This window comes from Solea solea, chromosome 9 (assembly GCF_958295425.1).
Source record: "Solea solea chromosome 9, fSolSol10.1, whole genome shotgun sequence".
Lineage (NCBI taxonomy): Eukaryota > Metazoa > Chordata > Actinopteri > Pleuronectiformes > Soleidae > Solea > Solea solea.
In genome coordinates, this window is record NC_081142.1 from 4,703,570 (window position 1) to 4,825,465 (window position 121,896).

Genomic DNA, 121,896 nt, shown 5'->3' on the forward strand with positions numbered 1-121,896 from the left:
CAATATCAGTCAAAAACGTCATAGTATAGTATGTCGTCCAAAATCGGTCAAAAAAGTCATAGTATAGTATGTCGTCCAAATTTTGTCTAAAAAATCATAGTATAGTATGAAGTCCAAAATCGGTCAAAAAAGTCATAGTATAGTATGTCGTCAAAATGAGAAAAAAAAGTCATAGTTTAGTATGTCGTCCAAAATGAGATGAAAAAGTCATAGTATAGTATGTCGTCCAAAATGAGACAAAAAAGTCATAGTATAGTATGTCGTCCAAAATCGGTCAAAATAGTCATAGTATAGTATGTCATCCAAAATGAGATATAAAAGTCATAGTATAGTATGTCGTCCAATATCAGTCAAAAAAGTCATAGTATAGTATGTCGTCCAATATCAGTCAAAAAAGTCATAGTATAGTATGTCGTCCAATATCGGTCAAAAAAGTCATCGTATAGTATGTCGTCCAAAATCGGTCAAAAAAGTCATAGTTTAGTATGTCGTCCAAAATGAGATGAAAAAGTCATAGTATAGTATGTCGTCCAAAATGAGACAAAAAAGTCATAGTATAGTATGTCGTCCAATATCAGTCAAAAAAGTCATAGTATAGTATGTCGTCCAATATCAGTCAAAAAAGTCATAGTATAGTATAGTATGTCGTCCAATATCAGTCAAAAAAGTCATGGTATAGTATGTCGTCCAATATCAGTCAAAAAAGTCATAGTATAGTATGTCGTCCAAAATGAGATGAAAAAGTCATAGTAAAGTATGTCATCCAAAATGAGACAAAAAAGTCATAGTATAGTATGTCGTCCAATATCAGTCAAAAAAGTCATAGTATAGTATGTCGTCCAAATTTTGTCTAAAAAATCATAGTATAGTATGTCGTCCTAAATCGGTCAAAAAAGTCATAGTATAGTATGTCGTCCAATATCAGTCAAAAACGTCATAGTATAGTATGTCTTCCAAAATCGGTCAAAAAAGTCATAGTATAGTATGTCGTCCAAATTTTGTCTAAAAAATCATAGTATAGTATGTAGTCCAAAATCGGTCAAAAAAGTCATAGTATAGTATGTCGTCCAAAATGAGAAAAAAAAGTCATAGTTTAGTATGTCGTCCAAAATGAGACGAAAAAGTCATAGTATAGTATGTCGTCCAAAATCGGTCAAAATAGTCATAGTATAGTATGTCATCCAAAATGAGATAAAAAAGTCATAGTATAGTATGTCGTCCAATATCAGTCAAAAAAGTCATAGTATAGTATGTCGTCCTAAATCGGTCAAAAAAGTCATAGTATAGTATGTCGTCCAATATCAGTCATAAAAGTCATAGTATAGTATGTCGTCCAATATCAGTCAAAAAAGTCATAGTATAGTATGTCGTCCAAAATTGGTCAAAAAAGTCATAGTATAGTATGTCGTCCTAAATCGGTCAAAAAAGTCATAGTATAGTATGTCGTCCAATATCGGTCAAAAAAGTCATAGTATAGTATGTCGTCCAATATCAGTCAAAAAAGTCATAGTATAGTATGTCGTCCAATATCAGTCAAAAACGTCATAGTATAGTATGTCGTCCAAAATCGGTCAAAAAAGTCATAGTATAGTATGTCGTCCAAATTTTGTCTAAAAAATCATAGTATAGTATGTAGTCCAAAATCGGTCAAAAAAGTCATAGTATAGTATGTCGTCCAAAATGAGAAAAAAAAGTCATAGTTTAGTATGTCGTCCAAAATGAGATGAAAAAGTCATAGTATAGTATGTCGTCCAAAATCGGTCAAAATAGTCATAGTATAGTATGTCATCCAAAATGAGATAAAAAAGTCATAGTATAGTATGTCGTCCAATATCAGTCAAAAAAGTCATAGTATAGTATGTCGTCCAATATCAGTCAAAAAAGTCATGGTATAGTATGTCGTCCAATATCAGTCAAAAAAGTCATAGTATAGTATGTCGTCCAAAATGAGATGAAAAAGTCATAGTATAGTATGTCGTCCAAAATCGGTCAAAAAAGTCATAGTATAGTATGTCGTCCAATATCAGTCAAAAAAGTCATAGTATAGTATGTCGTCCAATATCAGTCAAAAACGTCATAGTATAGTATGTCGTCCAAAATCGGTCAAAAAAGTCATAGTATAGTATGTCGTCCAAATTTTGTCTAAAAAATCATAGTATAGTATGTAGTCCAAAATCGGTCAAAAAAGTCATAGTATAGTATGTCGTCCAAAATGAGAAAAAAAAGTCATAGTTTAGTATGTCGTCCAAAATGAGATGAAAAAGTCATAGTATAGTATGTCGTCCAAAATGAGACAAAAAAGTCATAGTATAGTATGTCGTCCAAAATGAGATGAAAAAGTCATAGTATAGTATGTCATCCAAAATGAGACAAAAAAGTCATAGTATAGTATGTTGTCCAATATCAGTCAAAAAAGTCATAGTATAGTATGTCGTCCAATATCAGTCAAAAACGTCATAGTATAGTATGTCGTCCAAAATCGGTCAAAAAAGTCATAGTATAGTATGTCGTCCAAATTTTGTCTAAAAAATCATAGTATAGTATGAAGTCCAAAATCGGTCAAAAAAGTCATAGTATAGTATGTCGTCCAAAATGAGAAAAAAAGTCATAGTTTAGTATGTCGTCCAAAATGAGATGAAAAAGTCATAGTATAGTATGTCGTCCAAAATGAGACAAAAAAGTCATAGTATAGTATGTCGTCCAAAATCGGTCAAAATAGTCATAGTATAGAATGTCATCCAAAATGAGATATAAAAGTCATAGTATAGTATGTCGTCCAATATCAGTCAAAAAAGTCATAGTATAGTATGTCGTCCAATATCAGTCAAAAAAGTCATAGTATAGTATGTCGTCCAATATCGGTCAAAAAAGTCATCGTATAGTATGTCGTCCAAAATCGGTCAAAAAAGTCATAGTTTAGTATGTCGTCCAAAATGAGATGAAAAAGTCATAGTATAGTATGTCGTCCAAAATGAGACAAAAAAGTCATAGTATAGTATGTCGTCCAATATCAGTCAAAAAAGTCATAGTATAGTATGTCGTCCAATATCAGTCAAAAACGTCATAGTATATAGTATGTCGTCCAAAATGAGACAAAAAAGTTATAGTATAGTATGTCGTCCAAAATCGGTCAAAAAGTCATAGTTTAGTATGTTGTCCAAAATGAGACAAAAAAGTCATAGTATAGTATGTCGTCCAATATCAGTCAAAATAGTCATAGTATAGTATGTCGTCCAATATCAGTCAAAAAAGTCATAGTTTAGTATGTCGTCCAAAATGAGATGATAAAGTCATAGTATAGTATGTCGTCCAAAATGAGACAAAAAAGTCATAGTATAGTAAGTCGTCCAAAATCGGTCAAAGAAATTATAGTATAGTATGTCATCCAAAATGAGATAAAAAAGTCATAGTATAGTATGTCGTCCAATATCAGTCAAAAAAGTCATAGTATAGTATGTCGTCCAATATCAGTCAAAAAAGTCATAGTATAGTATAGTATGTCGTCCAATATCAGTCAAAAAAGTCATAGTATAGTATGTCGTCCAATATCAGTCAAAAAAGTCATAGTATAGTATGTCGTCCAATATCAGTCAAAAAAGTCATAGTATAGTATGTCGTCCAAATTTTGACAAAGAAGTAGGGCCACACAATAATATCAAGAAGAAGAAACGCGGAAGAATAACAAGAGATGCTTGCGCTGCAATGCATTCTAGTGAGTACTCTTGATTCTAACTAATATGCCTTGCAGCAGCAGGCACTAAATTGGCATCATGTTGTTTTTGCAACCAGCTGAATCAGCCCCCTGGTGGTTATCCAGTGTATTCTTACATCCTGACTGCCTTCACCCAACAAACTGGAAGACTACGTCCACTTTTTGCATGATCTATGTACAATAGGCGGCAAAGAATGTTCCTTAAGAGGAAAAGATTGCACACTCTCCACCTCTCCACACTGTGCTGCCCCTTGCTTCCTCTCCCTCACTGTCACGGATCTCTGGCTCCATTTGCTCTCCACCAGAACTGTGTGCACACTCTGCTCCCTCGCTGGTGCTGCTGAGTGCCGGGCCACTCATGACGCCACGGCAGGAGATAGGCTGGGATATCCCGAGAGCCTGGCAGAGAAATCAAAGTGCTCTCAGTGAGAGTGAGTGGTCGAGCTATCGAAGAGCAGCGTCCAGCTCTGGCATGTCTGGCAGATAGTGAGCAACACTTCTACAGTGTCCACTGTCTGATGATCCTGTGGCTGGAATAAAGCGTCACTAAAAGCCCCACACAACTGTCTGCGCTAAATGTGATACACTTAGCGTCCGTGAGTGACACATTCAGTCTCACCAGATCAGCAAACATGCCATTTGAGGTCTTCTATTGTGTCTTATGTGGATATAAAAACAGATATTAAATGATCAAGGTTTGAATTTTAAAAGGAGCTGTTAATTGTAGTCCTTAATTTTTACCTGCAGATTTCTAGCTGGAAGCCTACAAGTGTAGAATTAACTCCTTTTCAGACCAGAAATATTATTTAAGATTCAACTGATTGAGAATATTGTGTTTTTTTCTGCTTTTTGTTTGAAATAAAACAAACCAAATAAAACAATCAAATCACAATAATCCCTGCATGATTTGATTTTGAAGCAGAGTGACAATCTTAACTTTTTTTTCAAATACAGCCATAGTTAATGGACTGATACTGAACCAATTAAATGAATGGCAGGTGCTCCACTGAGTGCCATTCTCATTCATAGTTAGGGGCATTTTCTCCACTTGATGAAGTCCAGCTGCACACTTTCGTGAGTTGGATGAACCCAAGTCCACGTGGAAGAACAAAAAAATAAAAATTAAATCTAGGAAACGCTGAAAACAGAAGGTGTGATGTTACCCAGACTCTTCCAGTGCTGAGGAACAATTGTATTATAGCTCAGGTGAGCGTGCTGAGCTCTATTTCAACATGAGTGAGGTATCTCACCTTCTCATGTTCAGGAATTGTTTCCAGTTTATTATGAAAAAAGATGAAACTATGAAATGATTAAAAATGATTGTGCATCAAGGCAGCTGTAAAAAAAAAAAAAAAAAAAGGCTTTTCATTACATATCTTTTGCCAGAAGACTCTTTCATACAAAATAATAACAAAAAAATAAAGCAATATCTCAACAAGATCACAGTGCATTTCCATTACAGCAGGTTGCACTGGTGCAGACATCCTTGGTATCACCCCAGAGAAAGGGGAGACAGACCCATCAAGACACACAGCAGCTGCAATTTGCTGTAAGGACATCTTCAATATCCTGTTTACTCCAGCAGCCAAAGTCAACGGTAGTTTACACGCGACACAGTGCACGTCATCCCCAACAAAAATGGATGTCAAGATGATCTGATCCATGAGCCACTTCTCTGCACAACCCCCCCCCCGAGACATGCAGTGAGACGTGAGTGTTGTAGCATCAGTATTTTAGAGTCACTTGTTAGCCATCACCCTCTCCCTCTAGCATGAGTCACAGCTATTGATTGAGCCACTTATACCCTCAGCATCCACCTTATATACTTCACCATACATCCGTTCATCCACCCATGATGACAGCTCCTGGGTTTTAAGCTCAGGTCATGTAGTGAAGAGCATTTGTTTTTTTTTTTTACATGCGATCCTCGGAGCACTTTACAGGAAAGAGCTTTGTCCTTGATGAATGACCTCAAAGAGATGAAGGGGAGACGGAGACACACACTGGGCTAATGCCTGCTGCGAGGACACCTGGGCTTAGTTTGCTTTACTTTTTAGATTTAAGGAGGCGTGGTTGAGCTGACTGATGAGTTTAACTGTCAGTTTAAATTAAATAAAGTAAAAAGTTAAAGTAAATTACTCTTTTTAAGATGTTATTCTTGTTGTGTAAGTAGAGTTTCAATACAGGATGTCCTCTGGGCATCAGGGACGAGCTGATGCAATACTAATTCCTAGTATTGGTCCAACACGGGAAAAATGAATACATTGGGCAATGGAAAAAGACACACATAAAATCCAATATTCAAAACCCCCAAATTTCACAATATAAGTGCAAAGTTACAGCAATGATGAAGCAATATTGCAGCATTAAAGTTGCAGTCAGTGATGTATTTTTGGCCGAGATCCTTCTGCCGTCTCACTGCGTCACCTTCTGAACATGTTTGTGGGGGGGGGGGGGGGGGGGGGGGTTGGATTATTCACACAACAACAAACAGCTTAACCTCACAAGCAGAGAGGACCGCCTCTTCGTGGAGTTGGGACTGTGGATTGGCTAAACCTTGCCAGATGCTTGTACAAGACTTTCCTGCAGACCTGAGGCTGAGACCCATGTCACTGACCACACACTCAATAAGACCTTTAAAATAAGGAATACTGGATACTGAGTGCAGCCATTGCTACGGTCATGAATCTGAATCCTGGACTCATGTACGACACTGGCTCTAGTCCTGTTTCAATAACTTTAAATAAAGACATTTTCCTTTGTTCCCGGTCCTTATGCAAACATTAACATCTTCTGCCTGTAGATTCACATTTTGTGTGTGATATGAATGACATCTTCTCCAACATGTGACAAAAAAACACACAACTTGAGGCATATTTTCCCATTCTCATTAGAAAACCTCTGCATTAATGTTGTTTTCTGGTGCCATTAAAGGTTTGCTGCTTTTATTTGAAATGTCTATAAACATGAAAAGGGAAATGAGGTTGTGTTATCGACGCTAATCAGGTGAGAACTCAGAAACCCTTAAAATTCAAACTTGTCATTCAGTGTGCGAATGTACCTTTAAATTGGCTGCTTCTCACAGAGAGCAGTAAAAAAAAAAAAAAAAAAAAAGATGTCTCATTTGTATAAAAAACAAAACAGAATTTACATCGCCACATATGAAGAGCATCTGCATGGACACGTTGCCATGCAAATCACATGGAAACATATTGTGTCATCAGTACAATATGGCCCCTCCAAGATTATCTCCTTTTCACTAGATTGTCGCTCAGCCAGCTTTGTTTGGCTGAGCCTACATTTCCCTTTGAACATCCACAGCACCTTTTGTCTGGAACTGCTGTAATGTTTCCAGCAATGATCAGATAGCACTTCTGCTATTTTTACTTCTGGAGTCGGCACCGGCCCAGAAAAATAAGATCTGACTTGATTAGTGAAGCCTGCAAACGCTTTTGTGGTGCATCTAAAAGGAGGCCTTCGTTTTTCATGATGCACGGGAGAATAGAAATATGCAGACTTAACTATATTTCATTCATCCTAATTCGGTGTACAAGGAATATGGATTATTTCTTTGAACCAGCGAATGAATGACGGAACATTTTAAGAACCACATTTATTTTAGCGCGACTGCCAAGTGCTTAGTCACACCACAAACATACGGGTCAACAGGACACCGGGACACAATGCCGTCTGTAAGCACCTGGATTCATCCGTCTTTGCTGCTCTCGTTGTTCCAGGTTACCCGTTTTTGGCCTCTCAAAAAGTCTGATATAGTTATTGAGAAAAAAGTTTGAAATGTTGAGTCAGAGAGCAGTGAGTGATGGATCGATGATGAGGTGGGGTAGTAGCAGAGGCAGGTCAGTGCTCTGTGGTCTCCACAGCATGAAAACATACACACACACACACACACCACCCATCACTAGTAATTAACACACTTCACATGTGATTCTGTTCGGCTCACACACACACACACACACACTCATTCTCTCACACCTGAATATGTCCTAAGCATCATCATAAGAGGTACTTTACACTGATTGAAGCCATAACATCTCATTCCCTCATCTTTTCGCCTGGATGAGTGAACCACCTTTCCCTTCCATCAACACACCAGTCACCTAATCAGGCAGGTTCACTGTGTGTGAACGCCTCCAGCAGCTCCAACCGGCCTGCAGACCAGTAGGCAGGCGGGATGCAGCTGGATCGATGTGCTGATGTCTGGGGGAGACAAGACCAGTTGCGACCCTGGGTTCTGCAGCTCCCCCGCTGCATTCTGTCAATTCCATTCATCTTCCTCCGCCGGCTCGTCCCTCACGAACCTTTCAGCTGAAGAAATAAGTGGATTCTTTCACCCGCTCGAGGTCAAATTCACCTGGAGAGATGAGAGACAAAGCGTCACAGCAGGTTTAAATCAGTGGATAGTTGATAAACCGAGTAAATCCCAAGTAAAGCAGGTTTTAAGAAAGACAGTATGTCGAGATACCCCCCCCCCCCCCGCAGAGATACAGATGTGACTATCTTGCTTTAACACTAATACTCAAACTGTCGCCTGGCAGTACATCTTCAAGGAAAAGAGTGATGTTACATTATAAGCTCTCACAAACTTATCTTAGGAATGGTTTCTGCCAAAAGCTGCTACCAGCATGCTACAATGCTCTGGATGATGCTGCTAAATGAGGAGACGGGTACACATGAATGAAAATATATAAACACAATTATAGTGGTCATTATGTCCACGTACTTTGCAGGGAATATACTGTATTCATTTTTGGATTATTCAATAAATTGAAAGAATAATAACCAACTATCCATGTGACAAAAAAATCTGTAGATGATATTCTATTTGGTACGATCTGTTCAGGAAGAAAGCAAGTTTTGTAAGCAGTTACGGTTTGAAATCCACTGAGCGTAAGATGGGACATTAATGCGATTGTTTATCCTAAGACATAAAGAAAACATCTGAACTACATTAAGCCACAAATTCTCCTGATGAATGCGTTTGGCCTGAGGACTGAACTTCAATTGCCATGAACAGAGAAGTAGGGTATTTTTTTTTTGTTAGAGACAAATAGGAGATTAGATATAACTTTATAGTTTTATTGGGCACCAGTAAATGTAGAATACCAATTTTAGCACTGGGTGAGGCCCCGCCCTTCTCCCTGTGTCTCTCTAAAAAGCTACGTACGTACACCAGCAGACGCTGCAGCGTGAATTACTGAGGAAAAGCCCCAATAAGAACCCCAATAACAGTGCAGCTACCTACTTGTGTCTTGGTTCTTGTCAAAATAAAACACTTTGGTGGTGTTAATACAGAACAGTCTGCAACTGTATGCCTTCTTGATAACACATGTGTACTTTGTAGTTTCTGTTTTGTACTTTTCTGGTGTCATTATACTTTCAAACAGGTGATTATGTCATCATGGTAAAAGACAGACGTCCTGCACTGTGTACCAAAGTGTCGAAGCATATACTGTACTCCGTGATGACAGCCTTCATTTATCTTTGTTGTATTCAATGAAAGTTGAGGTATAAGCCTGAACAGAGGAAGGACATGGGCACGCTGAGTAACTTGGTGCATTTGCTATGCCTCAGTAACAGCCACTTTATCATCATATAATTCAGACAAAAAACATCTGTGAAGTTATTCAAGTCCTCTCCAGCCAGGTTTCTTCACTGACTCATGTGATCTCCTCATGCATCACATACGAAAGCACGATTCATATGACTAATGAAATCCTTCAGAGTGAACAATTCAATGAATTCAGTATATTATTGGAGATTTAATACGGGGGAGCACACGGGGACGCCGGCAAACACACTCACCCCTCAGGAGCACACCTGCCTGATCTCAGCCACATAAGCTGATTATGCAGAGGAGGAGCAAAATTAACAGTAATCAATTTATACAGCCCAGCTGTCAGAGCCAAGCTGAGAGTTAAGCGCACAGATGACGTTGGAGTGAAGGGTTACGCAAGAGCAAATCTCCCACCCACCTGAGAGACAGAGAGACTCTGCCTCTGCTGCTGTACAGTGCATTCACTGTAATAGACGGACACTTACAGTGGCATCAGAGGAAACCAAGGGGATCTGGCCCTAGCACTTGACATGCAAGTAGACATGAACACACAGTGTATCATGTCAGCAAAAGAAGAAGAAGAACAACAACAACAACAAAAACCCGGGGAACACAGCTGCAAAAAACCACCACAGACAATGCGCTGCTGCAAAAATCACCAATGTCTGTCATTAATTATAAAACAGAGCAGGAAGCACAGCAGAGTTATGACGCTAATCTTAACTGGAGAAAAGCCAACCCACTGAAACCTACTATGGAGTTTGTGTGTGGTATGATTCTATTAAGTGTAAAATAGAAGATAAATCAAAGCATCTATACAGGGTGTGGACACCGAGTTTGATAGTGCAGTCCAACCGGTGGACAAAGACTTCTGAGTAAATATGGTTACTTGGTATTTCCAAGTGGCTCTGGCTACAATACAACTTAAGGCTTTAAAGCTTTCAGTGATTTTTGTTGTTGTTGTTTATGTTATTATTCTGTCTCTGCTTGGCTGTCAAGCAATACCATCAGAGCTGATTGAGGGAGCGTTTGTGTGTGTGTATAGCAGCAGTGCCGGACGGGCGGGGGCAAGAAGCGTTAATCCCATTAAATTGATGACAGACGAGGGTTTTTTTGAGCAGTAGAATTCACTTTTGAAACTTTGTTTGTGAGCGCTACTTTGTGTTTCAGTCACACTCCAACCGGTTTGCGGTTGCAAACTACTAGAGCACTGTTGTTGCCTCTGACTGTAGTGCGGCCATGTCACTAGGCAACACAAAACATTAGAACTAAACACCTATACACTGAGAGATACCGTGAGGAGCTCACAGGCTTCACCAGCATTGTGTGAAGTCGGTTTATACTTTATAAGTTACATACTACAGTTTTAAAACGGTAAACTAGCAGCTGAAGTCACAATAGGTGGCCAAACACTGTTCACTAGGCCTAACTACACAAACCTGTGTGGTTATCAAAGTAACTTCAGGTCTGACGCAAGGTTTACATCTCAATAACTTATATCACCATGGTAACACATAAGCTGACCCCTTATCCTGCTCTACAGCACATTAACTTGAGAGGATCACATTACAACTTGTCGACGGCCAAACTACTGACCAGTCAGGTCACTGGTAAACCAGAGTCATCACTTCTACTGGATGCAGACGGAGAAATTAAGATATTTTTATAGCTCAGTGGTCACATTATTACTGTTACAGACATTCCATGTGTCCATTATGGTTTTTAAACAGAGGGAGAGTTTATCACACCTAATGAAAACATCACAACTATTAAAGCTATATTTGAATTGTGTAGTCTTACTACTAATACTTTACACTTATTTTTTGCTCATATTATACTTCTCTATTCTGTAATGCCTCATTGTCATACGTCATATTTATTCGTGGTTGTGATGATGATGATGATGACGATGCAATTCATTCAGTTGATGACCAGTGAGTTCAGGGTTATCCAGGACAGTGGATATTAGGCTCAGTGAGGTCTGACAACAAAATACATTATGAGTGTGTTGAGCATGCTTTGCAGTACAGGCCCCAGGTGTTAAAGAGGCAGAAAGCTGACCTGTCTCAGGCACTTTGGCCAGCAGCTGCATCAGTGTCTTGTACTCCTGGTACTTCTTTTTCTTGGCTTCAGTTCTGCCACAGTGAGAGAGAGAGAGGGAGAAAATGCAAATGTAAGACTGTAGAAACTTGGTGTTCACAGAAGCAGTTTCTTTTTTTATTTCACTAAGCGGTACACTGCAGTTCATCTTGCCATGATACATTATGGAACGGTAAGCAAGGATGTGGTTTGTGCTTTAAAGCAATAGTTGTGTCAGCTATATAAACAGCATGACACCTTGCCAGCACAGCACAATTTAGCCTGCCAATAAATTCAGATATTGTAAAGAATACAACCCATTTACCACTACTGTATGTTGACATTGTTAAAAAAAAGAGTTTTTCCCATTCGATTTTGGATTCTGTCAGATTCTAACAACCAACAGAATGCTGTGTGTTGAGCACCCAGCACAGCGATGTGTGGGACGGTACGGATCACTCACTTCGGTACCTTTCATAAGCTTTGATAATCAAAAATCAAATAATTAAGTGACATACCAAAATGAAACAAAATGTTCCGCTACGTGGAAAAAGGACTTGAGGGAGCTAGATTTTTAAATTCTCATTTAAAAGCCTTCATCACCTTCGTTGACTGCGAAGTGCCACATTCGGAGAGGTTAAGGTTACAAATTGGTTGTTTTTTAAGATTAGTCACTCCCACAGGTGCATTTTACAGAGGCTCTGGGAGCTTAACACACCACAGCTTAAGAAGGAAGAGACAAAACACAATACAACACAACTAAATAGATAAAACACAGCGCAGACAGAAATTATTGAATACAAATGGAACAGATGGTAACAAACTTCAATTGTTTCACATTGTGACAAGTGAATCAACCCGAGCATCTGCATTGAAGTCCCACATAACCACATCTGAGAATGAGATTAGGTTTAGTTAACAGCTTTGTGTGTGTGTGTGTGTGTGTGCGCTCAAGAGACAGAGGGAGAGACACAAAGGGAACGCAGTAAAGGCTGTAGAGAAGGTTTCCAATTATCCCAAAGAGAGAAAAACACAGTTAGATGACGAGCATAACCCACCCTGAAGCCAGGAAGACAGATACACGGAGAGGAGAGAGGAAAATCTCACGTCTTATGTCACAGACAAACTGGAGGAAAAACTCTGTCACACCACTATAACTTTTACAGTCTTACAATCAAACTTCTGGGTACATAGTGTTTGGACAGTTTTATAATGTGTGTACACGTGGGAGTCGCGTATCAACTGTATGACAGCATTTGTCTATACCATAAAAGTCCATAAAGATTACAGTGTAGCATAAATACACACACGGTCGGATGGTAATGATGGCTTGTTGTGCAAGAACAATTCAAGCAGAAAGAGAGGGACAGAATGCAGGTGGGGGGAACAGAGTGTAGCTATTATATAATATTTTGTACGGCATAATGTGTGAATAAAATATAGACACTGTGTTTGTCTCTAGTAAACTTTGTTCATAAAAATACGGGCAGATGAGCAAACTACACTGTAGCTCCTGGGACGTCAATGTGTGCTATACTGTTCCTAAATGCAGGCGTATAAACTCACATGGGCCCAGTGCAGTATTTCTTTAGCAGGAAGTTGGACAGCTCTTCAAGGATTGGCTGGCTGTGCAGGGCGACAAACTGTTCCCGACATATCTGTCAGGGGTAAGAACATTTCAAATAATTAGGCATTCATTTTCTGTACCGATTGCAAATACTGAATACTGTAGGATCACTCCTACAGTATTCAGTATTTCTTGTTTATAGTTATAAAAATAATGTTTATCAGTAAAAATGAGTGTGAGCACAAAATTATATACATACACTCTCTGACCACTTTATTAGCTACACCTGCAATTAGCTAGTAAGCTGTCTCAGCTTTAATCCCCAAACCACCTTTCACCTTATTAAAAAGATCTAAGACACGTATTAAATTACATTACATGTCATTTAGCAGACACTTTTATCCAAAGCGACTGACAATAAGTCATAAATCATGGAGTTTTCCACAGAAATGGTCAGTCCAGACGATAAATGGGTGAAGGATAAAAGAAAAAGAAAAAAAAAGAAGGTATTTATTAGCCCCATCTCCCGCTGTTGTGTGAAAGTACCTGTGTAATGAGGAGGGTTTACACTCTCACATCAGGAGAATGACATATAAATGTGTGGCTACTTTGGGTTGGTAGATTGGGTGAAGACATAACATTGTTACAGTGCTATGAAGCTACAAAAAAACAGAAAATTGGGGCTTTATGGTAATTTAGTCCATTTTATTCTACGCTGTGTTTCAGTCTGTGCCTGATGACAGGGTACTTTCAGACGGCAGAGACACATAGTCATTAATTCAGCGCGACAGACTCTGTGTGACTGTGCTACCTGCAGTCAACAGCCTGTTTAATTTATGAGGCAGCGAAGGCAAAAAGTTGACTTTACCTTAATAGAAACACTATGTAATAGCACGTACAAATATGTCTCGTGTTTATTCTAACTGTCAGCATATTTATCTACAAAAATAAACTGAAGAGGAGCCTGGATCAGATTAACAGACTTGTATGTGCAAAGCCACATTTAGCTTCAATTAATCAGCAAAAAAAAGGAGAGAACATAAACCCTAACGATCCATGATCGGACAGAATAGAAATAGCTGTGGTGGGGAATAACAGTGAGGACGGGGAACAGCGAAAGAGTCTGGACATGTGGGAGTTAAAACAAAGGTCGTACTGTAATGTGATACCTTGTTCATGGTGTCCACTGTGAGGGCGTGTGTCCAGAAACAGTCGTGAACTGAGACGAATGTCAGACCAGCACTAGGATTGAAAGAGGGGGAGGGAGGGAGAGAGAGAGAGAGAGGGAGAGAAAAAAAAACACTTCATAACATGTTACATTCACAAAGGTATTTGAGGTCATACTTACATGAAAAGACAATCTCAGCTCTCATTAGCATTTAAAAAATAAAATCACTTTATTTTAGAGCTGAAACAATTACTCGATTATCAATCGATTACTAAATGAATCGTTTTTTTCATTCAACTTCAGCTTTTTTCATGATTAAAACAGGATTTCTGATTGTTTCAGTTTCTTGTATGTATGACAATTTTCTGGTTTCTTGGCTCCACATAACAAAGACATCATTACAACTGAATCATTATGGTATGAGGACAAAACAAAGCATTTGAGAATATCATAATTTCCAGGTTTGACAAATAACGATTGACATTTTTCAACATTCATGCCATTTTATGGACCAAACAATTACTCAAACAATCGAAAAAATAATCGACAGATTAATCGATCATGAAAAATAATTGTTAGTTGCAGCTCTACTTTATTTAATATGTTCAGATAATATTGCAGTATGGTAAAAGATACCTGTAGCAGTGGAGAGCAGTCAACATCATGTGCGTGGAGTCCAGAGAATGGATGAAGTTTGGCGGGAAGGCGTTCTTTTGTTTAACCGTGTCTGGCCTCCTGTTAAGGGACAGAAAACCAAGCAAAGACATACTTTATAAACACTTTTTTGTTTTGTGTAGTGTTTCTACTCTTTCATGTTTTGGAATATGACTGGACATTTTAGCCAAGCTGCTTGATTACTCTTAATTCACTGGTTTTCACATAAAATGCTTCACGATGCTTTAAAGTTGTAGTACACATAGTTTTAGATTGGTGAGTCAGATTTCTCTCTGGAAATGTTACCATGACAACGAGAGGAAAGTGCACTTTTTTTTTTAATCATTTAAGAAAAAGAAGATTTTCATATTTTTACAGATTAATACAGAGCTGCTGGTAGTGGCTCCACACAGGGTCAAAAAGTCAACTGGCTCTCATTTTTTTGTGCAGACTTGTTTTTTTTTTATTGTTGACCTTTTAATATAAACACAAAATAAGTGTAACTGCACTGGCAGGAACAGCACTCGTACAGTATTACTGAAGACTGCATCATGAAGCATTGTTACTTTCCCTTGCAATGAGTCAGAATCTGTGAGCACAGATTTCAGCATCAATATTTATTCCCTACTGCGTGACCCTCAGGTGACTTGCATCTTCTAAACAACAGTCAATATTAGAAATGTATGATGTGGTGTAAAAGAAGTATTACAAGGTAATATAAAGGCAGTGTCGCTGCTACTGATGATGGAGGAGGAGGCAGTAAAAAAAAAAAAAGAAAAAGAAAAACTCCCTGCCAATTTGCATCACCATATTCCCATTACACTAAGCCTATGCCATTCAAATCCTCTGGGCTGCCACAGACCAGAACGCTCTTCTAATGGAAATGCAGACAGAGCGGAGAGATGTTGGTGTGAAAATGTTTTTAAATATCTTTATTATAGTGCTTTGAGTTTTGCTGTTTAAGGCAAAAAAAAAACCAAAAAAACAATGATGCGTAGAACAGGAGTGTCTTTCTCTTTCTCCTTCTTTGTCTTACATCTCCTCTTGCAGACAAAACAAATATGTCACCTTGAAATCCACATGGGCCTGACTGACTAGAAAGGTGCACAGTCAGTACTCTAAGGGTTAGCAACCACAGCTCTCTGAAGTGGCACTGTTCTCCCTGTGGAGCTACCGAAAGGATGAGCTCACTTAATATAAACAACACAAACTTTAACTGTGTGTGTCATTTTTTACATGTGTATATATATATATATATATATATATGTATATAGATATATATATATATATATATATATATATATACACATATATACACATGTATATATGTGTGTGTATTTTCCACTCTGCATTTAGACACCTGGATAATACAGCTGAAGGTTGTCACAGGTCTGTCCCAGTATTTACATATTTCACTGCTAGGAAGAGTTTTTTTTAAGGATCTTTAATTACAGCGAGGGAAAACGTGGGTGCTCCCATTTGTGCGTCTCTCTTTGGAAGGAAAAGCCAAAGGAAATCTGCCGTGAAGATTGCATCAAGTTTAGCTTCAAATGTCGCCGTAGACTTCACATTTCAGACACGGCAGCCTTTCCGAGTGTCACCCTGCAATTCCACTCCTGCCTAATTACTCCCAATTTCCTCCATTCCTTCATCCCTTCACCCTCTTCTGACTCAGCATTCACACCGCTGGGTCTGTGGAATACTGTGTAGACCCCAAACTGAGAAGTCAGTCTGTCAGTCTTCACCATCTGTGTCTCCAGTGATTGTGCACTTTCTTCCCTCATCTCTCTCCCCTACTGTCATTCAGGTGAAGAACATTAATAATTCAACATGTAGTGTGTTGACCCCATTTACATTTTAAATATCAATCGCCCCATATGAACCTATTGACACTTATGTCCTTTGTCATTTGTGATGCGCAGCTGCACTGCAGTGAAACAAATGCACATTTAGTTCTTTAAGCTGATCACGGACTGAAATACTAATCAAAGAGATATAAAGACACATAATTACACTATAAATACAGTGCTTAACACATTTATTAGACCACCACCCAAAGCCACAGCTGCCCTAAATTAACAGCATTATTAATTATCATTAATAAAGTAATTTTTTTATGTTGTATGTCGGAGCTATTTAACCGAAAGGCTATTTTTAATGCTTATTTCTTGATTAAAAAGTACAATTATAGTTATCTACTTACATTCCTAATCAGAGAAATCTGTGTATAATAGTTAGTTTAGAATATTATGCTTGATTAACGTTTGACTTCTCAGAGAAAAAGCCCAGTGAGCCGGCTCAAATGTAGGTATAAAAAGAAGTAATAAAAATAAATAATAATATACAAGTTTTTGAAGATTTCTAAAATAGTTATGTTTTCTGGTTTTTATGACAGGTGGTCTAATAAATATAACAGATTCATGTGTGCATTTATTATTATCAATATTAGGTACTATATTGTACAACTGTATTATTACGGTAGGGATTATGTATTGCATTTCATCCACAGGTAAAACAGCCACGAGTCAGCCATTCTGTGAGGTTGTTGTCTGTAATGGAGCTGTGAATTTTGGCTGCGCTTTCTGTCATTTCTCTGCGTCTTTCCATGGCTATCATTTCTATGTGTATGCCAGCTTGTTGTAATAACTAGGCAGGTTGGTTAGTGATGGACAGATACACTAGCAAATAATTCCATGTGGTAAGAATGAAATGATTTTGATGTGTGCATTACACAACAGTTTCTTTTTCCTTATGCCATGTCTTATATTTGCTCCCATTTCATACTCCCTGTTTTGTTTTGTCATACTCTTTTCTATGTTATCACTTTGAAATCAAAATCAAAAGGTGACTGATACATAAGCTTTGCTTGCTTAATAACAACATTAAAGACCCACTGCTGTAAACACAATTTCCTATTAGCAGCCGCTCTGTGACCTTGTTCCAAGTCAGTCAAATCTGACTAAATGGTGACATTTCTGGCCTAAAATGTCAGTGATTACCATTAGAGAATTAATTAGTAAGAGTGCAATTCTTGGGGGTCTGTGGTGGAATGAGAGCAAAGGAACAGATGGGAACAGAAGTTGGCTACAGGACAACTTACTCTTTGGCGTCGTAGTTGATCTGGAGGTTGATACATTGCATGGTGCTCTTTATCTGTGCAGGAAAAACAGAGACACGGTAAAGACAGGGTTAATAATATCACTTCCATCAGGATAATAGTGGCAGTTAATTCAGGTCATAATATCATCGTAAATCTACAGATTGTAAGGTTTTTGTAGATTTATGGCCATGAATGAAATTAATTAAGTTCACACCAATTTTATTTCACGATCACTCGCAAGAATGAAAAACAAAAATAACTATATAAAAAAAAACATGTTTGATAAAACCAAGATTTTTTTCTATTAATCCATATTACACTTGGCAGACGCTTATTTAGGTCAGTGGCCACAGGGAGCCAGGTGCCACTGGAGCTCAACACAAGCTCCTCAGACTCTGAGAGCTGTGACAGCGGTCCAAGAACTTCTACTTTCAAGTGCATTTTTAAATGTATATTACTTGAAAACATTTAATTACTGGCTTTTCTACCAAATGTGATGGCATTCTTTAGGAATGTCCAGGGTCTGACAGCAACCCATAAAGGCACTGATAGATGTAGGAGGTACAGTGTAGCAGTAAGAGGCTAAACTAGGCTAAACCTGGTCACTTTTCAGGTTTATGTAAATGTACCATGTGATGGGAATTCCCCGGAAAAGTGGCAGATGTTATTGTCCCCTGGAAAAAAGTGAATCTTTACGGGTGACCTCACCCTGAAAGCAAGTAAATGTAATCCAAACCCCAAACAGTGATGCGCCACAGCCGATACGTTGTAACATCTCATTAAGTGAGTATATCTAACACACATTTGCATTCACGTGTGGAGAATTAACTCATTGTGACAGAATAGATATGGAAAGCAAAAGCCATGCAGGGAAAGGTTATTGATTAAATAGCTGGAGTATGCCACAAACCTACAGCTAACAAGAGGTAGGCGGTAATCATAGTGATTTATGATTTGATTTAGTTAAATGAAAATATTACCTCATCTTCTCCACAATCTCAGCTGATTCTAAATATAGAATAACTAACAAAGACCCACTTGTCTAAAGCCGCTTTCAGACAATAACTCTGGAAGATTGAGTGAAGACATTTTGCGGAATTCGCCATTCACATATTAAAAAAAGCAGTGGGAGATTATCTGGGTCAGATGCATTCACAACAGCAGAGCGGGAGGCAAGATGAATTATCCAGAGCTTTGCTGTTTCCTGCTGTGATCTCACATGGACTCACTTGGACATTATCTAGAAACATAACTAGGGAACAGGCAAGAGAAGTTAACGTTTTCTTCAACACCTAAGCTATTACTGACAGTTGTTCTTAATGTGGAGAAGAGTTAACACTATAATCACCAAAACTATTAAGACGGTTCATGCAGTGAGCTGTGCCAAGGCATCTGCAAGGGTCACACTTTCACTGACCCTTGGAACCATGCCTGGGTGGGAGCGACAGGCCACTATCAGGAAAGAGATATGACGGCAGAAGGCACATGCAAAGTGAGCACAGTTTGCTTTTGTGTTCCGCGTACACCAACTTATCTATGACTTTAAGTCTGTTACTATGTTCCACTGATGAAGAGCTGCTTTGTCACAGAAACATTTCAATCAATGTAAGAGCGAGATCTGTCTGTACTCTGAATAATGAATAGGCTTTTATTGTAAAAAAAAGCTATCAGAAAGAATGACCGTTTAGAAACATATGGTTGAAAAGAATTTGTTTCTTGACAAATTATTAATGGAATCACAGGACAAATTTGGATTTTTTTTTAATCAATTACATAGATTTTAAAGGGATTTTATTACAAAACACAAACCAAAAAAAAGCAACAGGATGACCACTGCCATTCTGACAATTCAATAGCCTTCAATAATCAAACGTTCAGTGCTTATGTGCACACTTTATTTGATCTTTCTTACTTCTCTGTGAAATCAACAGAACACAGAACACAAAAACTCATTCAAATGCAAATCCATGGTAACTCTTGACTATTTCCCCATTTGTTCATTATTATTATCATTATCCTTGTCATGTATCAGTAAAACCATCATAGTTGTTAAATTATTCATAGTCTATGGAGCAGTTTAAAACAATTCTGAGTGGGGAGTTTAAAAGCAAAAAAAGCATCCATTTGTCTCATTTCTATCCCAAGAGCCACACTGCAAAAACTATAATTAAAAAAATAATATAGTGCAATTTCATAATCACCTTTTTCTACACCTTTGTATCTACTTTACAGTGACTAATTATAGTAATAAAGCTGTGCTATATTAATATTAGGGTTGGATGTACTTTCTGTTCTGTAACAGATTCCTGTTGTGAAATTCAAACTCTGATATTATACATAAGAAGGTCTCGATGGAAAGGGATTAAAGTGACAAGAGTTTACATTGATGGAAGCTACTGGGTCTGGTCATGTCTAGTGGATTGCCTGAAGGTCGCTGTGTGATGAATGACAGAATCACACAATTACCAAGAGATGGTTTTAAATAGAGGCATAGTGGTGGTGAAACCCTATTAGTTTCTGCTACGGCTGCTATCTCGTCCATCATTCCTCTAAGGGGACGTGTGTGAAGATCTGTCCATCACTCCACTCTATACATCCCAGATTTGGGTCCTGATGGATCGTTTTGATGGAGATGAAAAGTGGTGAGGGGAAAAAAAGGAGGTTACCTTTGATGTGAGTAATGGACTGCCACACTGTAAATGGGGTCACTGCCAAATGCTGCACTCCTGTTCATTATAATAAATATGTGCATGATCTGTGTACAAAACTTGACTGAAACCTTGAGGCTATGATGAATGAGACCTGTGGGGAATAGACTCCTGCGGTGCGAGTCACCTGAGAGTTTGCAGATGGCCATGGATACAAGAGTCATCAGTAACCACATTCAAGCCCTGCTGCCAAGAGGGAAATCCCCATTTTTCAAATTGTGGTTAATAAAGCATGTCTCATTTTGTCAAGGGGAAGCAGCACTGAGCTGCAAGTCACACAAGGTATCGCTCTCTGCCGTTTCAGGTCACCTGGTTCTTTACCTCACTCTTTCCCCCTGAGGGCAGTTGAAGACAGCTGCAGACTCAGACTCCCTCACACCACAGAGTCTCGCCACCGTTCCACCGACCTTTTCCAGCTCTCCTTTTCTGGCTAACTTTTCTTTTCTGCCTCTCAGGCATGTCCTTATAATTCAGTCAGCATTTATTATTTCAACTCAAAAATGCCGCAGGATTTTGCAAGATGAACTTAACATCATTTTGCCACTGTGAAGGGCTTGCCTATGTTCAAAAGAAAAAAGAGGTCATGGCGTGCATCAAGTAGACATTTAAAACTACTACTTTCCAAGAATTAAAATTAAAAGCAGGTGCATAGTACAGACTTTATGTACTATGACCTTTTGATTGTTCTATCATATATCATATAATTAAAAAAATCTCATACGCAACAGTTCCCATCCTTGCAATAGAATGCGGATAAGTTACCATTTTGATGGTGTATGTAGTAATGCCCCATTCAATTAATTAAGATGGAGAGACACACAAAATTGCAATTAGATGCTAAGGGGATTGAAAAACTAAGAAGACATGCAAAATGTATATATATAGTAACACAAAACAATGATAAAGAATATGCAAAACCAGAAAGGGATGCAAAATGACAACAGAAAAAAAGCAAAGTGAACATGATTTGTCTCAATAAGTCCATGATAACATGATTCTTATTTAAGAGGTATTACATAGATTTGACTATTCATTTTCACAGTGTCATTCTATATTGTTGCATTGCCATAAACCACAAGCAGCTACTGCACTTGCAGTACTGTCATAACCCAAAGTAATTTAGTAAACTGATTCTTTCCACATAGAGGACATTAGATCACAAGCTTTTGCAAATCCACTCAAATCCAAATCCAGCTGATGACTCCCATGGGTCACCATCCGCTGAGAGTGAGCGTTTCACTGTAACCTTGCTTGGGGGGGATGAAAAATAAACAAGGCATGAGAGCTAGGGTGACCTCTGATCTGATTAGTATCACCTAATCCTGTTAGGCATCCTCCCATATGTATGTTCATACTCCATTCAGCTACTCCATCCTAGTCGAATTTCCTCACCTCACATCAACTATGACAAATGCCCCATTTCACAAGTCCCCAGAGATGAGCTGATCCAATAATCAGCATTGCTATCGATCTGATTGTGGTCGAAATCAATGTATCAGATATCAGTAAAAGAAAAATGTCCAATCAAATATGATCTATAAATGAGTCACTAAGCACAGGCTATAGCGAGGACACGCACCACCAACACAGACACAGTGTAATTCTGTAAAAAGACTGTATTGGATTGATATCAGTACTGGAAGATTCTCAAGGTTGTGATATCAGTATCAGTATCTAACACAATATAGTGGTACTGAGCCATCCCGAGTATACCCATCTGGGTGCACACTGAAACCACCAAACAACCAAAATCCAGAGGAGCACTCAAACACATTCCTGTTTGATTATGTCACGCTACTGTAACTACTTTCTCTCCACTCTAACAACCCTCAGAAACACTGTGGCCTTGGATTTAAGAGAGGAGACCAGGAGATTGAATTTAATCCAGCTATAGAGGGAAAAGGTGACCTTTCTGCAAGCTAGTTTTCATTTATGTTGCTCAGTGACGTAACTGGATCAGAGAACTATTGCAGCGGTAAGAAGAGAAAGTTATCTATGAGAAGTAACTTAAAACATCTTTCTCCCTCGAAGTCATCATTAATCTATTAAAAGAAAGTGATCAAATTAAGGGAATGTGCCTTCCTACATCCACAGAGAGCACTGCACCCACAGGGGACTCACCATCTGTCAACATTACTCCCGTCAGTCCCTTGCATCTGTTTTTCAGGTGTAACTCCCCTCCAAGATAACCTTCTGCTTGATGTCATAGTAACAGAGCGGATTGGGTCAGTCTATGAACTCAATGTCTACCTGCACTTGGCATCAAAGGCGATACATACTCCGTCTTTCAGTTGGTTAATGAGCTTCAGCTGTCAGGATCTCCAATATGATGAGCTCCAGTGGATGTTGTTCAGCTATATTTAAGTTAGGCCCCTCACAGCAAACACGATGCAGTGACACACACATTCAGTACATGGAACCTATCAAGACCTGGAAAACCCAGCTGGGATATTCGACCTGCAAAGCATCTGGTTTGTTCCAGATCCAAAACCCATTTGTTAAATGATTTAACATTTATAAAATGTTGTCCTTTTGGACTGCCAGCTCACAGTGAGTACAGTAACATTCGTGAGCTGCTTGTTTGAACGTAATACCGTGTCCTTTAGTGGATAAACACACTGAAATTTAAGAGTTACAGCTTGTTATGAGACAGTTAAAAGACGTGTGCCTGCTCTTGTATACATCAAAATCCAAAAAGTACAATGGATGAAAATTACGATGAGATTGAAAGAGATGATCCAAGGCTCCTCACTGCCTGGTGGAGATTATGGATCAAATGTCTTATAGAAGCAATAGGCAGCAGTTTCTACACACACAGCAGTTTCTATCACTGGACAGTAAGTCAAGACAGAGATTAATGAGGACTGTTTGTTTTGGAGAAATTAGGCAAGTCAGAAAGTGGATAGACTATATTTAATGAAAAGGTTGCAAGAGTTTTGAGAATATGAAAACTGAGACAGGAGGAGGAAGAGGAGGAGGAGGAGGAGGATAAACAGCTCGAGATATAAGTGAGTATATCAGAAAGGTCAGATAGTTAATTTCTGAAGCTATAGAGAAATTTAGATGGGCCTTTAATTAGCCACACTCCCTGGACAATACCAGCTGCAAATCACACTGATGTCCACTCTTATGTGCCATATTTAATTGTCTATTTTTCAGTTAGTTTTGTTAGGATAAGGAAAAAAATAAAAATAAAACAAGAACAAAACTAACATCATGGGCTATTGAAAAATGACCCTAAATCCCACATGTACCTCCTCCCACATACACTCTGTTTACTGATAATATAAATCAAGTGAGAAGTAGGCTCATTTCACACTTTCCTTCATTCAAACAGAGTTCTTTTTTGAAAACACTGGAGTTCCCCCCTGAGTGGCTATTAAGTATTTTTTATTCCCTAATTGGCTTCAGGAGGAACCAAGAAGACTATGTCCATTCTATATATACAGTCTTCGTATAACACCAGTACTTTAGCTTGAAACCCTTTCATCCACATTTTATTATATTTTCACTTTCGAGAGTCTTAGAGTAAGACTTACCACTTGGGTGCGTGAGCGATGGTAGGGCTGAATGATGGGTAAACCAAGCGGTGTCACCCACTCCACAGTGTGGCCCGACTTGGAGATGAGTCTGGCACTCTCCGTCAGCCAATCCTGCAAACAGAAGATTGGTAGCAGAAGTAAACTGACAGCACACACTGCAACGAGGGATTACGCTTCAATATGAAGTGTGAAGAAGGCTCTCCGTGAGTCTATGTGCCTTTTTTTTCTGTGCAATCCATCTTCCTCCATGGGTGAAATTAATTAGAGATTCTAACTTAGTGATGAGACAATAAACAATATTATCACTTATCAGGATTAAAAGCATTTACAATAAGATAATCGTGGTGAATTTATATTAACGTGCTAGTTGTGAATGAAGAAAATCATCTTGTGCCTTGAAAATCCTGTCTAACTCACCAGCGTACAGTGCTTATGATCCATTCCTTAACATGTCTATGGGAGCTGCATCTTTCCTCATGACTTATTATTCATTCATTCATTCATCATCTATCATCTTCAATGGTGACATAAATCATCCCTTGCCTACTCTTAATTGCCTGTGTATGTGAATTGCCTCTGTATGTTGGCCCTGTGACCGCTCAATCAGTCTCATGTCCATGACACTCAAATGATAAGCAATGTGGATCATGGAAGGATGAACCTTTTCTTAGTGTTACTCTCTTAGGATTTAATAAATCTGGCTATAAATATAGACGCTTAAGTACTTTTTGAACAAACTTCTCCACAGCATAAATCATTGATTCATGCATTTAGATTTGCTGCTGCAGCTCTTCTTTAAAAAGCTCCAAACTACTATTGAAATCCTGCTGAGGAACAGGTGAGAAGTTGTTGCTTATTTTAAAAACTGCCAGAGCAACAGTGCTGTTTACATATCTGGAACAGTTTGTCTCCAGGAATGGAAGCCCTATTAATGTCCCACATGTGCCTCCTCCCACATACACACATTTATATTGAGCTGTAGGAAAGATAAATACATGCTATCAACTCGTGGTAGCAGTCTGGCCCAAAGCTGCTCCATTCATCATCAACTCCCTCCATATATACGCAGACACAATAAAATGGAGATAGCATGAAAGCAAAGAAGCAGGAGTGAGAGATCTGCCAGAGAGATTGACGGATTTATCAACAGACTGATAAAAGGCAGACAGAGGTGGGGGGTTAAGGTGTGAACAGAGACTCCCGTGTAGGGAATAAAGAGCAGTAGTGACGGGAAAATGTATAGAAAATATAGGAGTGGACATCAGGGATGACTGCATCCGCAACTCATCAGCTACGTCTCCTGTCTCCTGCAACTCAACCCTGTGAAATAGAAGAGGATGTGACCTATTTAAAAAAGATCAGGTGCTTTTACACACAAAAACACACTCGCACTGAGGCATGACTGGATGGGAATTTTTCATCCGAGACTGGGTCGTCCCCACACGTTCCCCAAAGGACATATATACACAGACACTCCAGCAGTGGTTGGTGGTTCTATTATCTCACCAGACTCCTCTCTGCCTGTGGAGATAATGTACAATCTCAGGTGTTAGACCTACATTTTATTAATAGAGGCTCTGTAATGAATGGGTGCCGTTGCTGGGGTAATAGTGAAGTAAACTAGTCATTAATAAAAAATAAAATAACATCCTATATTACAGTACTAGGTCAGTAGTGAAGAATTGTAGTCACAGAAGAGCTGTGTGTTGTTCCTGAACGGAGCAATACAATCTAAATCTAAAAAAAAAAGAAAGTTCTGTTCCGTTTATCGAGTAGAGTAAATTCATTTGCACAGCTTCCATTTTCCACTTAGTTTGAAACCAATTATGATCATACTTCATAAAAAAAGGTATTAAGAAATTACTGAGGAGGTATTCCTGAAATTGGTGCAAATATACTATATTGTCATGGACATGATGAGAAAGTTAGTTATGTAAGCTTGCAGAGTGTAATTGCTTTTCCATGGCTGTGATTAACCCACCTGGATCTCTCTGGTCCCTGTAAACATCTCTTTTAAGGCACCGAACACCATTCGTACCAGGTACTGTGACGCATCCCAAACATGATCCTGGGAAAAAAAACACATAATGAAACTTATGTCTCCACATCATCTTTTAAAATTTTTGAAGCAACATAATTTGTTACTTTGTTATATTATTAGTAAATTATGAAAGCTACACAACAAAAAAGGACATTCCTCGTATTATTACAGAGATATAATCTCCACTTTAGTGGAGCTGCTTCATCCCGCTCATCCATCCCCTGTAATCAGTCCCAATTACACTTCCACCTAATTCCCTGTTTAAACAATTAGGGACATTATGCAGAAGTCATTTAGCACAATCCTCTGGCTTTGAGACACTCACAGTAGAATCATGCTGATTCCATCTACACAGACAACGAGGTTATTGCAAGGAACTATACAGCTATTTGACAGATAATAAGCACTACACTGCTGTAAGAAGATTAAATGCTTCCATTTTCCTGCCACAGAGTCATTTGACAGAACGGGTGTGCCCATCAGTTGACCAAATCACAAAGATTGATGGTTTTGAACTAAAAATAGATCCAGCCGCGTAGTCAGTGATATCAAATGTTATACCTATTGGTCTCTGATTCAACCATGAAATATTTCATTTCACTGCATTAATATAATATGTGCATAAACTTGACATTCTGCTCTTGCTCACAGCTCACTTTGAGACAGTGAGATGGGACTCAAGGACAAAGTCAGACTAGTCAGACTCACCGGACAGAGGCTGGGGTTTAAGCCTGCTTGTAGGTGGCACGTTTTGATGGAGATTTTAATTGTGCAATCAAATCCAAGCTACTGTTTGTCTTTTACTGTATTGGTGAACAATCAACTAATTTGGGTGCAAAGACAAAAAGCCTTCATACTAATTCAGAGGACAATGTGGCAATACTGCGAAAGGAGGATACACCTCAGTGGAGTCAACCTGGGCTCAATGTGTGTGTGTGTGCAAAAAAATATATAGCTTGAGTGTAAAATGAAATGAGAGCCCTACATGGAGGAGTCATATCACACTGCTCTGAATCTAAAAATAAAACGATCCATAGTGTGAGGGAAGCCCCTTATCCACCATACCTTAGGGAACTCATCAATCTCCTTCAGTCTTTTTTCTATCTGAAGGCGTCCTCCATACCGCGTGACCCCATACACCACAGTCATCACTGTCTGTTTGACCACCTTCCTGTTGATGAAGCCCTCCAGGACCTGCGCGACCTTCAGACCACGCTCTGCATCGTGTGCTCGTAGCTCCTCTACCTGAAACGCATGACGATTTGAATTTAACTTGTTTTTTCTGTTTTATAATTATTATTATTATTGTTGTTATCATTATGCCCTAGCACTCTCTCAAACTGTAATATCTATCCATATTTCAATAAATAATACAGCACAGCTCTAAAAATATTATAATTTATTTAAAATAAATCTCTAGTAAAATATATAGTAGCATGTCATGAAAGCAAAACATTAGTAACGTCTGGAAAATAAGTGGTAAGTGGTGTTTGAATATATGCTGATTTCACTGCTGCACACTAATTCTACATTTTTTAAAATATCATTGGTCAGCACACCGCTGTGTGCACACATTTTTCTTTTTTTTTGGTTGCCTCCTTTCGTCCTCAACATGCAACACGTCACCTTCTTCCTATAGTTTTTAATATAAGGAAAGCCAGCAGAGAAAAACAGAAGAGTGTGTAAACCCTTATCTTCTGTTCACCTGTTAAACAGCTCCCGGTGTCACACCTCAACCGTCACCTGCTTTTTCTTGCATTTTTTATGCTCTTTAGATATACACTGATCTCACACAGACCCATGCCCCTCTCTAGAACCCAACTGAAGGAAATTAGTTACAGCAACAAATAACTTTAATACCCGAGCCACCGCTGTGAATATTGTTCAGCTTATCTTTGCAAGTACACAAGATTGATTTTCCCAGGTAGCTCACTCGCACTTTCAACAGTGATAATCTACAGTATCATCTAATAAATGACTGCAATCCCAAAGCGACTACTTCACAAATGACTTAAAATTGTTTCTCTATAACAAGGGGGATGTTCATAGCAAGCTAGGTGCTTCTGATAGCATTGTACACAATGTACACTTTGCATGCAGGAGTCTCTTCACTCTCTGCACTCAGATATTTTAAATATAATCTCATTACATTAGTACATTGTAAATGAGGGGTCTAGTGAGTCACCAGATTAACTAAACTATACTAGGCAAGATCACTAGAAAAATAGATGACTTGAGTCCCATCACCAGGTTGTTAAATCCTAACATTATGGGATTTAAGGCTCCCTGTTCTGAGCCCCTCCTACCAGATGAGCATGGACAGATCCACATGCTTCAATTTTTGATTTATGTTTTGTTACCAAAAGCTAGAATAGTGACTTTCCAATGGAGGTGTGCAACAGCCAACAGCAGCAAACTCTCTCTCAACTGCCCCTGCGAAGTTTCCAATCAGATTCCTTATTAAGATCCTCAATGAGGTGCAGCAATCTAGTTCTCTCTGTTAATGGAATTACTGATCAATAACATAAACATATGGTGCCTATCCCAGCGTTAATACCTGAGCAGGTGCAGCAACTAAAAATCAACATTTTTATTAAATGTATTTTAAAGAAAAGGGACAAAACACTGCACCAAAAAATGCCCAGTTGCTCCTGACCTGCTGTGCTACTCCGCTGTACACATCCTGAGGCACATCACAGGGCATGAGGTTGACCGATGTGGCACCAATAACATCTCTGCCTAAAGCAGCATAGTGCTGGAGACCATTACAGGAGCCGTCCTGGAAGAGAGGCGCACAGAAGGAAGAAAAGTTCAAAAGCGGTGATGTGAGAGAACAGAGACGGGAGAAGAATTACAGAGGTCAGAACAGGAGGAAAGAGGGGCAGCACAGGGAGACGGGTTAAAGGCGATTATAACAAAGAACAGGTGATTTAAAGAAAGCAGCAGTGACAGAACAACATGAAAGTGAAGAGAGGACAAAAACACAGAGATGAGGGTGAGAGATGAAACACATGAGCATCAGTTCAATAAAAACATGATTTGGTTGAGGCTGTTAGTCACTGGTCATAACAACATATTACTATGTCCTGCAGCCAAAAGCAGCTGAGAGAGACCATCAGACATCTGTGAGCATCAGGGACAGCAACATATGTAATTGATTAGGCATCTGAGAAAGGGACTGAAAACAGAATTTTAAAGTTTGTGAAGTGATCAATCCATTCATCAGTTTGTGCCATTCATATTCAGAAAAAAATCATTTAGATTATTTTATTTAATAGTCAGTCAGAGGCAGCACATAATTATTATTAAATCCGTTTCATATAAATGTGTTAAATTTAGTCAAGGAGGTGTTTAAAACAGTTTTATACACTCATTTTTAACAAACGCTCTGAGCTACTACTGCATTGTGCATCGCAGTATATTTAAATGAAATGCTTTATCTCTTATCTTGTTCTTTTGAATATGGACGCACAATATGTTTACTGTGACTACGTGTTTACAAACTGCACTGTTTCCACTTCTTGTTTATATATTTTGTTTTGAATAAATTTGTTTATTGCTGCTGGTCTGTCTGTGAGCTACCAAATAAACTTCTGTTGCATTCTGTAACAACGATAAAGTATTGTTGGGATCAAGTCAAGAAAATACTGGCTATTATTTGGCTTTATTTGCTTTTTTAATTGCACTACAATAAAATGAATCACATAAATTTAGAGTTATAATATAGTAAAATGTGTACATACACTATAAATGTGCATTTCTAAAAGAAAAATGTGTCGACTGAATGCTAGAATAAAACTAGACCCTGAAGAAGACGTTCCTTTATTATTCCATTTAAGGGTATAAATCACTGTATAGAACAAAAGCAAAGACTCAACACTGACATTTTTGCCACAGATTTGTTTGTTGATTTTGGTTGTGTATAAAAAATGTTGGGGACTTAAATGACAGATCTCAGCTCAGGAGGACTCAAGCTGTGATCTGCTCTGAAGATTAGAGCTCCAGGTTTATGACCGATGACATAATATGGCCCCACGAGACTCAGGAGGTCTTGGCTTGTGGACCTTGATGTGTCCTCTAAAATAGCACCATTAAACTTGACTAAATGGCACAACGTTTTGAGAGGCTATAAATAAGAATTAGAATTGGCTTAAGGTACTGTAATATGAGCTAATTACTAGAAATAATATGATGTGTTCGTCTCGTAGTTAGTATTTTTAGCCTGGCTCCTTGTGATTTCTCATTGTAGTGAAGGACTTGAATTTCAGCCAACTGTAAATTTAGATTGATTAAATTATTGAATTGTATATTTTAGTCTTCAATTGTGTCTTAAAAAGCCCATATTAGTAAGAGATGAGACATTTTATCTGCTATGCATCTATGTTAACAGGTGAAATATCACTTTATTGATGTGTGTGTTTAATGGTACCTGATGAACAGGAAAATTGGAGATGAACTTGGATGGATCAGGAGATCTCACAGCACTAGCAATCTCCTTGCAGCAGGCCAGAGCCTGCCAAGGCTCATCTGCATTCATCCACCATTTCTTACCCTGTAAGAGACAAATACAAGCACATGCCACATTATCCTGCATACATAAACATAGCCGGGAGATTGTTTTTATATTTAAATTTTAAAGTCAGAAGATGGATATTCTTTTTAGATGTTGTAACTTATTATATTGACTCGATTTCCCAAATGATAAAGGGCTAATATATATTCTGCATAAGTAGAATAGGAAAAAAAAAAAAAAATGATTTTGTCTATATCTTTAAGGTGTTTCTCACCACAAAAAAAGAGTTTCTAACCATAGACCGTGTATAAGAAATGGAACATTTGAAAAGTGAAACCAAGCAAGGAAAACAAAAGCAGCATATAGCCACAAGGGGGTGCCTGCACTGGTTTCAAAATGATCTGTTTGAATGCAAATCTATGGGGAAATGAGCACACTTGTCACTTAATCTATCACGTCAATAAACATTTTCCTGAGGAGTAAATGGTCTTAGTCACTAGATTTAAGTCTGCTTCTATTGAATACAATGTCAATTTTGTTTCCATTTGGAGGTAAATAGATGATAATTCAAAACATATGCTTGGAATTATTATATTAATGGACACCATGTGATTGACAGACAGAACCATCCAGACACTGTTGTAGTATGACGTTCCTGAACTTGGTGGTGGTTTTAAAAATGGACTTACAGGTGGAGTTATCAGAAGACTACTTTCGCTTCTTACGCACGGACTATAGTTTTAACAAGACTTGCTATGTGGCATTGTGAAAATAAGATTTGACTTGACAACAAAAAATAACTGACATTGAGAGGGTTGTCTGCAGAGTCCAGTATGTCCTCCATGATAGAGTTGGCATACTCCAGGCGTCCCTCCTGTGAGCTCCTCTTCTTTAACCCTGTCAGATTGACTAAGTGGATCTTTAGCCAGTCCAGGCCCTTGGGACCGAGGGGTTTGCCCTCTGCAAACACAAGGATGGCCCGTGTCACATCACTTCCCAGGTGATTGAAGTATGGAGGACAGGGGTAGGTACGTCCCCTGAAGTCCATGTTGTGGGGGAACCAGAAAACGTCATCCCGTATGTGGTTTGCGATGGACAGTTGATAGAGAGCGTTCATACGCAGGCTGTGCATCTCGCTGCATTTCCTTTTAGCATTAACCACATCTTTTCTCAACTGGGCCTTCTCAGAAGCTGTGTAAGTGTGATCGTGGGGGTTGAAGTGTGGTATTTTGGGGGCCTCTGATAGCGGAGGAGGGATGTCTAGCTTATCACTACCCCGATCATTGAAAATGGAGATAATAATATCCAACAGGGGCTTGTTGATCCTCCAGGCACAGCTGCCCAGCTGATTGAGAGAGTCCATAACTGCATGAAGATTCTGGCATTTTTCCAGCAACTCCTCATGTTGTACAGCCCCGTCGACTGAGCGCATCAGCTTGGTTGGTGTCAGCAGGTAAGCTCCAAACTTCACAGAAGTCCAGGGCACAGGAGGGCACAGCATGGGCATCACATAGGAGTCAAAAGTCAGTTTGGTCTCTGTTGCTTCCTGCTGCATCTGAATGAGGATGGGGTGGGGCTTGATGAATCCAATCTGTCGGAGGAAAACATCAAGAGTAAGAAACTTAAAATGAGCTGCGACAGGGAAAAAACCCTCTTATAAACGGAGACCAATGTGTTAATCCTCAGAGATTCATTTTCAATTCAGGTGCACGTTAATCATGATAGCCTGTGGCTACTTAGAGTTTAAATCTAATGAGTTCATTGAAGCTCCATAAATCTAAAATCTAGCATTAACATTTTTTGTTTTCTTTGTTGAGTTATTAAAAATCATATTTAGATGCAGGGTTGCAGGTGAATAACTACATGTTGAGGTATTTTGCTTCAGTGTGAGAGAATAACTGTGTCCTATTTCTGATGCAACACACTTGCAGCATGTACAACTAGACATTAAGACCATGATATGGAAATAAATGAATAAAAATTTCAGCATCGCCTGCCATGATGTACCATAAAATCATGAGAATGCTTCCACGAAGAGCTTTTGAAGAGCTTCAAAAGAAGAAGTATGAAAAATACACAAGAGCAATTTTTGCAATAGTAAATTATGTCATTCAGGGTCTATACTGATTATTAGAAAAACAATATGGCCAATGGCTGCTGTTATTTTTATATTTAAAAACACTTCCTTTTAATGCCATAAATACTTTTGATGTGTGTAGTGATTATGATTTCCTAAAAACTCAATAGAACCACAACTGAAACGATGTGACTGTGTGAAATATCCAACATGAAACTAGTTTCACAGACTCTTTCAGATTCAGCAGTGTTTGCTTTCTTCAACCTCAGTTCACCGCAGTCTTAATGAGATGCTAATCCTACGCAACAGACTTAAAATCCTGTTTCTACATCAAAAATAACTTTGATGAACTTGTGATGGAGCCACTCCCACAGTCCTGTTACTGACTGAAGGCAGTGCAGAAGGCACATCTTGTTTTTTGCACTTTATCAATCAAAACGTCGAGCTAATAAATCAATTAATCCATTTGTGCATCTCTTGGTCAAAGTATATAAAGTTAAAAATAATAAATCATCAATTTCCTCTTTCCCTCTCTGTTTCTCTTCCCTCACATGGCTGCCTCACCCTCCCGCAGGGTCCCATGGCGATAAATCAGCAAGCCAATTAAGGGGACACTAAAAAAGGGATTAGCCTGGAACATATTCATCTTACTCAACTGTTCCTCCTGCCAATTCATGCAGGGATGAAATGGTTTTATAATTCACACTCATTGGAGCTTCACACAGGAGAGGAGGATGTTCAAATGTTCAAGGTAACCGGCTTTAGAATGGCTGACACCCTTCCCATCGGAGTGAAGGTCAAGTGTTTCGAGTTATTTTCATTATTTCTACTCCACTGTGCTTCTTTCCTTATTAATGAAAATGTCAACTCGACAGGTGCTTGAACCTCACTTGGTCAATCTTTTAATCACACTCACCGTGTCCCTTTTTATTTTTAATCCTTTCAATTACATGCGGCATACTGTACACTCCATATTAGTTTGCAGCAGATCCTGATGACTAATCCTTCAGAATTTTTTTTCTCCATTAATTCTCAGATGGAAAGATCTTTCTCAGTGTGGATTATTGCTTATGAATCCTCTTATCTCAGATCTGGATGTGATTGGTTTTATCATAGGCACTGACTGACCCTATTACCACAGCATTTTCGATAACACTGCTTAAACAGAAGTACGTCCAACTCTGAGGCTGCGGACCAAGTGGCAGATCGGTGCAGCAACTGTACCTGTCTGGTGCTACGGAAGGCGTACATGTGGTAGAGAATAGGGATGAGCTTCCTCTCATGGGATGGGTTCAGGATGTCACTGTTGATTTTCAGGTTCTTGACCATCATATCCACCAAGTGTGTGCCCAGCTCCAGAGTTATAATATGTGGCCAGCTCAGCTCTCCCCCCTGCAACATGGGTCCTGAACTCTGCTCCATCTCCAAGTTACACCACTTCTCTCTGGGAAGGACGTCAAACTCCTAGAGAGAGAGAGGTGATCAGAAGGGGGGGCTGCTTTCTTTCATTCATTCATTTTTATCATGTGGATTATGAAAGTCTCACCAAAAGATGTTGTGTTTTAAAAACAGCAGTTTGTCAAACGAAAAATATTTCCTCTCTAGAAGATATGATAGCTCATGTAAAACCATAGATCCATAACATACTATAAGTACTACAAGTAATCTGCATTTTCATTTTCAATAAATCTACCAAAAAAGATTTAAAATAATCATGTTTTTTTTGTCAATTACATGACAAAAGATTCCAGTTTCAAAGTCAAATGTCTTGTTTTGTTAACAGGTTAAAACCTATAGATGTGTCTCATAAAAGCACAACACATACCATCAAAATGGCAACAGAAAACAACAAAAACACACACAGCAATGTGAGAATTATCAAAAGAATAGCAGAGGTTTTTGACTAGATCAACAACACAGGTATTAAAGTGGGTGAAACGGTGCAGAACAATCCCATTCTCATGGACGTGATTAAAGTAAAGCTTTATGCATAACCAGAGAAATGACATTAAGGCAGCCCGTGGCCAAGTGGAGGGCAGCCAGTGGCAAAGTGGGGGGCAGCCCGTGGCAAAGTGGAAAGGGAACTTGGCTTGTAACCGGAGGGTCGCCGATTCAAATCCCCACCCGGCCAAAAAGGGCTGGGGTACCCCGGAGCAAGGTACCAAACCCCCAATGCTCCCCGGGCGCTACTCAGTGTGGCAGCACACTGCTCCTAATTCTAGGATGGGTCAAATGCAGAAGAATACTTTCCCTAAGGGGATTAATAAAATTAAATTCTTAAGCTACAGAGACTCCAGCCATGTGGTCATGATGGAAATAAATAAGACTGACCACCAAGTGAGAAGCTCAGTCAAACATTTATAGTGTTTTTAACTTCCACAGAGGATGCATGAAAATGTAAATTGGTAAAAGGGAAAAGTCAGACTAATATTTGGTGCAGTAACAGTGAAAAAGCGGGCATACACTCGGCTACATAGGTGGACTGTAAAATAACATACACATGAAGCAAACACCTTAACTAATGACTGGTCTAACTAGGCACTGGAGTATAATGAGCATAATGTATACAGCTTTTATATAAGTATACATTGATGGGGTTTTTTTTTTTAGGTTAAAACATTGGCTTTTTATTATGTGACCTTAAAGAACAATTAAAACCATCTTTAAATGTTTTTTGGTCCATTGGATTTTGTCAACTGTGAGCAATTTGTTAATTCTGGTATAGAATACACATTTTCACCAAAAACATGGATTTTGTTTGAATTTTGTAGTCATTCCTTCCAATACATTTATATTGTTCTGGACCATAAGGCACGCAAAGGAAAATTACATTTTCCATTAAAAACACACATGAGAAGAACCCATAAAAACAAACATCTGGCAGATCTTTCAAAGACAAGTACGATGTAGTTTCTCTACCTTGGTATCTTTGGCCAGCAGCTCTGTGTAAGTGTTGTAAATGTTGGCCAACTTTTCCACGATGTGATTCTGGTGTTTCTGTCGCACAGCGTACTTGGTGAAGACCCTGTTGCCCAGATCTGCGGCCAACAATCTCAGCGACTCTCCGCTGGGAGGCAGGTTGGCAACACTCTGGACAAGAATAGGAAATTTTTCAAAAAGTGAAAACATCACCAAAATAAGGTTTTAGTCAGGCATTTGTCAGATATAGTAGGAGTAATGAAAAATAAATCCTTCAGTCAGAGGGGAAATTAAAGTGAATCCAAAATCCAAAAACAGGCCCTGTACATTTTACGTGGGAAGCAAAGGTGTCAGATGAAATGCATGCTCCTCTTTGCTGCCAAAGAGAAAAGTGAATGCCTTTGCATTTGCTGTCCTTACTGTTACCTATATGCTTTGTGTTTTACGATTTCTCAGACTGGTCATGTTGCGTTGCACTGTGCCAATGTCCATAAGAGAAAGGTGCAATAACACAACAGCATTGCAACAAGGCTTCTTTTTATGTCAAATAAAATGGACATTAATCAAATGTCTTTGACTCAAACACAGACAGTTCAAACCTTGGTTTTCAGGCAAGGTTTTTTCAGGTTTTCAGGCATTTGACTAAGTATCAAGGGGGTTGTTTTACCTGTATCATGATCTCAACATACTCCTTATCCTCCAGCAGGCAGAGGTAGGGATAAAGGTTAAGCCTGTAGTCCTTGGTGTTGGTATTCACTAGTATCATCTTGCTCTCCCTCAGGGCCTGGAGGAGGATCGTACGCCACTGAGCTCGGTGTTTGGTCAACTGCTCCCTCTGAAAACACAACACCTGTTTATGTCATCCATCTCATGACTGCAGGTGACAGAAATGTGTCAAGTAAAATGGTCAAATGATCAAAATGGAAAGTCATTTTAAACTGACAATTTGTTATCCCTGCCTGTAGAGGTTTTGTGATATCCAGTACAGTATGTTAATTCTGTGCATGACTGTGTTTTTGTCAATGTTTACTGTTAAGCTGAGGAGTTTCACTTGAAGGGCTTTAGTCTGAAGCAGAGGCACAGTCTGGATATTGGATGGAGGGTGACTCTGCATCGTCTTTAGTGGCCTCTATTACAATACATTATTATTCTGCACTGTCCATCTGTAAATGCTTCCTGACCACCAGGGATTGTCAGCCAGCTCGCTTCCCACGAAGCCCATCTGCAGAGGCAGACGAGCCAGGCTGGACTGTAAATGCCAAATTTGAAAAAAAAGAAAGAAAGAAAAAAAAAAAAAGAGCACACCACAGGAATATGGTGTTCCTTCTTCTGACCTGCCAAGCTTAAATACATATATTATTTCAAAGTTTGGACCAGGGGAGAGAGGAACTTTACTCACAGAAGACAATGTGAACCCATGGACGTGAAAAGTATACAAATTGCAAATCTAAATGGTTTTATATTGGTATAATTACTTCGAAACAAAGCAGATAACTGTCAAGATGATATTAACATTATGTGCCAGCACAGTGGGCATTTTGTAGTTTAAAAGGCACAAACACTGTAATGTGTTCTTTCTTTGTAAAGCAACTGTGTTATTGTCAAATGCAGTTTTTAAAAAAAGAATCTGCAACAACAAGATTGTGGTACAGTTACAGTTCACCCACTGTGATGCCACCTACTGGTTTTTGAAGTACTATTTTAAAGCATCGACATTAGTATTTTAACCATACTTTTTAAAATAAACCTTTGTGAGAGAGAGGGTCATTTTCTTTCAGACTTACAGAGAAAGCTATTATACCTCACTTTCCACACAAAAAGACTACTGCATGTCCATTTTATTAATGCAAAGTCTATGATTATTACAATTATGCGAGCTACCATTGATCTACAGGTGTCAAAACAAAAATACTTAAAAGTACTTATGTGTATACAGTGAAGAAAAAAGGGCAGGGTATCGCTTTGAAACTAAACTCATACAATACAGTCTATGATCTGGATCTTCTCCATGTCGTCGGTGTCAGAGTCACAGTCACAGTGCAATGCACCTGAGGTCTGCATAGAAGATGATATATAGTCAAAGTGAGGCAACATGTGAGCTTAATTACCATTTTGGTCATGTTTTCAGTGACAGGCTTGGCAGTCTCCACTGAGTCGATGGTGACAGTGCAGGCCTGTTCCACACTGAGCTGACGCTGGAAACGCTCCTGCAGCTCCGCCTGAGTGAAGTCCAGTTTTGGGTATTGGTGGTCTGCCCTCTAAGACACAAAGAAAAACAAGAACAGACAGAGAGAAAATACAAACCGCTTACTATCTGGTTATAAGCTTTGATTGACAGTGTGAATTCACTGTAAAAAGCATAAAGGGAGCCTTTTCATGCTAGTCAACAAAGGCCATGGTCATTTTGATTAATCACTTGATTAAGCACTGTTGCCTCACAGCAAGAAGGTTGCTGGTTCACGTCCCGGTCTGGGAATTTCTGTGTGGTTTGAATGTTCTCCCTGTGTGTGTGTGTGTGTTTTCTGTGGCTAAAAACATCCAGAGGTTAATTGAGCACTCTTAATTTTCCATAGGTGCGAGTGAATGATTGTTTGTCTCTATATGTTGGCAACCTGTCCACCCGCCCCTTTTCACCCTATGTCACTGGACAGGTCACGTGGAGAATGAAGCGGTAGACGATGAATGAATGAATGAATGAATGAGATACTGCATACAGATAAAGATAACATGTTAACAGATCCCTGTTTTGCTGCTCATAAAAAGAACAAAGTGGTTTGTACAGGCCAAGCTAATGTCTGAAATAGCCAGGTTTCTTTTTAAGAGCTAAGCAATTAACTTTAAATTTCAAATTCCTAATGAAATAGTTGCCTTACCAAGGCACTGAGCACTCGATATACGTTGTGTTCACATCCTTTAGATGCAGGTCAGCTTTTGCAGTAATAAAGCAGCATTCATGAGGCAATATTTAAAAACTATATGCAAAATTTGGTAACCAGGTTCAGGATTAAAGGTCAAAAGTGGTGGACACTTTTCAAACATTACATTGTTCACATCACACACACATACACACAAAACCAAAAATAAGTAAATCCATTGACGTTCAAAGTAAACATGGTGTATGTAAAAAGAAAAATGTGGCTAAAAATACCACACATATAAATAAAAGCTGTTAATGAATCAAGCGAGAATCAGCAGTGGTGAGAGGAGCGGAGAGCAGAGCAAATATTCGAAAGAAGAGTTGGCCAACTATAAATAGGCCAGTGCTTGTCTGGCTGTAAAAGGGTGACAGGCAAATCTTTCATCGTCACACTGGAGCCTCCTGACAGCTTTCCCAGCTTTCTCATTCTTTAACTAGCTAAACATACATGACTCAGGTATAAAATAACCCATTTATACAATCATACATTAATACTTTTGAAAAATAAATCCACACTTTTGAGTGCAAATCAACTCCCTTAAGAGATTTCCATTCATATGTTTAACACTTCAGCAGTTAGTATGAAAACCCTATGTCTTTACAGGAAGAGACTGATGATGTCAATGTAATTCTGCAGTACCTGTGTGTAGAAGTCCCGAACCAACGATGTGTAGGACTCGCTTGTGTTTGGGTTGAAGCCGGGCAGATAGTCAGGCTGGATCGTGTGTATGGCCTTCAGCACCATGTCTCTCTCATCTTGACGAAACACACTCTGGTTGAACAGATCGTCCACGGACATTCCGTCCTCTTTCATCCGACTCAGGCACCTGCACATACGGGGGCATTTATCATAGTATCAGGCGTTAATAGTATCTTTATTTTTATCATTTCTGGGGTTTTAGCACTTATAGCACACATTCATGTCTCTATTCAAAGTGTGGGCTTTAATTTTGAGAGTATAATGTACTGAATGCAACATGATTTTAACAAAAATCCTAGTTTAAGAGTGAGACACTAAACCTGGTTAAACACTAAGTGTGGATGCAGTAAGCAGTAAAACAAATGTCCCTCACCCCATGTAACACAACAATTCATTCATCCCCTTTTTATACTATTGGTTGCAAGGTTGTTCACTAAAATCCAACAAGTATGTGTGAAACTGATGCATGTGATGTTTGTGCAGCAATGGTTTATCTGACTGCAGACAGGAAAATTTGCATATTCTTGGAAGAGGGCAGTTTTAGGGACAAACATAACAAATTCTGAACTTAAATGAAATTAAATGAATTAAGAATCTCCATAAGAGTATAGTGTCCGTGACAGGCCTGCCGAGAATGCCAATGTGCCACCAGTCCCTGGAATACAAATGCAAGTGAAATAACAATAATAATACATAATTCAACTTGGCAGAAGTGATACATAGTTGTGTAAAATACTTCATGAACGTTGCTATTCAATTTAGAAAGATTATTTAAAAAATAATATTCCAACGTTTGACTCTAGAAAGTAAAACTTGGCTCTGTATTTCACACACTGCCTGCTGCACTGCACGTTGGCTTAATCGGGAGACTGAAAGTCAACCAAGTGACAAGCAATTTGTCTGATGACTTCTATGATCATGAAATGTACTGTACAGCGTACTGTGCAGTACACTATCCATCATTTTATACACACACAAATGCACGTTTATGGAGGGAAGCTTGTTAGAAAGCCCCTGCCACTCACGGGCTGAGGAAATGCTCCCTGGAGGGAAACAACAGAAACACACTGAAAGAAGTGAGGAAACCCAATTTATCATCGACCAGAGAGAAGTGCCTGAGAGCTTCTCCCTTCACACCGTTTCCTCTGGACAATTATTAATAACCGCACACTAATTAGCCTGAGGAGGAACCCCGTCTCAGCAATTTCCACTGACTTAATCAGCACTGTTCTTAGCAGTGGTCTACAAATGAATGCATAAAAAAACCGAAAGAAGACATAAGTCATAAACCTACTGTTTAACTATATGTGATGCATTTAAACAAGGAAGCCACTGAGGTGAAGCTTTTTTTTGAATACTTGAGTCTCTTGTGATGCCAACATGCAATTTTACTCTGAGTAAATGAGAGAGCCACGAACAAAGAGAGGATTAGTCTGGGTGTTAGTGTGGTCCAGAGGAACAAAGATGGAAGAAAGGCTGAAAGATAGAGAATAATCGGCCTAGTGACTGCTCTGCTACACCGTAGGGAGCAAAGAGCTCTGAAGGACACAGCGCTCACAAAGGGAAAACTTAAAGGGATAAGTGCGCATAGGTCAGTGTGTTCATGTGTGTGTGTGTGTGTGTGTGTGTGAGTGACAGAGACTGAGAAGAGAGGAAGGAGCTAGTATGTTGAGGGAAAAGGATACTGCAGAGGCAGTAGTAATAACAGGAGAAAGTTTTTTTTTAATAAACAACATAGTAAAGAGAAGAACAAGCACTGCAAAAAAAACGTGAAAAAATTAAGAAGATAAGGGAAAAGAAAAAGTGAACATCTTCCATTTTCCATGTGTGTTTTACAGCAGTTAATATGCCATGTCGTATTATTGCCTCCTCCTCTTTCCTTCCTTTCTGGTCTCAATTCAGGTTTAAAACTAAATTCTCAAATAGACAAAGTCTATTTAAACAGTCTTTTTGAACAGACAGCTGCTAACACAGGCAAGTTTCCCCATTCCCTACAAGTTGGATGACTGAATAAACAATTCATAACTCAAAATGGCACTTCAAAACAATGCAACTAGAACATTACAAAGGCTACAATTTTGGACAAAAATAGGACAACTGACAGAGGGTGTTTGTAATTAACTGTCAATTTACTGTTTTTACAATTTCATGCCATCCTCCACACATACTCACCATCCGCTTGAGCCACGAGTTCATTGTTCACATTTGTATTTGTACATTATTTATTTAGCACAGTCCATTTTGTGATAATTGTTCTATTTTTGACACACAGTATTTTGATGGTATCTCTGTGACATGTTTCACAACTGGACATGAATAGCAGCATCTAACCCATCTCCTGAATTGAGATATAGATTATGTGGCTCATTTCATTTGTTCATGCAGTAACTTTAAATCATTCTCTACCAAAAATGGAAATTCAGTATGAGCTCTGCCTCTGTCTGGGAAGCGGGCCAACTGATTGTATTGGCTGCCATCAAACTAGCACAAACTGTGCACAAACTGAGGCAGTCAGCGATGCCCTACAAGCCTGAGATGCTGTAGTTTGTTATTTTGTATTTTTGTAGGGATACTTCCCTGACAATAACATTAGGATAAAAAAAAATATGTCATCAACAGGCATAGTTATAGATAAGTTATTAATTATACCAGACTCAAAGGCTGTCGAGGAAAAAAAGACACTCATTGTGATAGCATGACACCTGCTGGTGAGTCTGTGTACTGCTGCCCTCCCCCTCTCCATCCATCTACTTTCTATCGCCTTCTAGTTCTATAAATTAACTGGTAGTGAATACACGTGTTTACACGTATGACATCACAAACACAGCTCTTTGTGATCCTCGTTTGTGAGTAGTGTGCATGTGTGCCCATACCTAGTGATGACTTTCGGGGAGCAGTTGGGGTTGCGGCCCATACACTCCAGTGCAGCACAGTAAGATCTTGGATTTGGCTTCAGACCAGCCTCTTCTAACAGAATAAACATGCGTCCGATCTGATTTAACATGCCCTAAAACAGAAAGACCACATTAGAACTCTGCACAATGTGGACTAATGTTTAATCCAGCAAACTTTCCATGAACCCAGAAACATTAATGATAAAAAAAAACTCTGGTGTAACATTAAACTTAGATTATGAATACCAGTATTTCCCCATTTTTGTTGTGTTTGTAACAGTAATTATATAAGAAATGTTATTTAATACATTTATGATACAGTGAGAGCCTTAATGGGCTCATAACCGGGAATGCTGCCCACTGCTCCTGCGCCCAGCTCTCCCAAATTCACTATCACTAATTGTACACAATTGTACACAAATAAATGTACACAATGTACACTTTTGATAAAAATGTCAGATACACATAAATTAAATTCTGTCTCAAAGCATAAAAAGCTGACTGCTTACTCAGTTTTTAAACACTTTAACTCACCTTCTTGGCCCACAACCTCATCATGATGTTGTAAACATCTGTGTTCAGAAGTTTACGACGGCCCCTCATTCGGTGCTGGCTAAGCAGGAAACGGTGTGCTCTGTCAATGTTCCCTGTGAACACACAGGCCTCCAGGTAGGAGCGGACGCTCTGCTGAAAGTCCCCACATGCATTTGCTTCACCATCCCCATCACGCAGGAGCTCTGACATACCGGAAGAGCTCCACTGATCAACCTTTTGAACAAGCGTCCTCTCCAGCTCCTTTGCCTTGCCATCAGCGTCACCATCAGTCTGGATTCGAGCCACTTCTCTGAGATGCTGATTTTTTAAGTCCTTCTTCTTTTCTTCAGAGACTGTACGTGGTTTGACTGCTTTAACAGTAGCAGCAGCAGAAGTAGCTACTGGATAAACTGCAGCACGGATTTGCTCTGATAATCTCTTTTTTTTTTTGCTCGTCTGTGTGAGAGGTGTTGTCTTCTTAGCTGTTGTAGATATTGTTTTATGTGTTGTGCCTGGGAGCATCTTGGAGATGCTTTTACTACTTTGAGATGTTGGTGCTGGTTTCTCCTTAACAGTACCTGAACATTTCTTCTGGAGATGCTGCTGTTGTTTAAGTTTGTTTTTTTTCTCCCAAGTTAATTTTTCCATCTGAGGTTTTGCTCCTTTAGATCCTGATTTGGATAGGTCCGTTTTGTCCTGATTTGAGTTTTGGGAACCCCTGCCAGATAAAGCCACTCTTTCAGAAGACGGGACTTTAAGAAAGTGAACTTCAGCATGTTGGACGTCCAAAATGTCAGTTTGGAGTTGCTGGATTCTGGCTTCAAGCACTGAGTTTCAGAAAAAAAGACATCTCATGTGAGTACACAAAATGATTTGGCTATCTTTGATACAGTGAAATTGAGAAAGCACAACACATATAGGACATATAGGACCAAAATAAGAAACGCCAAAACCTGCATAAATCAATGTAGCTATTAAAACTTACCATGATAGTCTCTAATGTACATCTGCACAGGCAATGTACAGATCAAGACAAGACATGAGTGAGTATAAATTACTCAGCACTTTGGTTTACAGTATATAAAAACTCAAACAACTTTTTAAATATATGTATTTGGTATGACATTGCAATAATTTATGACACATGTTTAGCATAGTGTCTGCTGACAACAATAACATACCGTCTAGTAGCTGAGACTGTTCCTGGACACGTTTCTTTGCATCTTCTTTCTTTGGGAAAACGAATGAAACATTTCTTCTCTGAAGCTGGAGAGGTGTCTCTATAAAAAAACAAAACAACAGTAAAATAAATGATGTTATTTCTCCCTGTTAAGTGTGAACGTGTTTTGCTTTCTTTGCTTCTCTATGACAGTAAAATGAATATATTATACATTTGAGGACATTGTCATTTTTTACATTTGAGAAACATCAATCAACATTTTCACAATTCTCTGGCATTTACGGACCAAAGTAGTGCAACTGTATTCAAAACACACTGTTTTGATAATATTTTTTTTTTTTAGATACTTTATTAATCCCCTTAGGGAAATTACTCTCAGTCTCAGACTGACTGATATTCTCTGCATTTGACCCATCCTAGAATTAGGAGCAGTGGGCTGCTGCAATGAGTAGCGCCCGGGGAGCATTGGGAGTTGGGTACCTTGCTCAGGGGTACCCCCTCCGGTTACAAGTCAAGTTACCTTTCCACTTGGCCACGGGCTGCCCCTTATAAACAATAAATCAACGTTCACTGGAGGGGCACAACCATGTTCAGTGTCCTGCTAAAGTAACAAGGAAAAGGGAAAATTATGCTGCTCCAAGCAGTTTTTGCACCTTAAATGAGGCTTTTCATTGTACCTGAAACATTTACTGTTCCTGTACAATAACACAGACATTTGGAAGGACAGGGGCACCGGCACTAATATGCTTAAGGCAGGCATGTCTGATTTTGTAGTAATGGGAATGGCATAAAGGGGGATTAAATGAGTTTTTAATCAAAAAGGCCCCTGTACAGAACCATGGGTTTATCCCATAAGAGCACCTACAGCACAACATCACTTTCTATACATCACTCAACAGCAAGGACACCGTTCAGGACACTGTAGGGACAGTGGGTAACTTCATAACAACACCCTCTTTGATTGTAAAGGCATAGGAAGTAAAGTTGCAAGGGTATCTTATAGGGCACTGTATCACTTTTGCAATAATACTTTATTTTTACTTTAGAGGCCACATATGAATTGCAGCCAGTAGGACACTACTGCCACTCTAGAGAGCACTAGTGTGGTGTTTTTGTCAATTTAGGCACCAGAGCGACATGAACGATTAAGGGAAATCAGGAGTAAATCGTGAACACATTGGCTTTTAAAACAAGTGTCCTCGACACAAACTTGACTCGTACTGCAGCCGCACAGCCTAAGAACCTAAGAGAGTATCCTTCAGCTCACCTGATATTGGTCTGACTGCGGCGCCGTACCTCACCAACGCACACAGCTGACAGTGTTCCGTAAAGGAGAGGCGAACGGTACACTTTTCAAACACATTTCGACGACTGAGACATTTAGTGACGCCACAAATTCTGAGAAGTGACATGTTGACATGTTATAACCGCGTTACTTCTCAGCAGTAGGCAGCCATCTTAACTCAGACCTGGCTAATCGCTGTTCAAGGCGTGTGTAGACGATCGCAGATAAACAGAGTGAGGTAGGTTTTCTCTCTCTCTCTCTCTCTCTCCCTTTTTCGCTCTGTTCATCTTTTATGAAAACTACACTTTTAAGAGAACAGTCGGTGAGAAATACAAAAAAGAAAAAGAAAATAAAGAGGTATATGTCAATTCAAAACAAGGGGGAAAAGGAAAGGTTCTGTAAATATGTACCATGCACGGGGGAGAGGGGGCAATCGCTCCCCCTTGTGGCCAAATGGATAACCGCACACTAAAGTGGTAAAAATATGAAAAGTGCCCTACTAGGTGACATTCATATGTGGCCTTTAAAGCAAAGTATACATTAAAAAATATTAATGTACTAGTGTTTTCCTTTCTAGAGGAGGAAAAGTGATGCAGTGCCCTATAAGATGTCCTTGTAACTTTGTTTTCTATGCATGTCTTTCCAATCTAAATATGAAGTTCCCTACTACCCCTACAGGGTGTCAGTCAGTCATCATCTACCGCTTTATCCTCAGCCAGAGGGTCGCGGGGGTGCTGTGCCAATCTCAGCTACATCGGGCAATAGGCGGGGTACACCCTGGACAGTTCGCCAGTCCATCACAGGGCCACACACAGATAGAGACAAACAATTCACTCTCACACTCACTCCTATGGTCAATTTGGAGTGTCCAATTTACCTATCCCCACATTGCATGTTTTTGGACTGTGGGAGGAAGCCGGAGTACCCGGAGAGAACCCACGCACACACGGGGAGAACATGCAAACTCCATGCAGAAAGGCCCTTGTTCCAACCGGGGCTCGAACCCGGGTCTTCTCGCTGCAAGGCGAGAGTGCTAACCACTACACCACCGTGTGGCCCCCTACAGGGTGTCCTTAAATGAAATTATATTCAGTGCTATGCTATATAGAAAATGCCCATGCTATACAGAAGGTGCACTTTTAATTTTCACCTGTGTCCTTCTACAGATGATGAAAAAATACAAAGAAACAGGGAAATCAGGTAAATAAAAGTTTAAAAAAGAAAGAAAGAAATGTGAGACTCTGTAAACGTGTGTGTGAAGCTTCTCAGTTATCCAGGTTTTATTTGTGTCATATTATTATCATGTACTTTCTGCTTTTATCAGCAACTTGAAATAACTTAAACTATACTTCTTTGGCTTTCTACCATTCCATTAGCCATTCCATTCCGTTCCATTAGAAGTATTATTGTATATTACACATATACAAACACAGCAGTTTGAAACAGAGTGTACATTATGTTTGTCCTACAGGTGGCAGTCTCAGCACAGTTCTACAGCAAGTAGAACTTGAGGTCAAACAGGGAGCCAGAGTGTAAACAACTAAGCAGTTACATTTGTTTTATTATTTCCCCCACAGTGGGACTAATAAAGGACTAACTTATCATATCCAAACTACTTAATTGTTGATGTAAATGTTATTTATTTGAATTTCACAGTGTCAGCCACCTTGAGAGAGGAGTGTCTATGTTATTTTGCTTATTAAAAATTCTCACTAACTGAACGGAAGAACTGCATATGAGGTTACACTTGTAATGTAATATGATGCTGGTTGTATACACCTGCAACCTGGTCTCCTGATGTCTTGACCAAAGCACTTGTTCCAGCCTGTGGAAAATGACTGTTTTCTTTTTCCAGGTGACTTTTGAAGTTCAACTAGCATGCAGTTTAAATCAAGTGTGACTCAACTCCAAATTGTTAGTAAAACCAAACTGAACTCATTCACATCCAGGTTACTTTCTGACCCCCAGCAGTGTCAGCCTCGCCTTGTCATGCATCCATAGAGTATTCTAAAACACTTTAGCGGTTCTTTGTGTCTCGGCATGCTGGAGGTTAACACAAGCGCTACTTGACAGAGAGAGAAGGGGGGCAGAGGGAAATGAGGTCCAGGCTAGTACATCTTTTCTCAGTGGAGGCAGAGGCTGAGAGCACAGCGGTGGGTGTCTGCTGCAGAGCTGTAGGTGAGGATCAGGAGGTGTTTGTTGCCACGGTTCACAAGCAGGGCCCCTTGACAGCCTCGTTTGATGTGGTTGGCCCCTGTCGGCGGCTGGCTCTTTGCACTGGTGTGACAGTCATTGCCGGGTGAGTGACTGTCAATGCCCCAACCGACAAAAGAGGAGAAGACAGGCATTCATGGGGCCTGATAATGGCTAGGCAAGGACAAGGCTGCCATTCTCATACACTTTGATCATGTGGATTCTTTTGCACACCTTTGTAGGGGCTGCCTATTTGTTTAACAGTTGGAGAGAGAGGGCTGTTTTTGAAACTTGCTTCACCTGGTCAAGGGAACTTGATGGAGATTCTTGTCTGTAAGATGCTGGTGTTGGCAAATGCCTTTGGTGTGTGTGTGTGATTTGATACCTTTTTAGGACTTTTCTGGTATTAACACTGACTTGTCAGGACCAGTAGTCCACATGGAGACCAAAACCTTTTTCTAGTAAGGCAGAACCTCATTTCTATTTAAATTTAGGACTAAGATATGCATTGTGTTAATGTTAGGCTGTTTAAATAAATGGAAGTCAGTGCAGTGTCCTTTGAAGAATAGCTGTGCAAACCTGTGTGTGTGTGTGTGTGTGTGTGTGTGTGTGTGTGTTAGTGACCTGACCTCTGTGGGAAAAATGTTTCAGCTAGATCTGGAAACTCTATTAAACATATTAGTAAATTATTTAGAGCTGAAGCGATTAATCGATTATTAATCGATTACTAAATTAATCGACAATTATTTTGATAATCGAATAATCGTTTTGAAGCTTTTTTCATGATTAAAACAAGATTTCCAATTGTTTAAGCTTCTTAAATGTGAATAATTTCTTGATTTCTTTGCTCTGGACAAACAAAGAAATCATTAAAAGTTAATCCTTTTGGTTTGTGGACAAAACAAGACATTTGAGAACATCATCATTTCCAGGTTTGACCAACACCGATCCACATTTTTTTAGGTTTTCTGATATTCTGAACACCAAACGATTAATTGATTAATTGAGAAAATAATCGACAGATTAATCGATTATGAAAATAATCGTTAGTTGCAGCTCTAAAATGATTAAAGATCAGACTTTTGGGCACAAGATAAGTCATGTACCACATTATAATTTTGTAGGGGTGCAACTAAACAATATTTTCATAATTGATCAATCTGTTGATTATTTTCTTGATTAATCTTTTAGTTATTCAGTCCATAAATAAAATATATATATATATAAAATATTTACATTTAAGAAGTAAGAAAACATTATAAAACTTGTTTTGATTATAAAAAAAAACACTCAAACAGATTAATCGATTAATTGTTGCAGCCCTTGTTATCTACTATACTTATCTACTGTAAACTTCCAGAGCACTACAACAAATGCTAGATATCACTCATCAGATCCCGCATTTATGTCCATCACCGTCCATTACAGACTTAACTGGACTGCAGTGACTCACACCGCTCAGACTGGGTTTCCCAGCAAATGCATTTTAAGATGGTTTCAATTACAGAGTCTGTAAAAATGTCAAGAGATGTGTCATGCTCCCCGTTCTATCAAGCACATCTTAATTGATCAATTTGAGATGATTGTGTACACTTCAGACTTAAATGATTCGGCATCATCCTCAAAGTTCAGACAGAGTTGCTGCAGCAGCAACAGCACGCCTCACTTTCATTAGATGAGTGGAGACATGCAGACTCAGCAAAGAGTTTTAAAAAGGGTTTGTTTGTTTTCCCATCCTTGCCTTCTCTCCATCTGATAGATCAGATTATCAGGGCAGGGATGATAAATCTCTTACATTTTTCCATTAACCATTCCACTAACTCGGCATCTCTCCGCGCTCTTCACAGCATCAGATACAGTACATGACCCAGTTATCGTATAGCCACTCACAATAGACAGTACTTAACAAAGCAGGATATGCAAAGGGCCGTGTCATTCAGCGGAGAGCTGCAGTGGCAGTCTGGTCACTTCCTTTAACCACGTCCGGATGTTTGTCAGCCAACCACAGCAGACGACTCTAAGGTGTCAGACACACCCGTGTTGGGTCTGATCCAACAACACAAAGCAACGTTGCACACACTGAAAGCATAAATTGCATAATTGCTAAAATGATTAAAGAATTTACCTGTGAATAAAATATGTGATCATTCCCATATGTGGCTCATACTTTGCACCTACGCATCTACAATCGAGGCAAAGTAGTTGTCATGTATCTGGAAACGGTTTTATCCAAGGGAAACAAGTACCCCTCCAGCAAAAACAAACACGAGTTGCACACGTAAAAGCAGTAGGTCAAGGGTGAGCTGCTAAAAACACAACTACAGGAGTAAGAGGGAGAAAGAAAGAGACATGGACTTAGCAGGCAGGCAAAACAATTAATAATAGGGAGCTATTACTGAGGGATTGTCAGTGCGAGGAGGGAGGTCAGGTTTCAGACCCTTTTGAGGACTTTGATGGTACAAAACAGGCCTCATTATAGAGATATTATCTCTATTCATACACTTACAGAGCCGCTTGGATCCCTGCTGGGAAAGATTAGGTTCCTCCACTTGAGAACATCCTCCTTGGGTGCCTGGATCACAGAGTGGTGTTCTCAGCTCAGGACACACCCACACAACACAACTCAACTCAGCTCAGACTCATGAGCGTTGAAGTTACACAGTGGGCCGCACACTTACAAATAGTGGCTGAGATAGACAATAACATGCACCACTTTGTTAACTGGACGTGTATCAAATGGCCAGTGTTTTGTAATGAACTTGAAATAATCTGAATGACTGTATTTTGCAACATCAAAGACGCATACTGTAAAACAGCAAGGCACTGCATATTAAGAACTTTAACAAAGAAATACATTATGCTTGTGGTGTCTGAGCTCAGAGCCTAAACATTTACTTCCGACACACCACAAAGTAATCTGCTGCCACATCAGATGTTCACATGAGGCCCGAGCTTTGCTGTTGACCTCAGGGGGCAACTCCGAGTTGACAGCACATAGAGTGATTGTATGATTTTAATTACATGGAATTTCACAATAGGAAGGACAACTGGAGCATCTTGTACGTTCTCTCTTCCCGTCTTTATTCTGTTTTGTTTGCATTCATGTTTCCTTTTCGTTTTGTAGAAGAGAAATAGAAACTTAGAGAGAAATAGAAATGTATACTAACAAGTAAAGTTTAACCAATATAGACTGCATTGTTTATTTGGCATGATGTGTGCAAATGAATACAATCAATTACACTTGGGGGCAAGTGTGCAATTGCATCATTAAAGGAACACATTTTTTACTGTACCCTCTGGGAAGAAATATATTGATAATATATTGTCTTTTCTTTTTCTGCTCTGTTGGATTTTGAAGGACAGAGACGGGAGAGAAAATATGAGTAAAGACCCAGAAAGCATATTAAGCCAGAGGAAGACACAGCAGTGTGGTTTAATTCAGGATGAAAGTCTGTGGTTTTTCTAAAGGGTCGCAGAAGTTTGCTTTGATGAGGAGCCTGGTGAGGACCAAGAACCAGAATATACTGACAGGTAGACAGGAATGGTCAGGGGAAATTAAGGGTTAACACTAACTGGTTTCTCTCACATAGATCTTGTGTGGCTAAAATTTAAATAGAGGCTGGGGACAGTAATTGTCTCGAGGCAGTAACAAAAAGAGTGTGAAGTGAATGTTATTAGAATGTATTAAAATGTATATTCTTACACATTTTAAAATTAAAAGCTGGATGCTAAACTATGATTTTCAATAATGGATGTCTGTTGCATTTGTAAATTGGGTCCATTTCTTGATCAGTGACTTATAACATGCAGCATTTATGTCTTTATTTTCTTCAACCAAAAACAATGAAGTAAGCAAATGAGCTATTGAAGTGCAGCATTCTGTGCATCAGTTCCTGCACATTTGCAGTCTGCAAGCAAATCCACAGCTGTCCATGGTATCATCTGATCTCATTGACATGTGACCAACCCTTAGATTTCCTTATCAATTAGCCCTCTCATCATGTGGGTACAATTCACAGGTGGTTAGCTTTATAAGGGATAAGCAGGTACACCATTGGCTTAGTCTCCTAAAGTAACTGTAATAAAATCTGCCTTTTTTTTAGTATTTATACATACTATATCCATCCATCCATCTATCCATTATCTACCACTTTATCCTCAAGGGTCGTGGGGGGTGCTGTGCCAATCTCAGCTGACAGGGGGATAGGCGGGGTACACCCTGGACAGTTCGCCAGTCCATCGCAGCGGCTACATACTATATATAATGTTAAATTTTTGCCTAATTTGTACAGCAATTGTTAGTTTTACACACTCGTTTCAAGGGGGTTCAGTTTCTCAGTCAAAAGGGACCTGGAGGCTCATTCAGTGAACCAAAGTGACCCACCACCTGACCTCCAAATTGAAGGAACTAGCCAATACAATCTGCCAATCATACATGAACAGTTTAGACATAGTAGTGGGACATTTAGCAAGAGTACTGACAAATTTTATGTACTACATAGCAACAGCAAGACGGTAGCAAAGCAAATATGCATAATTCCTGAATGTCAAAAAAATGTCCTTGTACATTCAGAAATGATAGAGAAAAACCTCACCACCACGATTGCTTGTGCTGAGTTTAAAACATGCCTTGTTCTAATCGGGTTAATTACACAGCTTGTAAAAAGCAGACAAGTGTGTGGGAAGTCACAAAAAAAGGTGCTTTTCATTTGTGTCCTGTTCTGCCAAAATGAAATGACAAAGATCAGAGAGGGCCCTTCAATGAAATATTGACACACGTGATCAGAGAGCCTCTCAGACTTCATCTGCACTAACTCCACCAACACTCCTGCAACCTGCTCTGTGTTTCTGACTGCTTGGTAATTCAAACCAGCGGCCATAAAAAAAAAAAAGGGAACGGCGCCCTTAATTTGCCCCATGTAGACAGAGAGAGGAAAAGAGAAGTGAAGGTGTCAAAAGCGGTTTCCTAGCTGGGGTCAGTGGACAGTAATGGAGGTGATTTGAGTTACAAAAAGCTTCAGTCTTCACATGAAGGTGGGACACAACAGAGGGCATGGGATTGAAAAGGGGATGAAAGTCTTTCCAGGTGTCTGCGGCTGTGAAATGAGGGCAATAAAACCCTCAGGTGAGAAAGTTGCTCACAGAATGAACTTTTCTGAGTGAGCACAGAAGGGGAAGAGTGTTTGTTGCAGGCTCTCTCATTTGTTTGAAATGGTTATGAATGAGTGAAGGTAGCCCCACCCCACCTCCCTTTCCTCCCCCCACCCCCCCCCCCCCTCCAACCCGCTTCTTTCAACCCCCTTGATGCCGGCCCTGCCCAGGATAAAATGCAGGACAGCTCAGCCGGTGCCTCCACAGAAGAGAGGGCTGGCTGACTGACTGACTGCACACAGAAGAGCGAGAGGCCATTAGCTTACTGCTTCACTGCCCCGTGCAAGCTGACACACACACTCGCTGACTGCCACTCACTCTGACACATACATACACACACACACTGCCTCTCTCTCTCCCTCTCTGTCGCAAACACACACTCACTCTATCCCTCCCATACTCTCTCTCTTACTTTTAGTGTCATCCTCTCACACACACACACACACACACACTGATAGAGTCAGTCACCAAACCTCATTCAACTCCCTCCCAGGCGTGGGCCAGCAGCTCAGACAGGCACCTTATTACTATCCAGCTGGTAAGAACATAGCTTGCAAGGTGCACACACACACACACACACACGCACACTCCATCCATACACACACACATACACACAAACCCTCACACATCCTAGGACTTTTCTCTGTGGACCGGAAAAAGAAGAAGGAAGACAAACTGAGAGTGAACAAGTGGGATTAAAGAAGAACTTCTAAAGGAGGATTCACTTTATGAAAGACGTGGACAAACAGACAAACAGAACTGAAGATGACACTCGGAGTAACAAGCGTGTTGCTGTAGACCGGCCTGCTCTCAGCACAAAGTGGAGACCGGTCATTGCTGACATCCAGAGGATCTCCTGTGAGTGCGAGATTTCCCTCCCTTCTCTCTTCTGGACTCCCACCCTCCTGTCATCTCTCCGCGGGGACATCTCCTGATCATCAGCATGCCTACAGCTTGCACAAGGTGCACCTTGGGAGTCTGACCCACCATGTGCAGATGGACGCCATCCGTGGATCATCTCTGTCCTGAACCTGCCCTTGGCACCACCACTGCTACAGCCTCCGCCAGGCAACTTCTCCCTCTGCCTAGTGCAGCTTCCCTGTGCCTGGCATGCTTCACTGTGCTCCTGGTCACCGCTGGCACTACCACAGGGGCCTGTCCTCCTGGCGTAGGGCATGAACCCCTTCAGGTGCTCGCCAGTGTCACCAACTGTTCGTGGACATTGGAAAGGCACACTCGCAGTTATAATCACCTTGAGGGTGATGTCCGACTACGGCGGCTTTACTCTGCCAACAAGTTTTTCCTGTGCATTGACAAAACGGGCAAGGTGGATGGCACTCGGCGGAAAAACTACGTCGACAGTAAGTAGCTGGCACAGCCAGAGTGCAATTGATGTGTGTCACATGTCAGAGATACTCTGTGACGTTCTCACTTTTATTGTTATGGCCGGGCTTTCTTATCTGTTCACTTTTATAACACTTTTAAAGTCCATAGGGATATCCTAAGGTTGTATCACTGCTGAGCTATTTGTGTTGTGTTTAGAGCACGGGCGACGCGTTGCTAGGTAAGAAGGGAATACACCAGTGTGGATTTAGGTCTCCTCATGGGACAGTCGGCACTGCGTTTACAAGAAAAGCTGACTTGAGGAAAGACATTGAGCATCAGTTGGCATTGCAAACTGGTGCTGGAAAAAAAAAGCTTGAGTTTTCCTGGGGATTAACTTGTCAAAACTGTGATGGAGTTGCATCAATTGTAAGTAGCAGGTGTGAACGGAAACCCGGTCTTCCAACAAATGCAAACACAAATGTGTGTGTGTGTGTGTGCATAGATAGTAACTTCAGGCCAATGTAGTGAGTTGGCCTCTGCTCGTAAGGGTAACCTGATTTAGCATTTGGGCTCACTTCACTGGCAATCGTACACACAGCTGTAAGTCCCTCTTCAGATTTCTCTGCGGGACCCTTTTTGCACCTGCTCAGACAGGACAACATTTTCTGAAGTGCACCATTAAAAGCACAACAGATTCAGATTGACATAGTTTATAAGCCTCTTGGGTGTGTCAATGGGTCCCTTTTAGATTCTTGACCTGGTCAGAGGAACCGACTCTGCTCCATGATCCCTCTCCATTAGTCACTCCATGTCTGACTGACTGGGAAGCCCTTAGAGACATTTATGCCTTTGACGGTAATATTTATGTGTTGGGTCATTTTTTTTTTTTTTTTTTACGAGTGGGTGAGTCAGATTTTTCCGTACAGCTACTGTGGGCAGAGGCAGCTGTTGAGTTCAGTTGACGGCCCAATCAGTCTGATGCCGCAGTCTCAGTAAGCTCCAGGCTGCAGACTGGATGACATTTGTTTACCTGTCAGGATTAGTATCTGATAAAACCACACACACACACACACACACACACACACAGATAAGAATTTTCAGAAGTTGAGATGAGTTGTTTAAACTTTGTTTAAATTTGGTCCGGTGAATATGTCAAAGTTCAGACATTATTTGCAGCAATACACAGTATGTCAGCTACTATAATAGAATATTATTCGAAAAAGTTGCTTAGTTTGACACCTTAAAAGTCGAGCAGGAAGACTGGTAGCAAATTGGAAACATGAGAAGGCTTTAAGTGCGTTCATGGTCTATGGGTGGGGGCAAAAGTGATGCCTGGTGATGGTGAAGCTTGTGCTTTTCCTTGTCACATTCGTGTCATTTACACTTAGGTGGTTGCAGTAGCTCTCAGAAAAAGTGCGGTCCCCTTAATTAGTATGCCCTCATACACTTTAGCCATCATCCTCTCATTTCCTTAGGTGGAAAGAACAATTCTTTCACACAGAGTAAGGGTGTGTACCAGCACCCTGAGGTAAGCGTCCTGCCAAACCAATGGTCATGTAAGCTTTTCCTCATATTTAACAAAACGGATCTTGTGATCGGTCTGTGGTCACACCTTAAATCAAGACTGATCCAATTCAAATATCAAGTCTTGCTCTATTCCTTTGTGAGGCTTCTGTTATGTCTATCATATTCCCAGACGATAACATGATACTGATATGGTGGCAATGCTTAAGTGACAGGACATACAGGAAGTTGTACATATTTAATGAAACAAGCGGTGGCAGTGATACTTGACTGCAACATCTGACCCAAGAAAGAACCCAAGAGATTTCTTTTTTAAGTTCTATAAATATTTGAGACAACCTTTGCATGTGCTGTCAAACATACAGTATAATGTACATTTAAACACGAATACATGCATATGTGCGTGTTTGCAAAAACACATTACGTCCACAGTTGTCAGCTCAGGACTGTACTCAGCCTGAACACAGCTTCCATGAACGCTGCCCCCTCCTCTGTCCTCTGTGTTGCCCTTACACTCTTGTCGACACAGCTATATTACCCCAACAGCTCTGCCTGCTACACCCCGGCCTTGGCCTTCACCTCCACCCCTCTCAGTTTTTCCAGCCCCAACTCCCAACTCCCAACTCCCTCTCAGGTGCAAAAACAGTTGGAATTAGTCAACAGGCTCTCTGCTAATTGAGGGTGGAAAATTTTGTATCAATCCCAGTGGAGCAGGGGCATGGAACAGCTGAGGGAGAAACACGGGAGGGATGAGAAAGCTGGACAGAGTTGAAAAGAGGCAGACAAAATGCAAAGCATACACAAATGAGTGTATTTTTGCTTTTGTCACACTTTCGCATTCCAGTACATGAGGATTTATGTGATAAATCAATACGACGCAGGAGTCATCGAAATGTGTCCTACGTGTCCTCGTAAAAGGACAAATAAAAGATTAAGTTTAAAGTGATGAAATTTAAAACTATCAGTTGCAACAGAGGTCAGACTAAACGTGTATCAGTTACTGTACATCGCCAAAGTGCTCTGAGAAAAATGTCCTGCCTTGTCACAGCATGCAGAAATATACACAGACCGGAGCTTCAGGTTTCTGTTCCTGAAGTGTGTGTAATCAGAATCAAGCATGCACGTGTTACAGCTGAACATTTGCTTATCAAACCGGAGCGACAGGGATCAGATAAGATTAATGACACGGTTATAGACTACAGCCTGTGAAATCACACACTCCCTTTTGAGAGCCACATGTAATTGTAATTATAAACTACTTAATCAGCACAGTTGCTAAAAATAACTTGATCTGTCCACAAGAGGAGACAAAGTACAGTCGTTTGAGTGATAGAAGGAGAGGGCTTTGACGTGTTTTCCTTTTGACCTGTGGCAAAGCAGAAAATGATCGAGAGGAAAAACACAACCAAGTGTTTACAAAAGCTCGGGAGGCAGGTATGCATCATATCCTGTCCTGGGTCATCAGTCATAGCCTGCTAATTAGACTTTTCTACAGCACAACAGCTGTGCCGGCACACCCAGCGACTTTTTCACAATCAAGTGCACCAGCAAACCACACAACTGAGTAGAGCAGCGTGGATCAGAGAGTAGAATATAGCAGAAAATAAACACAGTGTCATTTAAGTCAGTGTCTTATGGCTTTAATTAAAAGCCATATTTCTATGTTTTTTTCCACTTTGTCGTTCAAAGTCTTCCATTTTTGGGCTACTGCACTGCATTAATTTTAAGCATTATTTATGCATTATTTTTCTAGTGGGTATTTTTCATCTCATGTTAAAGGATAGCTTGTAAAAGTTTGGGTGTGTGAGGCTTAGGGCATCAAACGCTTGTGCAGACTCCAAGTAGTGACAGCCAATTGGCCATTCGGAAATAAGGTCACCTCATCAGTCCACTATATAATCGCAGAAATCACTGCAACTACACAAGCTTAATTCTGCCTCTACAGCCGCGATCACAGCCAAGGCATGCTGTGTTTACCAAACTTCCTTTGGGGTGCTACATTTTGCTGTTTGAAGTGAGAGTTTTCCAAGTTCACAAGTATATTTGACTTGGATGGGTCCAATGGGAAGAAAACCTTCCACCCACTGAAATGTGTTGTGGAAATGATTCAAACTCTGTTGTGGACAGGGGAAACTCGTGACATTAGAAAAAAAAACAATTAGTCAGGCTCACTGAGATGTGATTGGGAGTCCAGTGTCTGGTGCACTTGATCTTGAAAATTGAAAAAAGTGGACGTAGTGCAGTACCCGTACCCGTTCCCTTGCATTTCTTATCCAAACAATGCCAAAGTCGGCACTGCACACACTAGTTTGAATCCTGCCAAGTGACCGTTGGACAGTCAGGCGATTAAAAGACAGACAAACAGCCGTTCCTTGCATTTATAGATCCACAGCCACCACGGCCTGGTTACAAAAACAACTCAGTTTGTATGGAGGTCTATGGGAAAATCCTACTCACGTTTTCCGGAGGAGTTAAAGTCTCAGTCACTAGTTTCAGGTGTTCAATAGCACATGATGTCGTGTTTGTAAATGATGTTCCCAATTAGAGGAAATAAAGCACAGCACATATCACTGAAATCAAGTGTGATTAACAGCTGGTATTGTCTAATAGGTGTCCCAATCATGGTGCTGGTTAAATCACAAATCTCGAGGCTTTAAAAGTGCATCAAGGATGTGAAAAGCAGCATTTAGAAGTATTTTGAGTTCTACATCATAGGTGTGAGGCAGTGGAGGAGGCACGGACCGGCAGCAGAGTTATTAACCACGTGCAACTAATTGTAATAGTAATAAATAATGTTGTCACATTTGTTTATGCTAGCGGGGTAAATATCTTAATATATTTAAAGGAGTAGTGTGTCACGTAATATTTGTTTGAACTTGATATTTGGAAAAAGTGACAGCCCTAACAGTTTTACACTTTTTAATCTTTTGTAAATATTACACGTATTCACACATAATATTTACATGTTCAGGTATGTAATCTTCGTGTAATGAAATAGCTGTTAATATAGCTTTAATGAAGTGTGAGGTCAGATGTGTTGTTGATAATGGCATTCACATGCCAAAACAACAGACATTACAAAATGTCTGTTCTGTTCTGTCTGCAATTTTAAATGTCTAAGGCCATTTATTCTGTCCAGGACTTTCTACATCATCACCATGACTCATTTTTGGTTGGGCTCAGATGGGAATGTGTGACAGGATCAACAGTGCCGCGGCTGGAGGGGCTAAAGAGGGAAGCACCTGGCTGAAGGAAGTGCTTTGGTGTTTTGAATCAGGAGAATACACATGTTAATGAGGCTAGGAGAAGGGCTTGGGTGTGCTCTGCTTAGTATTGAGGTGGAAATTAAAGGCTAGAGGAGTGCTGGAGCGTTTCCCGTTGCTCATTAGGCATTATGTAAGGTTTCCTCTGGGTCGTCTCAACCGAGAGAGGATTCGTGGACATTTTAGATGCCAATGGGAGGGTAAAATCCCACGAATCATGCATTTATTATTTCCCCCAAATAACGACAGTGTAAGGCCTCAGCCTGTGGGAGACACATGAAAATGGACCATTTGCCAGCTGTTGCTGGTTGTAAGCGTCTGAAAGCGACATAAAACACCAGTGACACATGCATCCATGGTAAACAGGCATGGCAAGTCAATCACACTATCACCATTACTGTCCTGGGAACATCAGAGGACAAGAGTGTCAGTGTCACCCTAATTAGCCTGCTGGTCTTCGCCGCCAGAGTTTGATATCCTATCATGAATAGGCAGTAGAAATGTAGCAATTAGTAGCTAACAACGTTAAGCAGTGTGTCTGTCGCGGCTCTCTGGGACTAACTGGGTTCATCAGCAGGTTTACATATACTCTGACATCATATTTTGGGTCTCAGTGGATGTGAGGGAAATACAAAGGTGAAGTGTACGGAGCCCCAGGCCTGACATGGAGGGGAAGAATTCTGTTTTGTGGCCCCAAAATATCAATTTGTGCACACAAATTAGTATTTCAAGGCCATGAAATAGATATAAGGTGCACATGAAATACTAATTAAATATCCTTGAGAGCTGCGTAAGCAAAAAATGGCGCAAGAGGGCTGAAGCTGCACGATGAACAAATTTGGTGTGATGGTCCTGTAGGTTGGGAATGAGTTACAAAGGTATTTTCGAAATCCTGGCATTGCAAGGAAGCATTTTTACCTTGCAAGTTCAGTAAAGTTAGAAAGATATTCCTAGATAAGAAATTCTGGGATCAAAAACATTGAAACGAAACAACATATTTTGAATCATAGTGATGTAGACAACAAACTACAACCTCATTTTCAAGCAATATTTTGTGGCCACGACATAGAGTTTATTCCCCCCATGTCATGTCTGAGCCCCATAGAAGCCTCAGGATTTTATAGCCATTGATGAAGGCTGACTGGCTCACTATGAACATTAATGCGAAATATACTGATTTTAAGGTTAAAATTAGAATGATGTTTTTTTATATTTGTACACACAAATTGATTAACCCACTCGTATTACACACCAGTAGTGAACTGGTGTGTTCACTACCAGGTTGTTCACAACCTGGGTCCAGGAGCAGTTGCAGGAACGAATAGCAGGAGAAAGATGCATTGATTCAGATTAATCATAATGCAGCAAACCTGATGCAGAGTTGCCATTTTCTCAAAATGTGTATACTGTGCATCCAAATGTGGTTTGAAATTAATCAGATTTGAGAAAATGCTGTTGTGTACACACAACAGGGATTTAAAAACCACACCTCTCAAGCCAGTCATGGAACTCTGCCACATTTGTGCACCAGTCTCCTTCTTTGCTGAGTTCTTCTTGTTCGGCACCACAACTTGACAGGGCAATCGTTTGGAGAGCATTGCTAACAAAACGACCCATGCAGACGGGTTAGTTGGACACACGACACACAAATCCAATACGATCACTTACAATTAACAGTGCAGACAGCCTCCGCGCATCGGGATCGAGATCAGAACATAGTCTATGAGTTCCTCCCACAATGATTTAGGTTATTTATACAACGTCATAATAAGTCCGATTAATTATAGTAGAACACGGTCACAGCCAAACTGCAAGTTTTATAAAATGGGAGTGAAGAGTTTGAGAACACATTAGTGCTCCTAATACCGTGAGTTTGTGAAAGGTGTAAAATGAGTATTAATTAGATCAGTTGGGAACAGTCGGGACAGCGTGTCTTACTCATGCAGCGCCACATGTTTGAAATCATTTGCCAAAGGAAATACTCACCAAGGAGCGGTGGCAGCTCGTGCACACACACACACACACACACACACACACGCACTGACATAATCAGCCCATTAAGTCAGGGGAGACAGGTCTTGCCTCAACCTCAGATAGACCAAGACAGATTAATGGTTTTGTTTCGACGCTTCCAATAAAGCCTTTCACCTCCCTGCTCGTACTGGGCCAGACATCATGTCTTGGAAGGCGTTTAACCACTGGCCCAGGAATAAAGGAATTGAAAGAGATCCCCTGCTGTAGACTGGGGGGAAAAAAAGAAACAACTTGGCATCCCTAAATACCGGCTCTCTAACAACAGCTGCATGAGTCTAAAGGTGTTCAAATTTAACCTGAACACACATGGAGCCTGGGACTATGAAGCAATAATAACAGGAATGTACCGGTTGCCTTTGAGGCAGATTTCCCTGCTGATCCAAATCATAAAGGAAACAATGAGAGGCAGTAAAATCAGGTGTCTCAGTTTGTCTCTCAGGTGACATTCAAGTAAATCTGGGGGTCTCCACCCTTTTATCTGCCAGTTTATAAACCACAATAACACAAATGATCTCCCTGGACTTTCAATAGACTTCAATCTCTCTTTTTATTTTAAACTTCGCCTCAAAGCCCTCACACCACAACCTGCCTGTCATTCTGAAGGACTAAATATTGACTTGCTGTCAGGCAATCAAATCATAAACAGTTTAGTTTACAGCTTCTGTCTATGTGTAACAGACTCAACATATCAACATGTGTTATCTCACAGGAAAACAGAGCGACATCACACTGAGCGTCATCTCTGGATATGACGTACATGCATGTTCCTAATCTGTCCAACAAATAAAACGATATCTTCTATTCTGAAAACAGCTTTGTAGTATAAATGTAGTATAAATGTAGTATAAACAAAAACAAAAATGTAGTACTATAGACATAGTCCAAGTCTATGAATATTAATTTACCCTTTCATGGAGGTTTATCCTAAGGTTGTTGAACCATAGTCTGGACCAAAGTGGTGAGCTGACCAAACATTGATTAAAAACATTAACAGCATCAGATGGTTAAAGAGAAATGAATCCAGGAGCAATATGATGAACAGGTGTGGTGACAATCATCATCAGCATGTGTCAGGCTAGTCTACAAACGAGAGATCAGGTCATGATGTAACGTGGTGGAATACTTTGTCACGGATTTGTAACAAAGAGAATATAGCGTCTTTCATTTTCTGGACCTGGTCGTCTTTTCTTACTCTACACAAGTTTGGTGAACGAAAAACAAGTCTAGGTGAATCTGCCACATAGCCACACGGAAATAGAGTTTTTGGAGACCTGGAACAGGGTTTTTGGAGTGGAATGTATATATTATATGAAGCTCAAGAGTGATGCTGACTTGAATCGGTCTAAAAGAACTCAGTTAGAAAGGTCATCAAAAGTGCTTTCATTGTGGTGTTTTGCTGAAGTGACAGAACATCCAGCGACAGTCACATTGAGTTGTTTTAATCTGAATTTTTTTGCTAAAATATTAAATACAAATGTTACATTTAGGATTACATTTTGGATTTAGTGGTGATGTTTGACAGAAAGAAAAAAAAACAAAACTTCTGTTAGGTTAACAGCCTCAGTGCTGAAGTTCTTTGCCTGCATGTGCTTCAAATTCTGAAGCAGGGAAGTCGCTATCTGGACTAAATAACTTGTGCAGATTTCCTGAAAGTAGAATAATTAATGCAAATGTGGAAGGCTAAAAACAGTGACTCCGGTACAGATCCACGCATACCACCAGTTTGAGTCTATATACAGCTCTTTTCTCTGCGCTGCATTACACACATACACCCATACCTGCGTTTTATCTCCGAGGTAATTTCGCTAAACGAACATGAGCAGGATGTGAGTATCGTGTCAGGACTCTTTGAAAGTGTGTGTACACGTAGAATGAATGTGACTGTGTTTAGACCTGTGCCACTGTGGGAGCATGAAGTGGACCCTAAACTGAAAAAGATGTGCTTTTCCATTCCCTAATGGCTAATATGAAGCAGACCTTACCTTGCTCTCATATCATATGCATTCTCTCTCTCTGTGTGTGTACTTGTATTTGTTACCTCTTCATGACTTTTTCTAGCACAAATGCTGACCTTGTTAGGACCAGTAAGTCCTTGTGGAGACCAAAACCTGGTCCTTATAAGGCTGAGTCTCATTTCTGAGGAACTGGTTATGTTTAAGGCTTGAGTTGGGTTTAGGTTAATGTTAGACATTAACTGGCTATGGTTAAGATAAGGAATTAATGGAAGTCATTGCAGTGTACCAAGAAGAATAGCTACACAAACCTGTGTGTGTGTGTGTGTGCATGTGTGCTTTTACATGGGTGTTTTTCCCATGTGAAAAACCATGTTCCTCAATGGCAGAGAGCATTGTAGTGATATTTGTGTGTGGAGGCAGTACAGCCCATATGTCATGCCATCATCTAAGCATTGACACAGATACTGTTCTTAAATGCAGAGGCAGATGTATTTGAATTGCCAGTAGAGAAGTTTTCTGTTTTTTGTGTTTTTCTGGTGAGTCATGGGTGAGTTAAGTTAGTTCTGGATTAGTTGAACTTTATTGCTCACAATGTGTAAAATTGTTTTTGGCTCTCCGTAAAAACACACAACATATATAACAAAAACAAGGCCGAATTGATGTGTCAAGAGCTTTCATTTAGCAGTTTTTTGATACTAGACACATAAAAAATGAGAAAATGTAAAAGGAGATTAGAGCATGGAGCACAGGGTCAGCAGAGCCGTCTTGAAGACTATGATAATTGTATGATAGTTACACTTTTATAAGTTTGACTTGAACAATTTTAGATCACTGCTTGGACTGCGTGTATCACTGCCTGGACTGGAGCCGCAGTTGCTAAACTACTGCAGTCATTTGACCCCAGGACTGAATGTTGATTTAATCCATTACCACTGCAGATAAAATATTAGCAGGCTTTTTTGACCAGTGGCCTAAAATAAAAGGTTGTTCTATAGTCATCCTTGACCAGGAAGTGGATAAAATAATACAATTTCACTAAAAACCAGAACACACTTTCACACTGGATGGAGCTACTTCACTCTTTCTGTACCTACTTCTCTATCCCATTCATTATCTCGCTCTTTTTTCCACACCTCGTTACACATATATCACCATCTCTTTCCCTCCTCCTGTCTCCATTTCGCCCCGGTCCTCCCCTGCAGTGGATAGGATTGAGGTCAAGGCCCTTTGACCAGTGGAGCAAGCGACAGCTCTGACATGGCCCTGATTTTGCTCTTGTGCCTTCTGTCACCTTCACGTAAGCCCATCTCATTTTAATAATGTAAATATGGGGCAAGTTAAGGCCACAGAGAATATTCTGTGTCCTCGTGTTCACTCACTGGAAACTTGCTGCACACCTGAGCCACACATGCACGCTCTTAAACTTGGCAGTACACTCTAAAATAAACACTTTCTGGTTTTCAGAGTGAAACTACAAACAAAGACCACAGATTTAAAAAACAAATGTCTACAAATGGCTGCAGAAAGAACAGGGTTGACTAACTCATACAATTACAGACAATGAATGCACATTAGCCAATCAGGGCAAAGCAAATGTTGCATTCAACTGACGCTGTAAATGTAAAATCACCTGTTTTGTTTCCCACAATACAACTAGATATACAGTCCTTCGTTAGATGACATGACGTGAATTGGAAATGCCCTCCTCTTTCAATCTTTACATGTCCATTTTTAAAGGTCTGGTGTGGAACATTTAGGAAGGCTTATGTGTTTAAAGTATTAGCCATAAGTATTGTGTTTGCATTTGTTGCATATTTGTTTTAAAATAAAAACAATGTTTAGATTTTGTAGCTTAGAATAAGCATATATATACTTTAGGCCACAAGATCCACCATCTTCTGCCACTGTGTTTCTGCAGGAGCCTAAACAGACAAACCAGCCAGAGTGTGTTTAGCAGAAACTTACAATGGCAATGAAGAACAATTACATCCTTTCTGTTTATGTGAAGGCCACCATAGTTCACTGCTTCACTTAGGAACATGTGTTGCGAGAGGAGGACTCCTTGTTTGTTGCAATCTGCCATTAGATGTCACTAATTCTTAAACACAAGACCTTTAATAGATGTCCTCTGTTAATTACCCTAATGACATCATCGGTTGTCACAATGGTAAGATCAGTATGGACGTGGATATAATGGTGTGCCTTACAACATTTGTTTTAAGTCTTTTTAGTTCACCATTCACCACCATTGTTCACTCAACAAATGTATGCAGTCAAAGTGAAACATGCATGTTGCATGCATGCACCACCATATTTGATTTTCATTGTTATCAACGAGATCTGACGTCTAATTTCAGGCGGATCTTCACTCTAGGCTAGGAACAGGTCTACTGTACTATAAACTGACTGATGGCTTGGTTCAAATGCAACCGCTCTGCAATAACTGGGTCATTTTTGAGCCCCATGAAGAAGAGGTTAAAGAAATGTAAACAAAGCCTTTGTTTTCTCCTGATAACATTTCGACGGGCTGATTGGTTGGTGACTTAATTTGTTCTGGACAGCCTTCCAAAGCAGTCACAGATGCATCACACCATCCTATTGCAATTTAGTGGCACAGAGGGGGAATGACCTCAGACTAAAATGGATTCCACCGTGCCGTCCGCCTCGCCCGCGGTAACAAAGTGCAGGAAACTGCAGGAGCCATGAGTCACAAAGCTCTCAGTGGGAAGATCTGCTCGTAACTGTCTGTGAAGCCTTTGATAGCTCACTATTTGCTTGTTACGGATGTGATGGATGATTTGAAGGCAGTTTGCCTTCCCCATTCTGCCTCCTTGATTAAAGAAAAAGGCCTCTTGGTCTGTTAGATTGCGGCCCCTCAGTGCCGCACAGACTCAGAGGAGCAGGCCGGCTGCACACTACCTTCATTAACCTTTTTCACCTCTGTTATCCCTCAGCCTCCCGCTCCTTCAGATCGTGCTGTAGCGTTACCTTTGCCCCCAGCATGCTTGTAAATTCAGGGTTTGATCAGCATAGGGTCGTTGCACTTTGACTCAGTTTCCTGGAGGTCCTTAATGAAATGATTGATGTTCCATTACATACAATCACAACTTAGCATGTCCGAGGAAGTTTGTGTTCAGCGGTGTAACTACCATGACGTGCATGTTGATAGAACATGCCGATTACTGTTTGGTGGAGAGTGTGTTTTTGATTCCGTTCTGCTCCAGTCTTTGACCTGTTGACAATGTGAGTCAAACTGAATTTTCACAGAGCCATTGACTCCTTTGCCGTTGATTTTCACAGGACATTTTTCTTTCTATACACATTCAGTGGTATGGTTAAAACTTTTTAATTGACTGTAATGTGAATTACTCAAATACACACACGCACAGATATATCCAGATGTGGGTGGTGATTCTGAAATATTGGATCGGTCCGTCTGGGGATAAATCAGACAGACTAATCTGTCCTGTGAGGGGATGGAGGGTAATTGGTCACATTTGACCCCCGGCCTTGTGGACTATGGGAACGCGGTTTATCTTCCAGCGGTAATTGGCTAATGAAACACTTCCGCATGTCCTCTACTAGATTGTCATCCACCGGTTGGTATAGGGTGAGGCATGTGTGTGTGTGTGTGTGAGTGACTGTGTGGTCCATACAACAGGCCATGAGGCATTTTTGTGTGGGACAAGAGTGCATGTGTAGTCAAGAGAAAATGGCAGGATGCGGAACTCCCTGTGGCCATCTCCATGACTTTATCAACAGCATCAGACTCATGAATCCTGCAGCATAGTGATTCATTGACAGAACACACATTAATGGTTGTGTGGTTGCCATTACAATTTAAATTTAAGTCTGTGGCAGAAATGTTTAATGTAAGTTAAATTAGATCTCTGACCGAGGATAGAGCAATTTGTGTGGCCCATGCAGCAATTTGGACACAGTTTACAGTCAAGAGGTGATGCATGGCAGCCACATACAAAAAAAGTATAACTATCTTTAGCATTTTGAACAGTTATGGCAATCCTAATTCAAAACATTGTACAGCGTACAGTGTGGTTGCCAAGGTTTCCAACAGAGGGATAGACCTGCACCTATGCATCATGCTACACTGTGTTAATGCAAATATGCATAACTGTCTGAGCCATTTCTGTTAGTTTTCTCGTGTCAACCACACACCTCCACTGGTCAAGACATTTTTGAGAAGTCAGTGAGGCTTTTTACATTTGGTAACATTTGGCATTTCCAACCATGTTGTTGGCAACCTAAATATTGACGCTGCATTTTTGAGGAACTGAACCCAAGATACTGGCCGCACATTGTTATCAGTAAAGCCATAATTTCAATTTAAAAGCTTCATTAATTTGTGATGACATATCATGATTATTTAAGCACTGTTAAGATTGTGTGATCATTTATCTGGTCAATGTCATGCCTACATCAATCGAATTACAAGAAAAACCAGGGAAGGGAGGGTGAGGTCTGTGTGTGGGGGTGTACTAAGAAAAAAAGGCTAAAGTTACGGTGGTGAGACAATGTCTCTGAGGTCCCATCAAGTGAACCATTCATAGAGGCTGGTCTACCAGTTTGTGGAGCCAGGGAGACACTCCGATAGAGTGGGGCCCAGGGTGGCCTTGTCTTTTTGTCCCAAGCTGACCCCTGCTCTCCTGCCTGGCCTCTGCGCCCCTCACCTGGCCTGTCCCAGCGCACTGGTAACAGGATACCTGTAATTTGCTCTAATGGCCTTTGAAAGACCTGACTGGGCTAATCCCTGGAGTGCTTCTCCCAGCAGTACCGCATGAAAGGGTGGGGGTAACAGGGCCGAGTGCAAGTCCTGAAAGAGGACCAGCCTCTGGATTGTGTGCAAGAGAATGTCACCCCTTGCGGCCGGGGCTGAGGCTGAGTGTGGGAGTCAGCTTTCAGCGGATCACCACCATGTGGCTTGTTCACAGGATCCAAAAAAAAAAAAAAAACAGGTCTCAGGCTTGTAGAAAAATACATTCTCGCTGCTTTACACCTCCCTTAGTGACTCAGTCTGGCAGACAGGCAGAATGGCCTGAAAACCAAACACAACCTCATAGTGCACTTAAAATTGTTTCCAGATTCCTTTGTAATTTGTGCTAAGGTACGTACTGTATAGCTCTTGATGGATGACATTTTCTCCATTCAATAATTAGAAAGATTATTATTATTATTTCTAGGCCCAGCCAAATGGTGGATGGTGTCAGGTTTGATGGGCCATATGATTCTGTATGTGCTTTTTGTGGATGACGTGGTCGTCTTGGCATCGTTGAATAGTAACCTCCGGTTGGCACTAAAATGGTTTGCCAAGTGTGGAGCGGCTGGGATGCGGATCAGCACGTCTAAGTCTGAGACCATGATTCTCAACTGGAAAGGGATGAAATGCCCACAAGCGGTCGGGAAGGAGTTACTGCCCCAAGTTCAAGTATCAGTACAGTTCGGTTCAAACAATTATTTGTGTTTCCGTTGCCAGACATTGAGAAAGGTACTAAAATATTCGAGCCATACTGTTCCAGTTTTTAATATCTTTCAGTTAGAGTACCAAGCCCAGTGGTATGGCTCCTACAGGGTGGAGCTAGACATGCTGTAGTCCACTGAAGAGTCGACAGAGAATTGACACTTATGTGTAACAATAGGGGGAAAAAAATGCCGTGTTTTTCTATTTCCACTTAAAGCTTGTCTTCTTCTTGTGATGAACATCCACATGCCAAGAAGACAGAGCACAGAATGCCAGATGTCCTCCATTGTTGCCCGTGTTTGCTGTGTTGTGTTCTTCTTCGTTGTGGATTATTTTTAGTGAGCTACATTGTATGACGTCATGCTATTTACGTAGCTGATGAATCTGTGTAAAGATATGTATCTGGCCCACACACCGCCCAGATCCGAGTGTACCATTCCTAACTGTACCGAGCTGAACTGCACTGCACTGTACTGTTTGGTGGGAACGAGACACAAGTTTTTTGTTCATGAGTGAGGTTAAAATGGAGGAGGAGGTGAACAGGTGGATTAGGAGGGGTGTGCAGTTATGTGGACACTATACCCATCTAGGATGAGGAACAGATAACTAAGCCAGAGGGCAAAGCTTTCAATTCAACGGTTGAGTTTCAATCTTCATGATAGTCACGATCTGTAGGTTATGACTAAGAGAACAAGATCGCTTATACATGCAGCTGAAACGAGTCTCCTACATGGCTGGACTCAAGTCAAAAAGCCAGGACATGAGCTGAAAGTAGAGCCACTGTTCTTCTGCACCGAGAAGAGTCGGCTGAGGTGGTTCAGGCATCTGGTCAAACATGCCTGGCAATTGTCTCCGTTTCAATGGTGTATGTCTCTTTAGCTTGTTGTGAAGTGAAATGAATGATTCCATGTTGTCTGAATTAAATTGTTGCTTGTGTTTATTACAGTATAGGAAAGGCTTCAGACACCTTTCTTGCTCAGGCAAGTTTATTTATGAAATGATTGATCAGGCCAAGAAGACGATTTCAACAACTCAGATAAGAAGTGGCTCAGAAAAACAATTTACAATATCTCTAAATCATAATAACACAAAGAAGAATAAAAAGAAGAAGACTTCCTTCAGTTTCAATAATTAAACTCCCTGTTTGCTGTTTGTCTTGCCTGACTATGGTTGTAGCTGATAATAATAATTAATACTACAGCTACTAATACTAATAATAGACATAATATCAATATAATGATAATAAAATCACTGCGGAACAAAAAGTCCTGGCTATTGACTATAGAGAGAGATTAAAAAGACAGGACAAAAACAATCTTATCAGTCTCATCTTCATTCTCTTGTCTCCAGAGATTTTAATGGAATGTGGGAACAGCAAGTGATATGTGGGCAGGGAAGACCAGCCCTCTGCCAGTCTTTTCTCTCCTTTCTTCTTGTCCTTTCTATCCAAAGTCCTTGTTTTTTGACAGGGTGGACCACCAAAACAGACAGGAACACACACACACACACACACACACACACACACATAGTCTCTCTGTGTTCCACTTCCTCATGGAGGACATTGTATACAATCATATTTAAATGACAGCACACAGAGCGATTTAGAAAGTGACAGCATGTTTAGATCTGTAAAAGTTCCAAGTGTGCATGAAAGAAAAAATGCAGAGGGGTCACAAAAAATAATCCTGTTTCTTATTTCCTTTGCTGTGACTGTAATGTGCTTTTTAAATGTTGCTTGATCAAAGCTAACACGAGTGGAGTTGAAAGATTCCTAACTGTCCAGGAATTCAGAGCTAAACTTGGGAAGAGAAACAGTGTTCAGACTTCCAAACGGACGGAGCTCATTGCATGTTGGCTTGGATGAGATGCACTCAGTAACATGTGGTGGAGGATCGGTCTCAGGTTGGAGATTTGCTTAAGTTGTGTTCTGTTCTAGAAGGCAACTGATATGTTCTTTTATTTGCTCTTTTTTTTTATTTATTTATGGCCGATGCTGATCTTGAGAAATCATGGCATTCAATTGCCATGATTTGAATATGAAATATATATTGCCAATATATGATGATGATTTTGGCTGATATATTTGGCTTTGGCACCTTGAATATTTTTCTACCGCGTGGTTAAATAGAACAATTTAATAATAATAACAAATGAGACACAATATTGCTTAACTGAAATAAACATTTATTGAACGGTCTATAAATAATGTTCAAACTAAATATAAAATAGATAAAAACAAACCTTGAAATTAAATAAAATGGAAAAAAAAAAGATGCATTTATCAAGTTTTGAAAGCAAAAATCAGCCTGAATCAAACGTTACTGTGTAAAGTGTTACTGCCCAACAGAAGTGATGAGTCCAGTTTTATTGGTTATGTCTGTCACACCTCCCCAGTCAAGGAAGGAGCCAGACAGACAGAGACACAAAAGAGGTAAAGCAAAGAAGGGAGATTGAGGGGCAGATGGACAGGTAGTTGAAAGCAGGATAGCAGATGGAAGACAGAAGGAGGGCGAGAAAGACAGGCACGATTGTAAGAATGGAGGGAGGTGCTGCCTTTTCAATCAAAAATGCATGTCTTTTTTTCATCAGTCTGCTTATGGACTTTAACCAAACAAGTGTATTCTTACATTAATTACAGGGACATCCCAGGCAAACCCTACTCTCTAGCCAAATAATTAAGTGCACCTAATGTTTAAAAGTGACACTAAAATGGAGGCTACGCAACTGCCACAGATAATAGCCATGACAGAGTGACGATACAGTAAACCTGAGACATGAGAAAGTACATAGAAAAACATGCAACTGCTTTCAAATTGATTATAAATTGAATTTGCCCTACGAGTGGGTCTAAAAACCAGGGTTGCAGTTTCAAGCCTCGGACCAAGGCTCGGAAAAGTGATTGATTCTTGACCATTCACAATGACAACCTCTTTATTCTCAGGCTTAGTTTTAAACCTATCAACTTTAAGAGCCAGTGGGAGGATTCCTGTTCATAGCTGTGCCACTTAAGTGTTATTTGTCCGCTTTTGAGAGATTCAATTAAGTATATTTTCATATATATAGTATAGTCAGACTCACTGTTTTTTTTTTTTAATGTCACGTCAACGTACTGATTGTTAGTGAAAGTGGAAGAATGTACAGTTTAAGACCACGACCAGCCCAGATGTTGCAGTGCATCCTGGTATCCAGTGTGTTTTAGCACTGCAACACTGTTTTGTTTTGTTATATGATGCATTGTGTTTTTATGGAAAGGACGATGATGCTGCTATGAGGAAGATCATTTTGGTTCAGAAAGGTGGAGCTCACATGTAGCTCTGATTTGCTGAAAAGTTTAATCATGGCAATATATGATTCTGACAAATGGTTAAAGATAGGTCAAAACCATTAAAGGTGGATCTGCATTATGTATTTTAGGTATACAAAAATAAATCTTCTAAACTTGCAGGGTCATGTTTTTTTGTTTGTATGCTGGCAGTGGCTGAGTGTCTTTATTGGACCTTTGCAAACAGATATTATTGTTATTATAACAGACACATCAGTAAACAGAACTAATTAAATATATAGAAAGGTAGCTGTTACTGTTAAGTGAAATTTGACTGTAATACACAATAAGGTCCAGTATACCATGTTCCCTGTAAATGATTTCTGTCCTTCTTGGGAGAATTGTCATACCCCACAGCAGATGGAAGATCAGCTTTCATATTAGCTACTCACTGCAGTGAGATCATCACTGACCATCAATGGGTATCATGTGTGGCAAATATTGGGCAGATGAGCCAACTTCTGTCAGATATGATAAAGATTTCTTTTTTTTTTTCCCATTTACACAGAGCATTTTTGCCAAAATCATTTCCCTGAACCAAGCTCAGGTTGAAACTCATATTGAATGTATAATAAAAATACATGAATCTAATCGTTCTGGGAGCTCACATTTGAGGGGGAGGTCAAGGTCTCCTCATGTGTCCTCAGAGCCACTGAAACAAAAGCAGAGATTCTCAGTGACAGTTGGATTTGTATTAGCCACTATATGCTGAAGCACACAATGACAGTTTGTTGCCAGGACATAAACAATGTCCTCTGCCCTAAGCCTGTGTCATGATATTTTATAGGCTATTAAATGAATTACTGCTTGAATGTCATCACTGCATGCCTTTCAGACTACAGGTTAACCTGGCCTGGCCTCTGGATTTAAATATGTATATATATATATGTATATATATACATATATATATATATACATACATATGTGGTATATAATAGGGCTAAATGATTTATGAAAAAAAAATGAAATTGTTGTGATTACTGTCCAACAGGGGTCTTTTGGTAGATATTAAAGGAATCTGTTACTGGCCTCAGTATGGTTCAAACGGACATGGTCACACAATATGCTGTGTGACTTTTTTTATTTTGCCTCTTGTCACGCTCAAAGGTGCAGCCCAAAACACATTAGTTTTCCCTCTGGGCTTCACCTCACTGGCTCCCCAGTCTTCTTCCACGAACTCAGTCTCAGTTACATGTCTCTGCCATATCAACATGATGAAGTGGACGAATGGAGATGAGGGCACACACTCTCAGACTGTCTTTACTAAAAGGAATTCATGACGCTACAGTCAGGTGCACACATGACTTAAGACTTAAGAAAATGCAAAAAAAAAAAACCTGGCCATTTACAAACTCCAACCTTAGTAACCAAATAGGATGTCTACTGAAGTAGCACTGCTGTGTGTATATATCAGTTTTAAGATAATAACGTTTATGCTCAGAGAATGATAAAAACTACTGGTTCAATTTAGGTTGTAGATTGGGTTAGAACAAGAAATCAATATATTCATGTCAAATAGTAGAAGAAATGTTTTGTCCTATCTTTTGTTGATCAAACCAAGCACTACAACATACTGCTGACACATATTTGTCGTAACTGCTGGAGACACTTGTACCGACGACCTTTGGGCTATTTTTCTTTTTTTTCTTTTTTACAGTAGGACAGTCTTAGTTAAGTATTGTTATGATTGACAGCTTGTCTGTTTTGAAAAGTTCAAAAGTTGTTGCCATTGGCTGTAAGATGACTCAACATGGTTTATTGAGGCTTTTAGTAGGAACTTGGAAGGTACAATGAATTGTGCAATGGCAATGATTTGTACCCACTCCATTCCAATAGACTTTACTACCTGGAGCATGTGCACTCGACTTGTACAGTCAGCACAGTCACAAATTTTAGGATGCAAAACAGAGGTAAATAACCAAGGGCCATAGTTAGCATTTAATGTGGTGGTGCATGTTTTCCCCATGTATGTGTGGGTTTTCTCTCTGTACTCTCCCACAGTCCAAAAACATGCAGTGGTCATTTGGACACTGACCGTAGGTGTGAATGTGAGAGTAAATGGTTGTTTGCCTCTGTGTGTTGGCCCTGCGAGGGACTGGCGACCTGTCCAGGATGACCCTGCATTTTGCCCCATGTCAGGTGGGATTGGCACTGGCCCCCCCCCCCCCATGACCCCCATGATAAAACGGTAGACATTGAGTGAGATAAATAACATGCATATTAACATGCACGATTTATATTGTGATTTGGATCGTGATTGTTAAAAGGTGGGTCCCAATTTAAAAAAGTGTGAGAAACACTGCTGTTTTCTTGCAAATACTCATCTTACTGATTGTCAAATAAACAATGACATAGATAAATACTGAATATATTGATCGGTGAAAATCTCTCTGGTATTAACTGAGCAAATCCTCCCTCCATTGAGAAATCCTTATCATTATCGGTTTGGCATTTTTACCGTACGTATCACAACACCCAGGAAGGCCTCCACTACAGCCTGTTCTCATGATAATCTCTCAAGGTGTTTAAAGCAATAGTGAGTGATGCAGCCTTTTTCTGTGCTGATGCACACAGACGACTGCTTTGCCCACTACCAGACCCATCGAGGGGGTCATGGCAGATCAAAGGTGGTGGTCACAGCCATTAGGCCCGGCAGCCCAGACCTGACATGAAAAGCTTGTATTTTGAAAAGGAGGGCAGAAGAAAAAAAAAAAACAACAGGGCCCTCTTCATCTAAAAAGCAAGCAAACTGTGAAATAATTGAAAAGGTATGTCAATCAAGAGCAGGAGCACAGCGGGAACTCCGAAATTCCCAGGCTCTGCTCTGGTCGAGCACTGAGCCATGGAGGGCTGCTCAAGGGGGCAACCCAAAAATTAAAGACCTGGAAAAGGGAACAAAAAGAAGACAGGAGTAAAAAATCTCTTTCCCTTCTCTCTTTGCTCGGTCTTTCATTCTTTTCTGCTTTAAATTTGTGATGGAAAGAACCATTTTGCCACACTTTGTAGAGCCCCATTGAAAATGCTTGGTCATTAATAAGATCTTGCCTAGCTCTTCACCTCTCAGGTGAGTAACAAAGACTTGTTGGAGGGAGCAGGCTTTGTAAGGGCCACCCCACCATCACCCAAACCCCCCAGCCCCCCCGTCTTATAACCGGCACCTTCACCCTGTACTTGCTCCCTCCTCCTCCTCTATACCATGTGTCTGACAAAAGGGAACCCCGTGAGAGTGTCTCTCTCTGTCCTTTCTGCCTTTTTTTCAAGGTCAGAAAAGGCTTGAATGATCTGACGATGGGCTAATGTCCAAAAAATGGGGGTTGGAAGAAAAGAAAGAGTAAAAAGAAAAAAAGACTGGATAAAAAGACTTTTTCTATGCTTTTAAAAATCCCATAGAGAAGAAATAAATGGCAAGTCCACAGTTGACTAGACAAGTATAGTGCAGGATTTGCTTGTAATGGCAGCTGGAGCTTATTGACAGTCCCAGCCAAAACATGTCAAAGGTTAAGAGATCTGGCCAATTGCACGTGGGAAGCCAAAAGTACCTTTTTCATGAGCTCAAAAGGGCCATCGGTTGATACTTGCTCTGCAGAACACGGTGAAGAAGTGACCTTCAGTTTCCAAAGCAACTGAGGAACAAAAAGTTAATTTGTCTCAATTGCTTCTCTCTGTTCTATCTAATCCTGATAATAACGGGTCAAAAGGTTTTGTAAATGGTGAATATTTATTCCCAGCTCTTAATGAAATATAGCTATTATATGAAACTAAAAATGATTTCTTTAAACAAAATTATAAATTACAGTCTCAACAATTTTCCACAGATTATAAAACAGGTGCTGATTAAGATAGGATTACTTTACAGTTATGTACATGTTTTAAATATTTTATATTGTACATATTGACAGACACACAAGGCTATTTGTTAAACTAAGCCCAAATAAATTAGTTTTAAAGGTGCCAATAGAACGCAATGTATCACTACGAACTTGTATTTGCCTTTACTGCCACTAGAGGGGGAAGAATATCCAAAAAGAAAGAGAACGGAATGGACGAGAAAAACAAGGCAAGGGATGAAACGTTACAGATGCAAATTTCTGTACAACAGATAAAATGAAAAATGTTCTCATAACATCACAAATCTTCAGGTCTGGAAGCCAAATCCAGCGTTACTCCTTCCTTCCAGTAGAGTGACCTTTGGGTTTCAGCAGTTAGGGAAACTCGCTAATAGCTTGAAATACCTCACTCTGATTTCTCAGGCTTTGAACACAATGGAGTGACTTTTCAAAGGGGCAACTGTGAGTTATATGGATCTAACTGGTCTTTATACATGTGTGGTCAAGCATCCAGAGCCCAAGTGATTTCTCTAGACAATGAGAAATCCCCAGCTTTTGTGTCTGCTTGTAGCAACACTGAGGTGATGCATAGGGTAAGGTATCTATGAGTCCTTAAGAGAGAAAGGACAGTATTTGGTGTTCCATATGTAAGACATGGGGACTTTTGCTTAAGTGCTTATTGCTAACACAAAATTGAAAACCTATTGTCAAAAAACAATTTGATAAAAGAGGTAATGGACAACTTTTGTGTCATTAGTCGTTCTCGTTTGGACACTGTTGTGAAGACGTAGCAGTGGCTCGCACTTTTCCTCAGAGTTGTTGTTGTGTCTTGATAAGTGAAAAATGCTTTTGTCTTCATGGTTTTTGGATGAAGAATATCACAGTGTTCGTAAAATTGAATCGTCATTTTCCATGACAACACTGTCCCACTGGCAAAGATAAAGACTAAGTGAAAACAAGGCTTATAGGGATCAATATAAATATAGATGGTGTCACTTTTCTATCATCAGTACACTGTGCAATAAGTTTGAGCCATTTCAGTCTATTTTCTTATCATCATCGCCAAGTTGTAATGTCTCTTATGTGACCAACTGTTGCTTCCAACACACCTACTGTGCCTGGAACTCAAGCCAGCAAATAATGGCAATTACTGCTGGCACCACTTTCAGGCACCAGCGGTTTTCATAGGCCTGGACTAATCCCCCATAAATCCTTGCAGCACTCCAATCACCAGTCAGGCCTCAGCTAATTGCTTATAAGTCCCTTGCACGCTGCAGGTGCCACCACGGCACACCCGGTGTTTGTAAACACAGCTCATAAAAAGGAGACTGCCATCAAAGTGTTAATGTTTCCTCGGAGGATCAGAGTAGGAATGATGGGGGTGCAGCTGGGCTGATACCTAGATGGACTCAACTGAGGCATTCCCTCCTTCCCTGCAGCTGTGGAGAAAGAGAGGGCTTCATTTACACGCTCCTGTCAGAGAAGAAAGACACTCAACAGGAGTTTGTGTTTGTTTACTTTTCCCTGCTTTTTTCCTCCCTCTTACTCTTTGTACTTCTTTGTGTCTGGGCCCAAAGAAGATGACCTCACTCGGTAAGGATGACTAGTGATGTTCAGACACGAGTAAAAAAGGAAGACGATAATTGCTTGTTAAGGAAATCTCGAGCAGCAGATGTGTTTTTTAATTTTTTTTTTTTCGGAGCTCCTCGGACATGCTCCTTCAGATCTACGACAGTAGTGAGATGGTAACAGCAGCTGTCCATTATAGACGATCAGTTAGAAGGATCCTAGTGCACCGTATTCAACAATCTTTTATCAATTCCTAACTATGATCATGTGTTTATTACACGCACTCTAAAATGAGTGGACATGTGGACAACAGTGTGCTGGAAATACATCGCTGGCAAAAATAAAAAGCAAACCAAGAAGTGTCTTATTCTCCCACTGATGCCTAATGGAGCAGAAGCCGATAAAAATCCACATGAAATGCAGAGTCATTTGACCGGGGAGTGAATACCAATTAAACACATTCCCACTGGTGAAAAACCTGTTCACACCCAGGGTTTAATGGGTTTGACCAGTGGGAATGGGGTATTACTGTAACCATGGTGACAAAGGTCCCATAACAATGTAATTAGAGCACTGCACTGCACATTTCTCTTAGAACTTGATGCGACTCGACCAAGCCTGACACAAATCAGACAAGCATTCTGATTCTGCATGTGATAACCCGAACTCTAACTTGTTTTCCCTGCTCTACAAACATGCCACATTGATGCCAGATTTTTAATGTTTCTAACTCTTTTTAATTGATCACAGTTAATCAGTTAAGCATCACTCTTAAACTTGCTGGGCCTGATTCTGGCATTTCAAGTCACCTATCATCAATGAGTTACACATCACTCACAGTCATATACCTATTCAAATTACGGTGCTAGAACACATGTTTAGAGTGCGAGTGAAAGAGACGCCATTCTCCCAACGTCCCACATCTGGTCAGTGACCCATCAAAATTATTTTGATACTCCAAAAAGGTTCATACCATCTTCTTGGTAATATCATTGAGTCAATTTTGAGTCAAAAACCTTTGTCATGTCATAGTTGCATCACAAAATCAATCTTTTAGTCAGTATATGTTGGTTTGGGAGAGCAAACAGAAAAATGATCTTGTTCTGACCAAAAGCTTTTATAAGGTATACATAGATGCACATATTTTGTTAGTTAATTTCAAAAATGTGGTAGATAAATACAGATTTTAAGAAACGTTAACATTTCCTGATTAAAATAAAGCACCTATAATTCACTTAATGTCTTATAAATAAACAGAATTTGGATGTGCACATTTAAATAGGTGTAAAAAGTACAGTGCAGACCCTTATTCTTCATTGGTGGATGATAACCAGCAAGACTATTCAGGAATTCAGTTGTACAGGAAGCAGCCGGGAGTTAGTCAGCTGGGTACTGCTTTTATGACTTCTTCATTTCCTACCCGCTCTGGGTCACCTGCCCTTCAGCACCTTGATATGGTGCTGCATTTACATCATCTGTCAAAATCTGTCTACACAAACATCCAGCAGTACATACCCTTTGAGCAACAAGATTACATGTTATTTTTCCTGGTGAGATGTGGTTTCCTGGGGTGTAAAAAGAAGATTCCATACTCTGATCAGATAGCAGACCACATAAGGGTACTTCTGAAGGTTTAAGTGGGCAAATCAAGCCAAAAAAACATCAGGAGGACAGCATCATCTCCAGCAATTACTTTCTATTCAGGAGCTGGCGGTAAGCCCTTAGGTCACCTCCAAAAGATCTCCCTGTCGTAGTCATGACAATGGGTGTGTGCTGTTATTTTTGTGTGCAGACAAAAAGCAGATCAAGAAAGAATCCACATGGGACTTGTTTGCAATCTTTGCCCTGAGGAAACAATTAGCTCACCAGCTTGCCAGCTTTTTCATGGGGTGAAGAGAGCTAGAGAAGCAGGGTAAGAGGGTTTATGTGTCCCTCAGTAAACACCACTGGGGATCATTATGATACAGTGTCACATCTGGGGACAGGAGGGTTTTATGGGTGCATGTTGCAAGACAGACTGTTTCTTTGCTGGCTCTGTCACAGTGTTTGTCTGTTATAGAAGTTGCTCACTCACTGCATGATCCTCCACATGAGGGGGGCGCTGTTGCCAATCCCAGCTGACAGGGCGAAAGATGTGGTACACCTTGGACAGGTCGTCCTGTTATGGAAGTGTGTCTTGCAAATTTGATTTAGTTCAAACATTGTGTGGGGTTTAAAATAGGGAGGGGGCAATATGATACACCAGATTGGATATATATATATAAAAAAAAGAACTAAGCACAAAGGCATCAGATCAAATGTATTGTCAATAGCCTGGTAACTTAAAAGATGTAAAAAAAAAAATGACTGTATTGATCTTATCAGTATCCGTAGATACTCAAGTTCAGCATCTGCCAAGAAAAAGTGTGAACAAGATGTCTCAAATATTCAATGAATTGATTCTAAGCATCTTGTGCTATTTATTTATGAAGTCCTGACAATGAAGCTTCCAAACTATTTGACATTTCTTCCAAACAAAATCCACCTACTCCTTAAACTTTGATGTCCCTCATGTGCGGACTAATATTGACCATACCGGTTTCATGTGCTACGCTCCGTTTAGATGGAATGAACTCCAATATGTCTTTAAACTTGAGTGTCACATTTAACGTTTTTCTCTCTGATTTATTTGGTGATTCTTCTAACTGTTTTTCATAATCTGTTCTTTGTAATGTTTCTTTGTTTTTTTCATTTGGATTTTATAGTTGTTCCTTGTTGCACTGGCCTCTCTTGGAAAAGAGATCCTGATCTCGATTAGACCGCCTGACTAAATAAAAGTTAAACTAATAAATAATAAAAATAAAAAAAATGACTGATGAACAATGTAATTAAGCCTTCTAACCCTGACTCTCGCTCCGTTTTATTTTCCAGGTCTGATGGAAATCCGATCTGTCAGTGTGGGAGTTGTTGCTATCAAATCTGTCAGCACTGGGCTCTACTTAGCCATGTCCAAGAAAGGCACACTCTTTGGATCGGTACGTATGCAAGCTGGCAACATTGTTTCTGGAGGTCATAGATGGGAAAGTGGAAGAGAGTGACGGTGGTATACAGTATAGTATACATGCAAATCTCCGGAATCCTATATATGAGAGCCCAGAGGAAGGTCAGAGTCACTATCAAACATTGCCGTACACCTGGACCATGGTTGATGATACCTGTAGCTTGAATAGGCTTGTTCCACTGTCAAAATAGATAGAACACAGTAACGAAACCCAACCGGCAATGACAAAGAGCCAGCTGGCCTCTTTTAAGAGGGCTCTTTTAAGAGTGCGTGTCATCTGCCAATTGTTGCTTTGCACAGCAAGCTTTCAATAGTAATCACCTCTCTTTGTTAAAATCACACACCACACATCAGATCTGCGATATGTGGTGTCTAGCCCATGTATTTACATCTTGGAAAAGAGAGAAATCAGAGACAAGCAATCAGTCAGCCAGCAGTGATAAGACAAGTGCCTCAAACAAGGTAACACAGACGATGTGACATAAATAGACCTGAAGACCCGGGCCTTCAAACACTCTGAAACCTCAAATAAAAACACGGTAGGTCCATATCATCCTGATGCTATCACAGAGAGCTCAGAGAGGGCCTCATTATGGTGGCAGGAAAATGATCTGGAAGAGAAGTTAGGGCAGAATCTCTTGTGGTTGTATTGTTGTTGCATTTGAGAAACCGAAGAGACATTTCACCACACACACACACACACACACACACACACACACACACGCACGCACACAAAGGTTTGCGCAGCTATTCTTCTGAGGACACTGCATGAAAAGAGATAGATTTTACTACAACCGTCATTTAAATGATAGTTTAAGGACTCGCATATATGTCTAAATTCTTTGTTATGGAAAATCTAATCCAGCATTCAGACGGGTTTATTGTAAACATAGACATTAAAGGGATAGTTCAAGTTTTGTGCGTGCTGCAGTGAAACAGCCTGTGACCCATACACTTGCTCTCACTGGTGATATGAATATTAGGGACATAGAGAAACAAATCTACGCCAGCTTATGTCTACAATACCTTGAGAATGTGTTTCCCTTGCTTTCTCACCGTTAGATAGTCTTTTCTGTCTGGAGACAGAAACATTTTGCAAACCTCTTCATCAAAGTCCATAGAGAAAATCAGATTTTTCCTTCGGTCAGTAATGTCAAAGGCAACATGCTCTTGACATTGTACTCAGTTTTGAGAAGGTGTTAATCCCACAAAAAACAGAACTATCTCTTAAATTTCTTAATACCTCATGGAAGCTGGTCAGTTTACTCCTCTGTAATAACCTCCTTAACCTCACACTTGTCTTTCTGACCACAGGTGAAGTACAACCCGAGCTGTAAGTTCAAGGAGCGCATTGAGGAGAACGGCTACAACACATATGCCTCCCTCAGGTGGAAACATGGCGGCAGACAAATGTTTGTTTCACTGAATGGACGTGGGAAGCCACGGCGAGGACACAAGGCTCGACGAAGACACCCATCCACTCATTTCCTGCCTATGCTCCCATCCTAGCTTTCCAGTGATCCAAACTCTGACCGCCAACTGGCTGGTTCACCGGACTCCTCATCCTAGTATTGATTGGAACGTGATCTTTCGTTTTTTTTGTATCCTATCCTGTCACAAAAATGTACATTTGTTGAACTCTGTAACATGTGTAGCGTTAGTATAATATGTATGTTTAAGTTATTTTCACCATTTTTCTAATGATGTTCTGCAATACAGTCCAATAGACTTATCGTAGAATTACACTTTCTTCAAGAATCTGTCTGGTTACAGTATGTGTACATCTGTGTGTCTGAGGTGCATGCAAAGTGGCGTTTGGGGACTTTTAAGAGACTGAAAGATGACTGAAAACGGACAGCAAGGCTTGGAAATAAAATCTGGCCACTAGTTTGTTAATTACAGCATTTCAGATGTTCCACTAACTAACAAGGGATGTATCTAGCACATTAAGATAATGGGACACACACCTATTGGAGGTAGTTTATGGTCTGAGGTATTTTTTTTTTTTGTTTAAAGGTGATATTTGTCATGTTTCACTTCTGCTGTGCATGGTTTGATGGTGGGTACAGATGATGGTTATTGTTTATATTCATCGTCAGACAAAGGCAACTTACTCATGGCAGACTGGATGCCATATTTTAAACATGGACTGGCTAAAAATGAAGTGGAAGAGAAGAATAAAACAAGTGAACAGAGCTTTTTACTGCTGTAGACAGAAGAATTAATTTGATGCTTAACTTGCAAAGTTGTGCGAATGAGTAACTGGTAGATTGGTGAGTAAACAGCATTTAACATTGGCTATGCAGCATTAGCAAAAACTTTCATAACTCTCTTTATAATAACAACAATAATAATAATAATAATCATCTTCATCATCACAAAAATGACAAGGGACTTTACCAAACCATGCTAAACTCATTTCTAATTCAATTCAAAATTCCAATATTTATTGTGTCTCATATACGGTACATTTTAATTAAAAGATGCACAGTTTAATATGCTGTATGGTACAGTATGTATAGCATTATGCACATTTATACATATGACGCCACAGAAACTAAGCTAACTATTGGGATTACTGATGTTGGATTTCCTAAGATGTGCATGCGTGCATTAGAAAACGTCTGTCGTCCAACAGCTGACGACTAAGAGATTAGGAATCAGTGTCTCTGAATTTTCTGTCTTACATCTGTTGTCCAATAATGAATATGTGTATTTCAGTGTATTATAATGGAGGGTACGTCAGACAATACAGAAGCAAAAAAATATTAATTTGTGGTTATTACATGTTGCCTTTCTGTCAATGCTTGCTAACATTTTCTCAACAGCAAACCTGTTGCTAATAGAGCATTTAATATATTTAAAACATTTTGTACTCTTTAACTGTTTCAGGTTGATGTTTATTGTTATTGTTGACATTTTTTTGTGTTGGATTGTAGTCCTACTGTTAACGGAAAAAAATAATTGCATTCAAGTCCATATTCAGCTCCTTTTGTATGGTAATACTACTGGATATTGGCCCATTTGTGACTCATTTATCATAAACTAACTGGTCAGTAATATCTTGAAATCATTTCAGCCAAGTAAATTCATTTTAATGTGCCTTGGTTCATGCTGAGTTTGGTAAACTTCAATAAAAGATGTGGATAAATCAAACGCCATGACTCAATGATGTGCAGAATTATGAATAAAATGGGATCTAAATCTCGCCATGTGCCTGCCACCGACTGTTAAGTGTGGGTAACATCTCTATCAGAGATGTTACCGACATCAGAGCCCCTTCTTCATCATGATCATGACAAAACACACAGAGGGAGAGCCGTTGATGTGCAGGACCTCCCTGTGCCTGCTGAAAGGTCTGCGGTTATGAACTATGAACAATTGAGCATCGAGGTCATTTACACACAGGCGAGCCCTCCAGTGGCACAGGAGGCCACTTGGTCCTTTCAGTGAACAGAAAGGAGAGTCGTGGATGAATAGTAGCTGTTAGGGGTGAATAAAGGCCAACCTTTCAGTCTGTCATAATGTGAGATTACTGTGACGGGGTACATGTCTGGTCAGAATGGCATGAAGTCACACTGCAGCTCACTTCCAAAAGTCTGGGTGTGGCTCAGAAAAAGAAAATCAGTATGGGGGGTCTGGCAATACTGTTGCCATGCAAACGTCTTTGTCCTCAGCCATGTAGTCTTTGAAGGGCTGCTACAATGACAATGTAGTTTGCATTTAAACTTCAAAATACAGTCAAGCTATTTAAAGGGAAGAGTCTGAGTCTGTTCATGGAAATACACATTTACCATGTGCCATAAAAGAAGATCATTGCAGATGACTGTTGGCCAGCTTCCCACAAAGACATGTAAACAGGGGGAAACAGTCTGGCTCTCTGTGAGGGTAACACTACCAGCATCATCTTAAGTTCCAAATTCATTGTTTTTATTTACTTTAACCAGTACAGACACTGAAGTATAAACATCATCAGCAAGGCCAGCAGAGATGACATTACAGGGAGAAACATATGTTGGTGAACTGATTTTTGTTCTTCCTTTAGACAGATGGAGGCATGCCGCTTCCCCCCCTCCCTGAGATAAAGGAACTATCTGCTGGTTTATACAGGAGTATACCATAGATTTCTTTACCCTAACAAACCCGCTACAGAAGGTGATTACTATTCCCATGGCCAGTGGTTGGTCTGACCTGTGGTGTTTCTTTGTCCCTGTGTCATGTTTGCATAACATGTAACATCACAAATGCTCCAGAGAGAAAACATACTGGAACTCAGTGACATTACAGTCATTACTATTTTGTATCTACAGCACCGAGCAAATGATTTTAAAGGTCTAATAAAGTGCAATAAACCATATGGAGTGCTGTCCCAACTTGTAAAATGTAAGTTTCTCTAAAAACATTCATGGCTAACATCTACGCTTATATATTTTTAACACAAGAAAGTACAGTGCATTTTATTCTGACAGGTACTGTACATGTACAATCTATGTCCAAGACTCAGCAGAAACACAGAGTAATCCCGTTTTCTGCCTGTTCTCTTGATCGACTCGCTGCTCTATCAATGTGTCTCCCGTCTCTTCTCTGCACTTCTCTTTTAACCATTCAAGAATCTTTCCTTTCTTCTTGGCCCGAGGGTGCGACTGGCTGCTGGTGCCAGCTCCAAGGACACCAAATGGGAGCTGTAATTATCATTGCTCCACCACTGTCCTGTCAGCGTGCTTGCCAGAAAAACAATGGGGACCCCTTGGAAGTCCTGATCAAAAGCTTTGGACCTTTGATCACGGGGCAAAAGAAAAATCCTAAACAATGTGCAAATCAACGAGGAATGTCACAAACAGAACCCAGGAGGATGGAAATGACAGCCACCCAGAAGACATCACCGGCTCTTCCTTTGCTAATACGTGTTGATGTTGAGCGGACAGGTGTTTGGGCTGCGTTTGATCTGATCCATGTTAAACAGAAAACAGATGCTAGTGTTTATCAGATAGCACCTGTTTGCTCTATGGCAGGTCATTATGCAACTGCAAGGTCCTCATCAGTGTAACAAGCTGATTTTAATAGAAATGTCTGCACTCTTAAACACTCGCCATGAAGTGCATGTCTTGGACAGAGGTATTCTACATGACAAAACTGGTATTTACAGAGAAGGTTACTGTGAATGCTTTAAAATTAATTTGCAGCTGAGTGACAGAAAAAATGTAATAATAGGAACCCATTTTGAGGGCTTTAGCCAAAATCTACAGGGGCACAAGTCATGCTGCTTCAGCGACAACAAACCATAGCCTCTGGAACCTTTGAAACCCTGTGTGGTCATTTTCTCTCAGAGTGACTGAAAAGAACTGTGGTGGGTGGGAAAGATAAAAAAAAAAAAAAAAAGAACCCCTCGCCACTCATAATACCAATCTTATGTATGTAGACGAAAATGGGAGGGATGGGAGGGGTTTGGGGGGTGGCGGTCAGACTAAGGCACAAGTTTAAAGCGCTTATTGAATTGCCATTACAGCTCCTGAGACTAATTGTGGCTGTTGTGTGTCCCTCGGTGGCCTAGGGGGCTCTGGAGTGGCCCTGTATGCTCTTACTCAGTGGGGTTTTCAAACCGAGTGGCCCTGAAAGAGAACAGGACCACCGTAGATCAATGGCAAACCTTTCACTCTTTCACAGGCCCTCGCTAATCCTTCTCATTTGTCTGCCATTTGTTGAGGCACATTCACAGTTCTCTGAATTTAGGATTAGGCCTTGTTTTGTTACAAAAACAGCCCAAGTTATAATGCTGAATAGACGAACTAAAGGGTGGATGATGGAAGAGTTTGCATGTGAGTTTGTGTGCGCATATGTGAGTGTGTGTATGGGTATTGGGTATACACACTGCGTTTATGACCGAAATCATGAGAATACAGTAGGGAATTTATTCACTGCTTTGTCTTAATTCTCATTTTGGCGATTTGAGGATTTTTGCTAAGGATTTGTTGCAGCTTTAATTCACAAAGTTTACCAGGCTGAAATGACTCGTATCAAATTGTTTTCCATTAATTTGACTCAGATAACATTTTTTGTATTTCAGGGCCATGTGGACACTGTCATATTAAAGTCCATCTGGCTTTTTGCTTAGTATTAGAGTGTTGAAGTAACTGACCAAAGCCAAATAACAATGGAGGAGAGTTCTGTACTCAAAAGCTAAATTGTATCCATACATTTGCTGTGATTGCTTCCATCCATCAGGTCTGTCCCCCATTTCAATATAGAGTGGTCTTACAAATATGACCTTTTCTGTTGTTGTTCACAAATCTGATTTGTAACTTATTGGAATTGAGATTGAATTGAACAATGTGGCTGGTAATGTGAATGTAGTCGGCACATCGCAGATAAAAATTCCATCATCCTTGTAGACACCTTGTAAAATGTAGGCATCCCATGTTTCTGAAGAGTTAAAGCAGTCACAGAGTTCATAGTCCTGTACCTCCTTTGGAACAGATATCTTAAAAACATGAACAAAGTGATCAATCACAGTCAAAATTCCTGCAAAGGAAATATAATTTTGTTGAAGTCACAATAATTTCCCTTTGAAGTCCAGAGTTGGTCTCCATTGTGCTCTGTCTGAAGCAGAGACAGTGCTCTGACAGCCTTGGCAGCCTGTAGCACAGCCATCAGTCTGTGGCCTTCTCATCACTGAGTGGATTAGTGTTCATGTCTGAAGCCACTTACTCAACATTGGATGAGGCTGCTGAGTGGCACATGCGCCCCTAAAGCCCTGCCATGCCACAGCGCAGGTATGCTGTGCAGACCGGCCAAACCCCAAGTCAGGCATTCTCTGGATGCCTGCAGCAGAGCCAGGCACCAGTGGATGAGGTGAAGAGATGGATGGAAGGATGGCTGCATGTGTCTGAATGGATAAGACTAAGAGTAAGGAAAGTAGATGAGTGTACATCTAACATGGGTGAGGTCACCAAGCAACCAGTAAGTACTTGAGATTGAATGTACCTTATGGAAGAAATGTGGGGCGGCTGGAGCCAGTTGACACGGGGCGAAAGGTGAGGTGTACCCTGGACAGGTCGCCAGAAAATCAAATTTAAAATCAATTTAGACTGTCCAATTCACCTCTGCATATTTTTGGACTGTGGGAGGAAACCAGAGAACCCAGAGAAAACTCACGCACGTGCAAACTCCATACAGAAAGGCCCTCAGTCCGATTGGGTCATGAAACCTGGTCTTTTTGCTGTAAGGTAATATTGAGGAAACATTAAATTGACATATGGGCCTGACTAACACGAGTAACCTCCATCAAGAAACTGTATTTTATGTAGCTTCAGTTACTACTTTCTACAAAGATAATGGTGCCTGGTTACAGCAATCACATGACTCTTCAGCCATCAAAATATAGGAAAATATTCAAGTATGGAAAAGATAACGTTAAGTAAAATCTAAACACATAAGATCACAGAAAAGGTGGTGGCATTCTCCCAGGCCACAGACCCTCTCCTCTTAGGGTATATAATTTGGTCAGCTGAAGCAGGCCAGTCACATGTTGGCCATCGTCCCAGTCAACATCATAAGGTTGTCTTTGGCCGTTAGTGACTAGAAAAGACCAAAGTCGGTGCTACTACTTCATGCAAAGTGTGAGCTGTGCCAAAGCCTATCCACCCTGCCCTTCAAGCCCTGCTGAGTGTGAAGTAATTCTTCATGCCAGTGAAACAAGACAGACTCTGTTTTGTCATGAATCATGCATGGCGATGTTTCTTCAACACAGCAGTTGCTTCTCAGTTCAAAGATTAACAGGTGCCTGTTCTTCCTTAACATACAGTGCACGTCAAAAAAGGTTGCTCTTGATACAGAGCAGGTGAGAAGGTTTTATTGGATTAAAAACCAGTGGGTTGTATCAGACAATGAGCATGACATGCAAATGTCAGGTCCCTCGCTCAGGGTCAGTCATCATGCTGGAAACCAACCACGACAACTTAAAGGTACAGTATGTAGGACTGAGCAAATGCTATGGGTGAAGTTGCATATTGCAGCCCTTCGTCGAGAGTGCAGGATAAAGGTGCTTAGTTTGTCCATTAAAATTAAATGACATTAAATGTATTAATGTATGATGTAAATATAAAGGGCTCATTTTGAGAATGAGAAAATGAGGGACTATTCATACATTCAGGGGAATGTACAATCAAAAATAAAAGAAAATATATGGTATATTCAGTATGTTACACACTGGACCTTGGAGTTAGTATGAACACAATCTTGTTTTCATATTGTGGCCAATTATTAATAAACTAATAAATTAATAAAATTGTTTGATTTCTGGCAACTTTGGGCCACATTCTGGCTCCTTCCAGCTGGCATCTGTAATTTATTCATTTATCATACGTTCACATCCTGATAAGCCATTAAGAAATAGAAATAAATCAGTAGCTGCATCCCTCACAATGCTGTAATAAGCATGAGTAATCTGTCACTAACTGACCTGCTTATCTGCGTTCACTCTGTCTCTGCTCTCACAGTTTGTGACTGGAGTCTTCACAACAAGCCACAGAGGCAAACACCACCGACACACAGACAAAAGCCAGAAGTTGTCCACTGCAATTACTCTCAATGTTTGAGAGAGATGATGGAAGGGGGAGCCTCCTGCTCCTGTCTGGCCCTAACTTATAATTCCCTCTTGTGGGACAATAAAGGTGTGTAAATTAAGCTGAATGCAAAACATTTGCCCGGATTTGCTCGTGTTTCCAGTTTTAAAGAGACCTTAGTTTAAATGATCAATAGGCCACACCTTCCTACTGTTTCAACATATTTTGTTACAGCTTATTTGAAAGACACCATGCAGAATAAAGTGCATAAGGTTCTGCATATAAGGCAGGTATAACTCAGGTTTTCTCCTCTAAGATAGAAGCTGTGGACCTGATTACTAAACTTCATCCTAAGAGTCAAACCAGAGTAAACAGTTGTACTGTAAATACTGAGAGCACAGAAAGATGAAATCTCAATTGTATATTGATACATACAGTACATTAAATATAAATGACCACTAATACACCTTGCCAGACTCAGTGGCGACAGAATTAAAGCTTGATTTGTTTCGACTCCAGAAGGTCTGCACTGTTTCTTCAAGCTTCAAGTTTGTTGTTTGCTGTTGTTGTTGGTCTCCTTATCAAACTTGAAACTTAAGTAGGCGTGGACTATATGAGCTTAAAATCATATAACAATATGCCATTTTTATTTTATTAAAGTTGGATTGGATTGGAGAATTTTAAAATAAACGTGTTTGTTTTGATACGCAACAATATTTAGCTCACAAATAATACGAACTTTTGTTTTTCAACAACATTGCTGCTGACATGTATTGTATGTACTTTTATTGTACAGTTTATTTATAGTGTTTTGTTTTAACAAATTATAGTGTGTCTTGATCCCAAGGTATTGTGCCTTTTTGAAGCAAAGAGTTAGCAAACAAAATTCCGTTATTTGTATGCATAATGACAATAACAAATTATTGAATCTGCTACAGGAAAATGTTAATATGACAGTTCAAATGTTACAGTTAAAAAACTGGCCTGACTAAATCAAAACAGTGGGTTCATGTTCTGGAGCACACATTAAGTGAGACATTCACAATCCAAGACAAATAAAGAAGAATGAAGCAAGCAAATTACACTACAACAAAGAAGACTCAGGTCAAATAACTTGTAGCCGGGATGATAGATAAAAAGCTAAAAGCAAGGGGAATTTATTTGAATGTGTAACAGAAGGCAGAGGCAGATGTTCATAGATGTTTCATTCGATGGCTCAATTTGGGACTTCACACTTTTATTGTTAGAGAAGTGACGCCCTCTGATGGTCAAACATAGAACAACTTTAAAATGTATTCAGTGATCTCTGGGCCTCTCTGCTGGATATCACATGATTTATCAAGAGTTCAAGACAGAACTTTACAACACAAGACTTAAAACTTGTAAGGAGGGTTTAACTACTGTATCGACTTACATCCAGAGATTTATCCTGAAAAATATGAATTAATCAAAATCACAACACAATTAACTGACAGCCTGAGACATAATTCTCCACAGGCTGTTCATTGTCAGTGATTACAACTACAGCGTTAGTGTCATAACTGCCACTGTGATACTCAAGTCTCAATTTTGCAACTGTGGTTTTTGTTACTCATCTGGTGCAATGACATCATAATAAAAGTCAACTGCAGCCCCTAGCCCTGTATGTAATTTCTAAGGAAATGATCTTAGTCTTTCACTTCACTTCATAAAACTATGCTCACTGGCTACTTTATATGGTACATCATGCTGCTACTGAGTTGGATCTATTCTGCCTTCAGAGTTGTCTCAATCATTTTTGTCATATATTCAACAAAGTGCAGGAAACATTCCTCAGATATGTTGGTTCAGACTGACATCAAAGCATCTGGCAGATTCATCAGCTGATGCAAATTCTCAGCTTCAAAAATGCAGTCTGCGGTGATTTGAGTTTTGTGATATTCTCTAGTTTCCTCACATGGTCCAAAAACATGCAGATTTGGGGATTAGGCAAATTGGACACTCTAAATTGACCATAGGTGAGAGAGTGGATGGTTGTTTGTCTCTATGTGGCCTTGTGATGGACTGGCAACCTGTCCAGGATGTACCCCGCCTTTTGCCCTATGTCATCCTGCTAAATGTAGCCATTAGAAGATGCTACACTGTGATTATAAAGACATGAATATGTTCCGCAACTATTTACCAGCAGACTGTGACAAAACATGACAAGGAAATAACCCCCACCTCCTTAAACCACCAACACCAGCATAAAACGACCATAAACTGCGGTGAGCCTGTGTGAAGTGTTTCATCAATTTCCTGTTCTTAGTTGACAGGAGTGCAATCAAGTGTGCTCTTTTGCTCCTGTCGTCCATCTACCTCATGGTTTCAGTGTGATGTGCCTTAAAAGATGGTTTCTGCATATCTACTGTAGGTTGTACCAAATGACTGTTTGAGTTACCGTTGCCTCTCTATGATCTCAAATGAGTCTTCTCTTTTCACTAGAAATCTGAAGCTCAGTTGATATTTTCTGACCATCCTCTGTGAGAGGTGGTTGTACATGAAAATCACAGTAGATCACCAGTAGAATCATAACCTTTCCTCTTCATTATGATGCTGCATTTGAACTTCAGCAAGTCATCTTGACCATGTCTACATGCCTAGAATACATTGGGTTGCTGCCATGTGACTGTTTGATTAGATATTTATGTTAACAAGAACAGGTATACATATCTGTACCTAAATAAATATGGGGAGATATTCTAAATAAACTAGTGACTAATAGACGGACCATAAGGCAGCAGAAAAATAAGCCACGTAATTACTCTAACAATGACAATGGTGCATGACAACTCATACCTATACTGATCACACACATACACCCTAAAATATGATGCACGGATGCAGAGAAGGTGCAGACACAGAAGCCAAGATGAAGAAGAAAACCAAAACCACAGGGTCACTTACAAAAGCACACGGCTGTATAAAAAGGGTGACTTGACACCCTCAAGATTACAGGTTGGGTCTGCTAGTCTGCGACCAGCACAATGTGTGGCTTACACATTTGTCTGTTTTTTCTTCTGACATGTTTCAGCCAAGAAGGTAAGATTACGAAATAAAATTATTACTCATTATATATATATATACACAAATTTCCTACATCATCTCATCCTTTATTGATTTTGACAGCGCTGGCGAGTGAGATCATACATGGTAAAAAAGTGCCGGATAACTTAATGCTGTACATGGCCTCAGTGCAGAACAACAATGGTCATATATGTGGAGGATTCCTTGTCAGTGAAGACGTTGTGGTCACGGCTGCACACTGTAACAAACAGTGAGTTATTCCGCTTTAAGAAATCTGCTTCATTTTACATTTTATGAATCTACTGAACAACTACTGACAATCTTTCAATCATCACCCATTCAGCAAGCCTTCAAGTGTTGTACTTGGGAACCACAATCTCAAGAAGGCTCGCAACGGCACAGAGAGATATGATGTCATCAAGAGATGCGTGCACCCAGATTATGTGAAAGTATCAAAGGGTAATGACATCATGCTTCTCAGAGTAAGTCCATTGTAAATGAATAGGCTAATTTTTGCATTGTTTCCAAAACTGTTCAGAGACAAGACTTAATGGTAATATCACGGCATCATCTTCTATTGTGATGACTAATATGGAAAATCTTTAACCTTTTAAACTTGTGATTTTGTGTTTCCAAAGCTGGCTAAGAAACCTCAACTGGGCAACAGAATACAACCGGTTCAGCTTCCAAAGAACAAGAATGATGTAAAGGATAAATCAAAGTGTCGTGTAGCTGGATGGGGGAAAACAAAAACAGGCGGTCACACTATTGATGTCCTGCAATCGGTGGAGCTGCCTGTCATTGACCTGAAAGTCTGTTCCACACAATGGAAAGAATTGAAAATTAATCTCCCTGCCAATGTCATCTGTGCAGGTGGATATGGAACAAATAAAGGATTCTGTCAGGTATGATTTCAGGTCATGTCGAGTCTCACCGTTTTCTAGTCTTAAATAATGAATCAACAAATAAGGATCCTTGTTCTTGCTCCTCACAGGGTGACTCCGGAGGCCCTCTGGTGTGCGGTGGTACAGCAGTTGGTGTTGTGTCTTTCAACATGGGAGGAAACTGTGACTACCCAAATGTACCCAACGTCTACACAGATGTATCAAAATATCTGCCGTGGATCAAAGAAATTCTCAAGAAAAAGAACTTTAACAAAGCACTCTGTGGCGTACTTTCCTGATGTTGCAGATGTATCTGTGTGTTTAAAGAATAACATGTACTTTATCTGGAATATGGAATAAAAAGCTTTATTTCACATGCTGTTTCGAATCTTCATTACGATGCAGACATGAGATTATGTTAGTTTGAAGGCCCATATTCCGTACTGCAAAACTGTGAGTAAAATGTGTTTTGTTAACTTTCAAAGTTGTTTAAAGCAGGGAATAAAACTCAAATGACCTGGGGGTTGCATGAGCTTCAAGACTCGTAAGAGGGGCCCGTCAAGTCAAAAAAAAAAAACACTCAGTCTGATATGAGCAATTATCACAACAACATTTGTCACAATATTTTACATAATTTCAAAACAAAGGAGGACCGAAAGTATGGAGGACCAAAAGGGCCAAAATTAAATAAATAAATAAATACACCATTAAATAATTCATTAAATGTGTCATTAAATAATTAAATGTATTGAATTAATTAATGACACATTTAAGTACTTAATGACACATTTAATGAATTATTTAATGGTGTATTTATTTATTTAATTTTGGCCCTTTTGGTCCTCCATATTTGTTTTGATACATAATGATTTACAAAAAAACCCAAAAATATTTATCATGCAAAATTAGTCTTTAAATATAAAAAACAAACATTTAAGTAGTGGGCCGCATGGAATTGCTTGAAGGGCCACAGTTGTCTTGCGGGCCGTGAGTTTGAGACCTCTGGTTTAAAGCTTTTTATTGTCAGTTGAAGAAAAGTTTGAAGCAAATTTTGAAGCCTGTCCACATAAAACACCCACATAGAAAAGTGTGACAGTTAGCAATGAAATGGACTTTAAAAAAAGTAGAAGCATGGGTTTCATAACTGGGACTATGAGAACACTGTTGCTCTAATGTGAAACTGTGGTCTCTGTGGTTTGTAACAGAGTTGCACCTAACTTTGTGAAGTAGGACGATGCCGCTTCCTTGTTATAGGACCTAAAAAAAGAGAAGTATCCAGTGTGGCTGATTTGATTCTCTACACAAGGAGGGGACTGGGTTCAGAAACAACACTACTGCTGCTCCGGTCTTATTCTGGGTCAGTGTTTGACTGGGCAAGAGAGTGCGTAAAATTCATCTTTCATCATAAAAAATAAAGTGGTGAAAAGACTTCTTAGAATAAAGAGCATCACATGCTGATCATACACATGCACTTCACCTTGCTCCATCACTAGATCTTTTGCTTTTTCACTCAAGACAAGGGGCCTCATCAAGGATGATGATAATACACAGTGACATGAGCCATGTTTACTGTGCCCTTATCCTTTTCTTGTACTTAATGCACATAGCCTTTAGCCAATAGTTCTTTTTCTGTTTTACCTTCCTTTAACCCTTGTTTTTCATGTGTTGTCTGATTTTGCTGTCTGTTTTAACAGTTTTTACTGCTGTAACGAGTGAATTTCCCTGATGAGGGATAAAGAAAGTTTATCTCATCTTATCTTACTTTTTATTCCCTTGCTCTTGGAAGGAACACTACAAATACAACTTGCATTGCCTTGTCGCCAGTGATATACAGTTTTTCTCAGTCGCTTTGGTGCTTTTCTCACATCACTATTAACATTTGCACAGCAGTTAGTGCATTTCTCAAAACAATAAGTGCAAACTGCAAAACCTAGTGGATAACCTGCAAAAGCAAGTCATTTGCTCAAAATGGATCGTCCATTCCTCAAAAGCAAGTATTCATGTCAATGAAACTGCCAGTGTCATCAAAATGAGAAGTCTTGACACCATCGTTTTGAACAAGATAGTCAAATGGCCTTGTCATGTTTTCATTATGAGTCATTTCATTATGATCACTTTATTCTCTCAAGTGTTTTCCAATGCAAAAAAAAGGTCAGACCTCAGTGACACTACCTGAAAATGCTCAAGACAGCACTATACACTACTTGTACAGCCATTTGAAAACTAGAGTTAAGTTACACATTGCTGTAGTTAGGGGAGTAAGTGAGTACAAGACACTGAATACGTACTTTTCACATTTTTACTGTATATGGTCTTTGCAATTCTCCTGCATTGTGCAAAAGAAAAATACACTACAGTCACTTATTTAGAACAAACATAAGAGACACCCTTTTGTGCACAAATGCGAGGTTGTCATTCAATCCTATGTGGTGCAGAGTAATGTACAGTAAACATGAGAGGTTTGATTACTGTCCAATACTATACATACCTGTTCTCCCTACCAAATGTTTGAATGATTGAATTCACAGTGGTTCTTCCAACATTTGGTTGCACCCTCCGACCAGCCTCAGCCATTGTGAGGCCGTGATTGACAACATGGTCCACAACTGTAGCCCTTATTTCATTGGGAATCTGCCTATGTATTTGGCCTCTTCTCCCTCTTCCCCTGAATTTTCATTCTGATCTGAGAAAAGCGCCAAAGCGACTGAGAAAAACTGTAAAAAAGTAATCAACATGTAGCTGACCTCACAGGAAGACATGCAGAAGTCTGGTCTGAACGCTGACACGTACACATGAGGTTGGAAACTGTGGTTTCTCAAGTTTACCGTGTTTCTCATGCAGTTCAGAGAAATGTTCGAGTGGGCTACGTCGAGTAGATTCTTGGCAAAGTGTCTTTAAAAAAAACAAATAGAATATGGCTCTAACTGTATGTGTACGATAGATAGATAGATAGATAGATAGATAGATAGATAGATAGATAGATAGATAGATAGATAGATAGATAGATAGATGTTTTGTCATGTTGAAAAAACATGTGATATACACTGGACATGCTTGTAGGGGACACACTGTAGCGTTATGTGAACTTCCTGAGCATGTCTGCATGTCTAAAACCGTTGTAGCCTTGACCACAACCATCCACGTGCATCTTTTAGTTAACTCTGTTTTGCAAATAAACCACATCTTTTGTAATCCAGCAACAGCAACTTCACAAAAAAGCATGTTGGCAAATTCACTGAAGCAACAAAGACCACAAAATAAGCAAGATGTGTGTTGTTTTTTTCTCTCTGAGAAATTATATAACCAAAAGGGGAAACTATAGATTTGACTAGAGACCATGGCAGTTATTGTCATACTCCTGCTGCTCTCACTTCTAAATAGTAAGTTATACTGTATGATAAAAACAAAATCCTGAAGCAAACAACCACTAATGATTTAAATCATGATGTATTTTGTATTCCAGGAGCCGAGGCTTCTCACATCGTCAACGGCAGAGATGCTGCCCCACACTCACGACCCTACATGGCCTCGCTGCAAGTTCGAGGTCGCCATAATTGTGGAGGAGTTCTGGTGAGAGAAGACTTTGTACTCACAGCAGCACATTGTGAGCTACGGAGGTAAGAAATCAATAAAGATTCTGTTGCCGTGGTTTTCTTTTATTTCTTGGCAGACCTTGGGATTTGAAATCATTTTAAAAGCTGATAGAAACCTCTCGGAACAGATTTAATATTTTCCCACAACATAATGGCAAAGTTTTGGGGATATGAGATTCTCGCAGCTACTCGTTTCCTTTCATGTAAGACTAAAAGATAACTCACAGAAACACCGATTTACAAGGACAATCCATCATGAAAGTATGTTTTTACAAGTTACAATAAGGAGCATTTTTATTTGGTAATATCCCTGAGTCTTCCATTCATCTGAACACACACACAATCCAATATAGAAGGTGATTTTTACCAATAACATATCTAATGTCCAGTATTTATTCATCTGTGATTTCTAGCTCGTACACTGTTGTGCTCGGGGCTGACTCCCTCTCAGGTAATGAGGATACAAAGCAGGAATTCCGATCTGTTCGATCCATTCCACACCCCAACTATGATGACCATGCAAATGACATCATGCTCCTACAGGTGATGATGCTTTAAACTTTTGTCTGTGTCATACTATAAGTATGCAGTGTTTTAATGGGTCTAGCTTGCCCAGAAAAAATGATGAGAATTCACAATATCTGTATTTTTAAACACTAATCTCCATGTTATAGCTCAACGGCAGGGCTAACCTGACAGAAGCAGTCCAGCTGATCTCTCTGAAAAGTGACAGGGTGAACACAGCAAGTCGCTGCCTCACAGCAGGCTGGGGTGACATAGGAGATAACAACACCTTACCTCTTACACTTCAGGAAGTCAATGTAACCACTCTGCCTCAGCGAACGTGTCGTCGGAGATGGGGAATGGTTCCCATAACTAGATCAATGGTTTGCGGTGTTGGGTCAAGGGTCTTTCAAGGTTTCTGCTCGGTAAGAATATATACTAACTGGACTCTCAATAATAAGGTATATAAAAACGTACCTTCTTCTAAGTCTCGCTTGTCTTGTAGGGGGATTCAGGTGGTCCTTTGGTGTGTGATGGAGCTGTAGCAGGTGTCGTCTCCTTCTCTGGGCGGCGATGTGGAAACCCCAGGACGCCTGATGTCTACACACGCGTTTCAACCTTCAGGGAATGGATTCAAAGTGTGATGAATAACCCGCTTGTAATATCTGTTTGACAATGCAATGCTGTGACTGTTGAGATTAAAAGACAAAGGCCCTGTTTATTTTGATGACACAGTATGCATTTAAAATGAGTCACGAGAAACTCTTGAAATAAAAATGTAATGCACAAGATACAAAAGATATTTTAGCGGTCAAAATGTTGTTTGTGTGGATGTAAGTATCATTATGCCATTTAACTTATGTGGAACACTTTATTGTGTATTATTCTCATGTAATGAACTGTGCATTAGTGCATCTGATATAGCCAGGCAGAGGGTATTTCTGGCCTCGACACTGAGAGCCATTACAAAGTTATTATGAAGGAATCGACAGGTGAATATGACTTGTCCTTAAAGCCTGTGTCACTAACAAGTTTGTTTTCAAAGCCCATCATGCTACTCATGTGAGCCTTTACTTGTGCTACTGGTTTTGTACATTAAGTAGTTAATAAATAAATGACCTAAAGATGCTCATTAAATTCTTGAATGAAAGGTGTCATTTGTTCTGCACTAGTATGTTTTTGTGATGTTGAAATTTAAGTTATTTAATGTTGTCTTTGACATAAATGTTAAAAACACTTGAACATAATAATCACATTTGATGACACATGAGGATGCTATTGCTATCACTTCTGTCAGAGGTTCCCAAATGGAAAGGCCCAATCGCCACTTGAGGGCGCCAAAGTTCCACAGGGCCATCCAAACCCTCTGTAAAAACTTGTATATATAAACTTAATATATCTTGTTGTTTAGTACATTTTTCTGAAGAGAAAACTAAATGCAAGTGTTAAATTACAACTTGATTAATCAAAAAAATTACTTAAATCTTGTAAGAGTAAAGGCATGTGCAGATGTGAGCACCCACATTATTCACATAATTAATTTCCAGGAAAGCCAACTCTCCTAGATGCTTGGTGTGTGGATGAAAATATATAATATAACACTGAGAGAAATGAATTCCTAAAATACGAGGGCACATACATCATCTGATACTTTGCAATAACCACAGAAAAAAACTTTTTTGAATGGATTTCAGAGTGGTTTATTTTACTCGCACTTCCTGCAGGTTTTAAAGGTCCAATTTGGTAGAATTAATGACATTTACTGGTGAAACTGCAGTTTTTAACAAGCACACAAAGGACTCCACTCACCTCTTCCTTTTCCACACTTGTCAGGGGTCTACAGTGCCTTCGTATACCGGAGAGAAGAGGAAAATTCTGCTTGAAATTGCAAAATGCACCCTCTGGCTTGTTTGTCCATTAGGCCTGTTGTAGAAACATTGTGGCACAGGATGGCTGTTTCCGCAAAGCAAGGCCCTTGTCAAAGTATATTCTAGGGTGACAAGAACACATACACGTGACATGCAAATGTTACATGCTGGACCTTTAGAATTATCTTTGTGTGCCAAATAATGACATTGTAGGTGATTCCCATTTGTGTATAATAATTTTAACAAAGACAATAAAAATAGTTCAAAGTAAGAAGATTATTTCCTCTTTTTGTTTGTATACACAGGTGAATCTTAAAATATTGTTCCCTCAGGACATAGTTTGGACACTATTTCATACAGTTTTCATATTTGTTCTGTCTGCCCCTTTAAGAGACATTTTAGGCATCTCCTGCGTCACAACAAATCCCAAAAGTCCAGTGTCACGTGGTGGAGTTGTGTGGGTTAACCTGTGACGTGAATACCTTGTCGTGTCGTGACGTGACGCTTGGAGGCGCTGAACTATTTCCGAACATGCTCGAATGCATCACACACACACTGCAGCGTTGTGAAACCGCCGCTGAGCCGGTTTTTCAAAGTCTCCATGGCTGTAATTTCAAAAAAAACTAAACTTCCCAGTGTCCCTTGCGCCAGCGGTCACGTTCTGCTCTGTGGCCATGGCAGCCGAGGGCTCGCTGGGAACCGGAGTGTATTTTCCCTCTTCTCGCCACCACCTCCCGTTTTCCTCAGCGTTCGCGAGATTTACATAGACGGACTGGTGGTGTGTGGGATCATTTTGTCCGCCAGGCAAACTGAACAATATTGATATGAAATCTGCGTAAAGGTAATACAAATGTATGCATTGATTTGTGAGAACAGGGCAGATGGCGCCCGGTTTTACGCTAGCGTTTGTTAGCTGTCATTAGCGGATGTTACTAGCCGCCTCCACTTTTCACCTACAGTCACATCTGCATTGAGGTGCAGCTACGACAGACAGACGAGTGTTAACCCAGAGTGAGGTGGAGGTGTGTTCGGCTCAGTCCAGGACAGGTGGGCTTCGACATGACTCACCGCGTAGTCCATCGAGCTTATCAAGTTATTTGTATGTGGAATGTGCTAACGTTTGAATTACTGGCTGTGAATACGTTACGTTTACATGCTGTCATTCACACTGTGAAATGGCTGACGTATTCTCTAGTATAGTTGTCTTTTTAATCTTAAACTCGGGCATATGACGAAGGCTATGACCTCCATATAGCCGCGTAGTTCAAGTAAATACCCAGGAAGTTCTTTCATCATGCTAATCGAGTTGGCTGCCGGTGCTGTCAGTCTCCTGACAGGAAGGAGGGGGCCTTTCTTATATTATGCTGTAGCTCACTTTATGTGGAGTTGTCAGCTGTCACGCAAATAACTGAGCATTGACCTGTTTTTTTCTCTCTCTCTCTCTTAATCAGTATCCTTTGCATCTCTGGAGGCATGTCCAAGAAAAGGGGCAGGTAAGTAGAAACAAAGCTACTGCCACTACTGGTAGTTATTTAATGTACTACAGCAATGTGAGAGTGTTACAGCTACATGACAAGAGCAATAATCCAGGTGTGACTCATTGAAGTCAATCACAGTAAACGAAAGTAATGCACAATTCATGCTCCATTCAAAGGGCCTTTGTGTAACACTTAAAGGCGCTTACTGGCAGAATTTGAATGTGCTACCCATATACAGTATATATTTAATATATAATAAGTGCATTTACTTAAAAATAGTTAGATTTACATGTACTTCAGCAAGGGCCCTACTTTGCAGAGTCCATTGTCTTGCTACAGCAGCCCACATGGACAAACCAGAGTGTGTGTTTTGAAGCAGAGAGTCACTGCATTAATGATAAAAGAATGACATGCTCTCTGATATACTGATTTTTACACACTGGACCTTTAAATAATCAAATTGGCCCATAACGTAGTTGTAGTAATGTAGTAACGTAGTTGTAGTAATGTAGTTCTACCACTTTAGGGCAGCCCATGGCCAAGTGGAAAGGGAAGGTCGCCGGTTCAAGCCCACTGCTCCTAATTCTAGGATGGGTCAAATGCAGAGAAACAATTTCCCTAAGGGGATTATTAAAGTGTAAATCTTAAATCTTTATCCTCCACGTGAGGGTCGTGGTTCCAATCCCAGCTGACATAAGGTGAAAGGCGGGATACACCCTGTACACGTCTATTGTATAAACAAAATATTAAATAAATTAAACAGGGCTTTTGAAAAAAACACTTTGGATGAAAAATTAGGTTTTAGTGACTTAGCAACATTTATTGTTTCTGAGAACATAAATGCAGAACTTGTAATAATTGGCTGATTAATAAATAACAACAGCAATGCTGATTATAAAAATGATGGCAAATATCGGCCTGATTAGATACAGAAATATTCCAAAGAGGATTTGAATAGAAAGATTAAAAAGATGGGAAATGTTTGCAAACTAGGATTGTGTTGTTGGTGCAGTTGTGTTTGAGGAAAATTGTTAATATTTCACGCAAATATTAGATTAGATTACTGCACATGCAGACATTGCAATGACAACGCTTACGTAAAAGATTGTGCAGCCCGAGATTTGATGTGACCTGAGTTTAAGGAACTTTCCTGGAACATTTCCAATGTCAGTATTCGGTCATGTGTAGTCCAATTAGGGAAATAACTCACATATCGTTTTTGTTTTGTATTTGTGTGAGACACCAAGTTTGTTTGAAACCTCAACCGCTCTTCATACTGTTTCACCAGAAAGCGAAGCAGCGGGGAACTGAGTGACACACTAAGCCCAGACCCTAACAGCATCCTGGGAGTTCGTATTCAGCATAACTGGCGTGAGAAGGGAAATCAGAGCAAATGGAAGGGAACAGTGCTCGACAGGCTGAGTGTAAATCCTTCTCTCTTCATGGTGAAGTACGACGGCTTTGACTGTGTCTACGGCATCGAGCTGTTCAAGGATGAGAGAGTGTCCAACTTGCAAGTCCTGACAGAAAAAGTTGGTGAGTTAGGACAAGCTTTTATTTTCCTTTAATGTTTGTGGACAAACATTTTTTTTAGACATAATAGGATTTCCTTGGTGCCTGTGTGTCCACAGCAAACAACAAAATCAAGATACCAACAGGGGCTGAGGACCTGGTGGGCAAAGCTGTGGAACATCTGTTTGAAAAGGAGGATGGAGAGAAGAATGAATGGAGAGGGATGGTTCTCTCCAGAGCTCCCATCATGACCAATTGGTATTATATAACATATGAAAAGGACCCTGTTCTTTATATGTACCAGCTGTGGGATGACTATGCTGATGGCGACCTCAGGATTCTGCCTGAAGCAGGTACCAGTAATGTGTGCATGACGAAGACAGAGTGATGGCTTTGAAAATCTTATCTTGTCCCAATGATTAATGGAAAAGGTCATGAGCAGCCACAGTGTGATGATAATTGGTTTCCTATAGTAGACATGGATACCATGTGAGTTCACTAGCAGTCTTCACTCTTCATCAGGGGCTTTGTCATCCATTTGCAAATAGGCAAAAATATGTAAATCAAAATAAAGGGCTTGGACTAAGATCAGGGATTGTCCTTTGTGGAAGAGTCGAAATTTATGTTTATGGGAATATTTCTATCTAAATTAAGTCTGGGGCTGTTCCAGAAGGTCATAGGACTGTTTTGTAAATTGTGGTGCACACAAACATTCATTTTAACTCTTAATCAACACACATTAGGAAAATAAGAGCTTTTTTTAACTACAGTCTTGGGTTTTTGCACTTTTTACTTTACAGTTAGTTCTGATTAAATATAATAGCATGGAATTTTAAGTTTTGGAAAAGTTTGGAAAACTTTACGACAGAATAATTGGGTGAGCACTCGGCATTTTTTATTTATTGTCATCAGCTGATTATTATTATTATTGAGTGAATTGGACAATTGTTTTTCACATATACATTTCACAGACTTGATAAATGCTGCTGTCACTAAAACTTTATTTATTATAAAAAACCTTAACTTTATTAAAGTTTCTTTTTTATTACTGGTTTCCTGTATTTCATATTAAGTTCATATATTAACTTTATTTAAGGGTAGTGCAGAGACAAATGCAGATTGGACTGTTGTTCAGTAACAATTTAATTAAGCAATTGTGTGTATAATTTATTATTAAAATCCACATCATACTGTTTATTTGGCCATCAGCTGCACTGACTTCTAAAAAATCATCTGCAGCCATAGAGTGATAAATACCAATTGACCTCTAGTTTTTACTTGTATAAAAACGATTGTAAAATGGTTTTAGCTTGAGGGGAATGATATTCCTTAATTCTGTACTAAACTAAAGTAATTATTTGCCCAGAAACACAATTGGATATTAAGTTGTTGTGTTTGAGTTTGCTCTACCTCACTTGTGTTGTTGTGATGTTTCGTGCCTCTCTTCAGAAAACAAGCACCTGTTGCCTGCGGACAGGAAGCCAGGAGAAGAGACGGAGAGTCTGGTGGGGAAACAAGTGGAGTATGTAACAGACAAGGGTGTGAAGAGAACTGGCCTGGTCATCTACCAGGTCCCAGCCAAACCCTCTGTCTACTATATCAAATATGATGATGACTTTCATATCCATGTGTATGACCTGGTCAAAACCACCTAGAGCAAGTGGACACTCTCCTGTCTCCCCCTTTCTCATCTGCTTGTGTTCCACTCATTGTTACAAACTGTTCTTCGAAGCCATGGATGGCAGAGTTGATGAGTTAATAGGCTTTAAGTGCAATCTTTTTCTTCTGTGTGTGTATAGCAGAACTGTAGCACTGCTATGCTTTGCTATTGTGACTGTTTTATTTTTGCTGCTTTACTTTTTAATGTCCCATATAATTTTACATTTAGACAGTCCCAGATTTAACTGCCCAGCAGCTGCAAAGTGCAACTGATACTACAATTGTCCATAAAGTACTCACTGATCTGTCCTCATAGTAATTATGTAATTACTAAAAAAGCTGCTTAAAAACTAATTTTAAACACCTTTCTTTGGTTAAATGTAAAAGCTTCTGCATAGATGCCTTACATGGAGAAATTCATTTAATGTAACGGTAGCTACTTATATTGTATTTATACTGTATCTGAAATTATCAAATTAGTCAGTGCTAGTACTGGAAGGGGTTGATAAAAGCAGCCTTCTAAAGTCACCTTTACAAAGCCCTAATAATTCTTGAAACAATAGAGAATAATTATTCTCATGTGGTTATATACCACTGCACTTCTGAACCAAACTTTCACTGCAGTATCCATGAGTGTGTAAATTAGCCACATTTTCATGCTGGGCATATCCCCCTGTTTTGACTCGAGGGAAGGTTTCTGCACAAGTTCCAAGTCAGATTGAAACAGCACAAGGAACATAAGATTCTTTGTTCTGCTAAACCAGATGCTAAATTCCCATTTATCCAAGACAAATCATCAAGTGCCTTCTGGCTTGTCGTTTTGCAATATTGTACATACTGTATCTTTGTCTCTTAATGGCTCTTAATGAACCTTAATATGTGAAGGCTGCTCTTGGGGTTTCATTCAAAAGTGGAGACACTGACAGCTTGAGAAAGGTTTTGCAACCATTCATTTATAATAGTGCTGTGTTTTGCTCTTAACACACTATTACTGTCCTTTAAATTTGACAAAAATCATCATTGGTTTTATAATCATACTGCTGATTTTGTGGGGAGCACTTTAACTGTAAAGTTTACATGTTTAGGTTCTGCTATGACATTTCCTCAAAGTGCATCAGATTAATGCTTGATATCACATGGATTAAGAAAAGAGGGGGAAACAAAATCACTACAAGCAGATCACAATATTTAGCTTGTGTAAAATGCCTTGTTATGTTGCCTGTTGTGATCATTTGATACCACAAACATCTCATCAACACACTACCAGTTTCAAGTGAAGATTCAAGTGTGCATAAATTATAAAAGGTTAAATCAACTGGCATAACACTTAAACAACTACATGTGGTTGCTGCCTGCTGTAACTGTCTCACATTCTTGCAAACATGACATATATGCTTGCAATATGGAGTTCATCCTCACTTGTGTCAGTACGTCATTCTCAGCCTTCTCCAAGTCATTTGGTGTGAAGTAGTAAATCAGTAGGTGTACTGTTATTGTTATTTTTAGCTGTGAAATCTCTGCATGAACCATCTGAGCAGAGTGCCTGAAGGTTTTCAAACTTTGACAGTGGAGAAGTGACAGTGTGTGGCATCATTAGTAGTTTGTTTAAACCAAATTAAAATATAAATCAAAGAAAAAATAAGCCAACACCGTACCTCTCCATCAGTGGGGCTGTGAAGTGTTCTTTTGTTGAGTGGAAATACAAATAAGTGTACACTCTCCACCCTTTTTTCCCCCCTGGTCTGCAGTTGTAGCACCATCAACAGGTAATTTGTGTCATTATTATTCTGTCATGAGTAATAAAGATTTTTGCACATTTTCTTCAGTCATCTTTTGAATACACTGCTACAATGTAGTACACTGTACACAGACTCAAACTGGAAATGTTTTAGGATTTATGTATTTGTCACATTTAGTGAAACTAAATACAACAGACACATTGTTACAATATTTGGCTACTTTGAAAATAAGGGGAAGCAAAAATGAGTCTGTACATGAACAAATTAGTATACACAAAATTATAGAATTTTTTAAAACACTTTACTTTTTCTTTTTTGCATTATTTACAACTTGGCCAATGCTTCTATCATTCAGAAAACTAACTTTATCATAGGGTTTTCTTTCATGTTGAGTTTCTTTTTTCTTGTGAGAGGCCACAGGCTTTGAAAATTTCTCAAGTGCAAGAGTCAGAAACATTAATGAATGTCAGGTTGCCCAATATTCCCGTTCACTTAGTGAGATCTTTCAGATACTGGACACCCTGATGCGAGTATTCAGTTGCCTTTGTTGGAGCCTCTGAAAGCGATGAAATTGTCCACCGCACACCTGCAATAACAAAACAAATGAAGTTTCAGGCATACAAAACATAAACTATTTATGAAGAGTAGTTTGTTTATACTTAAGGTTGATAACAGTAGCTCTCAATGCCTTTATGTCTGTTGAAATTGATCAATGAAATTCCCACGATTTTTAACTGCATCCAAAAAGTGATTAATATGACTCAGATTTCACATCTGTACAAGCTTAAAGACCACAACCACCATACTGAAGAAAAAGAGCTTTGTATTCATTCCTCACCAGAGTTCCATGTCTGGACAGGGGTAAATTCGATCTTCGGCATGGTTGGAAGCTGAGCCTGAGGAGAGGACACAATGCTATAGTATAGTATATAATGTACGTTGTTGGGCGATTATATAAAACACCACAGACGCAAGTTCAACAAGACACAGAATGATAATAGAAAGACTAATTTGTCTGATGACTATTCTTTCAAGATGCTAGTCAACACCATAAGATAACTAACATCTAATACAATGAATTAAAAGAAATTCTCCATAAATTCTTCCTTTACAAAGTTTATTAACTTAACTATACTGGTTATTGTAGTCATAGTAAAGATGTTTAACATTCATTACGACTTCAACATACAATACAGTTAAATAATATAATAAATAACCATCCATTAAAAGCTGTGTAAAATGTGTGTAAAATATAACATAAACTGTTGGATCAATTGTAGATGATAGATGAGAGCTGGTATACCTTTAGTTATGCAAAGAACTTAAATAAATAGTTAAATACCTAGGATTCACAACACGTAACTCAGAACCGAAGACGCCTCTTAGATGAGAGGTGAAATATCTTCAAGGATCTATTAACAAATCTACTTGCTACTGTCTTTACTCAAGGTCAAGCATTTACCTCTGCCAAAGAGGTTATGTTTTTAGCTGATTTTGTCTGTTTGTGATGTCTGTCTGTGAGCAGCATAGCTCAGGAAGAACAGGATGTTTTTGAATTCAAAATTCTGGCAACATAGGTTCTGGTTTAAGAAAGACGAAAACAGCTACATTTTATTGGTGATATGAATACGGATTATGTTGATGTTTTAAACAATTGTTAGATATGGACAGTGTATATTGAAACTGAGCACACTTGTTGTCTAGATGCTGTCTTTAAGTGAGGTGTGTGTGTATGTATGTGTGTGTCGTCTGTACCTCCAGGCCAAAGTACTTCATCCAGTCCTGTATTGCTGGAGGTAATGCAGCCTTTGCCTTGTCCAGGGCCACTGATCCCTGCTCACTACTCCCCAACAAACCAGAGTCACAGGCAATATACAAAGCTCCTCCTGCGATGGTCACCTTGGTAGCCAATCTGAGAGAAAAGAGAACAAAGGCAGTCAGGCTGTTGGCCAGAAATACATACAACCGTATCTACTCAAAATGGATAGGAAGCACGGGGGCATGGTTATTATTATTAGTATCCTTATTATTATCCTTATTATTATTATTATTAGTAGTATTATTATGATTATTATTATTATTATTACCATAGTTATTATTATGACGACAGTGCGAGTGCCTTATGCTTATAGAAACTATCTATTGGTAGCTACATAGCCCAAAGAAAAAAAATAAGCTCTTCGTCTACGTCAATCTGAGAAAATACAGATGGTAATGTGGGTACATTACTAAGCAAATTAACTAACTAGCGACCCGGGAAGAAATAATAGTGTCTACAGGAGACAGCTGTGGGGAATCACAACTAGCTTAGCGTCAGGTAAGTTAGCTGGCTAATGAACAGTTAGTTCCTAGCTACAACAACAAATAACTCGGGGGAATTATGGGCATTTTTTCGATGACAAATACTAACTTCACCAAGGGCAGAATCTTTGGTGCCATGGTCCACGGTGGTGTAGTTTGTTTCTTCGAGCAGTTAGTCCAGGTATGAGATGGAGTGGAAGCTAACAGATGAGCTGCACTGAAGGACAACTGAGCCCACTTGATTTGTGTCAATAAAGTTGTCCATTCAAAAATGGCGATAATGTTATTTCAAAGCGCAGATTCGTCTCTCTCGTCATTTTTGTATTTGAATCAAGAGTTCATTATTTTTGACGTGGTAGTTATTTTGGAACTGTTGGCGCGGTATTTGGAACACGAAAAAAATAAAATTAACATTTGAAGCAGACATGCCCAAGTCTTATTAGGCAGTTGACATACCACGATTAGGTGTAATACTGCCACCTACTGACAGAAGTGTGGACTGTAAACTGAAAAGGAGAAAATTGGAATATCCAACTGCTTATATGCATACTTCGTATATTTTTTACAATACGTATATACTTTTCAATATTTCTTACATGTTCCTGTTGCTGTAATTCATGCTTACAATGTATCACCTACTATTGAGTTGGAGGCAGGATGTTTAAAGTTCAGCAAAAAGAGATGCCTTAATCATGGGTTTAAATAGGGACACCCCATAAGAAAAACTGCAAAGATGATTTTAAATTACTTCAAGCCAAGATTTGTTTCTAGAGCATTCTGATTACTGGATTACTTCCAGTTAAAATATTATATTTTGGAGGTATTTTGGTAGTGTTTACCTAAACATTACTCACTTAGAAGAAGATGTTTTTTTAAGTATGTGTGCAGTGCACATGGGTATAATGTATCTATATAATAGCATATGTTCCTATTTTTTAGTTACCTAAAATGTTAAATATTGTACCACTTTCATCTTTGATGAGGCACACTAGATTATTCATCCTTGTCAGACAAGACTACATGACCTTGGGCCTGGTTGAATGCCTTAGGAATTTTTTTCTTTCTTTTTTAATTTTTTATATACTGTTTGGTTGAATCTGGGAGAAGAAATAATGACAAAGAAATGCATAATGGAGCCATGGAACGTACATCTCTCAGGACCTAACACCAATGCCCTTGTGAAAAAGGCACAGCAGCGCCTGAACTTCTTTGAGGTCACTGAGAAGGGTCAACATGTCCCGGGACCTGCTGCTGTCCTTCTACAGGTGCTCTGTGGAGAGCATCCTCACCCACAACATCTTGGTGTGGTTCAGGAGCAGCTCTCAGGCTGACAAGAAGGCTCTGGAAGGAGTCAGAAGTCAGCACAGGGCACCATAGGAGTGCAGCTGTCCTCTCTGTCAGACATCTACGACACCAGGTGTTTGCGCAGAGCCACCAGCATCTCTAGGTTTGCAAACACCTTTTATCCAAGTGCAATAAGAGTGCTTAACACTAAGTAACTCTTCCAATCTGTGCAATATTCTTACACTTTTTATCAGTGCAATATACACACCCCACATACATCCACTCTGCTGTACAATGTACTATGTACTGTATCATATACTGCATATTTCCCTTACTGGCTCCCACTGTAAATACTTTGAATACTTTTTTTACATATCCTTCTAATTGTTGTCGAAGGTGTTGGTGCACTGTTTTGTTGTTTCTTCTTCTACTCTTTATCTCTTCACTTGCACTACTAGAGCTGTCCTTTAATCTCGTTGTACACTGTATAATGACAATAAAGGTGATTCTGATTCTGATAAATGTGTGGGTGGTGGAAAGCTATGCTTAATGTTCTGCATTGAACAAAGTGTGTACAATATTGAGATTTGTGGAAGTTAAAGGTTTGGGAAGTGTGGCTCAAACTAAGTCAGTGGTTTAGGGCTTGTGCCAATCAGAGGGAGAGAGAGAAAAATTATACAACTATAGCATGTGATCTCCCCTTTCACGCCCCATTTATCTTGTGAGGAAAAGTTTGTTGGGAGGCTACAAATCAAGGGAGTATTCAAATGTTGTTTACTATCGCAGGCTGAATTTAGCAATTTTACAAGATGGGGAAATTTGCAAAAATCCTCTTACTGAGTGTATGTGTTGGTTTCCTCGCAGTCAAGTGGACGGAACCCACTTTTGATGCAGGTAAGAGTCACTGAACTGTTCAGTTTCTACTTAGATGAACTGAGATTATTTAAATAGGCTCAGAGAACTCTGACAGTGTTTAAGTCATGATGACTAAAATTCTCTAAACCGAGATCGGTACTAAAGTGATAGAGGGTTAGGGTTATAGAGTATTTTCAGTGCCTTGCTATAATGTACTGCTTGGGAAAAAGTTTCACCTCTGAGCGTTGCACAATCTGGATCCATATATTTCTTTCAATTTTTAATACATTTTTGATACTGTATTTGAGACTTTACATGAAACCTTAGATTAAACACAATGTGTATTGACATCTAATAAAGGGCTCTGCTTACTCTGCCATCACATGACTTTGAAATGATTCAACTTTTGGCAGCAGGTTGGTGGCTCTTCAGGGGTTTTTCCATTCATGATTTCCTCACAGTCATGTACACATATAATTTAGGGAAGTTCCCACAAAGTTCCATTGATGTTAACAAACTTGATCAATAGTTCTTTATGGGGCTGCCTCTCAGCTCAGAGTATCTACAATATACAGTATCATTTGAAGCGCTTCTTGTGATGGACCTATTGGATATTTATAATAAGGTGTTTATGATGTTCTGTGAGACTCGATGTCTCTACATTTGCTATAAAAAACATGATTATTGAACTGCATTTCTATATGTTGTATATATTTTCTCTGAATGGGTTCTGTCACAGCTGAGTTTATTATATTGGATAGCATAATGTGTCTGGTACATCTACACCTGCAACCATGCTCCTATTTGCTTGGACTGTTGATTACATGGTGTCCACACACTAATACATTCTGTGCGTCATCATCTATTTTATCTTAATGGGCCAAAATGGATCATGCTCTATCTAAAAATACCTGAAAACCAGCTATTGAGACCATAAAACAGCTTAGGAAAATGAAGCGAGAGTTGGGTCATCTGCTTAGACTTACATAAAAAAATGACTTCTTGTTGCACACTGAAAGCCATTCAAGAATTTGGTTTGCATTTTTTTTTTTACTGTTTTTTACTCTTGTTTACTGTTTGGAATGGGAACCTCAAACTAAGTGAGTAGTTTTCTGCTTGTGACTGAGGCTCTCTGTGTCCTTTTCATATACAGTATAATGCAATTATATGGTTTGAATTGAGTGTGAAAATCAGCAATCTTCTATTGCAGCTTACTTAAGAATTTGACAATGATACTTTACAGTTTTACAGCTAAATATATACAAGGGATGCATTATCACGGAAGGGCAGTTTTGTCTGTAATCTGATGCACATTTCACTGGATTTAGAGAGGGGAATAAATGTGATCATATGTGGTTCAAATGGGTTTTGTGCGCCAGTATGATGAGCATGTGAGGTAGTGAATCACTTCAAAACAAAGCAGTCTCTCTAAATCTGGCTTGTAACCTGAAGTAACTGAGGGAGGATGGTAACTAGTTAATGTTAAAAAGGTAACATTCTACTGTGCTGCATGAATCTGAACAAACTGGTGAATAATAATAAATAGTCAAGCTTATGATGCTATATTGATATGGTTAGTCCAGTGCAGCTGCAATGATCAGGCCTCTTAAACTGGAGCCTTCTGTGCAGGACCAGGATCCACCCACATGCACACCTACAAACCATCTACACACTAGGAAAAGCATCATTGTGTGTGTGCATGAAATGTGAAATGATATGTATGTTTACATGATTTTGTTTCAGAATCACTCAAAGGTGCCAGGGTATTGGTGACTGGAGCCAGCACAGGCATTGGTGAACAGCTGGCATATCATTATGCTCGCTTTGGAGCTCAAATCGTCATCACAGCAAGGCGGGAAAAGGTGTTACAGCAGGTCAGTGAAGTTGACACTGTTTTCTGTAGTTAGGTGCAAAAGCCAGGTCTTAACAAGTCCTGGTATGTGTGGGTGTGGGAGCACAACGAGGAAGAGTCAATCTCATGTGAAGGAAACAGCATAACAGAGGGAAAAGAGTAACAGGGCTTTGGGGATTTGAGCAAATAAGGGCAAACATGAACGATGTGGAAAAAGATGTGTATATTCAGTTGTTGATTTTGACTAATTACCATGACAATAAAAAATCATTGAACCTAGAAGTGCTGTGGAGCATGAGAGAAGAAAAAGAAGACAGGAAGGAAGGAGGAGAAGAAATAATGGGTGATTAAATCCAGAAGGCGATTATGCAACATTACAGATGCCAACTGTCATTAAATACCACTACAAACTCAATAAATGGGTGTTTTTTTTTTTAAAGGGATTTAAAGGTATCCACTAAATCTGGGAGACATTTCTCCTCAGGCAGGTTGTTTGAAAGTCGAGGGGCCCTGATGCAATCTCTAATCTCTGTCACGTTTAGATTTAAGTCTTGACTTTGGTACATACACAGAGAGGCCCCACCTGAAGTTCTAAAGCTGTGAACTGGCTCAAACAGGATCAACAAAGCTCAAGGCAAGATGCATCTAATCAGAAAAATCTTAAATCAAATCTAAAACACACAGGGAGCCAGTGGAGAGAAGCCAGGATTGGGGTGATGGGATTTGTCACATTTAAAACCAGAAAGAAGCATTAAAAAAAAAAAAAGAATCTGAACTCCCGCTTTGAAGCATCCAGAATCACGATTTTTAAACAGCTGTAAAATATCGTGAACACACCTGGAAAACAAGACCTCAGATGACAGACTGTATATGAGTTATCATGCAGCTGACAATTTATGGCACAGTGGTCGAGATAGTTGTCAGTACAAAGTTCCTGGGTCCTCCAACACCCAACTCTCAAAGCGAGATAGATGTTATCTGTTACGACCACAATTTAAACAAATGAAATACGGAAACACACATCAATAAATGATGACGGAAAAAAGAACTTTTGCAAAACAAACAAACACCCACAGGGTTTAATGTGTGATTCAAGCAGAAGAACAAAAGAGTTCAGTGACTGAAGACAGAACAAAGATGAATGCCAAATCACTGAAAGCAAAACAAAAACAGCTATTCTAAACACCCTTAAAACAATAAAAGGCCCTTGAAAAGACACTTTCAAGCATTTTAAGAATATTTGATGATACTAAAATGCTGTGTAATAGCATTGTGTTCCTGTGCTTGTCTCTTTTACTGTTAAGCCCTGTTACCCTGCATTAAGGCGACACTAATTCGTTTTTTTTGGGTTTTCTCCGGGAACTTCCTCCCATGCAGACAGGCTAATCGGACTTGTCTGAATTGGTCATAGGTGTGAATGTGAGAGTGAATGGTGATTTGTCTCTGTATGTGTGCCCTAACCATGTATGTCAGCGGGGATTGGCTCCAGCCTCCGTGATCCTCATGTGGAGGATAAATCGGTAGACGATGAGTGAGCGAGCAGCACAAAGGCCTGCTCTTTAACCACTTTCTTTCTTTGTGACCCTGCTTTCTTGATTTCAAGTGTGCCTTGGACAGTAAACCCCATTCCTTGTGATTTTATTCTCACAGGTGGCAGAGAAGTGTAAGAATTTGGGAGCCCAGCAAGCGCTTTACATAGCAGCAGACATGGGCAACGACTCAGACCCTGACAAAGTGGTAGATTTTGCTTTGGAAAGGTTTGGTGGATTGGATTACCTGGTGCTCAACCACATTGGCCCAGTCCCCTTTGGAATGTGGGAGGGAGACGTAGAGCACGTCAGGTGGCTGATGAAGGTAAAGCAGTATTTCGGTGAACTTCAAGCACATAGTAAATGAGGGCAATGCTCTGATATCTGTATGCGTGTGTGTGTGTGTGTTGAAAGGTCAATTTCTTCAGCTATGTACAGATGGCATGGCGAGCATTGGACTCTCTTGAGCAAAGTCGAGGATCACTGATCATTGTTTCATCACTTTTAGGTGGGTTTGACACTGCATATCTACTCCCGTTATGAGAGAAAACCATGATACGTGATTACATTCAGACAAATGTGTCACATAAGAATCACACACTGTAAACAAATGAATAAGTAATAACTAGTTACAAATGCTTCACAGGTAAACTATCAAGTCCCTTTGTGGCACCATATTCCTCAACAAAATCGGCCTTGAATGGTTTCTTTGGATCCCTTTTTCATGAACTATCGATTAAGAAAAGCAACATGTCCATCACTATATGCACACTTGGGGTCATCGATACGGAGACAGCTATGGCCAAAATTGGGTAAGTTAAAACTACATATTTAGTAGTGCTGATTTAGCAGTAGCTTTTATTTTATTTCGCTTCGATTTTGTGATATATAAATATGGTATTTGTTCTGTTTCTTAGGGATCTCACTATTATCCCAGCATACCCGGCGTCAGATGCAGCCTTGAACATCATCACTGGAGGAGCAAAGAGGGCGGCAGAGATCTATTACCCATGGCCCACCTTCATTGCGACCATAAGCAAAGACTGGTTCCCTTCTGTCACAAACTTTTTTATCCAGCATGCCATAAAGTATGATCCATGAAATATTAGGGGGTTTGAGGGGGGGTGGATTATCGTGCAGACAAACAAGTAGACATGAGGTGAGTCTAAAAATCCATATTTTCTGGAGAACAAAATGTCATACATGTGTGAATGTAATTGAAGAAAATGTGTTTGTTATAACTCATAATAGCCCAAATACAGTATCACACGTTCTCAAATGAGCATGTTACTCAATGAAAACAACAGTCTTATATAAAGTACTGAATAGAAGTATATGACATTTACTGTACTTTAGTATGAAAAGTAATTTTCTTAAATATAAAATGTACTCAAGTTTTAGAAGTAAAAGTAAAGGTTTTAGTGTATATGTGTCACTGTGTTGAAGCGTGTGAATGGGTGAATGGCAAAGGTAAAGGTACACAATTTATTTAGGAAATGTTGTGGAGTAAAAGTAGCTAGAAAAATAAATGTAACTAAAAAAGTAACAAAGGGGGAATTTTGTGCTTAAGTACAGTAACAAAATATTTGTACTTTGTTGCATTACATTTGTTACATTACAACAATGGAAAATCCAACGTGAAATTTTGTTACTTTTCTGTAACGCCAACCCTTTTGTGTGAGATAACAAGATACGAGAAACTATCACATTATTAAACAATCTTATCTGGAAATAACGTGACAGTTTCTCGTTATAACGAGAAAACATCTTATCTCGATATAACGTAATATTGAGCACCTTGTTTTTGTGTATGTGTGACAGCAATAAGCTTCCGTATGAAACAAACTTGCTTACATAATTTTTAAAACCTTTACCTCGAGCCTAACACCGCCCACGCTTATCTGGAAGACACTCCCCCTAATAACCTCAGTAAAAAAAAATATGTTTGCAGGTGAAGCTGCTCAACTCTCATTCTGTAGTTTACTGAGTTCACTGTACTGTCACTGTGGTCACATCATGGGAACTTATGCAAAAATTCTGGCGGCAAGTGTATGTATTGTTTTCCTTGCTATTAAGTGGAGCGCACCTACCTTTGATGCAGGTAAGCGTCAGAGACTCTGTGAGGTTTTTGGAAAGAAAGCTCAAACCTGAACGAGTGCTTTGTAATAGTCTGACGTGATTTTTCCTTGTAGCTACATACATCTCCATATAAAATGTATATTATGCTGCGGATACGCCTGCTACGGACTTCAGTAAAGTTGGAGAGATATTGCTTAAATCAAACTTCCGGAATTAATATATTGTGATTAAACCGTTCTGACACGTGACACGTTTTTCCTACCAATGCAAGGTAAACGATCGGCTCCTCCGAGCTGAACACTGCGGTCAAACCAACCAATACATTGAATGTATGACATGTATGACAAGTACATGTGGTACTTGTCATATCATAACAAACCGAAAGTACTGTACTAAGACATGTATCTATTTGACTGTCTACATTTTTACAAAATACATATTAAAAAAAAAATTCAACACAGTAAAGTTAAGTGAATTTAAGTGGTATTAAATCCCCAAAATGTTATTAGTAGTGTATGGTTTTAATATAATCGGATTGATTGTGTATGTACTTAGTACTTGCACGAGTTGAATGAAGTATTTTTACTCCAGGGACAAAGTTCACTAGAGCGAACAAACATTTGATTATTTGTCCATCTTTGAAGTGGTATAAATTCCACAAAATGTATTAGGAGTTCATGATTTTAGTTTTATTGCACTGAACGTACACATTATATGGAGCACTTTTACTGTGTACATTTGGACTAATCCAGTAATCCTAATAAATGTTGTCATATAATCTACAGGAGACCACTGAAGTATGGAGGAGACTATTGAATAAAAATCCCCAGAAATGGTGAAAATGTCCTTTCCCCAAATAGTTATATATTGATTGTATAATATACATATAATGCCTTTATGATGGTTTCATATAAAATATCACTTTTACAGACATTGTAGTACCAAAACCTTTTGCCTAAGCAAACAATTGTGTAAACAAGACCTGAACCTGTTTGTTTGCAAACAGGTTCAGGTCCAGTTTTCAAGTAAAAGCTGTGATCGTACAGAATGTCCAATAATTATGTGCAGGTTAAAGGTCCAGTGTGTAAAATGTAGTGACATAATAGTGAGACTCAGGAGTGCAACAAATAAAGGAAGTTATGGTGTCCTTGTCATAACAGAAAGTATGTTTTTGTTGTTTGTTTACATCATAAACCTCCATTTCCAAATGTGAAATGCACCTTTTGACTAGTTTGTCCATTCAGGCTGCTGTAGAAACATGTTGGAGCAAGATAAAAGCAAGGCCCTCATCTAACGTATGCACTTTAGTCTCATCACTGTTGGGGAACCAGTCTTATCACTGCAGGTCACAACCACAGCACTGGGCAGAAGACATATTACAGGTCGTTTCTTTTTGCAAATGTTTCAGTGCCGGAACAGCACAGCGCTCACAAAACCACAGGCACCAATCAATATCTCAGCTTCATCCAATTAACTGTGCAGGACCAATTCTATCTTTTATGTGCAATCCTTTACACTATTTACTCTGTACTTATTATGCCCAAGTATACACTTTATATGCTGGTTGCACACTGTTTATTATTCTATGTTTACAACTTTTACATTTTAAACATATATTTTATTTATTTACTTTGATGTTTCCTAGTGTTTTAAATGTATAAATACTTTGTATCACTGAAACACTTATTTTAGTTTCTTAGAGTTAATAAAGTTCAAGGCAAATAATCAAAGAAGCAGATAAAGTTTAAAATAAGAGTGTAAAGACAGTGAGACTTTGACTGGTTTATCTTATTAGGGTAAAGTTCTATTGTTCTAAGATGGGGATAAATGGATACAATTTCACTTAACGTAACATAAGATTTCAACTCACCAAGTAGTGTTAACCACTGTCATGCTCTTTATTGACTGGCATTTAACAAGTGAATTTGTTTCAGAATCTCTCAAAGGTGCCAGGGTATTGGTGACTGGAGCCAGCACAGGCATTGGTGAGCAAATGGCATATCATTATGCTCGCTTTGGAGCCCAGATAGTTATTACAGCAAGACGGGAAAAGGTGTTACAGCAGGTCAGTTAACTTGACAATATTTACTATAACTGTACTTTGCACATATACATGCACCTATACGTTAAAGATAAGATAAGCTAATCCTTTACATTTACAACTCTGTGAGACTTCCACATATATTGTGTTCTCCTGGTGTATAGCATTGCACAATACATTTTATTCTGATTCGTTGCCCAATCCTATCGTTAATAAACTCACACTAATACGATCAACGGGCAAAAGGTCCATGGATGATTTGGTGTCCCCTGCCCTGCATTTGGCACCAGTACATGCAAAACAAGGACTCACTGTACATGTTGTTGGGTGTATTCTTTTCTGCAGCTGCCCTGGACACTAACCCATGCCCTGTGATCTCTTCTCACAGGTGGCAGAGAAGTGCAAGAGTTTGGGAGCCCAGCAAGTGTTTTACATAGCAGCAGACATGGGCAACGACTCAGACCCTGATAAAGTGGTGGAGTTTGCTCTGGAAACGTTTGGTGGACTGGATTACCTGGTTCTCAATCACATCGGCCCAACTCCCTTTGGCATGTGGGAGGGAGATGTAGAACATGTCAAGTGGCTGATGAAGGTAATGCAGCATTTTAATAAACTATCAGCACGCGACACAAGGACAATGCACTGAATTCTCTCTCTCTCATGTAGGTCAATTTCTTCAGCTATTTACAGATGGCTTGGAGAGCTTTGGACTCCCTTGAGCAAAATAAAGGATCAATTATCGTTGTTTCATCACTTTTAGGTGGGTTTCTATTCATGTCAATGGTGTAAGGTTAACAATGAATCAGTCAGTCAGTCATCATCTACCGCTTTATCCTCTGCCAGAGGGTCGCGGGGGGTGCTGTGCCAATCTCAGCTACATCGGGCGATAGGCGGGGTACACCCTGGACAGTTCGCCAGTCCATCGCAGGGCCACACACAGATAGAGACAAACAACCATTCACTCTCACACTCACTCCTATGGTCAATTTGGAGTGTCCAATTTACCTATCCCCACATTGCATGTTTTTGGACTGTGGGAGGAAGCCGGAGTACCCGGAGAGAACCCACGCACACACGGGGAGAACATGCAAACTCCATGCAGAAAGGCCCTTGTTCCAACCGGGGCTCGAACCCGGGTCTTCTCGCTGCAAGGCGAGAGTGCTAACCACTACACCACCGTGTGGCCCCTAACAATGAATCATAAAATATAAAATAGAATGTATTCGTAGGTAATAAGATTGTTTATAAAATAAGTATTATAAAATAATTATGTATTTTAAATATGTTTCAATTAGAGGTCGACTGATATGGGTCTTTCTATGGCAGCTAATGGCCAATATATGACGCTGATTTTCTTTTGTCTGATATGTATGGCAGATTTCCTTTTTTTCCCCTTTCATCTATTTAAACATAACAGTTTAATATGAACAAATTATACCCATAATTGATTAATTTGCATAAAGAAATATATTTAACAATTAAAGTCTGTCTCGCCAATCTGCATATTGTGTTTGCACTACAGTGCACTTGAATACTTTAAATAACAATAATGTATGAGCTAAATATCAGATATATGAAATAGGTACTGTTTTAAAGAGCAAATAAGTTTCTGAGACAAAAGGGTATAAAATAATTGTTCAGTTCATGATATAATTGACAGCCAATGTACGTTTGATCAGTATCTACCTCTAGTTTTAGTGCTGTTATGGATGTATACAACATAGTATGGATTTGTGTTGGGATCTACAGTAGTTAATAAATAAATAATAATAATAATATTATAATAATAATAATAATAATAATAATAATAAAATAATAATAATAATAATAATAATACAAAAGTATTGGGCCACAAAACCCCTGAAATGGTATGTTTGCACTGGGTGAGATCAGATCTGTGATTACATGCATTTTTAAAATGAGTCACTAAAAGGCAGAATCATCTTATTTTGTCACAAATGCTTCACAGGTAAACTGCCAAGTCCCTTTGTGGCACCATATTCCTCAACAAAATGGGCCTTGAATGGTTTCTTTGGATCCCTTTACCATGAGCTGTGGATGAAGAAAAGCAACGTGTCCATCACTATATGTACACTTGGACTGATCGATACTGAGTCAGCTATGTCGAAAGTCAAGTGAGTGAAATCAAAAAAAGTATTTGGGCATCGCTGATATTTCTTGTGTACGTTTCACTGTGTTATCCACGGTGAATAAGTGCAGTATTTGTCTGTATTCTAGGGACCTCACGACTGCACCAGCATATCCTGCTACAGACGCAGCTTTGAACATCATCACTGCAGGAGCTTTGAGAGAGGCAGAGCTCTATTACCCCTATTTCACTTACATTGCGGCTTTAACCAAAGACTGGTTCCCTTCTATCACAAACTATTTCATTCGGGCCACCTTCAAGTACAACACATGAATTGTTTGAACGTGGTTATTTGTAGGTCAATAAATAAATACATTTTATTATAAATGTATAAAACACTATCATATATTCTTGATATATTATATAATATGATATTTATCATATATATTCTGTTTATATTCTACCTAGTTAATCAATATATGCAATTGTGATTTACCCAAAGTTTTCCTTAAATCTCTAATTTTCCAGTTGGAAAATCAGCAAACTGTTATTATAAATTGAGGCTGGTAATGTCCTTGTCTTGTTTTAAGGAGAGGTTAAATCGTTAAATACGTTCAGGGGAGAATAGGTATAAAGGTATTGTAATCCAGAACTATATTGGAAAAGGATTTTCATTTGTAATTAATTAAGCACATATGCAAGTAGTATGGGAAAAGAGCTACTAGTCAGAATTAAGTATTACCTTGCATGGCCACATGAGGGCAGTAGTGCTAAATTAGTGAAGTGAAATTGCCTCCTTTCTACAGGAATCAGTGAAGTCATTCCCTGTTGCATTTGGAAAATGCATTTGGTGCTTATTTTGTTCCAAATCATTAAGTCTGTTGTTGTTTAAAGACTTTCAAATCAACTCAAAGATCACTATAAGCCAACAGGACACAACATCAACATTCTCTGAGGTCCAATAATAAACTTGCATCTTAAAGAATCCCCTACTGAAACTTCCATAAAGATGTGTATGAAACTAATTTAACAGTCCTAATATAATCCCAAAACTACATTGGAAATGTAATTACCAGTGCAGGAAACTGCAGTATATTGAGAGTCGTCAGAATTAGAGGTATTACTTTGTATGGCCACATGAGGGCAGTAGCACTAAAGTGGTGATATAAGTTTACTGCCTTTCTACAGGAATTTGTTGAAGGAAAGGGGCAAAGGACCATGTATTTTATGTTCATTTAGTCCAGATTAATAAAGTCTGTTGGTGTTATGGGCTAAATATGTCTCGGAGCCTTTATTTACTTACTTATTTATATATTTAGTTAATGGATTTCATTTATATATCAATCCTCTTCTTCGATCTTCTGTTTTCATGGTTGTCCACCCTCTTGACCCCACCCCCCCCCCCCCCCCAACTCAATTCTTCTTCAACTATTATGATGTCTTTTCATCTGCCCAAAGCTGTGGCCACAGCAGGAGTGAGCGGACTTCCTACAGAGCAGGACTTTCTCAGTGGGTTCCATTGTGTCTTTGTTTATCGTCCTTACAATCTCTGCAGGCTTCCCATGAACCCCCGAGTAGCTGTTCAATCCATCCTGGTGGTCTTTTCATGAACGCGATTCCCCCAGCTGTTTCCTGCTGACGGAGCAGTCTTCTGCTGTATACCTGGAGTTACTTGACAAAAGCCATTTTTAAATATTTTAGTTTGACTTGAAATGTTGGGCGGAAAAAGTCAGTTTTTCCTGGATTTGTATCAATTATTCTCCAGAGGTATGAATACTTGGCCTCAGAGGGAGCTTGCACTTTACTGTTTTCGTGTAGACCTTCATTTGATAGACCTGACTGGTGAAGTCATGTGAATACACCTTCTCTTTGTCCTTCACACTTGTTAATTTGCGGGGATCTTGTAGATGGCAGATTCTGCGTTAAGTAAAACCCTTTATCTAGCTCATTCTGCCTTCTTCCTCTGTCACACATGCACAAACACAAATGGTGGGGCCTCCTGAAGAGGAGAAGTTGTATGGCCGGGGAGAACAGTCAGAAAACACCTGCAACAGATTAGTGCTCCTAATGCTGGGTAATAAATCCTCTCACCCTTCTCTAACATCTCCATCTCCACCAAGCATGGATCATATGAATCTTTAAAAGGTGAGGAGCATCCAACCACAACACTGACTACAACACACACACACACACACACACAGACACATTCATAAAAATATATATCTACTGCCTTTTGAGGATATGAAGAAAATCTGGTTTTCCTCAGGGTTGAAATTTGGGCTCTAAATCATCATCAAACATTTTCATTTTTACTGACAACAGCCACTGCAGAGACAAATCTGCTTTGAGCTAAATACTCATAAAAATTGAACGGTGACTGATTGGCCAACATGACATTTTCTTACTAAAGTTTGCCATTTTACTGTAATATCCTTGATAAAGCGTATCATTTCATCTTCACGTTGACAGATAAAGACAATGTGTGTGTGTGTGTGTGAGTTATAGTCACACTAGTGAAATCAAATCACATGTGAAATATGTCTATAATAATTTTTTTTCCGACATCGCATTCAGTATGTCCTCAGTTTTATATTTACCCACAGACTTTGCTGATGCAGCTGAAATGCCATGTTACAGACCATAAATACTCACTTATCCATGGAAATGCACCTCCATCATGCACAAGTCCCAATTTATGATTCTTCCTTGTCCTGCTTCCTTGAGCACAAAGAACACTGCTCCACAAATCTCCTCCCAACCTCATCCATCAGTTGCTTTGAGCACCACGGAAAGAACGGCCTTGGTGCACACATGTGCAGCGGCTGCGACACTGGCCGCATTCCATACAAGAATTTTAGAATTGATTTTTAAGATCGTCTTGTTGGTTTTTACATCTTTTAATGGACTGGCACCTGACAACCTTGTCAACATGTTTTTGATGTACATCTCCCCAGATCGCTCAGGTCCTCTGGCACTGGCCTGTAAGCTGTTCTACAGATGACGACAAAGCACTTTGGAGAGGCAGCATTTACAGCCTGTGGACCTAAGAAAACCACAACCTCCACATGATTTTAAAAGCAGTGTTGTAGTGTAACAAAGTACAAATACTTCATTATTGTACTTACGTACAAAATTCACATATCTGTACTTTGTTATTTATATTTCCAGCTACTTTTAC

General features: G+C 39.6%; 7 protein-coding genes across 11 annotated transcripts; 5 read left to right on the forward strand and 2 right to left on the reverse strand.

The window, feature by feature from the left end:
• Nucleotides 1-7,482: 7,482 nt before the first annotated feature.
• polrmt (polymerase (RNA) mitochondrial (DNA directed)) lies at nt 7,483-45,355 on the reverse strand. Its single transcript, XM_058639171.1, has 21 exons — nt 45,148-45,355; nt 43,882-43,980; nt 42,701-43,527; nt 42,146-42,279; nt 39,213-39,399; nt 37,764-37,913; nt 36,323-36,490; nt 35,656-35,826; nt 33,961-34,200; nt 31,465-32,250; nt 30,576-30,698; nt 28,803-28,925; nt 27,212-27,391; nt 26,087-26,173; nt 24,103-24,216; nt 17,856-17,908; nt 14,738-14,836; nt 14,103-14,175; nt 12,933-13,024; nt 11,349-11,422; nt 7,483-8,084 (listed from the first exon to the last, which is right to left on the reverse strand). The coding sequence occupies exons 1-21, from the start codon at nt 45,290-45,292 to the stop codon at nt 8,035-8,037; spliced, it is 3,975 nt and encodes a 1,324-aa protein (XP_058495154.1). The 5' UTR covers nt 45,293-45,355; the 3' UTR covers nt 7,483-8,034.
• Nucleotides 45,356-52,733: 7,378 nt separating this feature from the next.
• On the forward strand, nt 52,734-82,217 carry fgf22 (fibroblast growth factor 22). The gene is made up of 3 exons (XM_058638716.1): nt 52,734-53,870; nt 79,716-79,819; nt 81,160-82,217. The coding sequence occupies exons 1-3, from the start codon at nt 53,498-53,500 to the stop codon at nt 81,352-81,354; spliced, it is 672 nt and encodes a 223-aa protein (XP_058494699.1). The 5' UTR covers nt 52,734-53,497; the 3' UTR covers nt 81,355-82,217.
• A 9,152-nt stretch (nt 82,218-91,369) lies between these two features.
• Nucleotides 91,370-92,709, forward strand: LOC131465740 (duodenase-1-like). The gene is made up of 5 exons (XM_058638609.1): nt 91,370-91,466; nt 91,554-91,701; nt 91,795-91,933; nt 92,090-92,356; nt 92,446-92,709. Exons 1-5 carry the CDS (start codon nt 91,412-91,414, stop codon nt 92,632-92,634), a joined length of 798 nt encoding a protein of 265 aa, XP_058494592.1. The 5' UTR covers nt 91,370-91,411; the 3' UTR covers nt 92,635-92,709.
• Nucleotides 92,710-94,787: 2,078 nt separating this feature from the next.
• On the forward strand, nt 94,788-97,569 carry LOC131465660 (mast cell protease 1A-like). Its single transcript, XM_058638516.1, has 5 exons — nt 94,788-94,794; nt 95,721-95,952; nt 96,342-96,471; nt 96,603-96,857; nt 96,938-97,569. Exons 1-5 carry the CDS (start codon nt 94,788-94,790, stop codon nt 97,103-97,105), a joined length of 792 nt encoding a protein of 263 aa, XP_058494499.1. The 3' UTR covers nt 97,106-97,569.
• A 1,302-nt stretch (nt 97,570-98,871) lies between these two features.
• LOC131466099 (spindlin-1-like) lies at nt 98,872-104,765 on the forward strand. 3 transcript variants are annotated; one of them, XM_058639200.1, is made up of 6 exons: nt 98,872-99,141; nt 99,260-99,347; nt 99,752-99,793; nt 101,067-101,314; nt 101,410-101,643; nt 102,740-104,765. In XM_058639200.1, exons 3-6 carry the CDS (start codon nt 99,774-99,776, stop codon nt 102,943-102,945), a joined length of 708 nt encoding a protein of 235 aa, XP_058495183.1. In that variant the 5' UTR covers nt 98,872-99,141; nt 99,260-99,347; nt 99,752-99,773; the 3' UTR covers nt 102,946-104,765. The 3 variants fall into 3 exon arrangements, with proteins under 3 accessions (XP_058495183.1, XP_058495180.1, XP_058495182.1); XM_058639197.1 differs by lacking the exon at nt 99,260-99,347 and having other exon boundaries at nt 98,874-99,141; XM_058639199.1 differs by lacking the exon at nt 98,872-99,141 and having other exon boundaries at nt 99,152-99,347.
• A 66-nt stretch (nt 104,766-104,831) lies between these two features.
• Nucleotides 104,832-107,253, reverse strand: micos13 (mitochondrial contact site and cristae organizing system subunit 13). The gene is made up of 4 exons (XM_058639201.1): nt 107,099-107,253; nt 106,444-106,600; nt 105,527-105,584; nt 104,832-105,274 (listed from the first exon to the last, which is right to left on the reverse strand). Exons 1-4 carry the CDS (start codon nt 107,125-107,127, stop codon nt 105,177-105,179), a joined length of 342 nt encoding a protein of 113 aa, XP_058495184.1. The 5' UTR covers nt 107,128-107,253; the 3' UTR covers nt 104,832-105,176.
• Nucleotides 107,254-109,025: 1,772 nt separating this feature from the next.
• hsd11b1la (hydroxysteroid (11-beta) dehydrogenase 1-like a) lies at nt 109,026-120,000 on the forward strand. 3 transcript variants are annotated; one of them, XM_058639475.1, is made up of 8 exons: nt 109,026-109,167; nt 110,872-111,002; nt 112,631-112,834; nt 112,924-113,017; nt 113,156-113,321; nt 113,427-114,610; nt 116,523-116,573; nt 117,018-117,065. In XM_058639475.1, exons 1-6 carry the CDS (start codon nt 109,083-109,085, stop codon nt 113,608-113,610), a joined length of 864 nt encoding a protein of 287 aa, XP_058495458.1. In that variant the 5' UTR covers nt 109,026-109,082; the 3' UTR covers nt 113,611-114,610; nt 116,523-116,573; nt 117,018-117,065. The 3 variants fall into 3 exon arrangements, with proteins under 3 accessions (XP_058495458.1, XP_058495457.1, XP_058495456.1); XM_058639474.1 differs by lacking the exons at nt 110,872-111,002; nt 112,631-112,834; nt 112,924-113,017; nt 113,156-113,321; nt 113,427-114,610 and adding exons at nt 117,296-117,389; nt 118,599-118,764; nt 118,868-120,000 and having other exon boundaries at nt 109,035-109,167; nt 116,523-116,653; nt 117,018-117,221; XM_058639473.1 differs by lacking the exons at nt 109,026-109,167; nt 110,872-111,002; nt 112,631-112,834; nt 112,924-113,017; nt 113,156-113,321 and adding exons at nt 117,296-117,389; nt 118,599-118,764; nt 118,868-120,000 and having other exon boundaries at nt 113,634-114,610; nt 116,523-116,653; nt 117,018-117,221.
• The last annotated feature ends 1,896 nt before the right edge of the window (nt 120,001-121,896 follow it).

What these genes read in the sequence shown, in the direction of transcription:
- polrmt (XM_058639171.1), bottom strand. Translation starts at nt 45,292, where the DNA reads ATGTCACTTCTCAGAATTTGTGGCGTCACTAAATGTCTCAGTCGTCGA. An exon ending in ACAGTCTCAGCTACTAGACG is followed by an intron (nt 43,528 to 43,881) that starts GTATGTTATTGT and finishes TCTGAAACTCAG; the next exon opens with TGCTTGAAGCCAGAATCCAG. An exon ending in ATCGCTCACGCACCCAAGTG is followed by an intron (nt 17,909 to 24,102) that starts GTAAGTCTTACT and finishes TTTCCTGCACAG; the next exon opens with ATAAAGAGCACCATGCAATG.
- fgf22 (XM_058638716.1), top strand. Translation starts at nt 53,498, where the DNA reads ATGTGCAGATGGACGCCATCCGTGGATCATCTCTGTCCTGAACCTGCC. An exon ending in GCGGAAAAACTACGTCGACA is followed by an intron (nt 53,871 to 79,715) that starts GTAAGTAGCTGG and finishes TTTATTTTCCAG; the next exon opens with GTCTGATGGAAATCCGATCT. An exon ending in AAGGCACACTCTTTGGATCG is followed by an intron (nt 79,820 to 81,159) that starts GTACGTATGCAA and finishes TTCTGACCACAG; the next exon opens with GTGAAGTACAACCCGAGCTG.
- LOC131465740 (XM_058638609.1), top strand. Translation starts at nt 91,412, where the DNA reads ATGTGTGGCTTACACATTTGTCTGTTTTTTCTTCTGACATGTTTCAGC. An exon ending in GACATGTTTCAGCCAAGAAG is followed by an intron (nt 91,467 to 91,553) that starts GTAAGATTACGA and finishes TGATTTTGACAG; the next exon opens with CGCTGGCGAGTGAGATCATA. An exon ending in CAAATAAAGGATTCTGTCAG is followed by an intron (nt 92,357 to 92,445) that starts GTATGATTTCAG and finishes TGCTCCTCACAG; the next exon opens with GGTGACTCCGGAGGCCCTCT.
- LOC131465660 (XM_058638516.1), top strand. An exon ending in GCACATTGTGAGCTACGGAG is followed by an intron (nt 95,953 to 96,341) that starts GTAAGAAATCAA and finishes TGTGATTTCTAG; the next exon opens with CTCGTACACTGTTGTGCTCG. An exon ending in TCTTTCAAGGTTTCTGCTCG is followed by an intron (nt 96,858 to 96,937) that starts GTAAGAATATAT and finishes CTTGTCTTGTAG; the next exon opens with GGGGATTCAGGTGGTCCTTT.
- LOC131466099 (XM_058639200.1), top strand. Translation starts at nt 99,774, where the DNA reads ATGTCCAAGAAAAGGGGCAG. An exon ending in ATGTCCAAGAAAAGGGGCAG is followed by an intron (nt 99,794 to 101,066) that starts GTAAGTAGAAAC and finishes CTGTTTCACCAG; the next exon opens with AAAGCGAAGCAGCGGGGAAC. An exon ending in AGTCCTGACAGAAAAAGTTG is followed by an intron (nt 101,315 to 101,409) that starts GTGAGTTAGGAC and finishes GTGTGTCCACAG; the next exon opens with CAAACAACAAAATCAAGATA.
- micos13 (XM_058639201.1), bottom strand. Translation starts at nt 107,127, where the DNA reads ATGGCACCAAAGATTCTGCCCTTGGTGAA. An exon ending in TGAAGTACTTTGGCCTGGAG is followed by an intron (nt 105,585 to 106,443) that starts GTACAGACGACA and finishes TCCTCTCCTCAG; the next exon opens with GCTCAGCTTCCAACCATGCC. An exon ending in TGTCCAGACATGGAACTCTG is followed by an intron (nt 105,275 to 105,526) that starts GTGAGGAATGAA and finishes TTGTTATTGCAG; the next exon opens with GTGTGCGGTGGACAATTTCA.
- hsd11b1la (XM_058639473.1), top strand. Translation starts at nt 114,451, where the DNA reads ATGTTTGCAGGTGAAGCTGCTCAACTCTCATTCTGTAGTTTACTGAGT. An exon ending in ATGTCAAGTGGCTGATGAAG is followed by an intron (nt 117,222 to 117,295) that starts GTAATGCAGCAT and finishes TCTCTCATGTAG; the next exon opens with GTCAATTTCTTCAGCTATTT. An exon ending in TCAGCTATGTCGAAAGTCAA is followed by an intron (nt 118,765 to 118,867) that starts GTGAGTGAAATC and finishes TCTGTATTCTAG; the next exon opens with GGACCTCACGACTGCACCAG.